Genomic DNA, 137,971 nt, shown 5'->3' with positions numbered 1-137,971 from the left:
TCCCTTTTTGTGAAAAGGAGACTGTCAGGTTTGGGTGAGGAAACTGGTGAAATGCTAAGCTTTGCACCTGACGTGGTTTGCGCTGGGTGCTCTCCGATTCAGAACTGTGCGCTCGGCCTTGTCAGTAAGGGTGCCTGGGTCTCTGATTGAGGCGGTCTCCCGAGGAAGAAGCCCTAGGACTCACACTACTTTGTCTCCACCAATGGCCTTTTCTCCAGCTCTGCAGGGTCCCACCTCCTGGGCCATGAGTGAGCTGAAGGACTGCCCATTGCAGTTTCATGACTTCAAGTCTGTGGACCACCTCAAGGTCTGTCCCCGTTACACAGCAGTGCTGGCCCGCTCTGAGGATGATGGCATCGGCATCGAGGAGCTCGACACCCTCCAGCTGGAGCTTGAGACCCTGCTGTCCTCTGCCAGCCGGCGCTTGCGTGTGTTGGAAGCTGAAACCCAGGTGATACCCCAAGCAGGGGACATCACCAGAGATGGACTGTGTCAAGTTATGGAATGGGTCATTAGGTTAGCTCAGGCCACGAGACTGACTAGAAAAAAAGAGCTTAAATTGGGCTTCTTGAACACATAAAATGTACATGACCCAGATGTGGTGGCACATGCCTGTGTATTTCAGTCCTTGGGAAGCTGAGGCAGGAGAATCACCATGAGTTTGAGGCCAGTGTGAACTACATAGGGAGACCCTACCTCCAGAAAAAAGGGCCATGAATTTGTGTGATTCTCATCGTACCCACCATTATGTTCTGAGTCAATAGAAAAGTCTCAGAACACTTTGGTCCATCAGGAACTTGTCAGCTAAAGGGAATGGGGAGATCTGAATTTGAACCCTGACCTTAGGTACTTATTAGTGTTGCTGTTACTAAGTATGTGACTTTCAGAAAGTTATTTTATTTCTGAGCTTCCATTTCCCTACCTCCAAACTGGGCTGAACCTATCTTTATAACTTTTGTGAGAATTAAAAGGAAAATTCTGTCTGGGCTCTGGTGGCACAAGCTGTAATCCCAGCTACTCTAGAAGGTGAGGTAGAAAGATCAGAAGTTCAAGGCCATCCTTGGCTACATAGCAAGTTCAAGCCTGGCCTGGACTACCTGGGAGACTAAAATGAACAGGGATGTAGCTCGGTACTCTTTGGATTCAGTCCTTAGTACTGCAGGAAAAAAATTTTGCAAAGACTCAGCCCAATATCTGACTCTTTTTTTTTTTCAATGTCTGACTCTTAAAAAAGCACTTCAGATATTACTTACCGGTACTACTTTGATTTTTTTTTCATGCTTGCCAGACAGGTGCTTTGCCACTGAGCTATATTCCCAGCCCACTTTATTTCGTTCACTGCATAAGCATCCCTTGAACCTGTGTGCCAGCCACTCTGCTGGATCCTGAGGAGCAGGGTGCTGAAGATGTGCATCCTCTTCTCCAGTAGCTTATAGTCCACTTGAGCAGTGTGCAGGTGTGCTGTTCCTTCAGGCATGTCCAGCAACATGACTGGGTCTGCAGTGGACACGCGAAGTGCCAGCAGCTCACAGAGGGAAGCAGCAGGAAGTGCCAGCTCAGTTGGATCTCAGTGGACAAATAAAATTCACATGTAGTTCTGGAAATCCATGGAATCTTCCAAGGAAGCGATGGCACAATCCGTTGTATTTTGGCATCTAAGAAGCCAGGTTACTGATGAGGAGAAGGCATTCCAGATGGAGGTCTGAAGTAGACGTTCGCTGCAAATCTTGCTTGCCTTCACTAGAAAGTGTCCACCAGCAAATTGCAGGGCTAGCAGGCACAGGTGTCATCTTTCCTTGACTTCTGTGCTAAACAGTTTGTGACTATCCTGAGTGAACAGAGGTGAGTCAGAGTACAGACAGAAAGTGAATAGAGTGGTAAGAAGTATCTGAGTAAAGTTTTGTGGGGTGAGACAGAGCCACAGGAAAAAAAAAAAAAGAAAGGAAATGTTTTGTCTGGGCCTGGTGGTGCACACTCATAATCCAAGCACCCAAGAAGCTGAAACAGGAGGGTCACTTGAGTTCAAGTGGGCTACATAATGAGTTTAAGCCCAGTGTGAATTACACAGAAAGGAAAAAAGAAAAAGAAAGTTGAGATTTGAAGAATGGGTGCAGTTTCTTCAGCAAAAAGAAGACCTTGGGGCTGCCTTAGATTCTCATTCACTGGGGAAAGGGTGTCCTGTGTGCCCTTCTTCACCGTGACAGTCTCTGTACATTTCAGATCCTCACTGACTGGCAGGATAAGAAAGGTGACCGGCGACTCCTGAAGCTAGGTCGAGACCACGAGCTTGGAGCTCCTCCCAAACACGGAAAGCCCAAGAAACAGAAACTGGAAGGCAAGGCGGGACATGGGCCAGGTCCTGGCCCTGGGCGACCCAAATCCAAAAACCTTCAACCCAAGATCCAGGAGTATGAATTCACTGATGACCCAATCGATGTGCCACGGATCCCCAAGAATGATGCCCCCAACAGGTTCTGGGCCAGAGAACAGAGTGGGGTCTCAAGATTCTGCTATTGGGGGTGGTGTTGGAGGGTGACAGGGATGCCCACTCTATTTCTGCTCCTCCCCGTAGGTTCTGGGCCTCTGTGGAACCCTACTGTGCTGATATCACCAGCGAGGAAGTGCGCACGCTAGAGGAACTCCTGAAACCACCAGAAGATGAGGCTGAACATTACAAGGTAGAGATCCTGGGCCTCCAGAGAACAGGACAGATGAGAGAGCCAGAAGGCCTCCAGATCACAGATCACAAAGCCACATGTCCTCCGCCTTTGCTGACCTTACCAAGCCTCTTGGCTGGTTGTTAGTCCATCGGACACCCAGCCCCAAAATGGTCCCCACAGCTTCAGGCGTGCACACCGGTGAGGTATACTCGTGTCCCTTCACCTCCATCCGTGCTTGGTTGTCTCTTAGGACTTGATTTTTTTTTTGAGACATGATCTCACCATGCAGTTCAGACTGGCGTTGAGCCCACTGTGTAGCTCACTATGTAGCCCAGGCTGGCCTCAAACTTGAGGTGAATCCTCCTGCCTCAGTGCTAGGATTACAAATGTGGGCCACCAAGCCCAGCTCCCTTGTGACCCTTTATCCAAAGAGTCTCTCGATATTTTCCCCACTTTTAGGTCTCCAGAGGGGTTTTTCTTTTACTTACTTCATTAGAGAAGAGTAACAAGGTGTGATTGTGCACACCTGTAAGCAAAGCATTGTGAGAGGCTGAGGCAGGAGGAGCACAGTCTGGAGTTCAGACTGAGCAACTTAGTGAGATCTTATGTCAAAAACTTAAAGCTGGACTGTGGCCCACCACAAAGGCTTCAGATTTAGTCCTCCAGTCCTCTGCAGCGGGGGCAACAGGCAAATGTCACCGACCTGGTTTAAAAACATTGTTGGCTTAAAGTCTGCTTCCTTACAAGGCATGTCTCCGCCTCCCCACAGCCCCCAGGGTAGGGAATGGGACTCACCCATCATCAGCTCCCATTATCACACGGGCTCATAACTGAGCTTGGCTCCCACTTGCCACAGATTGAGTTCCGATGCTCAGTGTTTATGTCACAGCCAGTGCCTCTCTCTGTTTTCATAGGGGAGGCTCTAAGTTCCATCCCTGGCACCAAAAGCAGAACAGAACAGCAACAAAATAATTTAAGAGCTGGGGGGCATTTATACAGTGGAGCACTTGCCTGGCACACAGGCCTCTGGGTTCAGTCCCCAGCACCGTGATTAAATAAATAATCCATGTAGGCCATAGTAAATTGAAGCAAGGCAAGGAGTAACTCCCTTTCCCTCCGACCCAGAGGCCTTTATTTCTTTTTGCTAGTAGCAGTAGCTATGGCTAAAAGGACATGGATGTGCACAATTTTTTTACACCTAGATCTTGGCATTGTTTCACGTCAGTTTCTCTGTGTTCTGGGTCTTTATGAGCCTAGCTCTCTTTCTAGGAGAGTAAGTGTGGAGATTTTTATCTCCTCTGTCTCTTCTGACCTGTCTGTATGCTGGCCTTACCCCTGGGCTAGGGACTAAAAGACAGGTAAGGGAACAGGCAGAGGAGGAAGCTTGAGCTCAGGGAGAGGCCTGTGCGCTCTAGAGCTTGCAGGCTGAGTGGCCACCTCCCCACAGATCCCACCCCTGGGAAAGCATTATTCCCAGCGCTGGGCCCAGGAGGACCTGCTGGAGGAGCAGAAGGATGGGGCCCGAGCGGCAGCCGTAGCTGACAAGAAGAAGGGCCTCATGGGGCCACTGACTGAACTGGATACCAAAGGTAGGCCCCTTCCCCTGCTTGTGCCAGGCCAGCACTTTGAGTTCCTGGAGCTTCATCTGCCCCTCACCCACTTCTCTACACTTTCAGATGTGGATGCCCTGCTGAAGAAATCTGAGGCCCAGCATGAGCAGCCAGAAGATGGGTGCCCCTTTGGTGCCCTGACACAGCGCCTCCTTCAGGCCCTAGTGGAGGTGAGAGCTTCTACTAAGATCCAAGCTGTGTTTCCTTCCTGTTTTTTGTTTTGTTTTGTTTTTCTTTTTGAGACAGGGTCTTGCTGTGCAGTTCAGGTTGGCCTTGGGCTCACTTTGTAGCCCAGGCTGGTCTCGAACTCTTCAGTGATTCTCTTGCCTCAGCCTCACGAATGTTGGGATTACAGGTGTGCACCACCACACCCCGTTTACCTTAGGGTTTTAACATTTCATGGCTGTCAGTTTGATGAGCTTACAAAATGTTTCTGTGTCCCTCAGACTGCTTTTGTGCCCTTTCTAGTCTCTGATCTCCCCCAAGATAGCTGCTCATCAGTTCCTCATGCTGTGCCCTGGCTGAGCATGGGTCCCCGTGCAGCTGCTTCTCCACACACCCTCATGCTGGAGTCCAGGACAGTGGTGGCTCTGCATCACATATAAGGAAACAGGGCTCAGCCAAGGCACTCTAAGTACCTCACAGCTGACAACAAGGGTGGGGTCCAGACCTTCAGCATCTCCGTCTTTATACCCACTGCCTAGCAGTAAGCAACCTGTCCCACCTTGTGGACACTCACATTTTCTTCTGGCTCAACAGTACTTTATTTCTCTGTCTGGGGCATATATTCCAGGTCAACTAAGGCAGATGTAGTGGAGGTCTCTGTCTCACACTCTCAGAGATCTCACCTGATGGCGTCTTTGCATTCTGGGTGTGATTGTCACTCCAAGAAAGTGAACAGAACGATCTAAGTACAATCCTGGCTACTTGGGAGGCTGAGGCAGAGGGACTGAGAGTCTGAGTCAGCCTGAGAGAGACTTTGTTGCAAAACGTATTTTAATCCCTGTAGTGGGGCAGGGGACCGAACAAGTATGGGGAAAGCTTTTGGGCTGTGACTCACTGTGGCTCTTTTCTCTTGATCTCTTGTCCTGTGACCACAGCTGATTGCAGGGAAACATAGGAAACAATGCAGCCCTGCTGCTGTGCAGAAAGGAGAGCACGGTGCTGGGACAACTCGCAGTCCCTGTCCCTGTGTGCTTTGCAGTGCTGGGGACCTTGCAAATGCTTAGGACACCTTGGCTGTTCCCATTTCCGCTGCCGAGTACTACTGTCTTCCAAAAAGAAAAGAATTTCTAGCAATACTTCACAGAGGTGGTGGGAAATATCACAGGGTATTTCTGATCTGTGATATCACCCACAGGCCCACAGGCCAGGAAGAAGCAAAAATATGGAAACAAGCTGGGTGTGGTGGTGCACATCTGTAATCCTAGCATTTGGGAGGCTGAGACAGTTGGATCACTGTGAGTTCGAGACCAGCCTGGGCTACCAAGTGAGCTCAAGGCCAGAGTGACCTGCATAGTGAGATCCCGTCTCAAAAAGACAAAAAAAAAAAAAAAAAAAAAGCGTATGAAAACACTAGCTCTTTCTCTTTCTAACCATTGCTGTGGTCTTCCAGGAAAATATTATTTCCCCTATGGAGGACTCTCCCATTCCTGATATGTCTGGGAAAGAATCTGGGGCCGATGGGGCGAGCACCTCTCCCCGCAATCAGAACAAGCCCTTCAGGTAAGTAATGTCACTGCACTCGAGGCGTGGCCATCCTGACAGGAAATCTTCCTTAACGGGGAGGCAGAGGTGGGCTGCTGAGTGCCAAGTGCTGAGTGCCAGTCTGGCTGTCAGTGCACATGGGCTGAATGCAGGCTGGCTCCTTGCATGTAAATACCCTGGGCACTCACCAAAAGGAAGTGGCTGGATAAATTGTCATAACCGTAACATCCATGATGAAGTAACCTGCAGCTGTTAATTGTGTCTGAGAAACACGCCTAATTGGCATAAAAGAAAGTGGACCATAGATTACCAAATGGGGAAAATGTTCATTATAGCCCAGTGTAGGTGGTTTGATCTTACCTTTACTTAAGATAGATATTGCGGTTTAGCTCAGCAGCATAAGTGCCTGCTTGGCAAACTCAAGGACGTGAGTTCGATCCCTGGCACCAAAACCAAAAAAGATATTAATACATGCATGTAGAGGAAAAAACCTGGAACAATATATAGCATTATAATTACTGCTAACACAGTTTGGAGCACACACAGATTTGGGGATGGGCAGTTCCAAAGCAAAAGGTAGATGTCACTAGGCTCAGAATCCTGGGGACTGCTGAGGGCTCCCTGCCAAGCTGGCCCCTGAGCTGAGGGGCTGTTCCCTGGATCCTGAGGTGTCTTCACTCTCAGTGTGCCCCATACCAAGTCCCTGGAGAGCCGCATCAAGGAGGAGCTGATTGCACAGGGCCTGCTGGAGTCCGAGGACCGCCCTGCAGAAGACTCAGAGGACGAGGTGCTTGCTGAGCTGCGCAAGCGGCAGGCCGAGCTGAAAGCACTCAGTGCTCACAACCGCACCAAGAAGCATGACCTGCTGAGGTGAGTGTGAGGAGGACAGCCCGGGCTTGCCAGGAGCCTTGGTTCCCCGGGGGTCGCCTTCCAGGGCTCTGACAGGCTCCCCAGGCCTTGAGGACCCATAGTGCTGGGCACCATTCCCCTGGGCGCACTCAGATTCTGAGCCCCAGAGTGGGGTGTAGGCACCTGGCATGGATCGACTGAGTGTTCTGTTTTGGTACTGGGAATTGAACTCAGGACCTTGTGCTTGCCAGGCAGGTGCTGTGCTGCTGAGCTATATCCCCAGCTTGACTGGGGTTTTTTACATGTGAAAAAATGTAAAATTTACACTCACTCAACCATTTTAAGTGTACAGTTCAGTAATGTTGACTGTATTCGTGTTGCATTGTTTATCTTTTAAGTCTTTCAGGTTTATTTTCATTTGTCCTAACAATTTAATTTCACTTTATGAAAAATTAGATCAGAAAAAAATGTAATAAATACAGTGTACTCTTTACCAGATCAGCTTAATAGCATTTTGTTGGACATTATGATTTTTATTGGCCTAACGTGAAGGTGATCAGTGTTTCAGGAATCAGTGTCACTTGTGTTATAACAGCTTCCATCTACAGTAAGTAGCACAATGTGCACTGCCTTTTCGTGGGAGATAACTCACACTAGACTTGTTGCTTTTCCAGACAGAGGAAAGTACAGAGATGTCCCATAAGCCCCTGCATCCACACAGGTACCTCCTCCCGCTTGAGGAGCTGGAGGTTGAACCCAAAGCCATGGACATGCTCTACCACTGAGTGTAGTCCCAGCCCTTTACAGTTTTTTGTTTAAAATGGTGCCGCTAGCTGGTCGTGGTGGCGCACACCTGTAATCCCAGCATTTGGGACTGAGGCAAAGCGTTCAAGGCCAGCTGCATGGCGAGAGCCTGTCACAGAAAATGAAAAAAAGATCTGCTTAGTGGTTGAGGACTTGCCTAACACACGCAGTGCCCTTGCCCACAAAGTGCGGAACACATGGTACCACATGAGCGTGCTCAGTGATGTGTTGCTCTGGGACAGTGGTGCCAGCCCAGAGGAGGCTCTCTACAGGCAGTGGGGGCCACGCTCTGACGTGACTGGCTGGTCCCCACAGGTTGGCCAAGGAAGAGGTGAGCCGGCAGGAGCTAAGACAGCGAGTCCGCATGGCAGACAATGAGGTCATGGATGCCTTTCGCAAGATCATGGCTGCACGGCAGAAGAAGCGGACTCCCACCAAAAAGGAAAAGGATCAGGCCTGGAAGACCCTGAAGGAGCGGGAGAGCATCCTGAAGCTGCTGGACGGGTAGCTCGCCGCCCCCCGGCTGCTGCCCTGGCCTTGGGGAGGCCCACTTCCTTCCACGGTGCCAGAAGCCGTGCCTGGGCTGCCCGTCAGAGGGGGGCAGTTTGGAGAGGACCGTGGCCTCCTAATGTCCTCGGGCCCCCTCAGTCTAGGCAGGATGCAGGAGGCCCTGCGAGGCTGGCCTGAAGCCCAGTTTCTGCTTGGCCTCAAGATGGGGCTTTATGTCTGGGGCTTCCTCTTTTCCCTCTTCCCCATTCCTCCTTCCCTTCTTGCCCTCAAGGACTTCTGCCTTGTGGTTTTGTAAAGTGCAAATTTAAGAATAAAGTGACTGCTGTGGTTTTGCAAAAAAAAAAAAAAAAAAAAAAAAAAAAAGCACTTTTTGCTGTTGTGGGGAGTAGGGAGGGACTATGGTTCTTGGTGTTGTGGCAAAGACTGAGGAGGCGGATTGGTGGCTTTCAGCTGTGTTCACTTACCCCTACCATTCCTGCAGGTGCCCTTTCTGAGCTCTGCTTTCTGAGGCTGCTGTGGCTGTATAACAGAACACCCCGAAAACACACTGGTTGGGGCTTGGCAGTCTTGGGCCAGGGTTGGCCAGCACAGCACTCAACAGAGCCATGCAGGGACCAGGTTCTTTGTTTTTTATGGTTCTGGAGATTGAACCCAGGGCCTTCAGTCTTTTCTTTTTTGTCTCTTTGCCTTTTTGAGACAGGGTCTCACTGTGCAGTTCAGGCTTTGAATTCACAGCAGTCTTCCTGCCTCAGCCTTCTGAGTGCTGGAGCTAGAAGCACGTGCCCTCATGTCCCACCTTCTCATTCTGAAGTGCACCGTCAGCCCTTGTTCATTTTTTGAGGCAGAGTATTGTAAAGTTTCCCAGGCTGGGCTTGAACTTGCCTCCTATTTCAGCCTCCTCAGTGCTGGGATTACTGGCGTGTGCCCCCACACCTGGCCAGATTGGGGTCTTTACCTGTCTCTACAGCATGAGTTGCCTGGCAAGGTGTGTAAGCCTCTAGCCCAAGGTGGTAGGCAGTAACAGTTGGAACCACTGTCTCCTTATGTATGCCCAGCTAGGGAGAGGGCAGGAGCCAGCTGGCTTCCATGCCCACCAAGAAGAGCGCAGCCCTTTCCCAGACAGCCTTCTGCCTCAGTCCCCAAACCAGGTCACACATGTGGCACCTGAAACTGTCCTTGTGGTGAGAGATGACTAGGGTTTAAACTAGTTGGAGTAGATTCTGCTACTGCCAGTCCACAGCAGTGAGGAGACCCAGCATGTGCTGGACAGGCTACCAGCAGTGCCCCACTGCTGGGCAGGAAGCCAGGCCTGAGGGGCTGGGGTGAAAATACATGTTACCATGAGTTCTTCCTGGGGTGAGAATGATTTGCGCTCTGTGGGAAGCTGAGGTCCACATGGGGTAGAGGGGATAATCCCTGAGGCAGTGACTCAGCTGTAAAGAAGATGCAGTCTTTGTGTTGGGAAAGTGACCCCACCCCACCACAGAAGTCTCTTGTGGGACTATGATCAAACTGGGGTGAACACATGGCCTTGTCTTGGCTGACCACAGCATCCCATCTCTAGAGCCACCGTGATTGACCCTGGGGATGGCCACGTGGCCTCATCTACACTACTCAAAGGCCTTTCTAAGAGATGCTTTGTGATGCTGAATTTCACATGCTTTTGGAACACAAGTAACGGACCATAAATTTAGACCAAACAGTGACTTGCTTCCCTGTCAGGTGGAAGACTGTCCCTCGTAGTAGAGCCCGCTGGAGATACAGACAGGACAGGGCAGGCGCAGTATCCTGACGATGGACCTGAGGCTCTGGGCCAGTCATTCCTGAAGCTACCAGGTCCCCCACTGGGCTTCCTAGGGATTCCAGTCACAAATGGCCCTAGCCGAAGCCAGTGATGGTGAACCTTTTAGAGACGAGTGCCCAAACTACAACCCCACACCCACCTACTACTGCAAACTGCCAGCTCTGCATCAGACCCGAACACTGAAGTTTTAAGTTTAGAAAAAGAAACTCGCCGCTAGGGATTTAGCTCAGCAGCATAAGTACCTGCCTTGCAAGCAGGCAGTGGTGAGTTCAATCCCCGGTACCAATAAAAAGGAAAAAGAAAAAAAAAAAAAGAAAAAGAAACTCATACATCAACATCTTTTGTCTTAAAAATAACTCACAAGCTGTAGGTTCACCACCCCTGGCTGAGCTACTTTGCCCTGCAGTTTTGTCATTTGTAACTAAAAAATGCCTAATAAAAGTGGATTTTGGCAAAAAGAAAGAGTGAAGTGCTGAGAGAGGAGACACCATGATACCCTGCCTCCCACTCGGTTCAAAGTCCGGCGGCTTCAGTTTTTCAGTGATGCACTGTCCCCAAGTTGCTCTGTAGCCTTCTCAGAAAAAACAGTGAGAAACCAGCCATGACAATGACAATGAAATCAAGTGCTCAGGGAATGTTACCCAAGTACCAGGAACTGTTTTGTTGTTGTTGGGTTTTTTGGGTTTTGTACTAGGGATTGAACCCAGCTAGGGTCTTCACGCTAAGCTACAACCCCTGACCTTTTTTTTTTGTCTTTTTCCTTTTTATCGGTACCGGGGATTGAACTCACGACCGCCTGCTTTCAAGGTAGGTGCTTATGCCGCTGAGCTAAACCCTCAGCCCCAACCCCTGACCTTTTGAGTGTTTTTTTTTTTTTTTTTTTTTTTTTAATTTTGAGACAGGGTCTCACTGAGTCACTAGTTCCCCAAAGTGGCACCAACTTTCAGTCCTCTGCCTAAGCCTCCCAGAGTGCTGGGATTACAGGTGTATGTCACTGTTCCCAGCTCCAGGCACCAAAACTTGCTTGACTATTTAATGGTATGGTACCAATAACATCTTACTTATGTAATGAAGAAACCGTGTCAGGAAATTTTCATACCTTGCTTAGTCAAACCGTTTGAGCGTTTGAGTTGTTAGATAGCTTGGGGGGAACCCTATCCTACCACAGTCTGCATGAACAGTGCACCCTATTATGAGGGAGGGATGGTACCAACCTGTGCAGTCATGCACAGCAATCCTGCGTGCAGACCCGTTTCTGACTAACCACCCACCTGCTCACCAGGCCAGACCATAAGGTTGGTAGGTGTAGTGGAAAGAGCTCCAGGAGGGAAGACGGCTTTGTGGGCAGAGTGAAAGCCTATGTCCCAGAATCGGGCAGAAAAGGAAAGAAAAGAGCTGCAGATGGAAGAATGCCAGAAGGGGGACTGGGCCTGGTTGGTTGGGGAGCAGACTGAACTTTGCAGAATCCGTCCTGAGCGCTCTAGTTATTTTCTATTGCAGAGGCTTGTAGGTGCTGGGCCTCCAGCTACACCTCCCTTACCTCCCCAGCACTGGGGGTTTGCATGGCCTTCGTGCTGAGCTACATCCCCAGCACTTTTATATTTTGATTCTTGCTAATTTGCCGTCTCCTACCTTGGCCTCCCAGAGTGCTGGGACTACAGGTGTGTCCCACCACACCTGGCAGCAACCTGATCTACTTGATGGCATTAGTTCCCCACAAGATGAGTTGTATTTCTAGGTCTAAAGGACACAAAGCCTCCCAGAAGTTACTGCCCCAGAGAGCACCATCACTGACAGCATTCTCTGGCCCATTTGTGTCTGCCAGAGCAAAAGCAGGCCTCTTTTACTGGTTTGTGAAAGTTGGATTCTTGCGTGTAGAGGAAGATGAGTCCAACACAAGTCTCCAATTCTAATTTGCAACCATCTTGACTTTTTCTTTGTATGTTTTTGGTTTTCTTGAGACAAGATCTTGCTATGTAGTTCAGGGTGGCCTTGAACTCATTATGTAGCCCAGGCTGGCTTTGAACTCACCATAATCCTCCTGCTTCAGCTTCCCAAGTGTTGGGATGATAGGGGTGTCTCACCATGTCCTGCTCCTTTTGCTAGTTATGGAGGAAACACTAGTATCCACCGTGTAGAGGCCTAGATGCCTGTAATTGCCCTTGAAAAACATAAGGGTGCGTGAGAGCTGGGAGATGAAGCCCTGACCAGGAAGGGCGCCCAGCCCTGTCTCCACCTTTGCACTCTGGGGGCCATGCACCATGGTCTGCTGCAGGTACTACTGAGAAGGACCAGAAGGCCAGAAGTTTACAGAAAGGTGGCCAGGGCTGGGACTCGGATTCAGCTCCGTGTGACCCCACCTGGGTCTCTTCGCCCACCCAGGTGGTATCTGCTCATCTCTATTTCCTGGTTCATACTTTGGTTCCCCAGTTGGTGATGCCGCACCCGACCTGGGAGCAGTGGAGCACCTGAGCCTGCTAAGGCCGCCGCTGGACACACTACGCTGGCAGTGGGTGCTGTGACAGGATCCGAGGCGGTGTGCAGGCTCAGAGAGAGACCTCGCAGCAGCCTCAGCACCAGGAGGCCTGGGAAGATGGGCAGGGCGTTGCCAGGCAGAGGCTGATACTCCCAAGAAAGAGCAGCGGGGAGCTGGGGTGCAAAGAGCCAGCCACTGGCTTGGAGAGGCAGGTGTGGCAGCGTGAGGGGCACCAGGGGCTGTGGTCTCCAAGTCAGAGCTTCTCAAAGTGGGTGCCTGGGCCAGCAGCGTCCCCTTACCTGGGCATGTGAAAAGGTGCTGAGCCTATGCCCCATACCTCTGAGCTTCAAGCTTGTTCTGTTGCAGACCTGGCTACTCGGTGGCTGGGGGCAGAAGACTACTTGAGCCCTGGGCCTGAGTCTGGGAGTTTCAGGCCAGCTTAGGCAATGCAGGGAAATGCCACTGCAAAAAAAAAAAAAAAAAAAAAAAAAGTGACAAAAATGTCTTTTAGCTGATTCCTAGTGTACATTAAGTTGTTTTTATTTGTTTGTTTGTTTCTTTTCCTTTTTGAGCCAGTCTCCCTACACAGTTCAGGCAGGTTTTGAGCTGACTTTATAGTTGAGGCTAGACTTGAACTCGCACTGATCCTCCTGCCTCAGCCTCCTGAATGCTGGGATTACAGGCATGCACCACCATGTAGGCTTGAGAATCACTTTCCTGGATTGTGGGGAGCCAGGGTGGACCGTGTAGAGAGAAGCGCCATACTAGCACTCCAAGTGAACATGAGCTGTGCTCTAGTAGCAGAGAGGAGGCTGGGATGATCAGAAAAGGCAAGACAGACGTCCTCCTGAGAGCACAAACACGTACAAAAAGACTAGTGGAGGAGCTGGTGGCCGCGCCACTTCCTTCTAGAGTGACAGTGGTCCTGACTTCTGTTTGAACACATGCTTCTGAAAGACTGAACGCATCAGCTTCCTTCGCAGCGAGGTGTGACCGTATGGCTGGGTTTTGGTCAGTGACTTGTGGATGGAGGTGGAAAAGACTGCTGTAAGAACAAGGCCATGGGCCCCGGTCCCAAGGGGTGTGTGCCCTCTGTGTGGCCATGTCCCTGGGGAAGGGATGGAAACTGCCAGCCTCGAAATGTGGTCAGAGAGCACCAGAAAGACAGGAAGGAGGCAGCAGCCAGTGCCACTCTGACCCTGGGACTGTTTATAGTCAGATTGTTATATACTTCCATTTTATTTAAGTCTCTATTATTTTAGTTGTCTGTTAGAGAAACCAAATCTTTATCCTGGCTGATATAGCGAGCACATTGGCAAGTCAAGCATTATTTTTAAACCATATTTTTTTTTTTTTTGTCTTTTTGAGACAAGGTCTTGCCATGCAGTTCAGGCTTGCCTTGGGCTCACTTTGTAGCCCAGGCTGGTCTCGAACTTGCAATGGTCCTCCTGCCTCAGCCTTCCAAATGCTGGGATTACAGAAGTGTGCCCCACATCCTGGCTTTTTTTTTTTTTTTTTTTTTTTTTTTGGTCTTTCTCTTTTTTATCGGTACCAGGGATTGAACTCACAACCACACACTTGCAAGGCAGGCGCTTATGCCGCTGAGCTAAATCCCCAGCTCCCACACCTGGCTTTTTAAACCATATCTTGCTTTTTCCTTCCCTTCTCCTAGGAAAAGATTTAAGATAGCATATAATCAAAGATATGTACAGTGATTTTCGTAAAACACATAGCCTACTAAGTTTAATGGAGCTGTTCTCCTTAAGCACTAGATAGTGCTGTGATGCTTGAAAGCCAAGGCAAAAATGGAAAGCAAATAAATTGACCGTAGAAAGACGGTGCTTGCCTAGCCCTCTTATTTCTTTTGGGCAAGAATATTTTGATATTAGAGGAAAAGGCAACTCCCAGTTTTACTGAAAAAAAAAAATCCAATGATTTATTGGAATAAATTGAAAATGATTCCAATATATTGAAAAAATCGAAAATTATTTTCCCTAAATTTGACATCAAATGAAGATTGAGCCAGGCATGGTAGTGCACTCCTATAACCCCAGCACTGGACAGGCTGAGGCAGGAGGACTGCTGGGAGTTCAAGGCCAGCCTGGGCTACATGGTGAGTGCATATGAACTATATAGCAAGACCATTTCTTAAAAAACAACAAACAAAAAAAAATGGCAATTGTTTAATAGAACGATTTTTTCCCTTTTTAATTAAAGGGATGATTTCTTATCACAACTTTGAAAGCTCAGAGCATATTGTTGAAACAGTTCTGGGAGGGCGATTCTGCAAAGAATTCACCAAGGATGATACCAACCAGGTGCGTGAGTTAACTCATTTGTCATTGCCCCAACCCCACGTCAGAAAGAGCAGCAGTACTGCACGTATTTTATGGTTGAGGAGACTGGAATTCCAAACGGGAGGGGCCGGATCAGATAGCTGGTGGTGAGGTTTAAACTTCAGAGTTCAGTTCTACACATCTTCCTCCAGGCTGCCCCCACTCTCAGTGACAAATTACAGCACTGGCATCTGGGAGGATCAGAGGAAAGGCACAGGATCGTGGCCTCAAAGCAGGCCCATGTTGGCCAAGGAAGATCCATGAGATCTGTAAATGTTCCGAGCCTCCTGAGAGGAGAACAAAGTGGGAGCAGTGGGAGGTGCTGTGAGGCAGCGGGGAAGCCCCACAAGTCTGGAGCCCGACTGGAATAGTGGGAAGAAACTTTGTCGTGACTTAGAACTGTTTCCCCAAATCCACTCCCAGAAAAGGAATTCTTGGATCAAAAAGCCTGGACACTATTAAGCTTTAACGTGCATTGCCAAATTGCTTTCCAGCAGACCTTGTTCAGCAAGTCATTCCCACCAGAACCTAGGAGTACACAGACAAGCCTTTGGTATTAGCAATTTTATTTTTATTTTTTTGGTACCAGGGGTTGAACACACACCCTTCCACTTGCCAGAGAGGTGCTTGTGTCACTGAGTTAATTCCCCAGCCCTACCAATATTTTAAACTTCAAATTTGAAAGGCTATAAACGACCTCTTCTTTTAGTTTGTACTTTTTTATTGCTAGTGAGATAGAAAATGTCCCAGGTTTATTGTGTTTCACTGTATCCTTTGACCATGTTGGAGATTCTTTGTTATGGATTTTATGTATTTATATAATAAAAGTATCCATCGATTTTTTTTTCAGCTGGACTTCGGCAGAACAAAAAAAAAATTTGTTTTTTTTTGTCTGAGACAGGGTTTCGTTATGCAGTTCAGGATGGTTTTGAACTCACTTCATAGCACAGGCTGACCTTGAACTCGAAGTAATTCTCCTGCCTCAGCCTCCAAGTGCTGGGATTGTAGGCATGTGCCAAAACACCTGTCTCCATAATCTATTAAACATTTCCCCAGTCTGAAGACCTGAAATTTGCCTTTCACTGTTGGCTATGATTTCAGAATAATGTACGATTTGACTTTTTATTTACTTATTTTTAAAGAGGAAAAAAAGCACAGAAAAATTAGAAGGCAAAGGAACAACAAAAGCCAAACGATGACAACAACGAAGTAGTGATACTGGATTTCAAAGTCAAATGATAGGAATGGTCGATAGGAACAACTGTGGTTATATTACATATCACTATCTTCAAAAAATTACTCAAGTTAGGGCCTGGGGATTTAGCTCAGCAGCATAAGCGCCTGCCTTGCAAGCAGGCAGTCGCTAGTTTGATCCCCGGTACCGATAAAAAGGAAAAAGAAAAAAAACTGCTCAAGTTGACTTTTTTGTTTTCAGCAACAGAGAAAGTTTGTTTGTTTTTAAAGATGGAGTCTCCTCCTGTTGCTCAGGCTGGTCTAGCTCTCACATTTCGCAGTGTGTGCTAAGCACTTCCCATGGGCCGTCAAATTCTCCAGAGAATTTTAGACGCGAATATCCCCATTTCCAGGTGAAGAAACACAGGCTTGGGCATTAGTAAAGCATGATGCACCTCAGCAGCTTCCCTTTGGCCTGAGAGGAGGGTAATAAACTGACCTCCTACAACAAAGGGGCCGAGCCCGTCCCTTCGTGGGCCCAGCTCTGTGCTCTCCACTTTCCCTGCAAAGTGCAGGAATCTGGGAGAGGCCAGGGGGTGCTGGAGGCAATCCCTCCTCAGTCCCCGCCTGGGGCCAGCACTGAGCCACTGCCCAGGGCCCCCGGGCGGCCAGCACTGAGCCACTGCCCAGGGCCCCCGGGCGGCCTGCGGGACCTCGTTGGGTGCGTCCCGGGGGCCACCCCACCCCGGCCCCGCCGGGCCCAGGCACGCGGCCCTCGGTGCCCTCTGGCTCCCTCCCTCCAGTGTCCGGTGCCTCCCTCGCCCTGGCCTCCGGGCGTCACGCCTCCTGGGCCGGGCTGGGGTCTGGCCCGGCCTGTCTGCGGACCCAGGCCTCAGCTGACCAGCGGCCCGGACTCCTGGGGCTGGCGGCTCGGCCCTGCCCTTCTCCTGGGGGCCTCGCCCTGCACCGGGCCCAGTCAGCGCCCAGTGCCCTCGGGGCTCCGGGGTGGGCGCGGCGGTGCGCCCTGAAGCTGCGGGCGGGCGGGCGGCGGGCCCTCGGAGCCGCGAGTTCGGGTCCCGCCCGCACGCGCCCCCTCCCGGACCCCGCCGGCCGCAGGCGGTTGCGCGCCCGCCGCCCGCCGGCGCAGACTCCTCCCCGCTGACATCAGCGCGGCCGGAGCCGGAGCCGGAGCCGGAGCCGGAGCGCACACCGCCACCTCGCGCCGCGCGCACTGCAGGTTCGCTGCCGGGCCGGGCGGGCGGCGGTGCGGGGCCGGGCGGGGAGCAGGTGCGGCGGCGGGCCGGGCGGGCCGGGGTCTCGGGCGCTCCGCGCGGGGCGCAGGGCGGGCGCCCCGGGAGGTCGGCGGGGCGTAGGTGCCGGGCCGGGCGGGGCCGGTGCGGGGCGTCGTGGGGATGCCGTGACCAGGTGCTGAGGGTGCTGAGGTCTCACGGGGCTGGGGGTCAGCCTGCACTGTGATGGAATCGGGTGTGTAAGAAGTTGAGATTTGGTTTGGGGGACGGGGGAGAGGGGACTTTGAGGCATAGAGGAGAGGAGCAGGATGGGGGCAGGTGCGCAGCAAGCCGGATGCCTGGCTTACAGGGATGTGCTCTGCTCATTTTGTGCAGGTGTGCATGGATGTAGGTTTTGTCTTTTTTGTTTTTTTCAGCAAGGTCTGAAGCCTGGCCTTGAATTTGTGATCCTCTTGGCACAGCCTTGCCGCCTGGCTGGAATGTGTGCTTTTTAGTGTAAGAGTCTGAGTGAGAACTCGGGATGGTGGTGCAGGCCGGTGATCCCAGCACCAAGAAGGCTGAGGCAGGAGGACTGGTGGGAGTTCAAGGCCAGGCTGGACTACATAGCCAGACTCTGTTTCAAAAAAAAAAAGAAGAGGAAGAAGAAGGAGGAGGAGGAGAAGGAGGAGAAGAAAAGTCTGAGTGAGGGGCATTGGGGGCAGGTGTCAGGGTTAGGGTACCTAGGGAGGCTGTGTGGACATGTATGCTGACATCTAGGTATGCACAGGAGAGCAGGTGATGTACTGTCTGGATACAAGACAGGTCCTGCAGGCAGGTGTCTGGGTTCAGGGGTGTGGATGAGGCTTGGGGGGTTTCTGGTGCAGGGATGTATGTAGAAATACAAGGGTTCTGTCTACTGGGGCTGTGGGTGCCCCTGAGACTGCTGCTGGAGCTTGCCATCAGGTTTCCTTTCTCACTTTGTCAGTTTCTGCCCTGGAGCCGAGTCCCAAAGGAAGAGTCCTACACCAGGCCCTCTTCCTGGCCGGGACGGTGAAGGAGAACCAGCCAGAGGCCATGCAACATGCTGGGCTGTGTTTGGCTTTGCCCTCTGTGGCCCCTGATGGGGCTGTGAGGCTGTGTTGTCCCAACGGGGCCCCAGTTAGAAAGACCAGCTGGGCGGATGGCTCTTCTATGGCCTCTGCCCTCAGCCAAGTTGCCTGGAACCCCCACTGGTGTCATTTGGGCACCTACCCACCTCTGACCTCAGTCTTCCCGTTTCCCATCTGATAAGTAGGGAGAGAGCTCATTCTTTCCTACAGGATGAGCAGAGGCCTCACAGGCAGAATCAGGGTGGGATGAAACAAGGAGGGAAGACAGGGTGAGAGTACTCAGCTGCCAGGACCCAGAGGAGGAGTCCGCAGGGAGAGGCCTGGGGAGTTCCAGCTGTGGCTGTTGTTGCTGTGGTAACAGTGAGAAGGAGCTATTTAAAAACGTGGCTGAGATATTGCTGGAAGCCCCAGCTGCCGGAAACCTGATTTCCGAGAGGCCAGGGAAGGGAGGAGGAGGGGGAGAGAAGACACCCCAGCAATTCCCAGGGTAAGGCTAGGACACTGCTAGTCTCTGAGACAGGGCATCTTCCAGGGCCCTGTACCCCCACAGGCTGCTCTGGGGTGTCATTACTGTCCTCTCAGAGAGCAGGGTTTCCTTGGGTGTCTGAATTTGGAGCAGGAGTAACTGGGAATCGAATGTCAATAAAGACATAAAGAAATGCATGACTTTGTTAAGTAAAAAAATTACGTTGCCATCATGAAAATACTTTTTCTCTGGGCCGAAGAATTTGCAGAAGGAATGTTCTTGAATGAGCACATAACTGGAGAATGAATGAATGTCAAAAGATTTTATTAAATGAATGGATCAGGGGTGAGTCTTTGGTGTAGGTTGCAGGACCGAATGGGGGATGTGGTTAATTTCTGGAGGGAAGGCTGGACCTGGCTGAGTCTCCTCCTTCCTTTCCCCTCAGGAGCCCTGGCTGTGGCCAGGGAGCAGTGGGCCATGCCGGGGGCAGTGGAAGGCCCCAGCTGGAAGCAGGCGGAGAACATTCGGGACATCTATGACTTCCGAGATGTTCTGGGCACGTGAGTCTTGGAGCAGGGTGGGGATGGAATTGGGAAGAGCCTCACTCCTGAGGCGCCGGGAGACCAGGGCCAGGTGCTGCTTCCTCTGCTTAGCTGGTCAACACTTCCTGTTTCTACAGCCTAGGCCACAGCCCAGACTGACCCAGGCTTTTCATTTCTGGCTGGCAGTAGTTGGGTCAGGGGCTGCTTTTGCACAGCCAGACGTTCCTAACAAAGAGAAGGAAGTAGCAGAGGATGAAAGGGCCACTTACCCAGCTCGTCTGCAGGACCTGGGCTTCCTAGCCTGGGTTTGGAAACTGAGGCTGGACATGGCTCTGTTCTTGGTGCTGGGAATCCAGAAACAACTAAAACGTGGTCTGTGCCCATCAAGTTGGCCCTGGACGTGTGGGGAAGGCAGAAGCACAGAAGGTGACACGAGTGTGTGCTGTGCTCTGCTGGGGCTGGGGATGAGGCCTGTGTGGAGCTGAGACAGCCTGGAGAAAGGGCATTAGAACTGGGCTGAAGGACCGGAGGCCTTCAGAGAGGAAGAGGCACCCGGGCAGAAGGGAAAGAACGGGAAGTGCCAGCTGACTAACGGGGAGTTCCATTCCAAGAGAATTTTCGTGAGCTGGGTTTGTTCATAGCTGACAGTCTCATACAGTACTGCTGTGGAATTCCTGGGCTGCGACCTACTGTACAAGCGATGGGTCAGAGGCACGATACATGTAGGAAAAGGTACAGAGCCTGATAGGGCTTAAGATGGAGATGGGATGGAACAGAGTGTGCAGGGTTTTGAAAACCAGGCTAAGAAGACTGGGTGTTTTCCTGTGGGCCATAGGAAGCTTTTTTCAGTTTTCTTTCAAGACAGGGTCTTGCTATGTAGCCCAGGCTGGCCTTGAATTAACCCCCAGCAGTCCTCTTGCCTCAGCCTCCCAAGCATTGGGAGTGTAGGCATGGCTACCACACCTGGCCATAGGAAGACATTCAAAACCTAGTGTGGGTCTTCAATTCCAGACTATCAGACCGGCCAATGTGGAGGTGGACTGGGGAGAGCCAAAGCTGGAGACCAGTACCGTGGTGACGCAGTTGTTCCTGATCCCTGATGGTTAAAGTGATACCACAGTGAATACTTTTCATTATGACTTTTATGAATCAAACTCAGGACTTTGCGTTTGCCATCTTTATGACTTTTTACAAAAATGTCTGTGGCGCTGGAAATTGAAACCAGATCCTCATACATGCTAAGCAAGTATTCTACTACTGAGATTTATAAAATATATTTTTAAATTTTGAGGCAGGGTATTCTAAATTGCTCATACTGGCCTTGAACTTGAAGTCCTTCTTGTCTCTGACTCTCTAGTAGCTGGGATTATAGGCATAGACACCAACCTGGCTGATTTGACTTTATATCACTAAGGGAAAGCAAACAGATGGGAAAAGAAAACCCTAGCCAATCCTTCTTAATCAGTGAGTTAGAGTAAGTGAAATTATTTGCTCCTTTCTAGAAGCCTGTTTCCTAAACTTCAGGGAACATACTAACTGAGGGCCTTGCTCAAATGTAGATTTTGATTTAGGAAGTCTGATGTGCTGAGAGTCTACATTTCTAAAAAGTTCCCAGGCAATGATGATGGCTCTTCAGGATTTTGCAAGATATTAAATTAGCTGTGACCCAGATTGGCTTTGGCAGGAAAAGGATGAATCAGTCACATGTATTATCTAAACGCTCAGGGTAGACTTCAGGCCTGGTTGGACCCAGGGCCCCCGTGATGTCCGGAAATGGTCTTTGACCCTTTTTCAGGTCTGGTTTCCTTTGTGTTGGCTTCAGTCTCAAGTAGGCTTTGCCTCTGCACCAGGCTTGCATCCTACCAACTTCACAGGAGAGAGTGCCTCATTCTCACAGTGCCAGTAGGTGGCCCTGCATCACATGGCCAGTGCCCACCGCAAGGGGATGAACTATGGTTGGTCACCTCTGGGTTGGTGGCCCCCACTGGAGTAGACAGTAGACAGGTGCTTGGGGAGACTCATCACACTTCCTAACCCAGAGGTGTTGACCTAATCCACAGGGGTGGAGTCAGGCTGAGGGATGTGGCAACCACGGTCCTCACCTCCTGAACCTTCTTCCCTGCAGGGGTGCCTTCTCAGAGGTCATCCTGGCAGAAGATAAGAGGACCCAGAAGCTAGTGGCCATCAAGTGCATTGCCAAGAAGGCCCTGGAGGGCAAGGAGGGCAGCATGGAGAACGAGATCGCTGTTCTACACAAGTGCGTCAGCCACAGCCAGTCTGGACCCAGACTGACTTTGCCTCGACCCCTTCTGCCCTTCTCCTGCTTTGGACAAACTATTTAAGCTCTCTGGTCCTTGTGGTCTCATTTATAAAATAGAGATAAGACCTCCACTTGACAGGAGTATGGGAACAATTATTTTGAGTGGCTGGGACAACAGCTAACAAGGGAGATTCAACTGATGTGCCAGGATTTATTTCCAGTGGGCTGATCTGCTCAATCAGGTCCAAGGTCAACCCTCAAGCATGGTTTGAACCCATGCCTCAGCCACTGCTATATCTAGACCTGCTTCAGTTTCTGCCCACACATTCACACATGCGGCAGAGATGTGTCTGCTGACCCTGCTGCCCCTAATTGCAACGTCTGGCTCACACTGGAAAGCTTGTAGAGAACCTTCACTTCCGTTCTCTCCCCTGAGCTTCCCAGCTACCCCAGACAGGAGAGAAATGATCATCTCAACTATCACGGAGTGAAAGTGGGAGAACAAGGCCCAGAGAGAACCAGGGACTTGCCCAGAGCCACGGTTTCCTCTCCAAGATCAGTCTCCCTTACTGGTCTGTCCACTGAGTGTTGACTGCCCCAGGCAGCTCACCTGTGCCACCTGTGCCCTGGGAAGAAGTCCTGTCCCTGGCTGCATTTTAGAGATGACAAAACTAAGGCAAAACCCACATTTGGCTCAGTGAGCATTACTGCACACCCGTACTACACACTGGAGAGATGGTGATGAGCAGAGAAGGCTCAGGGTGCATGGCTGACCTTTGGGGTGCAGGCTGACATAGGTGTAACACAGGTCTTAGGTACCTGCTGTCCACTGGGGCTATTGTGCAAAAAGGCTGGTGCACGTAGCGTCTTACAAAACCAGGATGTGGACCTAGGCCTGCATGCTGTCAGAGCCCTGACTGCTCCTTTCTCTTTACCTTCCAAGAAACTAATTCATCCTATAAATCATCTTTTTCTGGTGGTGCCAGATCCACGGTTTGTCTCGCCAGGGGTGCAGGCACTGGGGTGGTGGCTGGGCAGTACTCGTTTCTCTTTTCAGGATCAAGCACCCCAACATCGTGGCCCTGGACGACATCTATGAGAGTGGCGGCCACCTCTACCTTATCATGCAGCTGTGAGTAGCACTGCTGCCCCTTACCCCCCACCCCTGCTCCCATTATCCCCTGGCCACACCGTCTGTTCCCTGCTACAGGGTGTCAGGTGGGGAGCTGTTTGACCGCATCGTAGAAAAAGGCTTCTACACGGAGCGCGACGCCAGCCGCCTCATTTTCCAGGTGCTGGATGCCGTCAAGTACCTGCACGACTTGGGCATCGTCCACCGAGATCTCAAGGTGGGGCTCACAGGGTGCCCCGGGTGGGACTTCTGTGAACACCTCACTGCTTACTGTGGAGCCATGACCAGCCACCTGCAAAGTGCCCTGAAGCACTGCTCGCCATTTCAGATTAGGGACTGGTACTGTAATTTTACTAGGTAAGGTGTCGTGTGCTTTTCTATCATGTAAATTCCCCTTGCTCTTTGTAGACAGCCTTGGTCAGGACAGCAAAGCATAAGCAGGGAGGCCTGAAATCTGCTCCCAGGCAGGGATGGGGCATGTGTGGCAGTCTCAGTCTGGTCCAGGAGGTGACCAGCTCTGTGTTTGACTCTGGCCTGTCTTGCTGTGTGCAGTAAGCACGGTCCTGCGTCGGACACAGTACTGTGTCGGCATGGTCCTTGCTTGGCCGAACACTCAGGCAGGTCACCTGGCCTCTCACCTGGAAATGGGCTTCTTCCGGCCGGCAGGGGATGTGGCGAGGAGGAAACCCATCAGGCCCTCCGCCAGTGCTGGCACACGGAGATGTTCCAAAGGGTTCCTCTGGCTTACAGAGAATTTCCTCCCACCTCCCCTGGCCCTTGTCCTGGCTGAGAGCTTCCTTGAGTTCCTTCTGCCTTCAGCCAAGATGGAAGCCATCTGGCTGGCCAGTGGCTATTGGGGTTCGCCGTTTCCCAGGCAAGCCGGCCCCTGACTGTGGCTTCCCGTCTTCCCCGCTCCAAGCCAGAGAATCTGCTCTACTACAGCCTGGATGAGGACTCTAAGATCATGATCTCAGACTTTGGCCTCTCCAAGATGGAAGATCCAGGCAGCGTGCTCTCCACAGCCTGTGGGACCCCTGGCTACGTGGGTGCGGAGAGCCCTGGGCTAAGGCTGTGGGCAGGGAAGGAACCAGGAGCTGCAGGCAAAAACTTGTTACCACCCTGTCCCCATTCTACCATAGCCCCTGAAGTGCTGGCCCAGAAACCCTACAACAAGGCCGTGGACTGCTGGTCCATTGGGGTCATCGCCTACATCCTGTAAGTGGGGGCATGGCCCGGTGCACCGTGCTCCACAAGTGTCTCCCCGACCTCCCCCAACAGTTGTATCTGCCTGTTAATTACTACCCTCACTTCATTCAGTAGATACTATGTTTCGGGCACTATGTCCAGCTGAGGACTTAGCAGACCACATGCCTGCCCTGGAGAGCTGACACTATAGTAGGGAAGCAGGAAATTGGAAAGTAGATTGATCTATAAAGTGCTGTCAAGAGATAACATGAATGCTGTGAAGAAAAATGCAGGGCAGGAGTAGGAGGGGGTGGATGCCGTTCCAGGTAGGCCAGGGCGGCACTCTGGAGACGGCGAAGTGGCATCTTGAGTGAAGTGAGGAATTGGACATTTGAAGTTTGGGGGAAGAAGGGGTTAGGCAGGGGCAGAGGCCCCAAGAATGGCAAATGGTGGCAATATCGAGGAACAAAAAGACCGGAGTAAGCCGCGTGTGGTGGCGCCTGCAGGAAGATTGCCAGTTCAAGCCCAACCTAGGCAGCTTAGCAACTTAGCGAGACCTTGTTTCTGAAAGAAAAGAAAATTACAGAGGGCTGCGGATGTAGCTCAGAGCAAAGGGCCTGGATTCAGCCCCCTTACGGGCAGGGCGCAGTGTCGCTGAGGAGGCAGGAGCAGCTTCTGCAAGGGACCCTCTTCCTGTGGGCCCTCCTCTCCCCCGTCCTGCCCCTGAGCTAGAGCCTAGAGTCCAGGGTGCCGCTGAAATGGAAACGAGACCAGTTTCTCCCGCCCAGGCTCTGCGGTTACCCCCCCTTCTATGACGAGAACGATGCCAAACTCTTTGAACAGATTTTGAAGGCCGAGTATGAGTTTGACTCTCCTTACTGGGACGATATCTCTGACTCTGGTAATTTGGGGTTCACCTTCCTCTCCTGGGCCCTGCTGGTGGTGTGTCCTTTATCTGCTCTGGTGCATCCTCACCGCCTGCCTTCCTTCCGATTCCCCAGCCCAGATAGTGGGCTGAGAGCAGACACCCATCTGCTGGGGTGCAGGCCGAGAAACTATAGGCAGTCAGTCAGTTAGCCAATCTTCAAACATAGTATTTTTGGAAATATCTCCCCCGATTGACTCCCTAATGCCTAAAACACTGCCATAAACATTTCTATCCTTCCATTTGTGTCCCCTCCTCAGAAGCACTCCGGTGGCGGTGTTACCAACTGTGAATACGTGTGATCTTGACCATGCTGAAGGGGAGAGGACTTTGAGTTGGGGTGGGGGCCCTAGAACAAGACAGGGTGCTGCACAGGCAGATCTGGCCTCTGTCTTGGTGTGTGCAGTGCTGCCCTGGGGAGTGAGTACTGTGTTGGGTGTTCACAGGCACTGACCTGCTGTATCTTTGCTTTTATCTTGGGGTTCAGCCAAAGATTTCATCCGGCATTTGATGGAGAAGGACCCAGAGAAGAGGTTCACCTGTGAGCAGGCCTTGCAGCACCCATGGTGAGAGCCCCCGCATGCTATGGGTTGGGTGTGGCCTGGCCCAGCCTGTTCTGTCCTCATAGGCACCCTGCATGTCCCCCCACCTCAGGATTGCTGGAGATACGGCTCTCGATAAGAATATCCACCAGTCGGTGAGCGAGCAGATCAAGAAGAACTTTGCCAAGAGCAAGTGGAAGGTGAGCCCAAGGCCCTGTGTCCCAAGCCAGCCTCCTCAGGCCACCCCCCAACCAGCCAGGCAGCCTGCACAGCTGCTGGACAGAAGTTACTAGTCTGGGATGCTGTCCAAAAGACCCAAGGTGTTTGTTCATTCATTTAATAACCACTGTGTGATACTCAATTCGAGAGAGGGTCCCAGACCCTCAAGTTTAAAGGCATAGCCTATTCTTCAGGAGGCAGCGACTGACCCAGCCTACGGGGCAGACCTGTGGGCCAAGCAGGGATTAGCCAGGCAGAGAGAGCAGCAGTGCAAAGGTTCACAGAGCAGGGGCCTGTGTGGCTTCTCAGGACGTGCTGGTGGGAGCCGTAACGGCCTTGAGCAGCAGCACCCCAGCTGGAGAAGCGCGGCTGGGCCAGTGGCTCAGGTCTCGAAGCCACAGGGGAGCACCAACTTGATGCTGGGATGTTGAGGAGTCCCAGGACGATTCGAGGCAGGAGTCTGCCCTTTGGAAGGGGCTCTCAGGGTACAGACAGCAGTGGCATGAACCGTGGGAGACCCCGAGAGGGGCTGGGGCAGAGATGCAGGAGAGAGACACCAGCCTCCCAGAGCAGCAGCAAGACAGACAGTGGGTGAGGACAGGACAGCCTGAGGAAGCGGAGCACAGAAGTGCTGCAGTGGACGAGGAGCGGGAGGCACCTGCTCAGGGACCGGAGGACAGCAGGACCATCACTCTGGACAGTCATCCCAGGAGCAGAAATGCGTCTGGAGAGGATGACTGTAGTTTTGGATGTGGTAAATGTGACCTCTCAGGGATAAACTGAATAGAAAATCACTCACACACACACACACACACACGTAAATTATTTAACATTTCTGCAGCTCAGTTTCTTCCTCTGAAACTCTTAACAGTGCTTGCCTGAGGGTTGTGTGTGGATTAAACAAGTTACCATTCGAGTGCTTTGCACACTGCCTGATGCTGCTGTGCAGTTTGGAACAGCAAGCTGTGGGCATATCAGCGTGTGATCGTGAAAGTGTGACCAAGTTTAACTTAACAGGCGTGCAGAGGTTTGGGTGCTTTCCGCAGCACCACTGCATAACCCAAATGAAGAGAGCAGGATCCCGTTGAGAGCCCGGCCTGGCCTGCCAGCTTCTCCTCCCCTCTCCCCTGTCCCCACAGCAAGCCTTCAATGCCACAGCTGTGGTGCGGCACATGCGGAAGCTGCAGCTGGGCACCAGCCAGGAGGGGCACGGCCACCTGGCGAGCCACGGGGAGCTGCTGACATCCCCGGCGGGAGGTGAGGACCAGGTCTGTGGAGGGGTGGGCTGGGAAGAGGCCTGGGCCTGAGAGGCGGCCTGCCACAGCCAGCTCTGCTCTCTCCAAAGCAGGGCCGGCAGCTGGCTACTGCTGTCGAGACTGCTGTGTGGAGCCAGGCCCAGAGCTGTCCCCTACACTGCCACCCCAGCATTAGGCCCTAGTTGGCGCCAGGTTTCCTCCATGGAAAGGGCTGGGGGCAGCCTGCTCCCCTTTCTCCTTGAACTGGGGAGACACTCTGCCCCATGCCTTCTGTACCCCCGCCCTCTCACGCATCACATTTTCCATATAAATATTTCTATTTTATTGTTCCTTCTTATAATAAAGGGAAGAAGATAAAACCAGACAGCTCTGCCTTCCCAGTCTCTTCCCACCCCACCTTGTTGTGCAAATGGACGATTTGGGGGTGCCTGGCCCCTGAGGTAGTTGCAGGGATCCCTTCCTGACCTGAGACAGGGTGGGTGGGGGACGGGGTGTTGACTGACAGGAAAGCCTTCTGGAGAATTTCTTTGTCCAGGGCCCCACTATGCTCGATCTCTAGAGTGCTCTCTTAAGCTTTGCTGGCGGCTCCGGAGCGTGGTGGTGGGGTCGGCGCAGGTCAGCACAGAAGAGCACCTGTAGGGGCAGGAGGCGGCTGTGGGAAGGCGGATATCCTGGGCAGGGCTGTTGGAGCTGGTGACAGCAAGAGGGGGCACAGCTGCAAGGGTCAGGGGAGGGGAGGCTGGAGAGTGCTTTAGGGTCACTGGAGCAGGGGCACAGTCCATGGGTCGTGACTGGAGACTCCTTTAGGGACTGGGCTGGAGACCAGGGGAACCTAGGCACACTCACTGCTTGGGCCCAGCCAGCGTAAGGTCCCCACAGGCACCGGAAGAAGTCCCCTAAATCAGAAGCAAGGAAGCTGCATGAATTGGCCCCAGGGCTGGAGGAAGAGTGGGAAATTTCTTTGACCCCTGCTCAGTGCCCAGCACGCCCCTTCTCACCCAGTTCCTTGTTGGCCTTGGGACTTGGGCCCTTGGCCCAGGACATGCTGGGGTGCCAGCTGTAGTCATGCTGGGCAATCTGCCACATGTGGACGTCCACAGGCACAGCCTGCGGTTTGTCTAGAGCCATGAGGCAGATGCAGTCAGCCACCTTGGAGAGACAGATGTACAGTATGGAGGGCAGCAGGACCCAGCCAGCCGTGCTTCCTGACTCTGAGGTTACTACTGCTCTGTGTTCTCCAGCAGTATACATCACCCGTTAAGCACTCTCGTGGTGCTCTAAGAGCTGCCACTAAACACCCTCCAACCTGGGCTTCAACATGCTCTCATCGTCAGGGAGAGCAGACAAGAAAATGGAGGCTTTGAAAGGGCCCAGTCACATTACTGGGAACAGGCAGTACCAAGATTAGCATCAGGCCTGCACCCAGGGTCTATTAAAAAGCCTCTTTAATGAAAATTCATTTTTTAAGCTGCAGAGAAGAATAAAGAAGAACAAAATAATTCCCAACTTCCAATCATCTTACTGTCAGTTAACTTACAATGAACAAGACATTCTTTTTTTTTGGTACCGGGGATCGAACTCATGGACGGTGTGCGTGCAAGGCAGGTGCTTACACCACTGAATTAAATCCCCGAACAAAATGTTCTTTAAGGACATAATTTCAAGAAAAGGAGGAAATGAAAAGTTTTTCTCCCCAAAAGTAGCCACTGTGAACTTCCCTACAGTTCCCCTTGGTAATTTCTGCATAAGACAGCAGCACATATAATTTGCCTACACAAATGGGCTTTCTAAAACATCATTAAATATTCACTTTCAAGTTTTTCTGCACTCTGCTCTTTTCCCTCAGAACATGTTTGTATCCTTTTTCCTCCTGGCTCTGCCTCCAGAAGCCAGGCATCCACCAGCCTCCCCTCTGCTTCTCACGGGATTACCTCCAGCTCCTTGGGACTCACCTTGGTGCCCACCCCAGGGAGGGTGCAGAGGGCCTTGTGGGCCTCCTCGTAGGGGGCCACTTGAAGCTGCTGCAGCCAGGCTGGCCCACCCCGTTCTTCCAGGATGGCTCGGGCGCTGGCACTCACGTAGCGGGCCCGGTAGCCCAGGCCCAGCTTCCTAAGGCAAGCCTCCACCTCTGGCCCTGTGCAGTGGGTAAGCGCAGGGCTTAGGTGTGTGAGGCACACGTCCCACAGGTACCCATTCCCTAAATTCCCACCCCACACCCCCAGGGCACAGGAGGCTCTTGTATGACAGAGTAAAAGGTTAAGGGCTGTGAGTGTATGTGTATGTGTGTGAGAGACAGACAGACAGACAGACAGAGGCAGAGAGGATCTTGCTGTGTAGTCCAGAATGATCTTGAACATCAGCCTCCCAAACACTGGCATCACAAGTGTGCAGTACCATACCTGGCAAGTTCCTTAACTTTTCCCAAGATTGTTCATAGCCATGATCTTAGTGATCAAAAGTTTCTATTATTATTATTTTTTATAGTGCTGGAGATCAAAGCTAGGGCCTCGTGCATGCAAGGAAGGACTCTAACACTGAGCCACATCCCCAGCCCTAACAGCTTCCCTTAGTAAGTGCTGGTACCGCACACTGGCAAAGTGCATAGGCGTGTTATCATGCTTATTTTTCTCAAGAACCCCAATGACAATGCTGTTTTGCCTAAGTGCCCTGCCTGGTCTGCTCGTCCATCATGCCTTACCCTTATGTCTGAGCGTCAAAAAAAAATGTGTTTTTGAGGTGGGCTAGCTCCTTGCTGTGCAGTCCTCAAGTGCTTTGCCTTGTGTGGTTCTTATATGTGCCAGCTGATATCTGTGCCTCTGTGTAACTGTGCTGTTCACAGCATACAAGTGCTTTGGGTGAAAAACTGTTTTATTATAGTGACACCAGCTTGAATTTTCCACATACTTCCTGTGGGGTAAGCACCCTGCTAGGTGTCAGACACGTCTCCTTTTACTGTACCTCATGACAGCTGTAACAAATGGATGCTATTATCTTCATTTCACGGACATAGCCACTGCAGCATGGAGCTGAGGCAGAGACAGAGCTGGGACGCAGCCTGTCCCCATAACACATGTACTGACCCTCAAACTACTGAGCAGTACACTCAGATGCTTTCTTTGATGAGGCACTGGAGCTACTGATGAGCAGCTATACTCAGACATGAGGGCAAGCATGATGGGCTGTGCAGACTGGGCAGGGTGGTTCTGGACAGGGGCAGTACTGGGGCAAGTGGCAGATGGTGACGAGGGAGCTCAGGGCTAAGGGCTCCACCTACTCACCAGCTAGGGCCTGCAGGCTGGGAAAGCCATGGTAGGAGACACCGTCGAGCTGGACAAGCCGAGGGCCGAGGGCCTGGCAGAGCCGTTCCACCATGCCGGTGATGCGGGCGATGTTGTTGTTGGAGGAACAGATGAAGGAGAAAAGGCATTCGATGGGGTCCTGGCGCAACACTCGTACCCCTGAGGACCAGAGGGGGCCCCAGGATACTGAGGGACAGCACTGCTACAGAAAGCAATGCCAGACCGCTCATTCTTGTGGCACTTACGAGGTCTACATCGCTGTCCCATTTCACTGATAAGAGTCACAATGAAAGCACCATGAAGGCAGAGGTTTGTGTCCTGCTCTATCACCAGTCATATACTGGATGCTCTTACGTCTTTACAAAATGAATAAAGTTAGCCGCTCCAGGCCACACTACCAAGATTAGGCCCCATCATTTCATAATAGTGATCAATATGATGATAACAAGTGCCAGGCACTATTTTCGGCTCCTTTATTCCTCATAAATCCTATGAAGCAGAGAGAAGACCCATTTTTATAGAGTCACAGCCAAATAACCAATGTACAAGTACCCGGACCTCCACTCGGCAGTGTCCTCACCTTGGAATTTCCGAGCCACCTCCTGGAAGTGGGAGTCCACGGCACCCCAGTCTTTGTACAGCTGGGCCAAGCTGACATCCAGCTGGAAGTACTTGCACACGGTCTCCAGCTCCTCTGGGGTGGGTCTGCCGAGCCAGCCCTTGTTCCCGCGGTACACAGTGCAGTGCAGCTGCTCCTCGGTCTGCGTCAGTGTCCACACCTGGCCGGCCAGCACGCCGCTCCAGTGTGCAGGGCTCTGCTCTCTCCACCTGCGCCCGGGTGCAGATGGGCCTCACACTGCTTCCCTTCCTTCACCCTTTGGGTCCCTCTCGTCCCTCTGATGCCTCGTTTACAAAGCTGACCTACTAATTACCAAGTAACCTGTCCTCACAGCCCTGCAGACTTACCACCTCCATTGGACAAAGCAGTGCTTATTTCCTTTTCTAAATCTAAAGGTGCATTCTCTGTCATCCCCAACATTCCTCTGCCCCTTGGACAGCAGCACAAAGCTGGGGAGGGGCCCCTCAGATGAAACCACTCACCGGAAGGACTGTCCAGAAGCTAACACCAGGTCCAGGCACAGCTCCGCGCGTGGACATGGGATAGAGGCCCAGAGGGCCGGGCTGCAGGCGAGCGTCCTGTGCTTCATACTGCAGGTCGAAGGAAGCGTGCTAGGGTTGCAACACAAGCCCCGTCCACTCCGGATCCTCCGGCCGCCCAAGGCTCCGCCCACAGCGTGGCCACGCCCCGCCCTTGCCCGCGAGGCCCGCCCGTGCACCGGCCCCGCAGGCCCCCAGCCTCGCCCCTCTCGCTCGTCCCTCCGCCCTTCCGCCGGTCGGGTCGGGCCCTCTGACGAGCCCTCCCAGCCCCAGAAGCGCGGCTCCGAGCGGCCTAGACCCAGCAGCGCGCGGAGCGCCCGCGGCCCGTCGTGCCGGAAGTGGAGCGCAGGCGCCGCTCTCTCCCCGCGGCGGCAGCCAGTCCGAGGCGAGGCGGCGCCGACGGGGGGCGGGCCGGGCGTGGCCCTGCGCGGGTGGGCGGCCTTCCTCAGCGTCGCGCCGACCCCGCTGTCCTCCCGGCTGGTTTCTGCCCAGTGACCCGCTGGGCCTTGGACCCCTCGGGGTGGCCCTCTTGGCGCCACACCCTCCCCTAGCGCGACCTCCGCCTGCCTCCTGCCAGGTCGCCAGGCTGGAAGCCCAACCCGGTTCCGGCCCCTGGGCGCCCCCGGAGTCTCCACAAGCGTCTCCGCAGGATTTATCCTCGAGCTCTCACGGCGGCTGCCCAACCCCTTCCCAGACTTTACATCTGTCCTCACCCGGTGGCCCCGACTCAGCGGAGGGACTCGTAGTGCCAGGCGCAGGCTGGCTCCGGGAGGCGCAGCCGGGCGGCCACTGCATCCGAGTACGCATGTGTGGCCGGAGGTAGCCCACCGGAAGAGGTGATGTTTCTGGCTTGCAGGAAGAGCCTGAGTAAAAGCAAAGATCGGAGGAGACGTGACTCGGAACAGGACTCTGGGACATCTTTCACCCTCTAGCATAGTGATCTGGGGCCACTGGTAGCTAAGTGATTGGATTGCACGTTGTTAAAAGGCCAGATCTGCTTTACCTGCACATCATGCACAGGGCGCAGCCGCTAGCAGGGCATGCCGAGCATCAGCATTAAGCCGATAGGGTCATTGCCTCAGTTTTATTCCTTAGTGGCTACAAGGTCTTGGACGACCATATCTATCCGTGACTGTCCCATGTACAGCAAGGTACCTCACAGGCACCTAGTCCTTTTACTTGGGTGGCATTCCTGCAACAATTACTGGTTGGACTGCAAATGACAGTTGGTGAAATGAAAGCGATGCTCCATATGCCCGCTGTCTCTGCAGTGAAGCAGAGGGAAGAGCTGCTACAGTGACTGAAGGGCTTGGGCCAGGCTTCTAGCAGAGAACTCGGCTACTGAGCTCGTATCTTAGCACTTGGAATTCCTAGTTGTTACTGAACTTTTGCAAACCTCAGTATCTTTTTTTTTGTCTTTTTCCTTTTTATCGGTACCAGGGATCGAACTCAGGACTGCCTGCTTGCAAGGCAGGCGCTTATGCCGCTGAGCTAAATCCCCAGCCCCTGACCTCAGGATCTTTGTGAAGATACTCTACCTATTAACAACTGCATAGGTACTGTAGGTGTCAGATGAAACCACTTTACTTACAGGTACTAGCATCAGACCTGCCGCTGTAAACCGGTGGGAAATGGAACTTTCATCATTATTTTTTTTGGTGGATTAAAGCCAGGTATTTCACATTGAACTGTACCCCGAGCTAAGGTCGAAATTGTCCACAGTGCACTCACACTTGGAATCCTCCTGCCACAAGCTGTCAGCATGCTGGGATTACAGGTGTGCACCACCATACCTTGCTGTTGTGTCTTATAAACTAGTGCATAGCAGTGAGCAACCACTTGGGCCCAATTACATACTATCCCTGGGCACAACCCCCTCTTTGAGGGCTGGTAGAAGGCAAGAACAAATAATTCTAAGTAGACTTTTATTTTCTAAGAATCAATATATTTTCTTCCTTTGAAATAAATACAAACCAGCTCGAAAGGTAGGGGAAAATCTACAGGAAAGAGAAGTGGGGACAGGCCCCAGTCTTTTTTTAGTACCAAATGACTCTGGCGCGACCCGGAAACGCAGTTACAAATGAGAATAATTTAAATTCTCTGATAATTACATTATTTACAGTAGCAGGGGAGGGGGTCACCTAGTGCCCCATTTCCACGCTGGACAGACATCAGTCCCACTGCTAGGCTGGTCAGATGCCTGCTCCCTTCTCCACCGGGAGGGGCTTCAAGCCTCTAGGCAGTTGTGGAGTCTCCTGGGGCGAGCAAGCGACAGTGGTGGCCTGTTCAGCAGCACGCTGACGCTGGCCTACACCCTGCCCAACACACCCTGAGGCTTTTGAGCTCTCTTAAGCTTTTGAGCTCCCCTCCTTGCACTGAGTTGCTGTGGATCCTTGGAGTGTTCTGTACAGTCCAGCTGCACTCAAGGCAGGAGGGACCTCCCCTACCCAGCTTCCCCTGAGACTGGCCCCAAGACCAGGAATGAGTCAGTGCAGAGGCCGGAGCCACTCCAGGACAGTGCGCACGGGAAGGAGAGGCACGGGGCTCTGAAGGCTAGTCTCTGCCAGGCAGGATCAGTCACTGTCGCTGGTCTCGCTGCTCTGCTCACCCTGCACTTTACTGCGGTGCTGCAGTGCCCTGTGGTAGGCGATCTGGACTGACTTGCGGATGTTGGACTTCCGGCCTTCTAGCATCTTTTCTTTGTCAAGGTCCTGGTTCACACCCAAAGGGACCAGCTTAGTCCTGGGCAGCCACTGCCTGGAGGACAAAGTGAAGATCAAATAAATCGTTTCAGGGAGAATAAGCACCAGCCTTCCTCCACTTCATTCATTTAAGAATACCTCCAGAGCTAGTATGGTAGCACAGACCTATAATCCCACACTCAGAAGGCTGAGGCAGGAGGATCACTGAGGGATTTAAGTATACTCTGGGCTATGTAGTTTAAGGCCAGCCTAAAATACATATCAAGACCTTATTCTCAAAACAAACAAAAAACCCAAAACATACACACACCATTCTGAGCACCCATACTGGCCAGACTGCTGGGCACTGCAGTGACAGACCAGGAAACATAGTCCTTATCATCACGAAACTGCTCAGTCAAGTTGCACTAGAGGGGTAACCACAGGGTATTTTTAGGTGTGAAAAGAAGCCCTGACCTAACTGGAGGTAGCTGCCCTGTATCACAGACTCCGAAAAAAGAGCTTATGTACAAGGAATAGCATTAGCTGTTAGCTGGGCGTGGTGGCCACACAGCTGTAATCCCAGCCTTTGGGAGGCAGAAGCAGGAGGATCACTACGAGTTCAAGGCCAACCTGAACTACATAGGGAGAGCCTGTCTCAAAACTTAACAGAAAGATTACATATATAAATGTGACAGAACAGGAATTTAGTGTCTAAATTTTTTGGTCTTTTTGAAAGAGTTCCATTATGCAGTTCAGGCTGGCCTCAAGCCCACAGCAATCTTCATGCCTCAGCTCCTAAGTGCTGAGATTAGAGGTGTGTGCCACCATGTCCAGCTAGTAGCCATGCTGTGTGCGTTGTCTACACCTGTGCCCCAGGAGGAAGTAGTGGAAAAGATAAATCTAGAATGGAGGGTCGGTGGGGAACCATTCTGGTATTTGACAGTCACTGCTGGTCTTTTGATTTCACGCTACCACTGCCTGCCAGCTACTGCCCACACATTCTGTCAGACCCAGGGCTCAACTAACCCGTCTGCAAGCTATGCCCAAAGCCCTCCCCCGCTATCTGTGGCAGTCTAGGCTCTACTGGTTTCCTGGCAGTCTGCCCCTACCACAGAGGCCCGTACCTGCAGCTAGGTCACACCAACTACTCCCCTCTTTCCTTACCAAGTTCGTTTGTTGTCAAAGAAGAGAACGAGGTATAGATGCTCTCGGGCTTCCTGGGTCATCTGCTCCCCGAGTTTTAGCACCTCCAGTGGGGGTACAGGAATGGGCACGCCATGGTGAAACATACCTTCTCGGGGCATCTTTGGGTCAATGATCTGAAGGTGAGACAGGAGCCCAGTGTGGTTCAGTTCATTCTCTAGTGCTTACCCTCCCTAGTCTGGGGACTGCATCTCAAGTGGGGACCGAAAGCGGGAGTGCTTCGGGAGCTCCCTGCTGGCCCTTGGTGTCATTCTGAGCTGAAAGGCAGCAAGGGGCACGCTGAGGCTGTACCTGCCGAGGCTGTCTCCTGAGGGAGCCCGGGCCAGCAGGAAGCAGGGGAGCCTGGGGTTGGGAAGCGAGGGGCAGGCAGAAGGGCACTGCCTACCAGAGCTGGGTATGACGGGTACCCTCGGCATTTGGCCCACACGAGGTCCAGAGCATCCAAGGGAGAGTCCTCATCCTCCGACAGCCAGCCAGCTCCCCGGCCCAGACTCTTCCTCACCACTTCACAGGAAAGGGAGAAAAGAGATGGGTCAGTGGCTGGGGTGCTGACCGAAGGCCCTGATGCTGGGTCCCCAGCATCTCTGGCTTCAGGCAAGGGTACTCACTGCTGTGGCCCACACCGCGGCCAGTGCCCATGGAGTAGGCCTCGTTCTCAGTGCCTGAGGTGTCCTCACTGCTGTCCTCCGGGAAGGTGCCCCTGGAGAAGGAGGGCTTGCCTCGGCCTTGTTTGGAGGGTGTGGTGCTAAAAACAGAAGATGGAAACTGGGCTCAAAGGGAAGAAGAAATGGGGCAGCGAGATATATGTACACCCTACTTCAGGCCTCAGGTCTAGGCTTCTGCAAAGCACAGAGGAGAAGAAAAGTTTCAAAGTCACACTCTTAGGGGCTGGGCTGAGAGCTGAGGGTAGTATGTGGCCTGCGTGAAGACCAGACTGCCACACCCTCCGACGTGAAAGAGAATACCGGGCCTGGGAGTTTTATGTGGCCTATCTAGACTCCTATTTTTTATTTTTCCATGCTGGCCACAGTATGTTGGTAGGTGAAATCCAGGTTGTAAGGTACCAGAGTACCTGAGCAATCAACTCAACCCAGAACGGTTTCGTCACGCAGCTACTGACTGAAATTATTAATCTTGCAAAGAAACTTGGGTTGAGCCACCCGATTCCTGAGACCATCTCCAGAGGCTGCTGAAGGCCGCAGGGCTGGTACCTGGTGCGGTCTGAGGCGGCGCTGCTGCTGCTGCTGCTGCTGGACTCAGAGTCAGAGCTGCTCCGGGGCAGGCTGCAGTCATTACGGTACACCAGGAAACTCTTCTTCACAGGCTGGTTTCCGCTGCTGAAGCCATTGGCTGGCAAGTCTTGGAGGGAGGAGGGAGGAACTGGTCAGGAAGGGGTGGATCAGAGACAGTACGGGGCAAGAGGGACTCAGAGTTCGGGTCACGTTCTGCTTCTGGGCCGCACTATTCCTATATATGTGGCTGCAGCTGGCTCTGGGCAGAGCCTGTCACAGCAGGCCTCAGCCCCACCCTGCCCTTGGCTTCTCTGGCAGTTACTGGCCTCAGGACACAGACAACTTAAAGGGCAGCAAATCCCTGAGAAAATGAGAGGAGAGGTAAAGTGATACAATGGACAAAGCCCTGATGGGGCTCTGGCTGGTCCCTGTGTCTCTGGGCCTCCATCTTCCCAGCCACATAGTGGATGGGAGGAAAGGGCACCTCCGAGCCCTTCTGGCTCTGCCTTTTGCAGGAAAAGGGAAGAGCAGCAGGAAGGATGGCAGCGCTGCAGCCTGGGAGCTGGTGGTGATGGAAAGCTCACCCATCGAGGGGTCTTCTGTGGACTTATCACTGTCGCTGTCTGAGCTCGAACTGGGCCGGGGGCTCCTACCCCGCTTGCGCTGTCGCAGGGAGCCCATGATGGGGAGCTGGGGGGGTCCCACAGGACTGCCTCCGTGGCTAGGGGTCATCTGGCTCTCCCGGTTTTTGGGGGGCCGGCCCGGCCTCTTGGGCGGTCCAGCTGTCTTCGGGTTCTTTTTGGAGAAAAGAACTGAGGTTCTCCTGCCCACCTCATGTGCGGGAGTTGAGGACAGGTTGGGACCCAGGCCTAGAGCAGAGAGAGACAGAAGGGGAGCTGGTGAGGGGCCTGATGTGAGAAGAGATGTCCAGGGTCAGGTTGTCTACCTAGAGGGGGGCAGGTGATGTGGGGGCCGTGACATTTGGACATGGACTCGCACCAATGCCAGAGAGGCAGCTAAGAGATCACCCCCAACTGTGGCCAAGGAGAGTGCAGCTAGCTGGGCAGCGACCTCCACCTGGGGAACACAGGGCTGAGTGCTTGCTGCTGAGTCCAAGTGTGACTAGCTCTGGGGTTCAGCTGCTTCGGGATTCAGACCTTTGCTTGTCTCCTGGCTGCTGCTCTCCTCCGTAGCACTGTCTGTCTGGCCATCCTTGTCACAGGCTGCTGGGTGGGGTGTTAGACTGCCCCGGCCAGAGGCGCCGTGCCGCTCGGGTCCATCTCGTCCAGCTTCCCGCTGGTGGGCGAGCTTCCGCCTCAACGCTGTCATCTCTTTCTTGATCATTTTCACACGCCTCGAGCGGCCCACGCTCTGTTTGCTTGCATTTACCTCGTCTAGCCGTTCCAGCAACAGCTTCAGCTGCTCCTCCACTGGCAGGTGCTTCTGGCTCTCCAGGAGCAGCAGGCGCTCTTCCTCCACTGCGAGGGAAGGGTTGAAGGGTGTGGGTCAGACCCAGGGGGGCTACTGGGTCCCTGGACCCGGGCAGGCATCAGGAAGGCCCCTTCCCACCCTGGCTGCTCTAGGAAACCGCTGCAGCAGAGCAGCGTCAGGATATGGCATGCAGGCCCTGCTACCCCCTGCCCAGGCTAGCTTCCGGCAGCGGTCCTGGAGACAGCATGTCACTGCTCGGCCACACTGCTTTCTGCCTGTGCTGCCTGTGCTCAAGGGCACTGCTAGCAAGTTCCTGGGACCAGGCTGTGTGTGCACACAACTTATCACCCACCGTCCTCAACATGGTGTGGAGCCTCGTCTCCAGGAAGGCTGTGTGGGATATGCATGCCTGTCTCAAAGTCAATGCCCATTTTTTCTGCTTGGCGCCGGGCCTGACGGAGCACAGCACCACCCTGCTCTCGGAGCCGTACTGCTGCCCTGTAGAAGATGGTGTCCTTGGCATTATATTTGAGGCAATTGCTGACAATGAGATTGAAGTCCTCCTCAAAATCATCGAAGTTCAAGTAGCGATAAGCCTCCAAATTCTGCTTCATGGTGAAAAAGTCCATAGGCTTTTTGATGTGGTCCAGGTAGTCAGGTACCTGGGGGAGCGGGGTGGGGGTGTCTAAGTGGAGCCACATTCTCACTCCCCAAGTCCTTCACTAATAACATTCCCCAAGATGCGCCCAGAGGCCTCCTCCCACCTCAGGGGAAGGCATGTAGCACAAGGCAAAGAAGTGGGGGCTATTCCTGGCTAGCGGTCACAAGCTGTCTGACCCTGGCAGGTCGGAAACTCTCTGGACCTACTTCTGCTCTCCTGGAGATGATGGGAACAAGCAAATGGACCCCTAACGCCAGAGGAGGCTTCCGTGAGAAAACATCTAGAGGGACCCTCTGGAAAAACCACCACCTTCCTGTTGCTCTTTTTATCTACCACCAAGATGAATGAGAACGGAGACGTCTTTAGCCTCTCCTTTTATACCTTTTAGAGAAAAGAGTCTGCCAGTCAGGACCTAGGGCTTCGGAGCTGTCCTGTAGGTAGGTGCTAAGCTCTCCTATGCCTCCGCTCTAGGGTGCAGCACCCTCAGAAGGTCTCCCTGCCTTGGATTATTCCTTGGGCACACTCAGTCCCTGCCTTTGGGCTGGGGTGCAGTCTGCCTCCCCTTCTGGGCCCTTGGGGCTGGAGAGGGACAAGACGGGGTCCAGGTGATACCCATCTGGAGCATCCTCCCTGGCACCACCAACCCCTCTGCAGGGTCCCCGGACAGTCCGTGGCCCAGACCTGCAGTAGGGGTCCAACTGGGAGAAGAACAGAAAGGAGGGGTGGAGGGAAGGGGTTCTTACTTCGTCCAATTCGGTTACCTCAGACAGAGGGACCGGCTCGCTGAAGATGTTGCCTGTGTCCTTCTCTTGGAGTTGTTCCAAGGTTTTGCGAAGCAGGATGAGGAAAGGGGTCAGCTGCATCTCCATGGCAATCTGCTGGACCTTGATCTGACATGAAAAAGCCTGATCAGCCAGCCTTGGCCAGCCCCTGGCACAGGTCCAGGAGACTGGCCCGGCCAGCCTGGGCGCCCATCTGCCTTTCTGCTCCCACATCTGTGGCTGCCCACTCAGGCCACCTTGCCCAAGGTCCCGGCCAGCAAGGCCTTCCCAGTGCTTGAACCCCCACTGTGAGCTCTAGGGTCACTAGGCTGGGACTCTGTTTATGTCTCCTGTGACACAGGCCCTCTCTTGGGCCCATGCGCAGAGCACAGGAAGACACGAGTCCAGCACTGGGCCCGACCCTGGCCAGGGAAGCCTGCTATTCCTTCCAGTCCCAGGACTCACCGTCTCCCTTTTGAGCTTCTCCCGCTTTCGTATCAGCTCTACCAGCAGCCGAGCGCGCTCGAGGTCATGCCGGAGCCGCTGCCACGACTTGAGCTGTTCTTTGAGAGCCCAGTTCTTATCCTCAGACTCTCTCTGTAGCGGAAAAAAGAGATCAGGAGACGATAAGAGCCTAAGGATGGAACCAGCAGTGAGGGGGGACCACAGGGACCCTGGGTGAAAGGCATAGAAGCCAAAAGTGGGTGCACAATAATTTACTGCTAGCCCCAGTCTGTATGTACCCAGGGCCTGGCACAACGTAAAGGCTCACTGTGTTTGTGGGAGAAAATGAATAAACTTAGAGGCGCGGTGCCTTTCTGTGGAGCTGATGATGCAGACTCCCCCAGGCCTGTGAGGGGCCAGCACAGCAGAGGAAATGGCCTATGTGCTCTGATAGGGAAACCAGTTCCTATAGCCTGCAGGATGCTGGACACAGTACCCCTACTTGGTCACAGTTCCTCTGGGACTGGAGGTGTGTCTGCAGGCGACGCAGCAAAGGGACTCCGTTCCGTGACTGCCTCTTCAGTGTCCAGTAGCTGTGCAGTCTCTGCATGAACTGGCTCTTCCGCTGGATGGTCAGCCGGTTGGTGATCTTACTGAGCCTGGGGCCAGGAAACAAAGAGAAGACCTGCTGGTGCCGACTCTCTTCAGAGCAGAGGCCTGGCCAGTAGAGTTCCTGACTAGGGAGGAACAGAGTCATTCTCCAAGGGAAAGGCCCGGGGTTCAGAGCCGAGGCAAAGGACAGTGACTATAGCCATCAGTGGAACCGCAGCAGACAGGCACCAGGCCCTCAGCACCAAGCAGTCTTTCTTGTTTTTATCAGTACCGGGGATCAAATTCACGACTACACACTTGCAAGGCAGGCACTTATGCTGCCGAGCTAAACCCCCAGCCCCAACCAATCATTCTTAACCTATCCAACTCTGCAAGAGTCAGACAGCTCAGCTTCTAAGACGCCACAGGCAGGGTAGCCTGGGGCACTGCCGAGCCCTGAGACCCCCACTGGGAGGCTTCAAGATAAAGCTCACATCACTTCTTGGCCATTTGGCTAAGATCAAGGAAGATAAAGTACAACTCTACAACAGAAAGCTGTGTTGAAACAACCACAGAACAGGAGGGGAAAAGGTAACTGGAGGTCCCAGCGCAGGAGCGGCGCTCACCGTCTACAGCTTTTCTGTGGCTGCTGCTGGTGCCGGGGAGGAGCCAGGGCCTCTCCTGCACACTAAGCACACACTGCACCTCCGCACTCTCCTGGGCCTTCCCCTCCCCACTTTCATTCCCTCTCTCTTCACGGCCGTAGCTGTCCCTCCTCACTCTTCCTAATTAAACACACCCCACCACCATAAGGGGTGGTTTCCAGCACCTGTTAGGTTCACCAGACAGTTCACCTGTTCCTAATGTAGTAAGAGTTTGGGGACTTGCTAGTGTTGTAGTTCCTGAAGGAGAAAGGAAAGCCAGCCCAGCCCCCCTCAGGGGCTATCCACTCCTCCCTCGGGGGCCTGCTTCACCCCGCCTGCTCCCCATTCACCTGTGTGGCGGGATGCAGGGCACTGACACCACTGGTGCTGCCGCCCGCTTCTCAGCCAAGATCTTCCGCGCCTTCTTCATCTTAATGCGGGACTTGGCCTTGGCCTTCTTCACCTTCTCGGAGCTCCAGCCCTTACCCTCCTCTTCCTCTTCCTCCTCCTCCTCCTCCCCCTCACTGTGGGACAGGGCAGGCAGGCGGCGTGCAGAACCTGGGGGCGTGTGGATGTCACAGTAGGCAGTCTTGCGGACGCTGAAGGAGGTGCCGTTGGCACCTGTCTCTCGCACAGGCTCCATCTTCATGTACAGGCCGGCCTGCTGGGCACATGTGACGTGGAAGGCTGTGTAGCAGTTGGCTTTGTGACACTGGATGCAGGCCCCTGAGCCACGCTGTTTGCAAATGTAGCAGGTGAGCTTCCAGCGAGCTGGGGGGATGTGCTCGATGCTGTCAATGGGCTCCAGGAAGACCGTGTTGGCGAAGCAGACCTCAGGGATCCACAGGGCACACACCACGTGGGCCCAGCGCCCGTCATCTGTCTGCTTGAAGGCACCACCCTTGTTGGGGCACAGGGCACAGTCCACAGCACGGGAAGGTGACTGCAGGCAACGGCGGCACAGCCACTGGCCCTCAGGAATGTAGGGGACACCATAGCACTCCTGGTGTACCGCCAGGTTACACATGTCACAGAAGAGGATGACGTTGCTGTTCTGGCACTCGCCATCGTTACAGATACAGCACACAGCATCCTCATCCACCAGGGCATTGGGGTCGCCTTTGTTGTGACTCTCAAAGTAAGACTCCTTCTCCAGCCGGTCCATCAGGTACTCAAAGATCTCCTGCGGAATAGGACTCACGCCCTCCGTCTTCCGCCGCTCATTCATGATGTCCAGCCAGATGTAGTCCTCCTCATCCATGTCATACTCCACTTCCTCGTCCAGCTCTTCCGCGGACTTCTCAATGTACCTGCAGTGCACAAAGGAGCTCAGCAGCCCGCAGACAGGCAGCGCTCCCTCCCTCCCTCCCTCCCTCCCTCCTTCCCTCCCAGGCAGGAGTCCCAGCTGCTACCTGCTTCCTCTACACTTGTGCCCGAAAGAGTTCAGCTCTCAGTACCACTAAAAAGAATGCCCTAAGTCAAGCTCCACACAATAGGGACTCAACTCAGAGCCCCACACATGCCAGGCAAGTACAACCCTAGCCTGGAAATCATGCTTCAGCACAAGCTGCCAGGGCCTCGGCGAAACTGCCATGTGTCTTGTCTCATTGGCTACCAGTGCCAGATCCCAGACACTGTCTGAGTTCCAAACAAACTTGGGAGCTAACACTCAGAACAGCTCTGAACAAATGTAGTAATGTGGCCCGGGGCCACGTACTGTGGATGCAGGCTCACATACTGCAAGCTGGCTCATTGCTAAATTGACTACTATATTCATGCTTACCACAGCCATAGGGTCAGTGCTCTCACATCCTTGTTCTGAAGCACCAAAGCTTTGAGAAGTTAATTAGGTGCCAGACACAGGCAAGTCACACAGTACGGAACGGCAGAACTGGCATCTGGTCCCACCCCCATGCTCCACCTCTTCCCTGCATACTGACCAGGCCAGTGGCCTGAGCAGAGCCCACACCAGGTACCTAAAAGTGCATGTCCTGCAGGTGGAGTGGCACTTTGGGAGGCTGAGGCAAGAGGACTACAAGTCTGAGCCTCACTTGGGCATCTCAGTAAGACCTTGCCTCAAGGGGCTGGGGATTTAGCTCAGTGGCATAAGCACCTGCCTTGCAAGCAGGCGGTCATGAGTTCGATACCCGGTACCGATAAAAAAGAAAAAAAAAAAGACCTTGCCTCAAAAAAAGAAAAGGGTTGGGGATGTAGCTCAGTGTGATTGTCCTGGATTCAAATCCCAGAACCACAAAAAGGAATGTTGTAAATTAAGAGGCACACAGTAGGTCCTACAAAATTTTGTGGCTCATTTCTGCTGTCTACATGAGAAATGGATTCTGAGCAGGCAAGCTGCACACAGGCTCTGCAGCCACACTGCATGGGGCTGTGTGACAAAGGGGAAGGAAGCCAGCTAAGCCTTCAGGCCTTGCTTTCACGTATAAAGCGGTGATGCTAATTCAAACCTGTGTCACACTGCTGTTATGGGAGAGGAATGAGTAAATATGGGGACGTTCTAGGAACAGGGCTTGGCATGGAACAAGTACTCAGTACATGTGAACCTTTATCGGCCTCCACACAGCCGAAAGCCACCTTGCTGTGCAGTGCAGCTGTCCGAGTGTCTGCCTCTTCTGCTACATTATGAGGATGAAGGCAGAGATTATGTCCAACTTACCACTCAGAGACTGTGCTTGGTGTTGTGCATTTGAAAGGCATGCTGAGAGTGGCAGGGAAAAGGATGTTGTCTCTAGGCAACAGTTTCCCCCTTCATCCTTAATCTCTTCCCCAGGGTGACTACACCCTTTATTCTTTGAACAAAGGGTGGGCATGAACCCTCTAGATCCTTCTAGAAGCTCTCTTGAACACCTGGTCCCATCCTTTCCTCTGCCATGACACACGTGACGTTATATGGTGGGACATGACACACTCCCACAGACTCCCAGATTCCAGGCTGCAGCAGATAAGGTAGGCTGTGTGTCATGTACAGTTCTGGCTCATCAGCTGACATATTACTCACCTCCCCCTCACAGAAGCGCATGACAAGCAAGTGAGAGACAGCGCTATACTGCAGGGATGGCCTCAGCACTTCTGGAATTTATGGAGAAAGTATATCTCTTCTAAAGCTTGGACAACGTCGTTAACAATTGTGATTATACTCAACATACCTTGCAGCTGATTGCAATGCACCAGCTGCAAACTGCTCTCGGCTCTCCCGGAGAAGAGCAGATCTAATCCCCAAAAGGAAAGAGTGAATCTGAGCAGAGGGAGAGACTTGGAGCTGAATAAGCAGGGCTAGGCAGGACCAGGCTGGGCTGCTTAGCAGAGGAGAGCTGCAGACCCAGCAGGAGGACAGGCCTGGTGGTGAGTGGACAGGGCGGTCAGTGCTAACAAAGGGACAGAGACCGTGGAGAGCCCGGGGGAGATGGAACTGCGCTGAACAGACAAAAGAATAAGCAAGAGGAGAGAGACACACTAAAACTCAGATGGAAAGCGGGCAGTGACACACCGGTCTCATCACATGTATCCCCCCCAACTTGCTCTTAAGAACTGAGATTTAATATAACACGAGTGGACTGCACTTGTGTAAAAATCGCTTTTCGTATGAAAACCTTCATGAAAAATCTTTCTAATCAGGCTGATTAGGTAACCATCAGAAAGCTCTCTCGACTTGGAAGCCAGGCCTCTAGGTTTTACCCTGGTTTTCGTAGCATCCTTGAGCTAGAGTTTCTGTGTGTAGCTTTACATGTTTCCCCAGCTCCATTGTCATTCACCTGAGGTTATGAGAATGTAGTCTTACTATGCCTGTGATTCAAGAGAAGCTACTGGGAGAAATGGGGTACAAAGAGACGATGAGATAAAGAAAAGGGTTGTTGAAGAGGCCCAAAGCTAAAAGCTAAGGATAATAACAGGACAGAGTCTGGAAAAAACCGCTCCACAGACTCAGGAGCCGCTTTTAGGACCTTGTGAAATCAGTAACTCGTCTTCTGCTCTTAGATGGGCAGAGGACTACTGCGCCTGCTCTGAGACAGAGCCTCCGGGGCACGGGGTGCAGGTGCAGCCCTGAGTTCACCCAGTAAGGGAGTGGAGAAGGTCAGCAAGCAGAAGCATGATCTGTTGGAACAGGGAAATACAGTGCAGCTTTGGGGTCAGAGGAATCTGGGTCTGAATCCTAGCTCAGCTACCTACTGGAATGTGACTTTGGCTGAGTCTGGTATGTTTTCTGGATCCTGAGTTCTTCATCTGTAAAATGAGAACAATACCTGGCTGAGCGCTGTGAGGCTGGAGGAGTGGCTAGAAAGGCTGAATCTGGGCCCACGCATGGCAGTGCGGAGTGAGTATCACCCCACTCCTGTCTGGCAAGGCTCGCTTCCTTCTGCTATCCTTTGTCCCGCATCCGCTTCCCTGCTGAGTCTTGTCTGGCTGTTTTTCCGGGGTGAGAGGTAAAGGCAGCCTTACCGGTAATAGGAAGTGGGCCGGGGTGGGGCGTCAGGGGTGTCCTGCTCCAGCTCCCGGTACACCACCTCTGGCAACTTGGGTGTGGCACTTGTGGAAGCATTATGGTGGTGGTGATGGTTGGAGTCCTTGCGCTTCTCCTTGTTCTTATGCTTGCCCGACTTGGGGGTCGCTGCCGGCGTCTCAGTGTTCTCCTTGTTGCTGCCGTTCTCAGGGGTCTCCTCGGGGGCCTCCTCATCCTCTGACACCACATCCAGGTTGTCAAAGATGCTGATGCGGTGGACACGACCATGCAGGTCCACCTCCACCATGCGCTGGGCCTGTGCGTAGCTCATCACCTCCCGGCCTGGCGACTGGGAGACTTCTGAAGGGTTGGGGGACTGCTTGTTGGTGGGACGTGACTGGCGCCCCTTCTTCTTGTGCTTGCGGAGTGGAGTCTGCTGTGGGGGTGGCGGGTTGTCGTGGTCATAGTGGTACAGGTGGTACTCAATACCACTGTAACTCTTGTAAACCTTGCGACAGGTCTCCACGGGGCACTCATACGGTGGCTTGGTTGCCCGCAAGTTATGGCAGAAAGTCTTCACATCAAAGTCTACCCCCATGCTGTCACATCTGGAATACACAGATAGGTTAGCACAAGCTTTACAGAAGAGCACTTGCCCACCTGCATCAGAGTCCTACTCTCTCCAGTCTTTGTCCCCAACAGTCACTGGGTCCTGGCCAGCACACCTTTCTAGCATCTCTAAAATCCATCTCCACCAGTCTTGGTCTGGAACTTGGTACCTCCTGCCCCATCATCCTGCCCAATGTCTCACTGCCTTTAACCCAATTTCATATCATTCCATCAGATTGATCTTTGTACTAAGTAGCAATGATCATGTCAGTCTCTTAAACAAAAGCCTGCTGATGCTCTCCACTTATTTCAGGATAGAATCCAAGTTCTGTGTTACGACATTCTGGACACTGCTTTCATTGTCTGGCCCATTTTCCTTTTTAGGCTCTTTTTTATCAGTTATAGTCTTACTATCTATGCAAAGCAACCTGAAAACCCCTGAACGTTATTGCCTCTCAAGGGATAAGGTAATCTCTACTAGTGACGCCTTCTACCCTCTCTGACTGGTGGGCCACTAGTCATTCTTCAAAACCCACCTCATGCTGTCACATTTGTTATATTTTCCCTGACTCCACAGGGAGCTGTCTTTCCATATCCTTCCATTCGCATCTCCAGCATGACACTTAACACACTGCAAGTCGTCCTATCACTGGACTGAGGCCTATCACATACACCCACTTCTATATGTCTGCATGAGATGCTACTTCTGGCAAATGAATGAATAGCTGAATGAAGGGATCATCAGATTTGAAGAGAGATGGAAGGAAGGCTTATATTAGCCTAGACAGAAGCTAAAATGGACAGCCAATGAGTTAGCCAACATAATTCAGTGGACTACAGAATTAGCTTATTTCGGAGGTGTTAATTTGGATCCTTATCCTTTTTTTTTTTTTTTAAATTTTTTTTTTTGGTCTTTTTCCTTTTTATCGGTACCAGGGATCGAACTCACGACTATCTGCTTACAAGGCAGGCACTTATGCCGCAGAGCTAAATCCCCGGGCCCTGGATCCTTATCCTTAATTAGACCCTGACTGTGTGCTGTGAAGCCAAAGAGAAAGCTAAGGTTATTCACTCGGGGACAGCAGCATTTAAATTCCTCATTTACCCATTCCTTCAGCATTAACTGAGTGCTAAGGAAGTGCCAGGTCCCACAAGTACAAACAAGAACAGGACAAACTAGGCACGTTCAGCTCCAGGCTGTTTCTCAGAGGTGGCCCTTTCCCCTCCCCAAGCTTCCTGGGTGAATGGAAACGTCAGATGGCACCAAACTCCAGGACATAGGCTTGGGCAGAGACTGTCCCAGTTTCTCTCGTCCTAATTGTGCTCAACAATTTAGCCAGGGGCTTAGCAGATCCCAGGCAAGGCCAACCTGCTCGGGATAAACACTGACCCCGCTAGGCCTCTCTTCTTCTGAAGCTTAACTGAGCAAGTGGGCTGCTCCAGCCCCTCTTGTCAGCAACTCTGGGCTTCCACAAAGTAACACTATAAGTTCAAGCCAACTCCCTACCTGCGGCCGTGTCTTTAAACACAAACCAACCAGAGGTACAAACAAGCTCTCCTCTCTCCAAGCAGGGTCCCAGGTGAATGGTCCTGGCCTGCTGCCCAGGCTCCCCAAGTGGCAACCCTCCCCACAACAACGTCCCGCCGGGACTCGGCAGCACAAGCACAGGGATGAGGGAATTTAGACCTGAACGCCCTCGGGGAGCGCCTGGAGCCCCAGGGTTGGGCAGCTGTCTCTGCTCCCAGCTCCCTCGGCTGGAGGAAGTGGAGGGCGGGGCGCCCATGCCCGGCGGGGCCGGTAGCCTTCTCTTCCGGATGTCGCAGGGTTTCCCTTTGTCAAAGTAGAGCAAGTTAAGCAAGGGCCCCTCCTGCGCTTGGCACAGGCAGCCCGAAGGAGCCGACGCACTGTCAGTTCCCGGGCTTCAGCGCCGGCCAAGCTGCTCCGCCCAGGCCCGCACTCACCGGCCACCTCGAGTCCGGGCTCATCGCCGGGGCGCCCGCCGGGGCCTCGACTCCCCTGGGGAGGCCGGCGGGAAAGACGGGCCGGGAGGGCGCCCCGATCCGGAGGCCGCAGAGTTCGCCTCCCCGCCCGGCCGCCCCGGCTCCCCGATTCCCGCGCTGACCCCGCCGCCCCGGTCTTGCCGACGTCTCAGCGTCTCGGCCTGGCCGGCCCTCGCTCGTCCCGCGACACTCTGCTGGCCTGGCCTTGGGCCTTCGCCGCGGGAACAAAGGAGGCGCCGGTAGGAAGCGGAGGACAGAGGCGGCGGACACGGGACGGCAAAGGCAGTGGCAGCGGCGGCGGAGGCACGGCGTCTGCGCAGGGTAAACGCAGCATCCAGGCACGCCGATCTGCACTTTCGCCACGGCCCTCGCCGGTCCGCTGAGGCTCTAGAGGCCATCCCGCGGGACCGGGAAAGGCCCTGGATGCCCCGCGGGGCTCAGCAGAGCCTTCTTCTCAGAACTGGGGTGTTGGAGACGGGGGACGCCGTATGTAGGCTGCGGTGGTCGGCCCGTTCGTAGCGAATCTGCGGCCACGGACGGCGAGCGCGGGCTGCGTGAAGAGCCCGCCTCCCCTCGCCTTGCCTCCCTCTCCTCCTCCTCCTCCTCCGGCCCCTTCCGCCCGCCGGCGCGGCCTCTTCTCTGTCTCCGCCCGGGAGGGAGGCAGTGGGCGGGGCGGGGCCCGCGCGGGGCGGGGCCTCTGAAGGAGGCCCAGTCGGGGGTGGGGCCGAGGGCGGGGCGTTGCCACGGGGGGCGGGGCCTAGGCCGGGAGAGGGGCGGTGCCGGGAGGGCGGGGCTGCGGGCTGGGGAGACCAGCCGGGTGCGTTTCGGGCGCGCCCCGGTCGCGTGCCGCCGTCGCTAGCTGCTGGCGGGGAGCTGGTGTCAGAGCTCAGAGACACCGTCAGTGACCGTACTCCTCCTAGTGGGCGAGCTGTGAAGTTCCCCTTCGGTCCTCCTTGCACAGAAGACCTGGAACATTCTGTCCGTTCCGGGTTCTCAGAACTGGCCACGCTTCAGTGGCCACTCACGCTTTGGGTGCCGCACCCGTGGGCACTTCTTGTATCACCCCCCTAGTCCGAAACGGTGACCCTCCAGGAATAAGTTGCTGATTAAGATTTTGGGGTCTGAAATTAAACTGAGTTCTAAGAAAGTAAATTATCGGGGCTGGGGATTTAGCTCAGTGGTGTAAGCGCCTTCCTGGTAAGCATGAAGTCATGTGTTCAATTCCTGGTACCAAAAAGTAAATAAATAAGTAAATAAATAAACAAGTGGGTACCTCTAGTCCTAGTTTAAAGAAAAAAAAAAAAAAGCAAATTATCCATTCTGGGCTGGGTTCACACCCCAACATCACACACCCGAAAACGGGGAGCATATCACTTCTCAAAGAGTTGTGTTAAAAGAAAGGATGCTCCTAAATTACCCAGTCTGTGTCTCATATGTAGTGAATACTCAAAAATATTTTAAAAATTAAGAGCACGATCTTAAAATGAACACTTTTTGAAGTCAAGAATTCCTATAGGGATTTGATGAAAACTTTTACTTTTTTTGTGGTACTAGGGTAGACGCCAGAGCCTTTTGTATGCTAGGTGTTTTAAGATACTCGGTCACATCTCCAGCCCAGCTTTTCTTCTTTTTTTTTTTTTTTGAGACTGGGTCTGACTATGTAGCTCAGCCTGGCCTTGAACTCACTATGTAGCACAAGCTGGGCTCATACTTGTGAGTCGCACTGTCTTAGCCTCCTGAGTGCCCTGATTATAGGCACCACTATCTACTTCCCTCTTGGTGTTTAAAACTCCAAGGCGTTGCATGAATGTGTGATAGCAGAAGGGTGAGCCCCATTGAGGCCCCCTTTGTTTTGCTTCCTAGTGTGACCCAAGTCCTGACCCTGTATTTTCCTCTTGAAGACCCAGAGACAAAATAGAGCAAAGACCAGCTTTATTATTGGATGAGGGCAGGGGAGATGCTGCTAGTGCCAGGCCTGCTGCAGGGAGGGGCAGAGGGCACGCCTGCCAGCGCTGATGCCAGCAAGGTCCAGGGCTTCAGGTACCCCTGGCTTTCAGCAGGAAGGAGCAGGTGGGCAGACTGCCAGGCATGGGACAGTGGGCTGCTTAGGGCTGCTCTGGAGCTGGGGAAGGGCTGGGGTTGGCTGGAGGCGGGGGCCGGGGCTGGATGTCTCTGGTGCGCATGTAGGACAGCAGCTGCTCTGGGATCTCAGCCAGCACATCCTTAGCCAGTCGGGCCATGCTCAGAACCTGGTTCCCCGAGCGGTCCACGTAGTCTCGGAACGGGACAAACTAGGGCCGACAGATAGGGAGGTGTGGGCCGTGGTCTGGGGAGGAGGTCTGCAGGAGGCTTCACTTGGCGATCCTCACCATCACTTAACACATATCACTGCCTCTTCCCTAATCCTGGGTGGTTTTTCACATGTCTTTACCTCAGCTACTCACCCTAAGCCCTCTCCAGTTTAGCTTCCCGCAGTCCATTGAAACTGCCCTCGCTAAGGTCTTTGGCAGCTCCAAGCAGTCCAACAGGCAGGAACTTTCAGTCCTCCCTCCCCTTTCTTTTTTCTTTTTTTGGTACCAGGGATTGAACTCACAACCTTGCACTTGCCAGTCAGTCCCCATTGTGCTGTCCTCTTGTGTCCTGTTACATGTGAACATGATACACCAGGATCTATATCCCTTCAACACCGCAGCATGCTTCTGGACCTGCCTTTGCCTTTCCAAAGCTCTTCCCCACTGTCCCCTGCTTCCCAACCTGTTTTCTGAAGTCAGCTTCTGCTTTTCAGCTGTCTTTCTGGGTGATTTTATACTCCTCTGACTTTTTTTGGTACTGGGGATCAAACTTACGACTTTATGCTTGCCAGGCAGGTGCTAGTGCCGCTGAGCTAAACCCCTGGCTCCTCATACTCTCCTGACTTTAAAGACTTTCCTTCCAGGGAGGAGAAGGAACAGGGAAGGGGTGGGAGGAGCCGGAGGAAAGAACAGGCAAGAAGCAGAAAAAAAGGACCCTGGGAAGGGGAAGAGGCCGCGAAGAGGGGGCCAGGGGGAAGTAGAGCTGGGCAGGCAGAGACCCTGGGCAAGAAGGGGGTGGCCAGGGTACAGGGGAGAAAGGTCAACAGAAACCAAAAGGAAGAGGAAAGCTATTCCTCATGATTCCCAAATATTTCTATCTATCCCTGGCTTTTAAACATTTTATTTTTGCCCAGTGTGGTGGCACATGCTTGTAATTCCAGCAGTAAGGAGGCTGAGGTAGGGTTGCAGCAAGTTACAGGCCATCTTGGGCTACATAGTGAATTCAAGACCAGCCTGAACTTGGGTTAGTAAGACCCTGTCTCAAAAATCAATAATAAAATTAATAAAATAAAATTTTGCTTTTACTATTTTGTTTTTAGTTGCAGTCTCACCCTGTTGCTCAGGTTGGTCTTAAAACTCCTAAACTCAGGGCCAGGGATTTAGCTCAGCAGCTTAAGTGTCTGCTTGGCAAACCCGAGGTCGTGAGTTCAATCCCTGGTACCAAAAAAAAACAAAACAAAAAAAAAAACAAAACAAAAAACTCCTAAACTCAGGCTGGAGATTTAGCTTAGTGGCACAAGCGCCTGCCTGGCAAGCACAAGATTGTGAGTTTGATCCCTGGTACCAAAACAAACAAAACAAAAACACTGCTAAACTCAAGTGATCTTCCTGCCTCAGCCTCCTGAATGCTGGGAATGAAGGCAGGCACGTCCCTCCATGCTAGTGGAATACCGGAGGCTTGAAGATCCAGGTCCGTCACACTGAGCTGCATCCCCAGCCCCGGCTTTTTTCTGAGGCAGGTTCTCAGTAGTTGCTAAGTTGTCCAGGAGGGCTGCTAGTTTGCGCCCAGCCTGGGCAGTGTAGGGAGAGCCTCTCTCAAAACAAAACATGAAAAGGGTGGTAATGCAGCTTAGTGCAGAGGCGCTGGGTTCAGTTCTCAATGCCACACACATATATGCTCCCTTGCATATGGGAGTGACCATCTCACTCCCTTGTGCAAAATCCTTCCACAGCTTTTGAGCAAAACTCCAGGTCTTAGCCTGGTGTGGTAGCCCACACCTGTAATTGTAAGTAACTTTGAAGGCTGACAGGGTTGGAATGCAAAATCAAGGCCAACCTGAGCAGCTACCTTAGCCAGACTGTCTCAAAGACAATAAATAAATAATGAATCAATGAATGAAAGAATAAAATCAACTTTTCCCAGGACTGAGCCCCACTCTGTGTGATCCTGCCACCCTGGGCCAAGCCTCTGTCTTCCTCCAGTGCAGCTGCTGGCCTGTGCTTCTGGTCGCTTTCTTTAGTCCCAAGTGTCTGTGACACCCTCCCCACAACTGAGCTCCCAGCCATGGAGGGCAGCATCCCCTTTGATCCCTGGGGTTCCACGCTTGCCTGATCAATAGATCGGTATGTTTCTCTGCTCAGGTCACTTGCTAGCTAAAGGACCTCCTCCCTGACCAGCTGGGTCCACCGCATGAGTTCCAGGAGTGAACAGGGAAGGGGCCAGTGGGTGGGGAAGGCACCCTCCAGTCAGGGGTCTGGGCTCAGGACTACCTGAACAATATCCCGCTCTGCGAAGCGCCCCCTGGAGGACACACGTACGTCATCGCCATCCAGCTCTTCCATTGCTGTGGAGAAGATGCCCTCAGCTGGCCTCTCCAGCTGGACTGTGCTGCACTCTCTCTTCAGAGTCATGACATCGCTGAACAGCTGTCCTGAAGGCCTACACAGGCTGCTAGACCTCGATACAAGTTATTGGGGGGCGGGGGACAGGGCCTTGCTAAGTAGTCTAGGCTGGGCTTGAACTCACAGGGATCTTGCTGCTCAGCCTGCAGAGCACCGGGATTACAGGCATGTGCCACCACTTTATTATTATTTCATTATTATCGTGGGTACCAGGAATCAAACTGGCGTATTGTTATTTCTCTGCCTTTCTACTCCCTCAGGAGTTACTATGTCTGCTTGATTGGGAAGAGGGCCCCACGGGGTGACTGGGGCCTCAGCAGTGCCTGGGGGTGTTCACCCAGCCTTCCCCGAGTTAGGCCTGTGTGTCAGGCCCAGCCAGCTCCGCAGGCCTCACTCCTGCCCCACTCACCCTCGAACATGGCAGGCCCCACTCCAACGATGATGATGGACATGGGCAAGGAGGAGGCCTGCGAGAGAGACAGCTGCGAGTGAGTGGCGGGGCAGAGGCCACCGTGCAGCTCACTGCCGACTTCTTTGGAAGGATGTGTGTGCATGTGTGTGTCAGGCGACCCTGAAGCTAGTACCCTCTGAGAGCAGTGGACAGGTTCACATATTACCCGGAACTCTTTGAGTCTCCCACAGGACAGAGACTGTGTGTGCCTCTTCCCACTGGAGGACACCAGCATCCCCAGGCTTAGGCACTGCCCCATGATGCCACCTCCAGTGGGCACAGTGTCACCTGGCCATCTCCACATCCTCCTGTGGGCCCAGCCCTTAGGCACAGTACAAAGGCCAGCAGTGCGGCTGCCCCCCACCTCTTGTTGGGAGGCCTGTATCCTCAGCCTGCATGCACGAAGCTGGTGGGCTTGCTTTGTAGCTTTTTTTTTTTTCTTTGTATCAGAGATCAAACTCACGACCTTGCTTATGCCATGCAGGTGCCTATACCACTGAGCTACATCCCCAACCCTCTTCACAGGTTTTAAGAAGGACAAAGCCTCCAGCCCGCCCTTGGTGCTGGCAGCCGCCCTTCCCTGCAGGCCTCCTCCTGGGACTCACGCTGACGATTGCCTCTTTGGTCTGTATCATGTCAGAAATGACCCCGTCCGTGATGATGAGCAGAACATAGTACTGGGAGCCGTCGGAGATCTTAGCTGCAGCCCTGCGTGAGAGGCCAGGGTCAGAATCTGGCCGTGAGCCTGAGGCCCTGAGAAAACACCAGCCCACAGTGCCCGCAGCCGGCAAGGAGCAGGGCAAGACCCAGTGGGTCACCAGACCCATTGCCCACCTGCCTGCTTCACCCACAGGGTTTACTGAGCTCTTCTAGGAGGCCCTGGGGATGTGTAGGGAAGAAACAGAAAATCTTGCCAAGCCTTTGGTAGGAGGCTCATCTTCATCTGAAATCGCACAAAAAGCTATGGAATGACCACTGTAAGGGCCCTGGGCAGGTTCTGAAGGTGAGGCTTCGAAGCCTCTGTCCTCAGGAGGAGGACAGGCTACGGGGAGGAGACTTGCTCTGAGCAGAGGGCATGGTGTGGAACAGCCCTTGGTGGGAGGAGGCCAAAAGCCCACCTGGTCTCGGGATGGGACACTCGGGCAGCAGAGTGGACCGTGTGTCCAGGGCACAGGGACTAGCTTGAAACATCCTGATGTTTCCACAAGGGAGGCACAAGCAGAAGGCTCTGCCTCCCTGCTTTCCTGTTGAGTCTCTCCCTCTGAAGCCATTCGCTGCAGCTGGCCTGATGGACAGCGGTGCCCAGAGTTCCTTTTCCTTCCCTCTTATCATTCTTTTTTAAATTTTTTCCTCCCATCGCTCTGTTTTTAGAAACTGGGGATGGAACCCAGGGCCTGGCACATGCTACACAAGTGCTCTACCACTGAGCCACATCCTCAATACTTTTTTAAAAAGTATTTTGAGACAGTGTTTTGCTGAGTTGCCCAGGCTGGCCTTGAGTTTGTGGTCTTCTGGCCTCAGCCTCCTACACACCTGGATTACAGGTGTGTGCCACTGCCCTGTTCCATTTTCCATCTGAAGAGGACCTCATAAATCAAGAGCTCAATCGTCTTATTTTACATATATGAGAAAACCTAGAGAGGGCAGAAGGCAGATGCAGACCCTGTCCTTGACTCCCAGCCTTAGGACTCTGTGGATGACAGGGATGCAGCTGTACTCTCTGTTAAGGACACTGAAATTTAAATTAACAATGTTAAGTAGAACTGAAGACTGCACTTCTTGGTCGCCCTGGTTTACCCCTCCAGTGCTCAATTTTACATGAGCTGTGGCTACCCTGCCAGATGGAACAGACATAGAGCGTGTTCACCTCTGCAGAAGTCTCCAGGACGGCCCTGGGTTTACACCTGACCTCAGAGGATGAGTGGGCCATGACTCTCACACTCCTCTTCCATAGCCCAGTCCCCTCCCTGAATCTGGGCCTCTCCTCCTCAAAGGCCAGGCCTGGCTCACAGTTAGTTGCTATCTGCCATTCATTGGGTCAGCACCGAACTTGGTGCTGGGCAGCAGCAGCAGCGAGCAGTAATTGCCTGAGCAGAAGCAGATACTGCACAATTTGCACGCCCTTGGGGAAGGGGAAGGGAAAGGAAACAGAGGTCCAGAGGGAGAGACTGGGGAGTGCAGAGGTGTGCCCTCACAGAACAGCTGCAGAGGAAGGCTGAGCTGGCTCAGCGGGGACCCACAGGAGGGACCTGAGTGCCGGGCTGGCAGCAGGGGACACCCTGCAGGGACCAGGGACACGGAGGCAGCCTCAGGGTGCTCCTTTGTGGGTAACTGGGGAATCGTTTGTGATCACCAAGTCAGAGGAGTGCTCCTGACAAGTATGTGTGCCTTCCTCCTCACGGCACTCTAGGGGTGGGTTAGGCTTGCTTCCCCGACCCCAGGGTCTTCAAAACGCTACGCCACAGCCCCTCCCCTCTTTTTAATTCTTTGAGCTGGGACTTGCTAAATGGCCCAGACTGGACTCAAAGCTGTGATCTAACTGCCTCCACCTCCCAGAATTCTGGGTCTATAGGACTGCAACCACCAGGCCCAACTCCTATTTTTAAAATGAGAAAAGTGGGCTGGGTGTGGTGATCATGCTGTAATCCCAACACTCAGAAGGCGGAGGCAAGAGGATTATTGCAAGTTTGAGGCCAGCCTGGGCTACATAGTGACTTCAAGAACGGCCTGAATTATAAAGTGAGACCCTGTCTCACCCCCTGCTCCCCCAAAAAGAGAAAACTGAAGTTCAGAGGCTTTAGCATTCCCCAGGGTGATGAAACTGGACTCCAGGCCTTGCTTGACCAACTGAGCCTCAAGCTCCAGCTCTCAGCCTCTCCTCTCCTTTTTGGGCCGGCACTCTGGTGGACACTTCATCTACCCACACAGACCTTTCAGGACCTGAGCTCGCTTCTCGGCCTCTGTGCTCTGCACCCTCTGCTCCTCCTGCCAGGCCGCTTGCTCTGCTCCCTCCTGGACCCCCTGCAAGTGCCCCTCCTTTCCTTTCCATTACCCCTCCTGGCAGGGTGCTGAGGGGGACTGCAGTTGTATCTTTCTCCTGCTCCACCAAAAGGTGACTAAAGTTGGATGACCGAGAGTATTTACAATGCAAATACAGATACAGATAAGATATGCATGAATTTTTAAGATGAAATATGGAGACTTCAAAGACTTTGTCGGACTGCTGGCTTTCAGCTGGTTCCCAGGAATCCACAGGGGAGGAAGGGCGGTTTGTAGAGAAGTCTGGGAAACTCTGGCTACAGAAGGGAATAATTATTTATAGGCCTGCCTCTTGCACCAAGGCAGGAGCTCTGAAGGGCAGGACCAGGTGATCTACCTTCAAGTCTCCAGGGCCCTGCCCAGAATGAAGCAAGGCCATTGCTTTGCAAATAGCAGTGGAGGGGACAATAGTAACAGCAGTGGCTAATCCCACCAGGACTGGCAGCATCCTGTCTCACAACAGCCCTGGGATCATCACCCTCATTTTACAAATGAGGAACAGGCAGGGTGGTACACACTTGTCATCCCAGCACTTGGGGAGGCTGAGGCAGGAGGATCACTGTGACTTCAAGGCCAGCCGGGGCTACAGCCTGGGCTAGTGAGATCTTGTCTCAAACAAAACAAAGCAGACACCAAAAAACTCTAATATTGGTGCTAAAAAGGAATACTAAAATGTTATATGTAACTTGATTGCAATTATAAAAGTATAAACACTAGCCAGGCATGGTGGCTCCTATAGTCCCAGCACTCTGGGAGGCTGGGGCAGGAGGATCCTAGCTGGATCATAGACTGGGTAGCTTGGAAACTTGCTAGATACTTGGAAACTTGCTAGACCTTGTTTCAAACACACACACACACACACACACACACACACACACACACACCCCACATGCATGAGCCCACACGATAAAGATTAAGAATTCTATATGCATTGAGGCTAGGGATTTAGCTCAGCAGCACAAGTACCTGCCTGGCAAGTGTGAGATCATGACTTCAATCCTGGGTACCAAAAAACCAAAAACGAACTGAAAACACTCTATGTCTCTGCATCCCAGGGGCAGTACTCAGGGTGATTCCTTTCTTTTCATTCTTATTTTTGCAGTGCTGGTGATTGAACCCACACCACTGTGCGTGCCAGCCAGTGTGTGGCATTGAGCCACATCACCAGTGTGCCCTTCCCTTTAACTTGGGAACAGGGTCTCGCTAGGTTGCCCTGCCTAGATTGCAACTTAAGAGTCCTCCTGCCTCAGCCTTCCAAGAAGCTGGGACTACAGGTGTGCACGACCGTGCCTGTCTGTGATTTCTTATTTCATATTTTATCTTTGAAACAGTCTATGGCAATATTATATTATTTTCATAATCGGAGTAACTATCAGCCTCACTGTGAATCAGAAAAATAAATGTTTATTGGAGAAAAAGGAAATCTGGGATGTATGAATCTGCCTGAAATTGTTTAATTTTTATTGCCCTGCTTGGTCTTTTCATTCCCTTGCTCCCTGAGGTGCTTTGTTTTAGCCAGGTCTTTTGTAGCATATAGTGGAATTTGCTTTTTAAAAAAAATTAATCCAGGGGCTGGGGATTTAGCTCAGCGGCATAAGCACCTGCCTTGCAAGCAGGCAGTTGTGAGTTTGATCCCCGGTACTGATAAAAAGAAAAAAGAAAAAAAAAATGTAACATAAAAAAAAATTAATCCAAACCTTTTTTTAATTTATAAAGAACAGATTCTTAAATTTCTGGAGGTAAGAATCTCTTTTAAGCTCACTCGTTGCTTATCACACTTATATTTATAGATAAATGCTTGGTTCCAGTTTTGTCATTAATTTGTTTTTAAAAATCGTTTGAGATTTAAAAAAATCGTTTGAGATATGACCTGTGTTTTCTGTGCTTTGCACATTTTTGAAAGCCTGGGTAGTTTTAAACCTATCATTTCTGAAACCCTTCCTGCAGGCTGACACTGCACTAACCCTCTGACAGCAGCCTTCTGGTGATAGCAGTCTTCTGTGGTAGGCACAGGGAGGCCCTGGGAGGCTGAGGTTGGGCTTGCTGGTGCCTTCACCCCTGGAGGACGGTTTCTTTTCTCTTATGCAAGCTCCAGGCCAGGTTGTCACCCCAAAGGAGCAGCTTGGGATAGTTCACCCATAGTGAGTGACTGTGTCACCTCTCTGTCCTAAAGCCAGGCCAGTGTGGAGCCTGGGGAGTGGGTCCCCTGCTTGGGTCCCCAGTCTCCGAGTGGCCCTTACCTGGCCACCTGATTGATGACTGGAGCGAAGTAGGTGGGGCCGTAGAGCTGCACGGTGCGCAGGCTCTGGAAGTAGCTCTCTAGTACCCCCTCGATGCCAGCGCAGTTGGGGTCCTCGTCGTTGTTGTTCTGGGGAGGAAGACATGCTGGCTGCCCAGCTGACACGTGTTCAGGAGTCTCGATCCATCTTTCCCCTTCCCACGCTGCACAACCACCCCAGCCAGCCTCTGGCCCCTGGGCCCTGCCCTCCCACCGGGGTGCCGTCCACACCATACCAAGGGGAACTGGTGTGAGATCCGCCCTTCGGGGGGCAGCTTGGCTCCAAAGCCATAGGCTGGGAAGAGTTTGTCGCTGTCATAGTCCTGGATGATTTCTCCCACTGCCTTGAGGGCCAGGGCATAGGCGCTGAGCTGATAGGGACTCATGTAGTGCAGGGAGGTGGGCTGCAGAGGGTTTCCTGTGGGTGGAGCAGGCTTCTGGGTTCTGCACCTGCTCCCCTCACTGCCAAGGCACTGTCCCTCCAGCTCTGCCCTCCACCGCGGGACTCCCTCGGGTCCTCGCCACCCCTCCTGCCCTCTACCTGCTCACCAGTGGAACCCTCTGCCCACACAGCCACCTGCTCTGCCACCCGGTAATAAGTCCCCTTCACTTAGCTGTCCCTCCCCACAGCTCAGCTGGCACCCAGCCATCCGCATGGCCACCGGCCATCTGCTTGTCCACTTGCCATTCCTTTCTGTGCCATCGTCCTTCGAGTTGTGTCACCCTGAAGCGGCCAGCCAGCCCTGCTCATCTCACTCCCACATGCGTCTACTCAAAGAGGCATCTGTTTACCTGGCCCCTGGCCACTCCCTTTCCTAGTACCTGTTACCTCCCCGTCTGTCCACCTGCTGCTGTCCATGCATCCCTTGCCCTGGAAACCTGTTGTCCTCACCATGTATCCACTGTGTCTGCTCGCTGGTTTAACTCTCCACCCATGCACTCACCCACCGCTCCTCACAGTCGCTTCCCTTCCACCATCTGTCCACCTCTCTGGTGAGCAGTTACAGGAAACCATCTCTCCTTTACTTTTTGTATTGGGAACTGAGCTCAGGGCCTCGTGCTTGCCAGGCAGGCGCTGTGCTGCTGAGCTGCGTCTCTAGCCCCTGTCCATTTGCTTTTTTGCACCTTGTGGCCCAGCTTCGTGCCAGTCTCTTTTTTCCTACACACCTACCTGAGCGTCACCTGAGGCCTGAGGCTCTTTGGCTACGTAAATGCATATCCTCAGGCAGGAGTCTAGGCCAATCTCGGGAGCCCCCCTCGGAATCCCCCCACCGCTTGTCCCGTGACATAGGCCTCACCATTGGAAGCTGTGAAGTCAATAGCTACCGTGAAGTTCAGCTGCGTCCTGTGGAGAAGCAGACGGGTTGAGCGGTAAGGGTCAAATGGAGTTCTCCTCTGTCTGTATTTTTGTGTCATGGATTGAACCTAGGGTCTTGCACATACTAGGCAAGTGCTCTACCACCAACCTACATCCCTACTTCCTTTTTAAATTTTTGTTTGTTTTTGAGACAGACTCTCACCATATAGTTTAGACTGGCCTTGAACTCACGTTGTAGCCCAGGCTGGCCTCGAATTCACAACAATCCTCCTGCCTCAGCTTCCCCAGTATTGCGATTACAGGTATGGACCATCATGCCTGGCATTAAATTTTAAAAAACAGTCTGAGAGAGTCTTTCTAAATTGCCTAAGGGGCTACAACTTGCAGCTGTCCTGCCTCAGCCTCCCAGGTGGCTGGGATGACAGTTCTGTGCCACTGCATAGCCCCCTCAGTATTTCTCAAATGTCACTGTGTACCCAGAACACCTTACTGGGGCTTGTGTTAGAATACAGAGTCCAATCCTGGCAGTCTGGGTGGAGTCAACAAATCCCAAATGCTGCTGGTCCAGGGGGTGAATTACTTGCTTACTCTGTGACTGTGTTAGATGTCATCTAAGTTAGCCCTCACTCCAGCCCTGGGGCAGTGATTCAAGTCGCCATCTTACACAGGGGAAAAGTGTTTGAGTGAAGCACAGTACATTTCTCGGGGCTGCCTGCCTGCCTACCTACAATGAGCAAACCAGAAGTCCCTTCTGTTGGCAGTCAGCTTGGGTCTCCCTCTCTTGGCCTCCTCCTGTCCATCTGTAACTGTGTGTGCTGGTGAAGGGGCCCAGGACCCTGCACAAGCTCAGCCCACTATGCCCCTCAGCTGCCGGCCTACCCCCACTGCAGCCACAGCTGTTTGTCCGCCCCACTCCGGTTCCTGAGGACCTTTAGGCCGCCCTCCAGGAGGGACCCAAAGCTGAATTCAAGACAGCGCTATGAACAGAACTCAAAGGGGGACACTTGTGCACTTTACAGAACACTTTACAGTTTGCCCAGTACCTCCCAGTTCATCGCCACAGTCTCACTCATAAATAAGAAAACCTGCCGTGTGCGGGAGCACGCGCCTATTGCCTCGGCACTCCAGAGGGAGGCTGAAGCAGGAGGATCACATTGAGTTTGAGGCCAGCTGGAGTTACCCAGTGAGTTCAAGGCCAGACTAAACTACATAGTGAGGCCCTGTCTCAAAAGACAAAAAAAGAAAAAGAAAGAAAGAAAGAGAAAAACTTGACATGTCACTCACCCTCCTTTGATGTAATCAACAAATGTGAATTCCGAGTCCACCGAGAAGGACAGCAGTGTCACCTGTGGAACAGAAGAGGTGGCCCTTCTACTTAGGAAGAGGGAGCACAGCAAAGCTGTGGAGAGTTAGGGGTGGCGAGAACATGGCTCCACCCTGCGCCCTACCTGCCTCACCTTTCACTTTTAAAGGCAGTATTTCAACTGAACTATTAAATTTGGCAATGCAACCCCAGAGGTTTTTTTGGTTGCTTCTTTTTCCCCGGCCAAAGGGTAAAGGTGAAAAAAGAAAAAAAAAATAAAAAAACAAAAAACCTACACACAAAAACAACTGCGGCGGCACCCCCTGGTGGCCACCGTTCCCACAACCTAACCATCGGGCCAGCGGCAGCCCCTGCGCGCGCTCGGGTCCGCGCGGGACCGAGGCTGGGGGGACCCGCGCCCGCCCGCCCGCCCGCCCGGAGCGCTCACAGTTCCCGAGTTGACGTATTTCTTCTTCTTGCACTTCTTCCGCGGGTTCAGAACCTAAGCGGGAGGCGACACACTGCGGAAGGCCGCGGGCTGCAGGCCCAGGCCCAGGCCCGGCGGGCGGCGGCGGTGGGCGGGCTCACCTCGTACACCGTGAACTGGCTCTGCGCCCTGCTCAGCTCCCGGTAGCTGGTGGTGAACTCACCGATGAAGTCGTGGCTGCAACGAGGTGGGGCGGCTCGGGCGGCTGGCACGTGCTCCCCGCAGGCGGGCTGCAGAGCAGCGGGCTGGGGCCGGGCGGGACGAGGAGCTCGCGCGCCAGAGCCGGAGAAAGGGCCGGAGGGCAGCTTTACCTGCCGTCTCGGTCCCAGTCATACACGTCAATCTTCACAGTCCTGGGACGGAATGAAGGGGTTGGGGCCGCAGGACCCCAGAGACTGTCTCCCGCGCCCCCTCGTCCTTCCATCAGCCTGGCCGGTCTTCCTCCCATCTTCCCGTTCACACGCCCATGCACACACACATCTGTCATGGCTAACGCTGCTGCTGCTGTTAGAGCCACAGTTCCCAGTTCACCGTGTTAGCGAGCCTTACTGTATCCAGCCATTGTTCTTAGCACTTTCACGGGTGCTCATTTTCTGTCCCTTCCCACCTCCCTCCTCTCTTTTATTTATTATGGTGGATTGAACCCATGGCTTAAAGGCTGAGCTCCATCTCATTTCAAGTACTTTGTATTTTTCCCTTTAAGACAGGGTTTTGCTAAATTGCTCAGGCTGGCTCAAACTTGTGATCTTCCTGCCTCAGCCTCCCAGAGTGCTAAGACGACAGGCGTCTGCTATCACAGCTGGCTAGATTGTCTCATTTAATTTACAACCACTTTGCATAAAATAAATACTATGATTCATGCTTTTGGGTATGGAAATTGAAATACAGAAAAAACAATAACTTGACTAAGATCCTATCACTTGTAAGTGATTAAGCTGATATTTTTATCTTCTGAGACAGGGTCTCACTATGTGTTTCAAGGGCAGAGCCTGAACTCACTAGGTAGCCCAGCGTGGCCTCAAAGTCCTGGAGATCCTCCTGAGTGCTGGTATTACTGGCGTGTGCCACCATACCTGGCTAAGTTGATAATTAAACTCCCAACATTTTGACTCCAAAGACCTGTTTTCACTACTATGCCCACATGTCTCTGTTCAGTCCATCTACCCACCTAGCCACCCATTTACCCAGATATTTGCCAACACAATTACTCACTACGAATCAATCTCTTTATCCAGCTATGCCTGCAGTCACTCACAGACTCACTGATACACAGGAGTGCCCTGTGTTTCAGTCTGTTCATATACTCAAGCAAACACCAACATCTGGCCATCTGCTCATTAGCACAGCCGCCCTTCCACCTCCTACCTATCTACCTACCAGCTTTTATCCGCCCCATTCACTGATCCTCTTGGTCAGCCTATCTTCTACTTTACATTCATCCACCAGCTCTCCATCCATCCTTCCTTTTACCACCCACTCATCTGTCCACCTGCCTGCCACTCCACTGTCCTTCCTATCCACTTGCCTTTGTATTCATCCACCGACTCTTATGCACTCGTTTATCAGCTCAGCCATCCATCTGTACTGATCACGCCTTTGCACATGCGTATCCACAGGCGGCCGTTTATCAGTGTGCCCGTACTTGCCACACATCTCCCTGTCCATGTCCTCATCAGCCCACTTGTCCCCCCGTCCATCATGTGGAGGCCCAGAAGCCTCAGTCCTCAGTCCTGGTCCTCCTCCCCCCGGCCTGTGCTGATGCAGACCTGTCGTAGTCTCCGTTGCACAGCGCCCTCACGGGGATGCTAAAGGGCTGCCACACAGGGTTCAGTGTGTTCTTCACCACCTCGGTCTTGTGGCAGATGGTGAACCTGGAGGGAGCAAGAGGCCTGGAACCTGCCCTGGGGTTGACGGCCCTCCACTCTCCTGGGTGTGCCACACACACCACACGCCCAGCTCGAGGGCAGAGCGAGCAGTGGCTCACGTGCCGTCTTCGTTGCTCCTGTAGAACACAAGGAAGGGATCCGATTTGCCGAAGAAGTCCTTCTTGTCCAGCTTGTTTGCACACAGCTGCATGGTGGCAATGTCCTAGGTAGGGAGAAGCATGGCCGTCACCGTCAGACAGTCTGCCCCAGGGCACAACAGTAGGGAAGGGAGCTCCTGGGACTAGCACAGGGCCCTACTGACCCGACAGTTGCTGAGCTCCTCTGCAGTTAGCAGGATGCTCCCACACTTCTTGCCTGGGACACCCCTAGAAGCAGAGAAAGCCACTGAGTGAGGGCAGGGCGGGAGACACAGAGCTGCGGTGCCGGGCTCTGGCTGGGTGGTAGCTGGGCTGTGACCTGGGAGTAGTGTGTATCTGGCCGGAGGGGAAGAGCAGCTTAGGGGGGCCTCTCATCACCAGAGGATGAGGGAGCTGGATTGGACTCAGTGGCTCAGGAGATCATGTCACAGCAAGAAAGAAAGAAAGAAAGAAGGAAAAAAAAGAAAGAAAGAAAAGAAAAGGAAATAGAAGAGAAGCGAGGAAAGGAGAGGAGAGGAGAGGAGAGGAGAGGAGAGAAGAGAAAAGAAAAGAAAAAGTCAAGTTATATTCCTCTCAGCCCAAGGAAATTCCACAAGATTAAAGTGCATATGCTTTGTGTTCCGAGCAGGAAAAGCTCGTTCACCTTGGCCTGTGAAACCTGGTTCACTGTTGTGACAGAGAGAGCAGGGTCAGAAGGGTCTTGGGTTCAGACCTTGGTGCTAACCTGCTGTTATCTTCCCTAGCTTTAAAATGTCAGCATTTCTGGGTGTGGTGGCTCTCAGCACTCTGGGAGGCTGAGGCATGAGAGTCACAGGTTCCCCAGCCCAGGCAACCTAACAATTTGAGATCTTGCCTCAAAATAAAGGGCTGAGATGTAGCTCATTGACAGGCTGGAGAGAGAGAGAGAGAGAGAGAGAGAGAGAGAGAGAGAGAGAGAGAGAGAGAGAGGCTATTTCTCCGACACCTTTGAATCTTGATTCTGTGCTCTGATAAGCAGGAGCAGGTGAGGCAGACTGACCCTCAGTGTCCCCTCCCACCTGGCCCTGCAGGAGCTGCCTGCAATAGAGGAGACAGTTCCTCCTCTGTAGGCTGCCTCCTTTCCTGAACTCTGCCCAACCCTGGCTGCACCCAGGTAACGAATGTGGCCTGAGCAGCACACAGCCCTGTGGACACTGCTGTGTTCAGTGTATAACCACTAACCTCCAGGCCCCACTGCACCCTGAGGCCTGGCTCTCTGCTGCCACTGGTCTCCTGCTTCCCTTGGCCCTGAGCTCCTTCTCCAGCTTCGCCACGACTTTATTTCCTATTCACTGGCAAAATGGAAGCACCCAGAAGAGAAAATCCACCCATTGCCATCCTACTCTGGTGTCTGCAGGCACGCAGCTGCGCATTGCTGTGGCTGGCAACGAGCTGTCCCTGTGTGACACCCATGTGCCTAGCAGTACTTGCTACAATGCCTCGCCCACACCAGGACTTCACCCCAGGGCTCCTCCCCCTCTCAGGAGACCAACTTCTAGGGGCCACTTGCTCATCAATATACACGTGATGTAATTTTTCTCATGTTAAAAAAATTACAAACAAGCATTTGGAGGCTTCATTCCTTGTTTCCCGTGGCACATGGGTGAAACTCAGCGTCTTGTGTGCACTCAGTACGCAGGCCCACTAAGCTACACCCCCAATTCCTTCTTTGTTTAAATAAAGGGCACAATTTTTATTGCAACATAGTCATTTTTGTAGAGTAGGGTCTGTTCCTTAAGCACCATTCCATTTAAGCCCCCCACCTTTTATTTTTAAACAGAAATTACTATTACGGTGGATATGAAAAACATCTTTAGTGCTGCAAAGCTCCAATGGCAAACATCAGACTCCTGTACTGGCTCAGTTGTGTGTCCTCAGTAGAAAATAAAAAGGCTTGACAGCGCGGTTTCTTAAGAAGGGCAGGAAACAGGAATGAACAAGTCTCATGGAGACTGCTGTTTCCTATTGCCCATTGGATACCACCGCTCAGTGTCGAATAAAATAGGCCCACAATCTGACTGCTTCTCACCCTGAGAGATCACCACCGCCTGCTAATTGGCTCCCCACAGCTCCCTTCCTGGACCAGGCTAATTCTCACCTGGGATAGCTCCTTAGCGGTCACCAGAGCCCTGCAGTGCCCACCAGGCCCTAACTTTAGCTCCCCTACTTCCCTGGTCCTGCCCTCCCCAGACCCACTTCCATGGGACCACCGTCCCTCGAGTCCACACCTCCTCCTCCTCCCCTTCAGGCTGCCCCGCCTCCCTCCCACCTGGTGTTTCCTTTCTCCTTTTTGTGTATGCGTGTGATTTACTCACTATTCAGTCTGCTTGTGGTTGGACACCTCTCCTGCACTACAGCCCCAGCTCCCCAGGAAAAGGAAAGACCCTGGCGCTATTCACCATGGTGACCAACCATCAAACACTGGCTGAGAGTGGGTGCGGTAGGACCGCTGGCGCAGGTCGATACCAGGTGCGGACCAGGCCAAGGAGACTTTGACTAGCCGGGGAAGAGGGGAGAGGGGCTTGGAAGAGGTGCTCTAAATGTTGGATCAGATTTAGAAACCAGGGGGAGAGTGGCCGGAGACGGGTGTGAGCAGTGTCCTGGAGACAAACTTGCTCAGGGGAGTGACAGGAGCCAGGGACAGGGCCGCCCCAGCCCTCCCGGGGGAGGGGGTCACCGCGCCGTGGGGAGCTGTCCGGGGGCGCTGCCCCTCCCGACCCTTCCCCTCTGCTCACGTGAGAGGCCGCTCCACACGGCTGCCCTGGCCTCCGATCACCTCTCCCAGCGCCAGGAACGCTTGTCCCAGGAAGTCCTGCGCAAGACACGGGGTCAGCGAGGCCGGTGGCGCTGCGCCACGGGACCGCTGGCGGGGTGGGCGGAGGAGGGCTTCGCGCGCCCAGCACCCCGGCGCCCCAGCCTCACCTTCTGCGCGTCCGAGGGGAGGCAGGAAGGAAGAGAAGCGGGCATGAGGGGCCAGCAGGGTGGGTCGAGGGGAGGAGGCTGGGCCGTGTGAAAGGCCGCGCCCGCTTACCGGCTTGGAGATGTTGGTTCTGGAGTCCACGTTGTACCTGGGAGGAGAGGGCGTGGGGCGGGGGGAGGCTGGGTCACACCGCGGCTCGAGGGGCCCTGGCCGGCCTCGGGGGCCACACCGCAGCTGGGGGAGGGCGGCGGGGGCCGGACTGAACCGGCGTAAGGAGGTCAGGGCTGGGGGCGGGGCCGGGGGCGGGCCCGAGGGCGGGCCGTGGGCGGGGCCGAGCCCAGCGCAGCAGCCCTGAGGGGGCCCGCGGGCGGGCCGGGTGCGGGTCCGGGCGGGGCGGCCGGGGCCTCACACATCGAAGCGCAGGTTTTGCTTCTCCTCGAAGAAATAGTCCAGGACGAATTTGCGTAGGAAGTCCGGGTTGAGCGTGTTGTCGATCACCTCGGTCCGTCCGAACTGGTGGGGGGACGCAGGTCAGCGCGGGCCGGGGTCCCGGGCGTCGTGGGGGGGCGGCACTCACCTCCCGCCACTCCTGGCTGGCGCGGCTCTGTGTGTACAGCACCACCACTGCGGGGGGGTCGTCAGCGCGCCCGCACCTCCCGCCCGCACCCTGGGCCCTCCCGCCTGCGGCCGCTTACTGGGGTCGGACTTGGAGAAGGTGTCCAGGTCCAGGAGGTTCCTGCAGCGGAGCGAGGGCGGGCACGGGAGGACGGTGCTGAGCCGCCGCCTCGACGCGGCCCCAGCGGGCGGGCACTCGGGCGGGATGGAGGCGCGGGATTGGGGTCGCACCTCCCGGCGAGCCGCCCGGAGCCGAGCGGGGCCTGCGGCGTCAGCACCCCGGACAGCGGCGCGGCCGGGGCCAGGAGCCCCTCTGCAGCCCGGCGCCTGCGAACCCACCCCGCCTCCAGGCCCGGGGGAGGGTTCGCCCCAGAACTTTGCTGTCCTGGGCTCAGCGCCCCCGCGCCTGGCCACATCCCCGGAGCCCCCTGCCGGGGCGAAGCTGCCCGAGGCGCCCCCAGCCCGGGCCGTGCTCCTCAGAGACCCCCTCCCGGTCCAGCCCTGCCCGCAGTGCCGGAGCCCTGCCCTGCGCGGCCCGCTCACCGGCAGGACACGGTGATCTCGATCTTGGTGGCTGGGACGCTGCGCTCCGAGGCTCCGCCGAGGGACATGGCTGCTGGAGCGGCTCCGCCGCGCGGGCTGCGAGCTCCGGGCCCGGCTAGAGGCGGCGGCCAGGCCGGCCCATGTGCGAGGCTGCGCTCCGCCTGCGTGCGCTCCCGCCGCTCGCCTGGCCACGTCGCCGCCCGCACCACGCTCCAGATGGCAGCGCAGCCCCGCCCCAACTGGAGCAGCAGGACCTGGCGGGGAATCTCAGCGATCGCTGCAGCGGACACCTCCAGGAGGTGCGACCTGCCCTGTGAGAGGTCCCAACCTCCTACCTAGAGTGTTGATGGTCCTGAAACGCGTGGGGCCCCCGTGGAGCGCTGCGGTCATTACCTCTTTCCTGAGCCTCTTCCTCAGTCATCTCTCTCTCTTCTCACTGTAGGCCTGCCTAGAGCTCTGCAACGTGAAGTTACCTTGTTCTTATTAGCTTGTCACTGGTTAAGGTAGCCACTACCTCTCTCCTGGAAGGTCACACTAGCAAGCTACCTGAATATATAAATGACCCGAGAGAGGGGTATAGCACACTGCCAGTGCTCAGGGACCTATCATAGTATCATTTGGCTTTTGGGTGTCCACAATGATGACCTTATGAGTTATTGTCTTTTTCTTTTGGATATTGGGAACCGAATTCGATCTTGTGCTTGCCAGGCAGGTACTGTGTCACTGAGTTACTATCCCTGTCCCTGAGTTAAGGTCTGATTAAAGGACCAGGAATGTAGCTCAAGAGAGCACTTGGCTACGATGTGTGAGACTCCAAGATCAGTTCCCCAGCATCACCACCACCCCCACCACACACACACACACACACACACACACACACACAAAGCCATTTAAGATGGCTTTTAAAGGTCTTTGCAGCCTGGCAAGCACGAGGTCCCAAGTTCAATGCCCGGAACAAACAAAACTGTTTAACACCATCTGCTCCTGCCCTTATATCCTCTTGATGTGACAGTCTACACGATGACATTAGGAGGAGGGTGGTGGTCATTCAGGCCTCCCCATCTCACACTGTGCACAGTGAGGCTTGCCTCAGCTCAGCTGCCAGCATCTTCACTATGGCAAGGGAGAGCCCTCAGCATAGGGGCAGCAGGTCATGTTTGCCCATGTCGCTTGGAATTGGGATGTCCGTCAAACCCAGCAGGCCTGAGCCTGAAATGCAAGGACTCTTGGCAAAGGCAGCCCTTGCCTGGGTCCTATCTCCCTGCCAGGCTTAGTCTCCTGTTTCCCCTGCCCCCTACTTCTCCAGCACAGGGATAGTAAGGTCCCAGACAGCTCCATCAAGACAGCAACCAGACACAAGACAAGAGCTGCGAAAAAGAATGATTTTATTTTGATTTGTGTCAAACAGCCTCATTTTCTGCACAGGTTGATCCTTCCTTCCCAGGAAACTAGAACTGGGATCCTTCACAGACCCCAGGAGATGCCTGTGCATTACTGAGAGCTGGTGGGTAATCTGCCCAAGATGCTGTGCCAGCCATGAGCCAGGAGGCTGAGTGCTGGAAAGCCCCGTTCTTGGTCCTGTTCAGCTTTGGGGCTCCTGTGTGCGTGACATGAGACAGGTGTGAGAGTCCCAACCTCAAAGTGCCCCATGGCCAGGCATGGCTTTGATTCCACTATGGGCTCAGCTGGGTGAGGAGCAGGAAACTGCTTCAGGGCAGGGACTTCACGGGGCGCTGGTGCTGGCACCCCGAAGTCCCACTCCACGGACGAACTGTTCCAGCAGGCCTCCAATGGCCCCTGAGGGGCTGGGAGCTGCTGTCCGAAGCCCTACTGTGCTGCTGTATGCAGCCAGGAAGGCTGAGCGCACCTCCTGAAGCCGAGTTTCCCGATCATTCAGGGCCGCAAGCCTGTGGGGAATGAGGGAGAAGATAAGCATGTTACCCTGGGAGGCACCTGGCATCCTCACCCATCCACAGGGCCCATCTTTCATGTCCAACTTGCCAAGCTAGGGCCCAGCCTGTGACCCCCTAACCCTTGTGATTTAGGCTCCAGGTGGCCCTGTCCCTCTTCGGCTACCTTCCCCTTACAGCAGTGACTGCAGCTGAAGCATCTCCCCAGGCTCTCTGCTGGGAAGGTAACTACTTCTGTGACAGATGGCAGACACTGTGCAAGGGGAACCTGCCCTGACAGCTGCTGGCTTCTGTTCCTCAGCAAGAAACAGCAGTGAGGAGGCTGAGGAATGAATGGCTCCTACCCTGGAGCTGTGCAATCAAAAGCCTTCATTTGTCCTTGCAGTACTAGACTGAATCTGGTGCCTCATGGTTAACACAATGAACCATATCCTCGGCCCTTTTAAAATTTTTGGAAGAGGAGTTGGAGGGTAGGGGAATGGGGAAAAAAATATCAGGTTGTATCATGTACAGGTACAAATTCACTATAATGAATGTGATTATGTATACTTAAAATGTACCAATACATTTGATTAATAAAAATTCTATTTTTTAGGGCTTGCTAAGTTGCCCAGGCTGGTCTTGAACTTGTGATCCTCTTGCCTCAGCCTCCAGAGCAGCTGAGATTATAGGTGTGTGCCACCTTACCCAGCAATGTCAGCCACCAAACACATCATGGGAAGAAGCTCTGCCTTAGGAGAGCCCCGAATGCCCCGGGGAATCAGGGCCTAATAGTGAAGACCACTTGGGCTCCAGCCACACCTCTACTTCCTGTGGTCCCCACCATCAAGAGTTTGGAAGCGTGCTGGCTATCCCACCAGGATACGGGCTCTGATTCTCTTCCCATTGTCTCTGCAGGCATTGATTACAGAGGAGAGATAGTCAGTCCCTCTTGCCTCCCTTCCTTGAAATTACAAGTCAAGAAGAGGAACATGTACAGACTCAGGCTTACCACACCGTGAACTCCAAAAGAGGCTGACATCCAACGTGTCTTTCATGGAAGAGGCCCCAAAATGAACTACACCTAGTCTTTAGACTAAGGTCAAGCATGTGCAAGACGTCCCCTGGAGATGACCCCCTCTCCCCAGGAGTCTGCCAGCCCGGTAGCAAGGCTGACACACAGGGCCAGGGAAGCAGGTGGCGGTCCTGAGTCCTGGGCAAGTGTGGAAATAAATGGCACATGGGACCTTTGGGAAGTAGACTGGTTGGGGGCAGTGAGGCAGGCAGAGTAGGGGCTGCAGGGGAGGAAGTCAGACAGCTGAGGAGATGAGCTGTGTGCTGGATTCCCACGACACCAGTCGCTGCTGGCACTTGGGGGGACACGGAGGCCTGAACTTTACTTTCTGGTCAGGTTCCACATAGACTGGAGGCCACCTGTGGCTTCAAAAGGACTCCTCTCTGCTCACAGGAGCAGCCGAAGCTCCTCACAGAGGCATGCTTGCTGTCCCTGTACCAGGAAGCAGAAGGGGCAGAGACTGACCTATCTACATGAGAAAAACAGTGCCCCGAGGGGATTCGTGACCCACCTGGGAGACACACAGGGCACAGGAGGGCACGGGAGGGCAGGCGGCTGGTGAGCAACGCAGCTGGGTTTCCCTGGTAGGAAACCCAAACACTGAATTCCCTACTGTGTGACTTCACCAGGAAGTGATATGGTCCCCAGCCCACGATCTTGCAGGCTTGAGATTGTACAAGCTGGCGCCATCCTCTGGGGTCGCTGGAACTGCAGAGTTGGCTAGGGGCCTACAGCTACTGCACTTGGCTTGGGGACCTGGGGACAGAGCGGCCTGCCTCCAGGGCTAACTCCAGGGGAGGGAAGGGCAGCATCAGACCTGCAGAAGTCTCTGCTTCCTCCTGGAGCCCTGGGGAGGAAGGCCCTACAGAAGGCTGCAAGTGCTTTTCTCATGCTTCCAAAGTCTAAGGGCTGGAGCAGGGTATGGAGATTTATGGCACCAGCACCTGCCTGGCAAGCACAGGTCAGGAATTCAGTCCCTCACACCAAAACAAAACTCTGCGAGCTCTTGTTTCCAGAGGCCGCAGGACAGCCCTGGGATGGTGGTGTCCTGGAATCCACTTCTCCTTTCTCTCTACCTCCCCAGGGTACTGCCTCTGGTGGCTTTGGCTCCCCAGCACTTGCTATATGACCATGGTGGGCAGGGGAGGGCACGGCTTGCAGAAGAGCCCTGCAGGCAGCCACATCTGAGGGCAGGCCCTGCTCCCCAGGACCCCGGAGGCTCCTCCTGCCTGACATCCAGCAAGCTGCAGAACTCGCAGGGGGCAGGAGGGTTCGACAGCGGCAGCTGCTCAGGTCAGGCAGAAGCTGACAAGAGGTGGAAGCCATTTGGAGGCTTAGAGGAAGAGGGTTCCTGAACAATTGTCTTTCTTGCCCAGAAGCAAAATAGCAAGCTAGGGTGTGGGGGAGGTCTGGGCTCTGCTGAGGATGAGCACAGGCTCTGGCCTCCAGTATACACCCGCCTGCCTGCTCACGTCACCCACTGTTCTGCCTTCAAAGGGCTCTCACATCAGGCAAAGCTTGCACAGAAAAAGCATTGTCTGTAGTTACAGCCCAGCTAGCTTTGTCTCAGGGTATGCCCTGGAGGCTAGGAAGAGTGAACAGGACGACTAACAAGCTTGCTGAGCGGCCCAAGGGTCTTCACACCTCAGGGGCAGGCTGCACTGGGCGAGCAGCACTGCCTTCTTAAGATACTTACAGACAAGTGTTAGGGAGCTCATCTGGGAAGCTGACAGGGAGAGAGGAGTCTGTGTGCAGGACAGCCCGCTCCTGAATACTGCCACAGCCCGTTACCATCTGCCAGCTGCCAAAGTCTGTGGACAGAGAGGATCCGGGCAGGGGATGGTCCACTGACCTGGGGCAGAGACAGGGAGGGGAGATGATGCAGTCAGTCACAGGCCTGACAGGTGGCCGGGCATGGGGAGCATTTGAAGGCCTGCCACTTAAAGTACAAACAATACTTGCTAAGTAGTCACTGAGAAAGAGGAGACTGTGGGGAAGGCTCTGTCCAGGAGGGTGAATGGTACAGACTTCAAGAAAAGCCTGGTGACAAGAGAGCCAGATCCAGAGCCCGGGACAGGGTGCCTCCAGGCCGACAGTAAGTGGCATCTCCAGAGCCCAAAGAAAGGCGGACTGCTCTGAGATGTACAGATCCCGCATTAAGATCTCACTGGCAAGAACAGCTGCTGGGGACTGTGGAGGTGGTGACCTAGATTGCAGAGGGGATGCGAGTCCTAAGGTCCCCTTCCTCCGCAGCGCCTTCTGGGAGCTGCAGCTTGTATTCAGAAGCATTAGCCCAGCATCAGCCCAGCATCAGCCCAGCAAAGCCCAGCAAAGCCCAGCAAAGCCCAGCAAAGCCCAGCAAAGCCCAGCCACGCCCAGAAGGCAGGGATGAGTCAGGGCGGCAACTTGACAGCTTCCTCAGGCCTCTTCTTGAGGAGGCCTGGGGTGCTGGGAGGAGAGCCGCACTGGCACTGCAGCTGCCACCTCCTCTCCTGTCCTGGGTGGCAACTGGCAGCCAGGGCAGGAGTCAGAGATGTTAGCACCCCTACCTCCAGGCCTCAGGCCCCAGGCATGGAATGTGTCACTTCTGAACTCATGAACAGTGGAAGGGGCTCCTGCAGAGACCTGGACACGGGGCTGAAGCACCAGCTGTGGCAGGGCAGGGAGCCCTTGCTGCCCTGGGTTCACCCAGCTGTGGAGTCACGGGCCCCAGGCTGAGGTGACAGCCCCAGCAGCCCCTGAGCCAGGTTTCCCCTTGAGCAGGTGTCCAAGGGCAGCTGTAGTCAGATGTGTGGCACTAGTGAGCCTTAATCACCTCTTCCAGATGGGAATGGCAGCCAGACAGGCTGAGGGCCTTGCCCGAGGTCCCATGGCTGGAGAAGCCATGTTCATCTGTCCTGAAAGAGCCCCCTACAGATGAGGAAGACACTTTCCATACTCAAGCTCCCAGGAACTAGAGCCCTCCACAACACTCAGCCCTGACACATACATCTTTCCTGCTGTGCTCTGGAGCAGTCTGAGGCACTACAACTGGGAACAGGGTGCGCTCTGCTGCTTAAGGGAAGCCCCAGGCCCCACAAAGCAGAACTTACCAGTTTCTACAGAGAAAGCCTGGCCAGCGCAGGTAGTCTGTGTATCTGAGGGCCCCAGGGAAGGCCTGCCTTCAGCTTCCTCTGGGGTCTGCTAGCCTGCAGCCAGCACCACCTCCTGGAGGCACAGCCACCTCCGAGTCTCTTACCACTCAGCTGCAAAGACAGAGCCACATCCCAGCTCTGGCTGGGGTTGGGTGGGCTGGGGAGACCGTCTCCAACAAGTAGAGGTAAGGACGCTGGCTGGATGCGGTACTCGGAGTGGGACATGGGAGTTTCTTACACCCCAAAGCCACTTCCCAAGCTTGTCTGAAAGGACTGCTGCTCTGAGGAAATCAGGTCTTGGGACCGTTACAGCTGTTCTTTGGGACAGCCACCTCCTTTTCTCTCCTACTGCCCCAGCAGTGGCACCAGGCCACAGGAGCACAGGATTCTCACCTCTGTGGGACTGAAAGCAGCGCTCGGTGAGCAGCCATTTTTGGTAGATCCTGAAATTTTTCAAGAATAAACTCACAGGTTCCAAATGAGTTTTTCTACTTGAGGCTTTTGTCAAAGAACAGTGGCATAGTAATCATGCAGCTTCCAGTTTGAGAGCAAGGGACAGTGGGAAGCAGAGAGGAGCTCTCCTAGCAATCTGGGCTAGCTAGCTGGAGAGGCCCGTCACAGAGGCGAGACCTGCGCCCACACTCTGGAGGGAGGAAGTGCTTCCAGCAGCTAAGACACAGCTTCATGCATCACACAGCGGCTTTAACAGGATCCCAGGACATGGACCCTGCACCCCTTGCAAAGTGCATGCAGAGTGGAGGTGAGCTCCGCCTTCTCTGTTATTTCTGGATGGATGGGGAAGCTTCTGGCTGGGAAGCCCGGAACGCTGGGAAGCCAGGGTGGAGGTCTAGACAGCCACTCTGGATGGGGCTCCCTGAGACTGCCAGGACCTTCCTCCATGGGCCAAGAGGGGAACTCAGGGTGCAGGGTCTTCCAGCCAGGCCTTTCTGGAGGGGGTACAAGCATGCTGAGGTAAGAGGCAGAGGTCTGGGAGGGGTGCTTGTTGTACCCACCTGCCCAGGGATGTGGCCCATGCAGCTGTAGGTGACTGATGCCAGGTTTTCAACTACAGCTACGGTTACTGAATGTCTGTGGATAGGCTGAGCACTTTCTGTGTAAAGTTCTTGCATTTGTTCCATTCAAACCCAAACTAATGGGGAACAGATCATTCCCACTTTAAAAATGTGATTAAAAAAACTGATTTCAGAAGAAAAGGAATTTTTTTCCAAGTTACACAGCTAGGAAAGACAAAGCTATCACTGAAACCAAGTTGACCCCATGTTGGCCAGTAACACATTCATCTTTCTTCTTAATACAAGCTAGGCACCTCAAGGCGTGGCCTCCACCTGGCATAAAGCTTGGATGTTTCCAGCCATGATGACAGAGTGGGTTCTGGGGCTGGGGCAGCAGAGCTCCCTCTGAGAAGGTACACTGAAGACTCTTTCCGGCAGCGTTTGACATACGCTCCCCCTGTTTGACCTAGTCTGAGATGTGCTCTCTGCTACTTGTGTTTGAAATATCTGTCCTAACAAGGCTGCACAAATGGCTTGAGGCACACAACTAGGGAGGGCGTTGGAGTCCCCACTTTCACCTGATTCCACAGAGCAGAAAATGGAAATCCATAATCAAGTGATATGTCAGGAGTCATGAAAGGGACCATGCTTAAATCCTGTAATCCTGTGCTTGGAGGAGGCTCTGTACCACCCACCAAACCTGGCCTTCCCCCTTCAATGCCCACACCCAGGTAACCAGCCTGGGACCTCATCAGCTTAGCCTCAAATGGTGCACACGTGCACATGGCTCTCATGGCAGCCCTCAGAGACGCCTCTGGGTTCCATGCTGTCTCTGCCAGGCCTGTAACTGGGACTTCCAGGCCTGGAACGGTGGCCCTCCTGCACTGCTACAGACACAGCCCACTGCTCATCACAAGCAGGAAGCAGGCAGCACGGGCTGAGAGCAGCTGCCCACGGAAGGGCCACGAAGTTGGTTCAGCTATTTACTCAGGCTGGGGGGGGGGGGTTCCCCTCAGTCAAGCTCCTGCACTCTCCAGGCAGCTCTGCTGCATTCTGGGCTTGAGGGTGGCCCCACTTTTCCCCAAGTCTGACACAGCACGCCAGCAACTGCTGCACCCTAAAGCTGTCTAAATGCAGGGCATACAAGGCCTCCAAGTCAGAGCTGTGCAGGGGTTCAGGTAGGCAAATGAGCTGAGCACCAGTCCTGTCCCTGCAGTACTGTGGCTGACATTTCTGTGGCAGCTAATCCAACTAGAAAGCCACCAGCCTTTCTGCTGAGAAAAGTGATCTGGGATATAGAAAAACCAACACTCTGCACAACTGTAATCTGAGGCAGAGAACTCTCCAAGGTGGAAGCCAGGCTGGGATACCTAGTGAATTCAAGGCCCACCTAGACTACACAGACCCTGTTTCCACAACAATTAAAAATCAAAAACAAACAAAAAACCAATCAAACGAATCAGCACCCCACAGGAACTTCCTCAAGCTGACAACATCTAATCCTAAGTGAAGAAATCCTTGCCGAGCACATCTGGGGGAGTCCCAGTTTGAAGAGGCAGGAATGGAGAATGCAGAGCACATACCCTGCAGGATTCCTCTGGCTCTCAGATAGCTTTACCAAGAGGCTTCCTTCCGCACAGTTCTTCCAGCTGAATTAAAGATCTGATGGGCCAGAATTACCCACCAGATGGAGAAACTAGGGCCAGGGTCCCTCAGGCACTTTAAGATAAAAGAATTTTAATGTAAAGGAAATATACAATTAGAATGCTCCAAATCTGAGTAATATAGCCTTTTAAAATCTCTGGCAAACAGACCTCTAATTCAGAAGGACCCACGGCCTGACTGGCCAGCCTGGCTCTCACAGAATGGCACAGAGCTTTGGAAGCATTGTGGCACAGCCCCTGTTTCAACTTGGCCTTGCCAGCTGCAGGTGCAGTGCTGAGGCCAGGTGGATGCACCCCACCTTCTGTCTCTGAGGGGGGCCTGGAGGCCACCCCAAGTGGGCCACAGAGCCTAAACTACACATGAGACTGAAGGAAACAAACACCATGCCAGCAACAGCACCTTTTGGAAGGAGGGACTGACCAAGAGGGGTGTGGAAAAGGTGACAGAGCTGCTCAGTGGGGGAGCTCCCCACAGCTGGCAGCCAGGAAGGGGCAGGACCTAGACAGAAAAAAAGGAACCTTCTAGTTTTCTCCCAGTTACCCAGCAACACTGCAGAGGCAAAAAAGAGGCAAGAACCCTGAGCAGGAGCTGCAGCCCATGACATCAAGGGTCCCCTGTGCCTCCGCAGCTCGAAGCAACCCCAGGCACAGCACAGCTGGGCGTGCAGATGGGGGAGGCAGCAGGCAGGCGCTGTGACCTTGCATGCAGGATGCGAGTGGGCATGGGACTGTGCACCTGTCTGCCCCACGCTGGGTCTGCTCTGCTACACTCATGAACTTCCTGCAGGGCACGAGCTCCCCGGACCCGTATGAACATGCTCAGTGCCAGCACTTGGTGTTGAGCCGAAAGGGTCCCCTGCAGGGTAGGCGCCTGACCCCCACCTCAGTATGGTCCTGCGTTCCCTCCAGCTGATTCCCCCCACTGCTTCTGCGCAGAGAAGGACAGAGTTGCCAAAGGTCTGCAAAGTTTCCTTTTGGAACAGGCCTATTCCTAAAGAAACTGAGTCTTACAGTCACACAATTATGCAGCAGTGCTGGGCAGGAGTCTGAGACAGATTCTGAGACTCAGGTCCAACCTGCTTTTTTACTCTAACAGTAAGGGTCTCTTAAGTCCTAAAACTGCTTTGTTCTCACCTGAGGGGCTTGATTTTTTTTTTTGGTATTGCGAATCGATCTCAGGACCTTGCACTGGATGGGAAGGCATTGTGCCACCGAGCTATATATCCCCAGCCTCGATGTTCTTAAGCTTTAGAAAACAAAACAACTCACAGGATTCAGTCCTTAGGGGCATAAATGGAAACCCTGACAGTCTCTGGGGAAATGCTTTCCCCAAGTGCCAGACTGACCCTCAGTCTGAACCTCAGCCCCATGCTCAGCTTCACCTTCTCCCAGAAAGCGCACCAGCCCAGCGCTCTGCTCACCTGGAGGTGCCACCCTGTCTGAACCCCAACAACATGTCCAGCCCTGCTCTTATCATCTGCTCCCTCCATGCCTGCCAATGCCAGCATGGAATGTCAGAGCCCAAGAGGCCCAGAGTACAGAGACCCAACTCTCCACCCATACCGGGCAGTACTGGGGGCAGAGACCTGCCAGGAGTGCCATGTAGAGGCAGCTGGACTCCTGTCCACCACCTTGCAATCACTGTACTTCCTAGCTGCTCCCGGGCTTGGCCAGGGCTCCAGGCAGAAATCTCAGACTGCTCCACAATGAGCCCTTGTTTTGTGTCCAAACATCAGCCCATCCTCTAAATGGTCGGCCCGTGAGGTAGTCTATCTCCTCTGGCCTCTGCTGGGGTGCTGCCTAAGACACAAGCTCAAGTGGGAAAGGGAAGCCTGGTGGCCTCCACCACAGGGCCAGGGGGCGCCTCACCTGGGCTTGGGGACCTCCAGGGGACTGCTACCCATCCTGAAGAAGTTGTCAGAATGGTTTGAGGATGAGGAGCTGGATGACTTGGCTTCAATCAGACCCTGGCAAGAAGGCAGGCGGTCCTCCAAGGGCTGTGGCCGGCTCCAGAGCACACTCTGAGGTGAGGACGAGTGACTCTTCCTCCTGTGGAGGAAGAGCAGGGCTGTTGGCAGGGCCAGCTGAGGCATGCCCTGACAGCCTTCTTGTGTCCAGGGCCCAGCTTCATGTCTTCCATCCCAATACTCCCTCAAGTACTGGCAGCAAGAGCTGGGCTCGGTGGACAGAAGTGTTCAGATCACACTGGTCCACCAGCCTGGAACAGCATGCCGGAAAACGCTTAATAAAGGCTTAGTAACTGCCTCCTCTTACCCTCCCTGCAAACACTACCCAAGCGCTGAGCATTCGTCTGGGGTCTGCAGAGGAAGGATCCTTGAGCAAGCTTGCACTTGCTTCCTCTCATCTTGCATTCACCTTTTACTGTCTTCTCCCCCAGACACCCAGGATACAACACAGGGTGCCTGCTCCTCCACAAACCTCCTCTGACATTGGCCTCCCTGCTGCTCCTTGATCCCACAGGGAGCCCCCTACCCTTTCTGCTCCCAGGCTACCCCAGGTAGCACCCTCACCAAAGAGACGGCTGCCTGCCTCTGAGGCCCAGTGAGACAGCAGGGAACAGAGCTTAGCTCCCAGGCCTTCCGTCAGGGTCCCCTTTATTCCTAGGACTCCCTGGGGCTGCAGCCCTGGCCATAGCTGTGGGTGTGTGGTTCAGTCTGTCCCTCACCAAGCTGCTTGAGCCTGTGCACCTCCAGGGACCAGCTCCGAAGCCTCATAGGTGAAGCTCCCTACAGCACCTGGTGAATTCTCCATGACCAGGGAAAAGTCACTGCCAAGGCTGGTGGTGCTGCCACGGTCTCTTCGCCCTGAAAAGAGGCCAGGCCGCTGGTCAGTAAGCTGTCTTTACCCACTACTGTCCCCACCTCCCCTACATCATCTAGCTGGCCAAAGCAGCTTTAGGATCAGCTCTGACAGAATGTACACTCAGAAAGCTGTGCTGAGAAAGGTCATCTGGGGCCCAGGACTCAGCTCAGCATGCAGATGTCTTCCACAGTGAAGCCTGCATCCCGTGCCGGCAGACTCTTCCTCCTGGAAAGAATATTCAGAGCATGGAATTCTAGCTATGGTTGGGGCCTCCTGTCCCTAACCCCAACCATATTGGAAAGCAGCTCAACCTGCTACAACTCAGGGAGCGGTCACCACCCATCTGGTTTTGTCTGCCATGCATGTGCAGATACCCGAGGCCAACATAGCCTACATCCTCATCAGTTGGGCCTCAGAATCCAAATCTGCCCCCGCATATGACAAGACTGGATTGTACTGGAAGGCAAATCAACTGCGAAAAGCCTGCCAGCTCTCATAGGACCTGAAAGCAACGGCCAGCGAAGCCGCCTGGAAGCAGGCCTCTGCTTCCTGGTAGGCTGCCTTCGGTGGTCCCCAAAGGCTGTCTGATCAAGGGCACAGGAGTGGGGGTCCTGCCTGAGCAACACGCGCTCCACTCTTGGGTGCCAGAGATCATTTATCACCTGAGCCTCTCTGCTAGTCGGGACCAGACGAAATCGCCTCTTCACCCAGCAGCCCTCAGCAGGGAAGGGAGCCCAGTGAGGTGGTGAGACCCAAATGCCGGGAGCAGCCCTTCTCGGCGTGCACGATCCAGTGTGACAGCAGCCACTGTTACCAAGCTCTGCTGCTTACCTTTGGGTCTTCAGGGCTGAGAAGTCTTCGGAGGTGATATGCTTCAAAAAATTGAAGCAGAAGAAGAAAATCTGAAGCAGACAAAAGCAGCACAGTGTGAAAAGACGGCATTCTCCCAGTGAGAGGAGCAACGTGGCTGAGACCACGCTGAGACCAGTTCTGGACAAACCCTGCTGCGCAGTGCGGTCCCTGCCCCCACCACGCCCCGCCCCAATTTTCTATCTTTTTTTGGCACTGGGGATCAAACTCATGACCTTACGTTTGCCATGCAGGCACTTAAGCCGCTGAGCTAAACACCCAGTCCCCAAGCTAATTTTCCAGTCCACAAAAGCACGGATGGTGGGGAGGGCTCGTAGGTCCTGGCAGAGGAGTCAGGTGAGGAAACAAGATGTTTCCTTCCTGGAAACTGTAAAAGGTCAATTCAGAGTACTCGAAGCCTCTTCAAATGCAGCACACATTCTCACCTGGCAAAAGGATGAACAGCAGCTTCCCTACCTCTCCTCTAAGAGCCCCGAGAGGGAGGACGGCAGGGAGGGAGGCGAGGGGGGCAGGGAGCGATGACAGGGCAGGAGCACAACGGTGGGCAAAGGGCTCCCACGGGGCACTTCTGAACAGGTCCATGAGCCCTCGGCAGGGGGAGCTGGCCCTGGTCCCTAGCTAGCTATGAGGGTCAAGTCTTAAGAATGGGACGGGCAGCAGGACACTCTACATCCCATGCCTGCAGCAAACCCTGGCCAGGACCCTAGTCCAGGGGCCTCCACACACAGGAGGCTCCAGCCCACTGACCCGGCAGCTGCGGCCAGGACCCCTTGCATGTTCTCCCACAGGGTCCCGTAGAGTTTCCTCAAAGAGCAGAAGGGTACCAATTCAGGCCCTTGTGAAAATGTTGCGTTATGTAAGATGAAAGCTTTCCACCAGACTCCCAAGTCCTCAGGCAGGGATGAGAAGAGAAGCCTGGGTGGCAGCTCTAGGAGGGTAAGAGAAAAGCACACACCCCAAAGACCAAGCCTTCAGCTAAGGACTGGCTTCTGTGGGTAACGGCAAGGCTGCACTGAGTCCCGTCTTTGCCCTGTGTGTCTGAGGCAGCATCTGGGCTCTCCTGGGGGGTGGAGGGAGATGGTGTGCAGGACAGAATGTCCTGAGCCTCTGGCAACATCCTCAGTTGAGAGGCTACAAAGGTTTTCTACCCAGATTTCAATTCCAAAGTCTTTTGTTTCTAAAAGAGCTCCTGAAGGCCTCTGAGGAGCAGGCTTATGAGCTCTGCAACCCTGGCAGATGTGATAAGTGCTCAGAAGAAGGGATTTGGGAGGGAGAAGAGCAGCTGAGAGGGGGAACAAAAGGCAGTGGCTCGAGATAAGACAGATGCCCGGGAAGGACACAGGCTCAGGCCAAAAGAGAAGAGATGCTTTAGGAAGATTTGGTGGGGGTTGAATGTGACAACGCCATGGACGCTCTGTGCTGGGCATCTAGGTCTCTCAGCGAGGCACCAGGAGACTCAAGGTTGAGCACACTGCCCAAGGTCACCCTGGAGATAGGCAGAGCAGCCAGGGACACAGCTTGCCTCAGGTGCCTATGCTGGGAAAACAGCACACCAAGCAGGCAACGATTGCGTGGGCACTGAGCACTCAAAGGGATGATGAGTAGCCTCTGGAGGCAGTCCCACATCACAGTGGGGCACAGAGTGCCCTGCACTGGGCCAAGAAGACAGAGGAACTTCTGTTTCAGCTATGAGGATGAAACTGGCTCCTGCGCTCAGCATGGGAAACAAGGTTGCCAGAGAGGAGGAGGAGAGGATGGCAGGTTGTACAGGGGAACTGTTCACGACGAACGCCTGGCCTGGGGAGCCTGCAGCCCACAATGGCCGCTGAGCCAGGCCACCTTGCCCCGGGGCCTGAGCCAAGGACCTGCCTCACACCATGGAACCACACAGAAGGCCATTCTGTCCCTTGAGCCAGGCCTAGGCTGTGCTCGTAGCCTGTGAGGGGCACTCACCTCCTCTCCTTTGCTGAGCCGATCTACCAACATGTGCCTGAAAAAGGAGGGCAAGAGGGTCAGTGGGGTAGCACCAAGGTATGACGGGGGAACCTGGCCTCAGGACACAATGTGTCCAGCACCAGGGTACTACTAGGGCTGGTCAGCACCTCTGGTCCTTCAGAGGGGGAGCCGCCACTGCTCATGCAGAAACGCACCACAACACTGTCTCACCCCTTGCCCAAAAGCCTTGAAGGCTTACCCGAAGAGGAACCAGTCATAGGCCACAGTCAGGTAGAGGATCTCAGCAGGCTTCAGGGACGTGTGGATGAGCCCATCCTGGAGGACGAGATCAGAAAGCTGTCTTCCCCGACCTGGCCTGCCCTCCATCCCAGGGAGAACACTCTCAGACCCAGCACTGTTGCAGGAACAAGGCGGAGCACAACACTTGCTGTGTGGGTCTCTTACCCCAAATCCTCCCTGCGTTCTGGGGCATCCTAAGTGACCCTGTAGGCATAGCTGGTGGGGCCTTGCCCACACTCACCGCCCACAAGGAAAGGCGCAGCAGGGAGATGAAGAGGGGGGTCCGGTCCCAGCCTGAGATACAGTGCACCAGCAGCCCGCTGTCATCTGCTCCGCCAGCCGAGACAGGAGCCCAAAGGAGAATCAGACGGCCAATTGAGAGAGAGCCACCCCGGCCTGGCTAACCTTGTCTCCTCTTCTTAGGGCCTCCCCAAGGTGCTTTCCAGCACAGTCCCAAGAGGCCAGAGCATCCTTTCCTCTGGCCGCAGCTCTAGCGGGCCTTTCAGGAAGTGGTCCAGCCTGGACAGTCCCTGCCCAACCTTTCTTGGGAGGGCATCATAAGTATTTTGGGGTGGGGCACATTTTTCCCCTCTTGGGGAGGTGGGATAGTTCTTCACTGCATGGGGCTGTTGGGACTCCATGCTATTTGGTATCCTGGGCTAATACCTTCAATGCTCTGGACACGATTTCCAGGAGCCCCTGCAGGTGCAGGACAGCCCGTGGGACTTCAACCCACGCCATTTTGCCCATAGGACAGCACCTGCGCCACACTGGGCAATAAGCACATGCCAGGGTCACTGTCCCTGGTGGCACTGGACAACAGGACAAGTCTACAATGGCTACTGGCCGCGAGACTACTGAGACACTGGTTTAAGACATGGGTGATCTTCATAGTAGATGTCTGGTTCTGCTCATGGTCCTTCTTGGTTCTGTGGGTCTGATCATTCTGCTTGTTCAAGTGAGGAACAAAACCCTCACTTTGTTCACAACAAAGTGCTCACCACTTGGGAATCAGAGCTGGCCAACCCTAGGGATAGCAAGCAAAAGGCACCTGTGCCTTGGTTGTGTGTAGCCAGGGGCCGCCTGGCCGGAACCTGGCAGCTCAGACCCCCTTCTTCTGGAGCAGAGCCCCACCCTAACACACAGTGCCCAGTGACAAGGTGTGCAGCTCGAATGCTGGCTGACTGCCTGGCAGCCCTAAGCAGGAGCCAGAAGGTAACTGTTGCTACCTCGTCTCCAGAGCTGGGAGGACACAGAGGAAGGCTTCAGTGCACTACCCTGGCCCAGCCTGAGTGATCTGAGGGACTACCGCAGCTCCTCTCCACTGACAGAGGTAATGCAATGCCAGCAGATCCCAGTGGGGGCGACACAGGCTGGGAGCACCTGCAGGGATGTGGTGCAGGTACCCAGAGACTCACCATCGCTGTTAACTATGGAAAGCAGCAGTTTCAGGTAGTTCTGTGTTTGTTGCACCAGGTCCCAACTCTGTTAGATAAGAGAGAGAGAAAAGATCTAGGAATAGATCCTGAGGCTTGAAATATTTTTAAAAATAAAACACTGGTGGGGTGTGCAGCTCTGCGGGAGAGCACATGGTTATCATGTATGAACTCCTGAGTTCAATTCCCAGTACCACAAAAAATATCAGTGCTATTCCTGGCACCAAAGCTTTTGATCTTGGCCCAGAGGTCTCAAGCCCCAGATAATCTAATATATTCATTCTCCGGCTGAGAGCTGCTGTTGTCTCTCCCGGTGCCCCTTGCTCAGTGGGTGCCCCTAGCCCAACATGTGAGTCGGGAAGAGGTCTGCAGGCCAGGACTCAGTCCCAGCCCCAGCCCCCCACTAGGGAATGGAGACGATGGCACTTCAGAGGCCCAGTGCGGTTAAGGACTCGATAAAGTGAACAAAGAGCCTGATACCTGTAGCAGTGCCTGCTGGTGATCAATCATCCCTTCACCAGTCACCAAGCCCAGAAACCAATGAAGATGTTGGCTTTTGCAAACGTTTCATTCGCTTTCTACTGCTGCTCACTACATACTGTCGTTTGATGAATAATAAATGCCATTTGCTGAGCAGACAAAATTTATAACAGGAAGCCCATGAGGTAGAAGATGGGAAATAAGCAAAAGCAAAAAAAGTGGAGCCTCAGGCCTGGTCCAGGCAGGAAGTCTAGATGAGAGGCTCTGAGTCCGCCCACTCCAAATCCGGGATTCCACAGTGGGGCCTGACCCAGTTCTATGGAGCCCTCTTCCCGTGCTGGGGACAGCCTCTGTTCTCTTAGGACGTGACTGCCTAGCCGAGTCTGGAGCTGTGCGGGGTGGGGTTGGGGTGGGGCGACACTAGCCGAGGCACCTGTAATTGCAATGGTTTCCCTGGAAATGTAACAGAAGCTCAAGGCCCTGACCCCCCAGGCCCCAGGAGAGCGCCGACCTACTTTCAGCAGCTCCCACGATGCTGCAGCAGGCTGCGCTAATGAAGTCACTGCCTGTCCCGGCAGAAGGGTCCCTCACCTCATCTAGCCCAGCTTGTCAGATGGCACACTGCCAGAGATGCATTCTCTAGGGAGCAGGAGCTGGAGCAGCTGAGTGTGCTGGGGAGACCAAAGCAGCTGGGCGGGGGCAGAGGCCAAGGCCTGGAGCTTTGTGCGTGCCAACTACTCTGGTGGCTCCAAAGGTGCCAATGGTCTGGGCAGGTTGTATGCCTGACTGAGCAAGGAGCCAGACTAGGGAGAGAGGCTCGAGGCCGAGTAAAGGACCTGCTGCACTGAAGGAGATTCTGCTCTAATGGCAGAGTAAGAAACGTGCCCGAGAGGACTGTTGCATGGGCTTAGGGCTTGAAGCACACTCAGCATGGACACACCTTGAGAGGCTGTATACACCATGAATGCTTTGGGGAGCAGAGCCAATGAACACCTCATTGCTACCTGTTCCTGTCTGGAGTACCTGTTTTGGCTGGTCTTCCAAAGGCCCAGCTCTGATCTTTTTGCTAGGCTGTCTGCTGGTCAAAATCTGCCATGTAGGCAACAGAGGCTATTTGGTGTCTCTGTCTCTCTACGGCTCAGGGACCAGGTGGTGCTGAATGTCTCTTACTGCTGGCTATGGTCAGGGTCAGCCTGGGGACAGCAAAGCCCAGGGTGGCTTAGAGCAAAGACACAAGGGTCCGGGACTCCTTTGTTACTAGAGAGCAGCACGATGCATAACCCCAACTGCTCACATTACACAGTCATCCCTCCTCCCCCTCAGCTGACAGCGAACTGTATGGGTACTGTGGGCTTGGAACCGGGGGACACCAAGGTGTCAAACAGCCATACAGGGTCAGAGGAGGGACGACAGAGCCATACCTATGTGCACTGACTACTGTGGAGGGCTTCGCAGGGGTGGTAGCACGGGGGAGTGTAAACGAAAGGGGGACGCTTTTCCGGCACAGAGAGGAGACCCTGTGAGCCCGGGAGGCCCACCCGCCCACAAGCAGCTGGGAGGAGGCCTTCTCATGGCTAGATGTTCAGAGGAGCCCACAACAGGTCAGGCCGGGATGCTCAACCTGGGCAGGTCGAGGAGGGGCTGTGGACTGTGTGCCGAGGGAATCTGTTGTGGGTTCCATGGCAGGGGGACAATGATGACCCCACTATCAGCTCAATGTTTACCACCAGATGGGCTCTCACTAGCGCCTCCCACTGTTCCTGGTTACTCCGCCAGGAGGTCCCTGCTCAGATGTGCAGTGCTCACAGGATCAAGGCAGGCACCGGAGTCTCCCCAGGGTGGAGTGCTGATGGACGTGGCATGAGGGGGTCAGGTCTGAGCACCAACTATGCCAACTACATCTGGGATGGCTAACTGCAGGAAAGACTTGCTGAGGGGTTAGTCATGGCTCACAAGGAGGCCATATGGCTGAGTCTAGAAATTCCCCAAAGCCTCAACTGGTTATAATAGGGCTTTTCGGAAATGCTAAAATTGATTACAATCATGTGGAAGGCAGAGGCAAGGTGGAGCCCTGGGACCCCAGTATGGGGGGCAGAACTAAGCCTTAGCTAAAGATGACACAGGTTATGCTGGGTGTGATGGTGTGTGCCTGTAATTCCAGTACTTGGAGGCTGAGGTAGGAGGATCACCGTGAATTCAAGGCCAGCTACACACACACACACAGAGACACCCCACAGGGCAGGAGGCCCAATGAGACAAGTGGCTGGGTAGCACTGGAGAGAGGCCCTGTGGGAGAAGCACCTGCGACACACCAGCCCGGTCACCTTCCTGCCCCGGAGTCGGGGAGAGCAGCCCGTCTCCTCAGTGCTCACCTGATACTGGCTCCAGTCAATGTGCAGAGAGTGGGTCAGGAAGTCAGGAATGCTCAAAGGAGCATCAACATAGTCCTGAGGAGAGAATGACACCTATGAGACAAGGACTAAACACCAGAGGTGGCCATGGTGACAGATGGATCACTGCCCCAAAGCTGTGGCTACCACAGGCAGGATACCCTCTGCAGCACTGCTCTCTCCGGCCAGCTGCCTATGCTACACTAGCACCAAGGGCTCAAACACCACATGACACGAGCACTGGGCCACTGAGGTTGTCCTGTCACACTGAAGTGTCTGCTGCAGACAGGCAAGACCAGCCAGCCTCCAGGCGGGTCCTCACCTGTGCTGCCAACAGGAGGGAACGAGATGCTGCTGGGTCTTCACACTGTAAGCAAAGGAGTGAGAGGACTTCCCCTACTCATCCTGGATAAGGGCCTTCAAAGAAAAGGAGAGCTGGACACACTGGTACACGTCTGTAACCTCAGTGACCAGGGAAGCTGAGGAAGGAGGGTCATGAGTTTGAGCCTAGCCTAGGCAAAATAAAATAGAAGTTTAAAAATTAAAAAAGGGACAGGGATAGAGCTCAGTGTGAAGGCTCTGGGTTCAGTGGCCAGCAAAGAACGACAATAAAAAAGGGAAAAAAAAAAAAGAAAAAGAATTGAAGACATTAAGCACCTGCCTCTGCCTGGCAAACGTAAGGTCCTGAGTTCAATTCCCAGTACCAAAACAAGGAAAAGGGAAAGAGAAGGAGATTCCTTCAGGCAACAAAAGGGAAGGAAAAGGGTAAACGGTGCAGACACTTCCCCGGAGGAAATCAGTGTTCTCGCTGGCCTTCCTCATAGAGAAACACGGGGACCAGGCTGAGTGTTGCTGCACGTACCTGCTTCCAGTTAAATATGAGCCCTTCTGCCATATAATCCCGGTCCTTATATTCCTTGAAAAATTCACAGCCTGGAAAAGAAAGGCAGAGTTGCGATACCTTATGGCTCGGTCCAGTGTCTCCTGAGACAGCCCTGGCTGAGTCTCAGTCCTGTGAGCTCCTCCACACCCAGGGCTCCCACGAAGCTGAGGCTGATGGTCTAAGGCATGGGCCCTGCCTTCCTCACCCACCACTTCTCTGCACACCAGTCACCAGTTACTGCCCTGTTGTAAGCCCCTGCCCTGCTATCACAGACAGCTAGGTTAGGTAGAAACATCCCAGGCAGTCAGCCGGGGCTGGGCCTCAAGGCGGTCAGTGCGAAGATGAGAACACAGCACAACTGCGGCTGGAGGGGCTCCTAGGATCACAGTCACAGTGGCCAGATTGACACACCTCCCTCAGGGAGAAACGGAAGCTTGAGATGATTGGCACTGCCCTGTAGAGATTTCCTGTGTTATAAACATCATCTCATTAGGGGTGCGACAGCCATCGCCTCCCACCCTAGACTAAGACTAGAGACAAGATACAGATTACCGGTCAAGGTCAGTGGTGTCACCCAGGCACACTTGCTGTATGACCTGCTCCCACTGGATCAGCATTACCTAAAGGGATCTACTTGTAATCTTAATCACTCGATCATAACTTTGTCCCACATTGTACCCACCTTGTGATCTTGCTCTATAAAACTTCTTTAAGAAGTGGGCTTGCTGGCAGCCCATTCGAGACCCCTCCTGTCTCTTAGGAGCCATTCCTACACCTCATTTCTTTTCCAAATAAGTTTTCCTACTGTTAACCTGCTGTTCCTTAAACTCATTCTTTGACTCCGGGGAACATGAACTTGGGGTGTAAGACACCTAGCAAGGGGAGTTACATTTATCATTTCCCTTGTATCACTTGGAGGTCCTATATGACAACCAGTCCCTGCAGTGCCAACCCTAGCAGACAAAAGTATGGCTTACACAGGAGCCCATAACACCTCTTCAGGTTCTGCTTAGCTGCAGAGGCTGCCTCGAGCAGTTCTACATGGCAGCAATACCTGCCTGCTGGTCTAAGTGAGGACTCAACATCTGACGTGCTGGAGATGTCGATGGTGCCTGAACCCTCAGAGAGGCTCAAACTGATGCCACCATCAGGCAAAGAGGTACTTTGTGCACCACCTGCTAGAAAAGCCCTGAGCAACTCTAGCAGAGTAAAGCCTCCAGAGGAGAGGAGCAGAGGACAGAATGGGCTTCCCAGTATTCCCAGCTCCAAATCTCAGCTGTTCAGGGAGCCCTATGACCAAGAACAAGATGGTTAACATCTCGTATGCCTTTTTTCTTTCTTGTTTCCAGTGCAACGGATGGAACCCAGAGCCTTGCACATGCTAGACAAGCGCTTTATAACTAAGCTACATACATCTCCGGCCCTACTCCTTGGTTTCTTGTTTGTAAAGTGACTTTTAGGTTGAAACAGTTAATGTTCATAAGGAGCCCGGCCCTGGGGTGGTGCCCTGCCTGGCTGCTGCGATCAGAGGAAGCCTACCCCCCAGGCTTGCCTCACACTTACTGGGTGGCCACAGTGCAGCATAAGGCAGCCCCAGTCACCCGTGGGCTCCCACTGGCATTGAGCCCACCCAGTTATCCTGGAGCTCCCAGACACCAGAGGCTCTGGTCACACTGCAAGTCTGATGCAGTCCCAGAGGACACCAAAGCGCCCCTCTTCTGTGGGAATGACCACCAGCCAACAACATGCACAGGAAACTCTGCAGCAACCCTTGGGCCTACCTCTTATGTGAGGCTGCCCTGGAAAAACAGGCAGTGTCCCGAAGGAAGGAAGATCTGGGGACACAGTCCCTGTATCCCAGATCTACTTCTGTGCTCTAATCCCACAGGCCTTGCTGTTGAGCATGAGGCCAGGAAATAATCTTTAGCTATAATTTGCCAGCCTGCTCAAGGGTGCCTCACTAGAGAGCAGCATTATAAATACCAGACAGAGGCCTGGTGCTTGAGAGCCCTGGCTGAGCTCCGAAAGCTTACAGTGCAGAAGCAGCTTCTATGAGGAGCAGGCAGACTAAAAGGCACAGCCCTGGGCAATGCCTGATGCTCATTACCAGAAAAGGCTTCTGCACCCCTTGGCAGGCCAGAGGGAAGCAGGACAAGCAGGCCGACAGTGAAAGCCTGCTCAGGAAGAGGCCAATTAGATGGTGCAGAGGGTAGTCCGGTGTCTCAAGGAAAGTGCTTCCAGAACACCTTTCATTCTGAAGGTCCTGCCTGAGGCCCAGAGACTCACAGCCAGACCCGACACACTGCAGTTCCTGTCAGACTGTCAAGAGTCCTTCCAAGGCCCACTGGGATTCCTTAAAAGGCAGCAGGGTACACTTGGGGACTTCGTTTGGATACCAGTCATTTTTCTTTAAAAATACAGGTGTAGATGCTGGAATACAGAGTACAAAGAAAAACTTCAATGAGGAAGGCAGTAGCTGGCAGTGTCTTTGCTCGGAGCTGCACTTACTGTGTGAGAGGAGCTGTTGGAATCTGGGGACACATGGTCATGGTGACAGAGGCAGCTGGTGACCCCAGAGGACTCTGCAGACAGACATGACAATGGAAGGGAGTCTACACGGCTGGCGGTGAGTGGACTCGGTTCTCCCACAAAAGTGATTAGCCAGGAGCCACTTTGGAGTCGGGCCAGATAATCCACAAACCCAGAACTACTGCTGGCTCCCTCCAGCAGCTCCTAGCTGGGTGCAGATCCACGGAAACCGCTCGACTGCAGTGAGCCCATGAGTCTGGTCTCAGGGCAGGCCTGCTGAGGTCAGCTAGAGCAGTGGCTGGCTCACTGGGATAGATGGGCATGACTTGTGGCTCTGTCTCCACAGGCTGTCTACTAGTGAAACCAGAGAAAATCCTGGAAGGACACTTTTTTCTATTTTCTTTTCTTGCTTGTTTGTTTTTTATTTTTCTCTATTTTTTTTTATGAGTGTGCGAGTGGTTTCTACTCTGTATGTGGGTGTGGTTCTGTTTTGTTCTTTTATCTCTTTTCTCTTTCCTTTCAATCTTCTGCACCAGTTTTCCCACGCTGGTGGGACCCATCTTTGTCTTCTAATCTTACTTATAATCTCTTTCTCTTTTTCTGTTTCTCTATTTTCTCTTTAATCCATTTAAAATTTTAACTCCAAGGGCAAAACTGACACATTTTGGACTTATATATTACATATAATGATCCAGTTTTATATTTTATTATATAATCACAAATCTAGTTCATAAGGTTAACAGTTGTAAATTAGGGGTTAGCTCAGTTTGTTGTTTTCTAAGCTGTGTTTGATGCTATTGGTACCACTATAGCCAGAACTGACGTAAATGTTCTAAACAGCTGTTGGCCCTGATAATCCATGACTGAGACTAAGGGTCACAGAAAACATGGTGGCACAGTGCAGAAGAAGCAGGGCCTAGGCCAAGTGAGCAACAACTTCTCATCTCTAACTACAGAGATAAGATCAAAACCCAAAAACCAGCTATGGCTGGATGAAACTTAGGCGATGATTACTTCTCTGAAGAGTCCTAAATAGCACCAATAAAGCAACCCATCATAGGCAACTTACAAGCATCATCCCAGGAATCAAACTAAAAAAGAAAAATGAGAAGACAAACAAGATGCAACCCCAGAAATCCAGTTCACCAAAGGCAAACTCAGGGGGCAATGAAGTGGGACAGTCCTAAAGTCCCCCCATCAGGTCTCTCTGAAGTGGTAACAACAAGCAATTCAATGAGGCTCTCGGAAAAAAATGAATCAGAAATAATCTCTTAAATAACTATAGAGATTGCCAAAATATATACCATGCTTAGCAATGTTAGAGCAGATACAGATAACATATATGTATATATATATATATATATATATGAGCTTAAGCAAATTATGGAAGCACAGCACAGGAAACAAATGGAACCCCTAAAGCAGATTCAAACAGTTATCCAGGAGAATAAAAACTCCACTGAAAGTATAAAAAGCAGATTAGGCTAATGCAAGGACAGGATCTCAGAAATTGAAGACAGGTTTGCAGGTAGTGACAAGGAAAGAAAGATTTCTCAAAACTAGCAAGGGACCACGAGAAATCAATCCAACATGACTAGATCAGACAAAGAAGAATAATTTAATATTAATTGTACTCACTGAATAAGCAGGAGATCCCACAAATGACAATAAAAACATATTCATAGACATTGTGACAGAAAACTTTCCTAGTTGTGAAAAACAATCTGTCATTTAAATAAGTGAGGTACATAGAACTCTAATTAGCAATGATCAAAAAAATCTACACCCTGGCATATCAGTCAAGATTCCAGAAATTCAACATAAGAACAGAATCTTAAAAGCTGTTATGGAAAAGAAACAAATCACCTTTAAAGGAAAGCCCACCAGAGTGTTCTCAGCACAAACTCTCAAGTCAAGGAGAACTTGGAGTGAAATTCTCCCAAGTTCTAAAGGAAAACAACTTTCAGCCTAGATTGATGTATCTCACAAAACCATCTTTCAAAACTGATGGAGAGATAAAATATTTCCATGACAAAGAACACTCAGGAAATGTATGACCACTAAACCAGCACTCCAAAATGTTCTGAAGAACATTCTACAAAGATATAAAAAGAACTAAAATTCCATGAATCCTAACAGATACAATCTACCAGGAAAGGCTGACAATTAGGGGAAAGAAAAAAAAAAAAAAAAAAAAAAAAGAGGGCACCAACAATAGGACAATAACATAACAAGGATAAGTCAATACATATCAGTTTTAACCATTCATGTTAATGGTCTTAATTCAAGAGTAAAAAGACACAGACGGGCAGAATGGCTCAAGCAGCACAATCCAACAATATGCTGCATACAAGAAAAACATTTCATTAAAAAAGAAATTCACAGACTGAAAGCCAGAGGTTGGAAAACAATACTCCATGCAATAGGAATCAACAAAAAAGCAGGGGCCGCTGTTCTATTTGCAAAGTGAATTTTAAGCCAAGACTGATTAAGAGATAAAGAAGGTCACTGTAAAGGGAACAATCCAAGAGGAAGAGATAACAATCATATGCAACAAGTATCAGTGCACCCAACCACATAAAACAATTACTAATGGACATGAAAATCCAAATAAGCCCTAATACAATTGTATTGGGAGACCTCAATACACCATTGTCACAGAAAGACACATCAGCTACACAAAAATCAATAATGAAATATTAGAACTAAAACTTTTGAGCAAATAGACTCAGATGTCTTTATAGAGTGTCCCACTCCACAACATTAGAATACACATTCTTTTCTGTTGCACACGGGACATTCTCCAAAACAGGCCACATACTGGCACATAAAACATGCTTATGCATAGTGTAAGACCACAGTGCAATGAAACTGGAAATCCATGCCAAACAAAACCACAAGAACTTCATCAACACATGGAAATTAAATAGCACCCTACTGAACAAACAATACGTCACAGATGAAATTAAAATATTTTTACAGTTGAATGATAATGACAGTATAACATACCAGAATTTGTGGAAGACAATGAAAGCAGTCTTAGGAAGGAAATTCATAGCAGTAAATGCCCGTATCAGGAAATCAGAGCCAGAACATAGAAACAACTTAATGTTGAATCTTAAACTTCTCAAAAAAGAAGAGCAGGCAAAACCAAAAGCTTGTACAAGGGAGGAAATTACGAAGATCAGAGCGGAAATTAACACACTGGAAACTAAAAAACAATACAAAGAATCAATGAATCGAAGAGTTGGTTCTTTGAAAAATTAAATAAAATTGACGGGGGCTGGGGATTTAGCTCAGCGACATAAGCACCTGCCTTGCAAGCAGGCAGTCGTGAGTTTGATCCCTGGTACCGATAAAAACGAAAAAGACAAAAAAATAAAAAAAAAAATTAAAAAAAATAAAATTGACAAATCCTTATCAAGAAAAGGGAAGACTCAAATCCATTCGATCAGAATGAAAAGATGAAATCACAACAGATCCTGCAAAAATCCAGAAAATCATCTGTACCTACTTTGAAAACTTGTATTCTAATAAGATGGAAAATACAGAAATGGATAGATTTCTAGATACATATGAATTATCAAAGCTAAATTAAGAAGATATAAAAATCCTAAATAACTCAGTAGAAGAAATTAAAGATGTAATTAAAAACCTATCAACAAAGAAAAGCCCAGGCCATGATGAATTTATTGCTGAGATCTGTAAGAAATTTAGAGAAGACCTAACAGCACTACTTCTCAAACTTTTTAATGAAATTGAAAGGGAAGCAATACTCGCAAATTCATTCCTGGAAATAAGTATTACCCTCATTACAAAACCAGAGAAGGACCCAATAAGAAAGAGAATTACCGGGCAACCTTCCTGATGAACTATGATGCAAAAATTGTCAATAAGATACTGGCAAACAGACTGCAGCTAATCGTCAGAAAGATTGTATGTAATGATCAAGTGGATGCAGGGATGGTCCAACATACATAAATCCATAAATGTAACACATCATATTAACAGAGCCAAAGGAAAAAAAAAATCATAGGATCATCACAATAGATGCAAAAAAAAAAAGCCTTTAACAAAGTCCAGCACCCATTCATGATAAAAATCTTACAGAAAGTTGGAATAGAAGGTCTTTACCTGATAAAGGCCATCTAAGACAAACCAACAGCCAACATCATGCTAAATGGACAAAAACTGAAAGCTTTCACTCTAAAATCAGAAACAAGATAAGGATGTTCACTGTTTCCACTCTTATTCAGCATAGTACTGGAAACTTTAGCCAGAGAAATTAGGCAAGAGACAGAAGTAAAAAGATATAAAGATAGGAAACAAAGAAGTTAAATTATCATTATTTGCAGATGACATGATACTCTTACTTAGAAGACCCCAAGCACTCCATCAAAAGACTTCTAGACTTAATAAGCAAATTCAGTAACATAGCTGGTTACAAAGTCAACACTCAAAAATCAATAGCTTTTCTGTAAATGAATAACAAACTCACTGAGACAGAAATCAGGGAAACAATACCTTTTACAATAGCATCCAAAAAAATGAAATATTCAGGAATCAATGTAACTAAGCATGTAAAAGACATCTACATTGAAAACTATAGTATTTGGAAAAAGGAGATTGATGAGGATATCAGAAAATGGAGCGATATCCTGTGTTCTTGGGTAGGAAGAACCAATATAGTGAAAACGGCCATACTTCCAAAATTGTTATACAGATTCAATGCAATCCCAATCAAAATTCCAATAGTGTATCTTACAGAACAAGAGAAAACAATCCTAAAATTCATCTGGAACCAGAAGAGACCTAGAATAGCAAAGACAATCCTGGGCAACAAAGACAAGACAAGACAGGGGGTATCACAATCCCTGTGTGTGGTGGTACTGGCAAAAACACAGACCAAATGATCCATGGAATGGATTAGAAGATGCAGAAACATTGGCAGACATACTCAGCCACCTTATCTTTGACAAACGTGCCAAACACATCCACTGGAAGAAAGATAGACTCTTTAATAATAAATGGTGCTGGAAAAACTGACTCTACACATGCAGAAGTTTAAAACTGGACCCATATCTTTCACCATGTACTATGCTAAAATCAGAATGGTCTTAATGTTAAAACAGAAACATTAAACCTGCTGGAAGGGGCTGGGGATTTAGCTCAGCGGTATAAGCACCTGCCTTGCAAGCAGGCAGTCTTGAGTTCGATCCCTGGTACCGATAAAAATGAAAAAGAAAAAAAAAACCTGCTGGAAAATAAAATAGCTAAAATTCTTGAAGACATTGGTGTAGGCAAAGACTTTATGAACAAAACCCAGATTCCACAAAGAATCAACAACTGGGCTCTCACCCTACTAAAAAGCTTTTGCACAGCAAGAGAAACCACCAACAGAGTGAAAAGACAGCCCACAAAGTGGGAAACAATGTTTGCCAGCTGTTCCTCAGATAGAGGTTTATTATTGGGAATACATAAAGAACTCAAAAAAAAAAAAAATCGGTCCCCCCAGATTTAAAGACCTAACCCAAAAATGGGCATCTGAGATAAATGCACACTTCTCAGATGAAAAGTACAAACAGCAAATAAATATGCGAAAAAATGTTCAACAGCACTGGTCATTCAACAGATGCAAATTAAAACAATACTGAGATTTCACCTCACCCCAGAAAGAATGGTTAGTATCAAGAAATCAAGCAATAACAAATGCTGGAGGGGCTGTGAATCCTTCTCCACTTTTTTTTTTTAAACTCATTTTTTTTTTTGTCTTTTTCGTTTTTATCGGTACCAGGGATCGAACTCACGACTGTCTGCTTGCAAGGCAGGTGCTTATGCGCGGAGCTAAATCCCCAGCCCCTTCCCCCTTCCTTCTCCACTTTTTGTGGGAATCCAGAGTGGTGCAACCACTGTGGAAATCAGTGTGGAGATTCCTCAAAAAACTAAGATTGGAGGTCCTATTCAATCCGGCTATTTCCCCTTCTAGGTATTTTCCCAAAAGAATTAAAAACATGATACCACAGCAATATATGTGCATCCATGTTTATAACAGCACCACTTATCTTTTTTTTTTTTGTCTTTTTCATTTTTATCGGTACCAGGGATTGAACTCACAACCGCCTGCTTGCAAGGCAGGTGCTTATGCCACTGAGCTAAATCCCCAGCCCAACAGCACCAATTATAATAGCCAGATCTTGGAAACAATCTAAATGCCCACTGACTAAGAGATGGATAAAAAAGATGTGGTATTTCCATACAATGGAATACTACTCAGCCATAAGGAATGATAAACTGGATACTCCTTTAGGTGAATGGATGCACATAGAGAACATACTCATTAGTGAAATAAATAAGACACAGTATTATTTCATTACTGTGACAAGCTGAAAGAAAAAAACACACGTATATGTGTATGCATATGTATTTAAAACTAGTTAATATTACTGATTACTACTGCTGATTTTACTACTACTAAAAATAGTTACACTACTGATTTCTGAGTTCACTGAAGAGAAAGGTTTGCACTGGTATTGTTCGGACAATTGAATGTAGATGTCTTGTGCTCTGGGTGAATGACTTGGGGATGACAATGCACAATGTATGTATCATTCTTGCCCTCTGATTGAAATTCTGTTTTGCTTTTCTCCTCCTTGAAATAAAATAATTTTGGGGAAAAATTTGTGTATCACCTTAAGCATCTGTCTACAGCTGTGGGATATTTAGTTCTATGGATGAAGGTATCATGTGCTTAATTTTCTTTCTGTTTAGTGAAAACACGTCCCTGACTTTGCTATTACAAATAAATGGACACCGTGAGGAATACCTGCAGCCTCACGCCTGCTGGATTACAGGCGAATTACAGATGAAAAACTGGGTCAAACAGTGCTACCGTCCAGGAGCCCTGGAACGAGTCACTGTGCCATGGCAGAGAAGTGCTGGCCGCTTTTCTGCAGCAGTCACTGCAAACACCACAGTTTTCCGCCATGAGGTCTACCTGAATCAGACAAAGGCGAGCGGCACAGTCCCTCGACAGGACAGCAGAGCCGCTCTGCAGGCACGGTGCCTGAGGCAGCTCTGGAAGTCAGAAGCTAGGGCTGAAAACCAATTGCACAGTTCCCTACTGGCTGCCGCAAAGATGCCTTCGGGAAAGACTGTCACAGCACTGCTGACACCACCAAACCCATGTGCCACCAACTGCACTCTGCATCAGTCCGAGCTGCTTCAGGGAGGAAAGGCTCCCAGCTCTTGCTTCCCATGGACTCCTTTATTGAGAGCTTTTGCAGCAGGTGTGGCACCTGACACTCAAGTAGGGGGCCACCACCCTTATGTTATGAATGACAGCACCAATGCGCAGAAGGGTAAGGGCTGCTTAAGAGTTAAGGGCTGCTTAAGGACACATGGTGCTGATTCTGAGGGTAACACCCAGCTTTGCGGGTCCGAGACTAAGCTGGCAGGGAAGAATAATGCCCAGTGGAGGGCACTGTCAGAACACTACTCTCCAGGAACTGTGCATCAGTACCATCCAACTGCCTCTGACGAAAATGAGGCCACCATCAGCCTGCCTTTGCTGTTGGCTAAGTGCATCCGAGACTGAGGCCACAAGTGCAGCCAGCCCAGGAAATGGGCGAGGCCTCAAGGAGGATTTGTACTAATTTTGTGGCTCCCCAAGCCTCACACTAGGTTTGGGGTCTTCAGCCTTCTTTGCAAAAAGGCAGGGAGAGTGACAAATTAGATAAACATCCACTCAGAGCCCAGCCAGCCTCAGGGCAGGAACGTATCTACGTGCACAGACAAATGCGGTTTTGTGACCTAGAGTACTGTGCAACTCAGGGAAGCCACTGCACACAGGACAGACTCAACGACGTGTCATTCCACTGCAGAACAGCCTTGCTTGGGGTAACGGCCAACAAAGCTCAACCCCTGCAAGACACGCATGAAGGGCCATAGCTGACCAGGCCAGCACTGCGTGGACAGGCACCAAGATTACCAACACTGTTTCCACTTCACCAGCGCTTCATGGAGCTAGGAACGGCAGTGCACACCTATGTTTTATTTTATTTTATGGTATTGGGAATCGAACTCAGGACCCTGTACTTGCCAGGCAGGCGCTTATGCTACTGAGCTGTATCTCCGGCCTGGTACACACCTGTGAATCCAGCACTATGGGAGGCAGACACAGGAGGACCGCAAGTTCCAGAACTGCCTGGCAGTTTAGTGACTCAGTGAGAGAGACCTCATCCCAAAACAGAAAATAAAAAAAGGCTGCGGATCTAGCTAAGTGCGAAAGCCCTGGTACCCCAGTACTACAAAACAAGACAGAACTTTGTATCCACAGAGCACTAGTTCCTGTAAGATCTCATCGAACAACAAAAGCCTGAGTGCTGGAAACCTTTCATATTCTAAGTGCCACCCGAGGAAGCCTGTGGTTGGGACAGGGAAGCAACTTGCTCAAGCTGTGGCTCGTAGGCGCCAGTACTAGTATTCAATCCCCTACTGAGAGCTTAAGTCTGAGGCCTGTGACTAGGGCCCAAGGTCTGTGCTGGAGACACAAAGGTGCCGGGTGCCAAGGGCTCTCATGAGGAAGATGTGCTCGCTGCCTCTGGGCCGAGCCTAGGAAGCTGGGAACCTGAGTGCTCCCTACCTGGATATGGGATGGACAGGAGAGTGAAGTCGGCATAGCGCTGGGCTTTGTCCACCTTCTCAGAGGAAGTCACACTACAAGACAGAGACACAAAATGTTACGGCGTCAACACACAGGCATGTGCTGCTCCCGTGAGTATTACGATGTCTTAAAATTAACCTTCTGCTAAAACGCTGTTTTTCAGAGCCAAGAAATCTAACTCCCTGTTTCCACACCAGCCTCTCCCCGTAGTGTGGCAAGCCTGGACAGAGCCCAATGTCACGGGCACCTCTTCCGGCAGTGGCCCATGACACAGACTGGAGCTACTCTGATCAGAAGGTAAGTGTGTGGAAAGTCAAGTAAGGGCCCAAACCAAAGTGGGCACTGCCGCCTTTTCTACCCACTGCTGTGCCACCTGCAAAAAGGGAATGCACAGCACAGCGGCCCCTGACAAGGGAGGAGGTGTGCGGAACAGCCACCACCCAGGGGAGCTGTGCTCCAACCTCAGCTGCATGCTGTCTTTTTTGTGTAGACAACCGTTTAGGCCAACAAAAAGACACTGGAAGAAATTAACATTCAACACAATTTTGGAAAAGCTCCTAAAATTTCACTGTCCTAATCCCATGTTCTATTTTTTAAAGCTTTGCTCCAGTGTATAACAATTTGGTCCATACATATATTTTTATGTAACAGCAGTCACTGAAGCGAATTGAGTATTTTGAATGTTTTGCTCCATTTGAAGTGATTTGAATATACCAGAAAGCCAGGGAAAAAATAAAGACTATCCAGCCAAAGGCAGGACTGGAGCACCAGCCAGACTCTGCGTAAGCCAAGTTACTCAGCCTCTTTAGTTTTTTGTCTACAAAAACAAAGGGGGCTGGCGCCTGCCCTGCAGTGCTAACTGAAGACACGGCAGAAGTTCCACAGACAGCTGTGGCATGGCCAGCCTGCAGTGACCACCAGGAACACCGCTGACCTGCGGATCTGACATGCTGACTTCCCGCACTGAGGGGTCCGCGCCCTTACAGTACTCACTTCATACCAAACTTCACCTTCTTGTTCTCCACCATCAGGTCACAGATGTACTTGACTGACAGGTACCGAAGCAGCTTGATGTCATAGCCTCTGACCTTATCGAAAAGGTGTGTGTCACCACTCCTGAAATTAGAGCCAGAGGGACAAGGTCCAGTGTGCTCCTGCTGGGGAGGTGGGGCTCGCTCAGTGGCAGGAGCCCCATCCACCTTTCCTGAAGGCAGAGGGAGGGCAAAGGGAGGTACCTTTCTAGATTACCCCAACTCTGGGGCACATCTCAAAAGCAGCTGGAAAGGCTTGTTGGCACTGCCTGGCATGAAGCCAGAAGACTCCAATGATCTCAGTGCCATCAGGAGCAGGGAGCGGTGGCAGAGAGCTCCTGAGCTTCTACTGGAGTCTGCTGCCCTCCTCCCTGCTGGCCCTCACCGAGGACCACAGCTAGCCACATTCCCTGCTCACAAGGTAACAAGACTAACTGTAGGGCAGATAGGCTTCTCAGAGTAACTCTGCTGACTGACTGTGAAACCCTAGCAGTGAACCCCCTCTATGCAGCAAGCCAGGGAAACAAGGAGTGATGATCACCACTCTAACCCCAAGCTACCTCAGACAGGCAGGGTAGAAAGAATCAACTGTCACCATCACATTTTCTTAACAGCCACTGAGGGTGTCTGCAGTCTGTTCACCAAGAACAGTGTGCTGCAGAAGTGGGGTAGGGGAGGGTCACCTGACCTTGGGGGAGGAGCCCAGCCAGGGCTGCCAGAGCCCAGGAGAGGCCAGACCAGTGTGGGCAGCCAGCCGCACATGGCGCTACTGCTCATTCTGTGGTCACTCAGCACCAGCTCACCGGTCATGCCAAGGAGCTTTTCTAAACAGCCCATAGAGGGTTGCTGTGGCTTCTGGGATGGAACCCAAAGTCCTCACTGAACTACACCTCCAGCCCTTCTTTTACTTGGAGACAGGGTCTTGCTAAGTCACCCAGGCTGGGACTTGTGACTGATCCTCCCGCCTCAGTCTCCCATTGCGCTAGGATTATAGGGCTGCATGGGTCACTGCCACCGACTTACAGTGCTGATCTTTAAAACGGGGTAGAGTAATGTAAAGTAGCCCACTGGCTCTCTTTAGACACTCCAACACTGTTTTGTATCAAGCTCTTTTTTGACACCAGCCATGCGGTTGTGGGACTTCTCACTGCCACGTTCCTCCCTGTACCTTTGTGGGGACAACAGTTCTCTCCTTTTGTCCTAATACCAGAAGTGCTGTGTAATACCTGTGGGTTGGCAGCTGCCACCCTGGGTGCACACCTCAAACTTGATGGGCTCCGAAACAAATGCAGCCATTTGGAGCCTATCTCAGCCTGCAGACTGGAGGCTGAGGCAAGATCCCTTCCCCGGAGAAGCTGATGCGCCCTCGCCATGGCTGCAGGCAGCAATGGGAGGAAGCTTCCGGATGGCTAAGTGTGCGCTTTCAACCTTGTGGATGAGCGCAAAGACCAGGCCACGAGTATGGCCTAGGACAAAGACAGCACCAGTGTGAACAACTCCACACCAGTCAGACAGCCCATCCTAAGCCTGTCCCCTGGCACAGACTCCCACACTGACCGAAGCGCACAGTCTTCTTCTGTGACGTCTTCCGCATCTCCCCAGGCATCATCTGTGCCCCCTGCCAGAGAAAGTGGTCAGTCAGCAGTGAGGCTGCTCGCAGAGTTCCTTCTAGGGGTTTCTCCCTAGCAGCTCAGCACAGGTCAAGCCGCCAGCCCCACCCCATGGGCAGCCCCCACAGCTCCAGCCCTCCATGCACCCTGCTTATCTGGTATGCTGCCTTCCTCTCATGAGACTTTATGGGTGGTCTGGCCCGTGGAAAGGATGCCTTCGTCTCTGGGAGCTTGCTCCCACCCTCTGCCATACCACTGTGGGACTTATCTGAGTGGGTTCACATCTGATACCCACAGGGCTGTTCAGTATTTTTTTTTTATCAGTACCGGGGATCGAACTCATGACCGCCTGCTTGCATGGCAGGTGCTTATGCTGCTGAGCTAAATCCCCAGCCCCCAGGGCTGTTCAATATTCACCTGAGAAAAAATAGTTGTAGCCAGAACGTCCATACAGCTCCCCCCATCCAGCCAGTGTGGCAGACCTGCAAATATGCTGGGAAACAGAGAGCATCCTCAGGCTGGTTTCTGAAGCAGACACGGTGGAAGAACACCAGGGCCTCCCGCCACCCATGGGCTGGCGCGTGGGCTCAGGCAAATTCCCCAAGGCCGGGCTGAAGGGCACCTGGAGCTCAGCCCAGAGTCTCCGTCCCAGGAGATGCCCCACTCAAGGACCCGAGACAGACCTGGTGGGCGCTGCATGCAGGTCACACCCTGGGAATGGAGTAAAGCCCCCAAAATTCCTGTGCCTCGTTTTCCCTCCCAGTGCAGCAGCTGGAGTGCAAGGCCTGGTGCACGCCAGGGAAGTGCCTACCACCAGCTATCCCCTCAGCCTCTTGCTTGAATGTTCTTGCACTTTTTTCCTCATCACCGAGGGGATCAGGATGTGAACTGAATTCTAGACACTAGGAAATTGCACGAATCTCAGTAATGTTCAGGCCACAACTTCAAATGACCATTTGAGGAGAGGTGGTGGGACAGGGGGCTCAGCTAAAGCTCTAGGCTGGGAGAACTTGCATTATTTTAGTGTGTAGGCTGTGAGGCCACATGGCAGGAAGCCCACTTCTGAGTGGGCCACGTAAGCTGGGGATGGACAGTGGGTCTCCCGATGAAGGGAGGGGAGCAACGTGCTGTTCCAAGATGGGGTGCAGAGCCCCGCAGGGAGGGAAGGAAGGAAGCGGCGGAGAGGCATCAGCTAGAACCCTCTGCTTTGTACTGGTCACACACGGTTCCAGAGACTTGCACTCCTGGGGGTCTTACTCAAACACCTTCTGGACACTGACCCTGCCTTCCTTCGTGCAGTGTGAGATCTCACACAGCCTCTTTTCGGCTGAGGACTTTCTGTTACCCCCACACACACCAGGGGTCAAATATACATCCTTGGCACTTAATGGCATTGCTACCCCTTTTGGGTTAAAAGTCTCACTGAACTGCTCAGCTGTCTAGCCTGTGCTCAAATTGTCATCATCCTGCCTCAGGCCTCCAGAGTGCTGGGATGGCAGAAGCGTACCACCACGCCCAGCTTGTCATTGAACTCTGAGACCTTCTTCTCGCTCTCCATTCTTTCCCCAAACTCTTCTTATCCTTTTGGAAACGGCCAACCCTGGGCCCAGCAGGTCAGAGACAAAAGAGTAAGGGATTTGGTGAAGTCCCCAAGTGAGACACTCAAGTCAGAAGTGCTTGCCCCATAGCAGCCTCTTCTAGACAGGGCTTTGGCCTGGCACGTGCTGTGTGTGCAGGCTGGCCCCAAACTCTCGACCCTCTAGTCTCAGCTCCCAAGTGTTGGGATTACAGGTATGAGCTCCCACAACACACCCAGAGCTTTAACCCTTAAGGCCTGCTCCTAAGCCTCGTGGTTCCCAGTGAAGATCCAGCATTTCCTTTCCTTCACTCCTTTTTTTGAGGTTGGGTTTCAGGATGCAGCCCAGGCTGGCCTCAAACTCACAGCAACCCTCCTGTGTCAGCTCCCAAATGCTGCAATTACAGGTGTGCGCCACTATGCCCAGATCATAACCATCAGTTCTGGGCGTTGGCAAAATACATTCTAAATGTTCTAGTTACCCAATTAGGAATGGCCTCCAACTCTGCATAGAGAGTAGCACTGGGTAGGAATTGCACTGGCCTAATAATCAACTTTGGCATACAAAAGGAGAGTGATGAAGAGCTGCAGTTCAGCAGCAGAATGTTTGCTTAATATATGGAGGGCCCTGGGTTTGACTCCCAGTACCAAAAAGAAAAAAAATTTTTTTGAGACAGTGTCTCACTATGTAGTCCATCTGGCCTTGAACTCATGGCAATTCTTCTGCCTTAGTCTCCTGAGTGCTGGGATGACAGGCATGTGCCACCATATCTGGCCAAATTTTTTAAATATATAAGTAAAAGTGGCTGTCTTTGCTGTCCATCTGGTAAGGGATACCAGTGGTGGACATCTGTAATTCCAGCACCTGGGGGGCTGATGTTAGGAGGATTCTGAGTTTGAGGATGACATGGAAAACACAGCAAGTTCAAGGCCAGGCTGGACTACGTGCCCAGACAACAAAACAAAACAAATCCTAACCCAGGTGTGGTGGTATATCCACTAATCCCAGTACTCTAAGAGACTGAAGCAGGAGGACTTCAAGCTAGAGTTCAAGCCAAGCTTGGGCACTAAATGACTTACAGAAACTCTGTTTGAAAATAAAATAAAAAAGGGGTGGGACATGGCTCAATGTCAGTTCAGTCTCCAGTAAAACACTCACATGTGTGCATATGTGCACAAACACACAGACACACACATTGGCCTAGCTGTCAATGGTCTGGGCAGAATGAACAGCAGGGTGTCTGACCCCACCTTATGCAGACCACACAGGATGGAGTCTGCAGGCAGCAGGAGGCAACACTGTGAGATGAGAACAGCTCCCCTGCTTAACTGAGGAGCAGGAGGTCCTAAACTGGCGTTGGTAATGACTCTCCCAGCCCAGGTTAGAGACCTGCTGAGTCACACAGGAGGACAGGTTCTCTTTGGCCCAAGCGGAAGCCTTTCCCAGTGGTTCCAACCTCCCTCTGAATACCTTTTCCTGGACTTGAGCCCCAGGGACCACTGTGCCCATCTCTCCAGGAGGTGGCCTGGTAAGCACAGCGGCTGTTCCCCAGCAGCTCCTCCTCCTGAGGACACTTATGTACCGGTGGTCAGCTCAGGCTGGCAGGAAGGCCCCAAGGCAAGGCTGCTGCCTAGAGACCAACTGGACAGGCACAGACAGGAAGCGCATGGTGGTGCATTTCTTATGCAACTGCTGTGGGCACAGGTAGCAGTGAGTCACTGCTAACAGACAATGGCAAGCAAAGAGGACTGAAGGGCACTGTGCCACCTGGCATGAGGCAGAAGAAAGGGGACTTCACAGCAAGGCCTCTAGGACCACTTGAAAAGGCCAGCACCCCGTCGGGCTAAGCCTCTGCAGCATTCCAGCGTGATTCCTCTGAAATCCACAGACTCGGGCCCTCGGAGACTCATGTGCTGACCTCCTATCTAGACTAAACTCCAGGAATCCGGAGCTGTCTGCTGTGGCATTTTCCCAAGTGAGCTCAGCAACATTCCTTACTCACGTTCTGCAGAAACAGAAGAGACGCTGTGTGGGACAAAGATGCGGCCACAGAGCGGAAAGGTTCTTGCCCTAGTATAAATCACTGTAGGGTTATGGTGGTGGTCTAAGTGGCGGAAGGCCAAAGCAGGAGCACCTACCACTTCCTGCTTCTTCCTCAGCCTTAACTGCAACTCCCCTTTCTGTTTGTAGGCAAAGAAAGCTCCAATCAGTTCCTCGTGCCTCACCAATGCCCGCCCTAAGCGCCACCGCCATCAGAGGTTGTATGTATAATCCCAGAACCCAGGCTCCAGTAGAGAAAGCCAGGCCGCCTGTGGTCATGGACTTCTCTCCGCGGTCCTTGGAATAAAGGTAACTTTTGCTTTATATTCTTTCATCACACCGAAACTCTTTCAAGGACGTCTCCGAGCCTGAACCCTGTCTGCGCTCAGATCTGGGTGTGCTTTCTCAATGTCGGCAGTGAAGTCAGGACAAATTTGGGATGCAGTCTTTCTCTCTTGCCTTTTTTTTGGTGGTATTGGGGACTGAAACCAGAGCCTTCACACTGAGGTATATCCCCAGTCCTGTTTACTTTTCACGGTAAGACAGGGTCTTGCTGCGACACTGTTTGTCCAGGAAGCACTTGGAATTGCGGCCCTCCGGTCTTGGCTCTACGCTGGGCCAGTACTGTTTTCTCAGGCGACAGAGAATGCTTTCTGCAAGCCTGTTCTCACACTGCTCTGCGAAACACAGGCGGTCCGTCCCTTGCGCTCATGTGCACCCCCTCTAGCCACAGAGGCCTCCTGGCTCTTGCTCCTGCACGCCTCATGTTCTCCAGTGTTGCATCGCCTGCCTGAAGTCCTTCCCTCACCCTCCTGTGGTCCCGACAGAGGCCCACCCACATCACGCTCCCTGGAGGCCACCAGTCTGTCAGGCCTTACCACCGCCCCCTTCAAGTTTCCTGACAGCATCCACCCCATGCAACTTTCAACTGCACTATGGTGTTGGAGATGGGTTCAAATCACTGCTCTCTTAGGTATAAAGTACAACTGCGGAAATTACTCAACCACTCTTGAGTCTTTTTCCTTTTGTGTGAGGCAATATCCCTTACACCAAAAGATAGCAAGATAGGCAAAATAAGGCCCTGTTAAGAGACCAATGAACAGCAGCCATGAGAAGGAAAGCTCTATGCAGGGAAAAAGTCTTTGTTTTAGAAGCTGACCTACCTTCTAAGATGACAATATGTAATCCATTAACTAGTGATTTCCTACTGTTCATTTTTTTTTCTGTAAATCTGTATAACTTGTACCCTTTCCCTGCTTTTTTTTTTCTTTTCTCCTTAAATAAAATTTAAAAAAAAGAAAAAAAAAATAGAAGCTGACCTACCGCACGATCTAAAAGGCACAAACTTCAAGTACACACTCAAACATTAGGTTCACCAGGCACGGTGGCACATACTTGTAATCTTTGCTCTCGGATTGCCATGAGTTTGAGGCCAGCCTGGGCTACCGGGTGAGTTCACAGCCAGCTTGACCTACATAGCAAGACCTTGTCTCAAAAATACAAACTCAAAGAAATAAACATTCAGTTAAGCAGATGCACAAAATAACGGACAAACACCAGTGGGGTATCTCAATTCAATTCACTCTGTAAACTTTGATACAGGTGTGACTATTATTCCCATGTGACAGAAGAGGAAACTGAAGCTCTGTGCGGGCAGGAGTACCACAGCCAGGATCTGAACCCAGAACCCATTCCAAAACAAAGGGCAGGGTCCTCTCACGGCAATATCCCTTTTCTACCTGAAGTCCCCCTTGAATCCGAAGGGGTCTTGTTTCTCTAGCAAACTTCCCATAGCGCCAGGTCCCTGGAACCCCTACCTTTGGCTGGCAGGGAACAACCACCTGTACTCTGCTGTGGAGTCAAGCATCCCAGAAGACAGCCTTACCTTGCCTTTAAACAGGATCACCGGGCAGACAAACCGTCCTCTGCACCTGGCCATCTTGCTGCGGTTGATGAGGTCCTGCAGCTTGCTCACCTGCACGGTGCTCTGAAACCTAACATGGGGTGGGGTGTCAGTCTGGCTTTGCGGGGCACTCTGGCCGTGTGTCTGTCCATCTGCCCCCCCCCCCCCCCCGAAAGCGGGCAAAAGCTGGGAAGAAGCTCAGTAGACATTTGGTAAATGCAGCGACTTCTAAATTTTTAATCATGATGACTAGACGTTTCAGGAATACTGAAAGTGCTTATTATAGGAATTAAAATCTAAGTTATCCCGATTTTAGGGCCTTTACAGTGGGCAAAAAAGATGCTAAAGACAGTATATGTGGAAGACAGAAACACACGTAAGAGCCTGGATACTGACTGTGCCCACAGTGTTCACAGCTCATTTCGAGGACAAGCCAGTGTCCTGGGCACCCTAGGAACTGCAGGGCCATTTCTGTGATCTTCATTCAGGCAGCACCCAGTCTACACAGCTCTACAGCCCCACGGGACAGGGCACACGGAGCAGCACAGGCAAAAGTGGAGCTGCCCATGACACTGTGGCCTCCAAAGTGAATGGGGCAGGGTGAGAAAGGAGCTTTCTCCTTTCTCACAGCCACACCACGGTGCTCACTGCCTCCACACCTTGGTCAATGCTGCTGGCAGCATCAGCACGAGGGGCAGGAGAGCTGGAGGAGGCCGCACTGCCATGTAGGGGACTGTTCAGAAGGGAGGTGGACACTCACATTGTCTCCTCGGAGAGCTGAACATGTGTGTCACATGGCGGCAGAGGGTCCACCCCTCCTAGGGACCTCCCTCCTCATGGACATACGTGCATCTGGAAGCCTTTGCTATGAGCTATGTCCCCAGCCCCCCAGCCCTTTTAAATTTTTTTCCCCATCGTTTTAAACTTTTTGAGCTAGGGACTTCCTAAATTGCCCAAATTGGGCTTGAACCTATAATCTTCCTGCCTCAGCCTCCCAGAGTGCTGGGAATACAGCTGTGCCATCAAACCTGGGAAATATTTTCTTTTTTTTTTTTTTTTTGGTCTTTTTCCTTTTTATCGGCACCAGGGATCGAATTCAGGACTGCTGCTTGCAAGGCAGGCGCTTATGCCGCTGAGCTGAATCCCCAGCCCCGTATTTTCTTTCTTGAAGAAAAGGAAACTTGAAGAGGCTGAAGGGCCTTCTTGAACCACCTCCTGCTAAGAACCCAGATTTCCCCCATCACTACAAACCCCCCCCCCCCAGTATCTCTACAGAGTTAAAAAGGCACCTCAGCCATGCCAGGAACTGCACACCTGTAATCCCAGCACTTGGAAGGCAAACTTGGAAGGATCGCAGTGAGTCTGAGACCAGCCTGGGCTACACAGTGAGCTCAAAGCCAACTTGAACTACCTAGTGAGACCCTGATGAAAAAAACAAACCCTAAAATTAAATAAATAAAAAAGGCTGGGGATGTAGCTCAATGCCAAGTTCAATTTTCATCCCACATTGAGTCCATCCATTCAGCAAACTCTCCTCAAAACTGAAAGTGTCAATGGGTGTGGTAGTGCCCGTAATCCCAGCACTGAGGTGGCTTGGGCAGGAAGATCTCAAATTTAACGCCAGCCTGGTCTACACAGGGAATTCAAGGCCAGCTGGATTACACTGTGAGCTCTTGTCTCAAAACAAAAAAAGCAAACCCCAGTGTCAACAGCACCACAACCAGCATGTCCCTCCAAAGTCTCCTGAGTGCTGAGCTGTCGTCTATGCCGTTTTGGCAAGGCCAGGCAGCGGGCCTGGTTTTCTACTCAAAGCACCATCAGTTTCTGTTCTCTACCTAGTTCCCGTTTCTCTTACTTCTCGCCCTTAGGATCTTTTTACTGCAGTGCTAAGCAGTGAGCTGTGTCTGCATGTGACACTTGTATTTGAATGAGAAATGGAATCTGGCATACTTATGTCTACAAACTATGTACTGAAAGCTTTGGCAGAATGTTATCACAGGGTGATTCTTTTTTTCTTTGCTACTGGGAATTGAACTCAGGACTCTGCACTTGCCCAGCGGGTGCTGTGCTGCTGTGCTATGTCCCTGGCCTGGGTGGGGAGTTTCTTTTGACTTTTATTTAATTATCTGACTGAATTTTGCTTCGTATAATTTACATACAAGAACTATTTTCATATAACAAAGGAAATACTGTTGTCATAGAACTCCCGATGGAAACCTTTCCAGGACCAATACCATGCCCTCAAGCCAGATTGGTTGGTCCTTGTACATATAAGCCGCCCAGCTTCCTGAGGTCCACGACACTTCTGCTTTATAGACATGGGACAGAGGGCCGGAGATCTAGCTCAGCGGCATAAGGGCCTGCCTTGCAAGCAGGCAGTCGTGAGTTCAATCCCCGGTACCAATAAAAAGGCAAAAGAAAAAAAAAAAAAAGATATGGGACAGACACTGGACATGAAGCACGGCTCCTGCACACACTATCTCTGTCAGTCATCACTAGGCCATTTCACAGGTGAAGCAGGTTTACAAAAACCGCGATCAAGAGCCCAAGGCTGTGGGGCAGGCATGAAGGGGCCGTGTTCCCAAGGCCTACTGGGCACCATTGCACCCAAGATTTAACTGCGACCCAGCACCTTCCCTCTGGCTCTGGTTCACTGACCGCTCTCTGTCAAATCTAAGGGTACGGACCTCACCTACCAGCCTTTCACTAGGTTTCTGGGGTCTATTGTACAAGGGCAGTTCAGTGAGTGCTTGTGAACCCCACCCTAGTCACTTGGGCTGCTATTATTGGACAGAGGGCTGGATTGGGGAAGTCAGTTAACAAAACCACACCACTTCCTGAATTCAGTTCTACCACAGTAAACCCAATCTAGTTAGTGTCACAGTAATTTGCAAATAATATATACAGCAGCTGGGCATGATGGTGCACACCTGCAATCCTAGTACTCTGGGCGGCTGATTCAGGAAGATCACAAACTTGAGCCCAACCTGGGCAACATAGCAAGACCTTGACTCAAAATAAAAAAGGCTGAGGATGTAACTCATTGCAAAGGCCCTGGTTTCAATCTCTAGCACTAAGGAAAAAAAAAAAAAAAAAAGGAAAAAGCAGCAGCAAGAATTCTACTTATCTAAAATATCCAAACTTTCCTGCCTTTAATGAATAGGCACTGCCCACTTAAAATCACTTCAATCCAACCGCAAGGCCTGACAAGGGTGAACTCCTGGGGCTGCTTCCCAGAAACGTGTTGTGTAGTGGCCCTGGTCTGGACAGTGAGACCCCACCAGGCAAGATGGGGATAAGAAAGCTGGGAGAAGGTGCAGCGAGCAGAGCCAGGGGTTCCAGCTTCTCACCACCACAGGGATCCTGGGCAGAGGCAAGCTGCTTACACAGGCTTCACCTTTGGGACAGAAGGCTGGTGTAGGGAACCCAGCACCTCCACTAAAGAGAAAATCAACAAACAGTAGTTCCCTTAAGGGGTAGAGCGACTCTGAACCCAGCTTTTTTCCTTATGAGAAAACTGAGTGCATGCGTGGGCTGGTCCTGAAGGGTTCTGGATTGCAAGGAGCTGGGCGGGGACACAGAGAGCTGAGATGCTATCAGAACTCCTGCTGTCAGCATGAGGCAAAAAGTGCCGGCCCCAGGAATGAGAGTAGAAGGGCTGCACAAAGCAGGAACAGCAGCTCTCCTTCAGAAGAGCTTACCGGGCTCTGGAAGGTGTGGTCAGGAGACAGGCCACAGTAAGGGGCTAGGGCAAAGCCCAGTCTTTAGGGATCCTCGAGGAAGGCCGAGACCTGATTCTGTGATCCTCACACAAGTGCTCAGGGGATGCACCCACCTCTAAAGGCAGGTGCTCTCACAGCCTGGGAGCCTAAGCCTTACCCTTAAACTCCTCTAGCCAGGGTGTTCCTCTCCGTGTCACCCTTGGCTAGTGCAGTTCCCGTGCTACACCCTGAAAACTCCAGGAATGCGGACTCTGAGAAGCCCAGCTCGGAAGGCCCAGGACAGCCTGAGAATCTGCACTGCTGCCGCGTGCTCAGGGGCTGCTGACACAAGACCACTGCCACACAATCCACAAGTCCACGCAGCTTGGCCCAATCACTAAGACCTGAGAGCACGAGTCAGCCCTTCAGGAACTTCTGGAAGTTACTCATCCTGGAGATGCCAGCAGCAAAGGCTTTGCTCTGAGCTCTCCACAGCTGTCTACACCAGGTGGGTGAACCATATTCCCCAGACCTGAGTGTGCACTGCAATCCTGTGGGTGTCATCCATGCTGGGGAGGGGGTTTTCTGAAGTGCACTTAAGGCCATGCTGAGCAGCGAGGGCCTGCCCAACTACAGCACAACTGCTGCCAGAGCCTCACAACACCCCACCTGTGGCTGAGATCACACAGGGAAGGAGGGCAGATGCTAGATCTCTTCACAACCACAGCACACAGCAGGAGCACCAAGACAGTGAGAGCAAGCAGGAACCACAACACCTGTGATTGGCTAGTTGCAAGTTAAAAAGCTACCAGTTAGCAAGTGCCTAAGGCCGCCTCTTCCACCTGGGGGCTTCCTGCCTGCTCTCTTATTCCTAACTCTCACAATAAACACACTAGGGCTGGATCGGCACTGTGTATCATCAGGAACTGCACAGGCCATTTTCCCAGAATTTTAGTTAGTCCTAAAGCACTAATTAAGACAAGGCGAGAGATTAGTGGTGAGAAAACTGACAATAAAGAGGCTAAATAATTTGTCCAGCATTAGTTACACAGCTCCAAATGGGGAGGTAAGGTGTAAATTCAACCAGTCTGACTAGAGCTTATGTATATATATTTTTGTGTGTGTATGTGTGTTTGAGACAGGTTCTCCCTATGTAGTGCAGGCTGGCCTTAACTCACTGATATCTTCCTGCCTCAGCCTCCCAAGTGCTAAGATTAAAGCTGTGCACGATCATACCTGGGTCAAACCTGTGTTGACATAGCATACCTCCCCCTCCCCCTCTTAAAAAAAAGGGGTGGTGGTACACTCCTAATTCCAGCGTTTCCAAGGCTGAGGCAGGAAGATAGCTGAGAGTTCAAGGCCGGCCCTGAACTACTTATTGAGACCCAGCCTCAAAACAAACAAAATGACAGTGAAACTGTACAGGGAGATGAAGTATGAAGCCAGCTATTATGGGACAATGCGCTCTAGATTAGGAGCAAAAAAGAAGACAGGGCTGTGACTCCCACCTGACCCCTCATTCTATACTGTCAGCCTGCCAATATGGTTTATTAAACCTTAGGTAAAGAGGGATGCCAGCGAGTCCTTAACACATGTGAAAGAGTCTGCTCTGCCCAGACAGGCATAATGGTCACATGATGCTCACATGTCCTTCTCCTTCTCAGAACTCTCATACTCCAGGAACACGATGTACCGGGGGTAGTGGCCACAGATGTCCCCATTCACATTTGGAATCACACTGAAACAGTAGTCCCGGCCAAACAGCTCCAGACATCTCTTCTCAATGCGCTCAACCTGCACAGGGGAAGAGATGGGAGCCTTGTAAGACTCTAGGGTTCCAAAGGTGGGAAGCAGCTAACAACCCGCAGAGGTCACTGGAAGACATGTGCCTGTGTGACTGTTACTATTCAAGGCGGAAAGAGACATGACAGTGGGTTCCAGTATTTCGGGGAGCAGGAACCCGTGTGAGAGGTCCTGCGCCCATCCACACAGAATGTGAAATCGTGTGGTCAGTGTTTGAGAGGGTCACAGCTTTCATGAGCTTCTAATAAGCCCACGACTCATGTAAGAATTTTTGCTTTAGGTTACTGTCCCCGGCACTACTCCACCCTTGGTGGCAGTTTCTTATTCTCCAACCTTACACTAGTACCTTAAGCTCTACTCAGTGAAATCATTAGTACACAGCTGTACACAGAGCGGTTTCCTTATACACTACTCATTTATAAAACAAAGCACACCGCCTCTCACTGCAATTTCACTTTCAATCCAAGGAAAGGCCTACTAGAAAACACTAACACCTGCAACGTTTCAAGAAGTTTGCAAGAGGTCAGACTTCTGAGAGGCCTCAAAGAAGGCTGCAATGAAAATAAAGTGCGACTCATGACAAACCTAATTTCTGGGGGAGTGTAAGATGGAAGAGGGTCCAGACCCTCCTGAAGACAACTCATGGTGTTTTAAACCAGGCATCCTAAAATTTCAGACCATATTAGCATTACTAAGAAGCCAGATGCCTGTAATTCCAGCACTCAAAAGGCTGAGGGAGGAGCACTGCTGTGAGCTCAAGGGAAGCCTGAATTACACAGGGAGATTGTCTCAGAAAAAACCCCAAAACTAATTTAGCATTTAATCACTTTACTTTTCAGCGATTCTCTACAATTAAGATAATTTATTCTAGATACTTTTGAGAGGCGCTCACGATGTAGCTTAGGCTGGCTTCGAACTCACAGCAGTCCTCCTTCCTGCCTCAGCCTCCTGAGTGCTGGGATTAGGGGTATACGAGTCCTTTTTTAAATACAGCAATCCAAAGAGAGTGAGAGTAGTCTTCCTGCTCCACAGAAGGAAAGAGAAAGACGTAAGTCATGCTGAGGTCTTAAAAGGAGAAACCCAGTTCACATCTTGGCTCCCTTCTGCCCCGCTACCTCGACCCCTTCGTTCTCACCTCTGACTTGGAGAAACCCTCCCTCCATTTTCACGAAGATTTGAGGATTTTGCCCTGACACCAAGGCCGCCTAGTATCGGAAGAACTAGCCTCACTCCTTGGTAACCCTAGCCTCTGACCCTTGACCTCTGAACCATTTTTTGGGCTCGCTCTCATTTTGTGCTTGTTCAGCCGCGTCCTCCGCCTGCGAGCCCAGACCCTGGAAGAGTAGTCCCCCTCCCCTTTCTAGGCAGGTAAGTTCCACTCCTCCCTTCTGAGGACCGAGCCCCTGGCCTCAGTCCTTCCACTGGAAGTCCCCTCGCCAGGCGGCTCTCTGCTACCGCACGTCTAGGCTCACCTTGGAGCCGCTTGCCCCGCCACCGTCCCTGGCCCGGTACTGAGTCCGGGAGAACTCCTCCAGCAGCTCCCCGAGCCCTGGCTCCTGCGGCAGCGGACTGCCGGAAGAGGCTGACGGCCCCTTCGAGGAAGTGGCGGCGGCCCGAGCGCCGGCCATGCCCAGCTCCGCGTCCGTTCAGGGCGTCTCCGCCAGGGCCATGGGACCTGCAGCACCGAGCCCAACTCAGGAACCTCCCGAGCCACCCCGGCTGCAGCCTTCCTCTTCACTTCCGGTCCCGCCCCAACTTGCCGGATGTTTATTGCGGCAATAGCCAATCGAAGCGCGGGACTCACGCGCTAGCCATGATTCCCTGCCCACTCCTGACGCGGAACGGTCCGAGTGGTTTCTGGCGGGGGCCGCAAGGCTCGCCGGTGCCTGCGGCTCCGCCCACAGGGTTTCCCCGGGGATGCCGGGTTGAACCATTGGGCTGCCATGGGAGGGGAGTCACAACGGGAAGGAACCATTGGCGATCCCGGGGGAGACTGAGCTAACTGTGGCCCGTCGGCTGCCATGGTAACAGCAGTAATATTGAAACCAAATGGCAGGAAGTGCTTTTTTTTTTTTTTTTTTTTTTTTTTTTTCCTATGCGGCTCTATGCAGTGATCATCACTCCTACTTTAGTGAGAAAAAAACGGAGTCGATGAGACCAAATTCCTGGCTTGAAATTCTGTTTGAAAAGTGGCTTTAGTCTTTTTCTTTTTTTCTTAATGGAATATTTCAAACGTTGGAAAAAGTGGATGTAAAAGCATTGACATAGCAATTTAATATAGGTCCTCCAAATGATATAGGGGAAATATTATAACTCCTAACCTGTTAGATGACTGATATCCTGAGTTTGTATTCCCCAAAATCGAAGAATGAATTCTAAGGAACAAACGAGGTTAAGAGTAGGAAATGTTTATTCTTCAATTTTAGAGAACTCGAACTTGGTGTATCAGAATCTAGCAGTTTGGGAGTTACAGTATTTCTCTCATATTTGGAGGTCCTGATAGCTATCATTTCTATAACAAAAACAGAGACACAGATAGGCCAAGTGACTTGCCTAAAGCCACAGGTTTTATGGGTTGTAGAACATATTCAGCCCCAACACCTGTTAAGTAAGTGCTTTTAATCACAGCGTTGATAGTTGCCAGAAGCCAGATCTGTTTTCTAACTGGGCCAGCCAGGGTGTCCTACTAATGGAATGCCTGGTGATAATTTCATCTCAAACATTATGGGGGGGGGTCATTTTATTGATTGATTGATTGACTTTTATTTGTTTTTCGAGACAGGATCTTGCTCTGTTGTTTACACTGGCCTTGAATGTATTATGTAGTGCCCTTGAATTGTCAGCAATCTTCCTACCTCAGACTCCTAAGTGCTGGGATTACAGGCATGTACCTCCATGCCTGGCACAGCTCCTGGAATCTGATTGGCTTCCTGGCTGTCTTTCCTCCTAATCCTGTATTTTTTTCTGGCTATGACTCCCTCCTCCTTTGGAGCTTGGGAGGGGCCTTACAGGAAGGTATTTTAGGTTTAAAGGTTAAGTAAAGTGGGAAGTGTGATTCTTCTGTTAATTATGCCACAGTGGGCCTTATTCTTCCTCTTTCCTTTTTAGTCTGCCTGGAGAGGATGAAGCTGACCTTAGTAGAATTCTCTAGTAGTTTTTAATAAAGCTCAACAAAGCCTCCATCCTATCTTTTCCCTACCTAGGCTGTCCCTTGTCCCTACACTATGTAGTCTAATCTGGCATGAATTTGTGGTGGTGCCCTTGCCACAGCCATCCACCCAGTTTCAGGGTCATTTTCAAGAAGAGGTAGGATAGAAAAAATAAAGTTAGGTACAAAGGAGACAAGGAAATTGAGATTTTAAAGAATTATACTGTAAAGTAAAACTACAGCTTCAAAACACAAGCCTGATTATCTTAAATGAAGACAGCTCAGGCTTTTCATATCTTCTAAAGCTGTAACAAGCAGCAGTTACTCTGCCAGCTAGTTAAATGCTCTTAAAGCAGCTGCCACTCAAAGCAGAGGACAAGTTCCTTAGCACCTTTTGGTTGGTCAGTCCCCATTGAAGCCAATGGAATGTTGACCAGACAGGCAGCTGGATTCCTGTCCAGAGACAAATCTTGTTGCATGGAACCATGAAAGCTAGGCGCACAACTGAGAGATAATTCTTCACTGAAAGCTGAGTCCTAAAAGGCCAACTGGGTAACCAGCAGCAAAAGTCTCCGTCTGTCCATTGTCCCTTCCTGTAGTCTTCAGTGAGGTAAGAACTCACTCTTCTAATATCCTCTTCTAATCTATCTATCTTCTAATATCCTCTGTCCCAGAGTTACCAGAGACAACACGGTCAGATCTCTCTCTTAAACGTCCATTAAGAGTTAAGCTCAGGTTTGGACTTTTCTTTCTGCTAGTAAGTCAGAAATCTCAGTTTTTACTCCAACTCACTGGGAGTTAATTTTAGAACTCTTTAGCTAGCTACACCACCTTGTGCACAGACGGCCTCTCCCTCTAGGAGGTCAGCCTGAGGCAATAATTTGCCCTTCACTCAGGAAAACAGCATCAGAGGAACTATTTACACTTGTGCCTTATGTATGCTAAGAGTAAAATAAAAAGGTTGTAGTTTTTCTCTTCTTTCTTGTGCATGTAGAAAACTGATAAATGTGCCTTCATTAACATGTAAGTTATAGTTGAATGACAGATATAAGTTTAACCTGTGAGCATCAGCGATAGAAATTTTTGAAAGCATTTTGAGTAAAAATTAGCCTTGGTAAACCTCAGCCTGCTTGGGAAGATTGCTTAGATGATTAGGTAGATAACGTGTTTTAGAGACTTCTTCACCCTGGGGCATGGGGCAGCGCTTTACTTGATTCTATAAGTGATTTTGCACAGGCTGATAAGTGCTCCAATTTACTCTTTGCTCTATTTTCCTCACTGTCTTTTAAAGAATTGGAAAGTAGTGGTAAAAATCTCCTGATTATGGTTCTGCCAGCAATGCTTTACACGTGACTGTTACGGCTGGGACCAATTGTAACTTGTGCTATTATACACACATGCTAAGGTTAGCAGCATGAGTTTCCAGGGACAGCAGGGTGATGACCTGGCAAAAGTGGCTAGTCTGACCTGGTCTATCTTCTGTTCTCTTGAGAGCAGCTACCTGCTCTAGAACAGGTCACTTTGGGCAACCCTTGAGGATATAGAAATCAGTAGAAATTAAAGGGGATGCCAATTATTTCTCTCGCATTTAGGATAGGAGACTCAATGTCAAAATCTCTTCCTTGTTTGGAATATATTCTTTTTTTTTTTTTATCAGTTCCGGGGATCGAACTGATGACCGCCTGCTTGCAAGGCAGATGCTTATGCCGCTGAGCTAAATCCCCAGCCCCTGGAATATATTCTTAATCACTGGAAAGTGTTCAACCCTTGCATGTTGAAAAAAACCCATTTGATATTTTTCTGTACCCATGTGTGGCTTCCCTATGCTTTCAGAGACAAAATGAAATGCAGGGGGAAGTACTGATTATGATACTATTTCAAAACTAGAATTGTAAGAGGAAGGAAAAATGGTCAGAATTACCTTATGTTCACTTTTTTGCATTAATAAATAATCTTTAATTGTATTGAAAATGCAAATATAAACCATGGGAAGAAAATGGAAAATATGGGACTGTTTGTGTTTGTCTGTGCTTTTCTTTTTTAAAAAAATTTTCATTTTTTAACACCAAGTACACTTATTAGAAAATAAGAAAGTTATGAAATATCCTCATATATTTCCTTAAGAAATTAGAAATAGGGAGAATTGAAACGATGGTGGATAGATAAGAGCAGAATACAGAGGCTCCCTGAGATAGACAACTCAGGTGCTGAAATGAAACATTGTGGGGAGGCCCAGACAGAGGGAGATGGATCCTCTCAACCCAGTAAGAAACTAAAGGGAAAAGAACCAGTCAAACATGGGGTCCTGGGGATAGTATTGAATGGAGCAGCTAAGATTCGGTGCTCTCGCTGCAGGGCCTGAACTCACTCGGCTGTGACTCATCAAGCCGCCCAAATTCCTGCTGCTTCAACTTTCTGGAACTGCTGTTGTACTGAAGTGTAGTCGCCCTGAAGTCGGAGGTCGGTGAGCCCAACAGAGAGGAATCAGGCAGGACTGGCAGAAACAAGGAACAGCCGTGACTTCAGTCAGTTGTTCCTTTCCCAGACCAGATTGGTGGGGTATGCTTGGCTTGGGTCATGCCCCTGGCTAGGACCCAATAAATTGTCCCAAACCAATTCCCTACATGTGATGCACACCAATGCAGTGTAGGCCTCAGCAGTTTGACTGACCTGGAGGGGAGGGGCCAGCATATGCTGCCCCTGTTTGCACCTCAGTAGAACACTGGAGTGGGCAGAAATACCTAGCCAGCCTCTTCAGAAGAACCATAACTGACAGGGAAAGGGACTGGGACCTCCTGTATACACCTGTATGAAAGAAACCAAAAACATGACAAGAGGAAGAAACAAGAAAAAGTCCCCAGACCCTAGCTCTGAGAACATTGATCCAGGAGAGGTAAATACAAAAGAGACTGAGGGCAGCACACATGCAATACCAGACATGGCATCAGTGGGCATAAAGAGATATCTTTAGGACCTCATAGACAAGCTCAAAAGTGAAATATTTAATCAAGTAAAGTAAAATCTAAGTAAATTAATAAAAGAAATGCTAAGCACCTCTCAAGAAGACAGAGTCGGAAGATTGGAGGAACACTAAAAAAGGAGAGAAATGTTTGATGAAGAAGATGAAGAAAATATAGAATACATGAAGCAGGTTCAGAGAGATTACCCGGAAACAAAAACTCCATTGAAAGCTGGCAAAACTGCTTGAAAGAAATAAAGGATAGACTATCAAAACTTGAAGACAGGTTTACAATGTGTGATCATGAAAGGAAAAAAATTTTTTAAAATAACAAGGAAACAAGCAGTAACAATACAAAAGCTAGAAGACAACAAGAAGATCTATAACTTAAGATAAAGAATGTGAATGAAGAAGCAGGGATACAAACAAAAGAACTACAAGGGCTAGTCACAGAAATAACTAAGGAAAATGTCCCAAGCATAGGAAAAGGAAATGATATTCAGATGTATGAGGCATACAAACTCCAGCCACCTACAACCAAAACAGAGCTACACCCAGGCATATAATAATCAAGATCTCGGAAATACAATATAAGAAATGAATATTAAAAGCTGTTATTGAAAAGAAACAGATCACTATAAAGGAAAACCCATCAAAACTACGGCAGACTTCTCAACACAGACCATCAAATCAAGAGCTTGGAATGAATTATTCCAAGCCCTGAAAGAAAATAACCACCAGCCAGATTGATGTACCCTGAAAAACTGTCTCTAGAAGTTAATGGAGAACCAAGATGCTTCCATGACAATGAGGAACTGGGGGAATGCATGACCACCAATCCAACCCTACAGAGAATACTGAAGGACATTCTAGAGAGAGAGAAAAGTTCCAGGATTTCAGGAACAGTGGCAGAGAGGCCGCAATGAAGGGAGCAGAAAGTGGAAGAAGGAGAAAAGCAGACAACTAATGGCAGAAAAAGAGCACAACAGCAATGAAGCAGAGAATGTCGGTTATAATCTCTAATATAGATGGTCTTGATGCACTAAAAAAAAGACAAAAATCAAATACAAGAAAACAATGTTCTATGGGACAGGGAATCAGAGAGTAATAGGGGCAACTTGAACGGCAACTGCAGATAGGTTGGAAAGACAGGCTTTAGCAGGTAAAGGGATACAACTTGAGATCAAGTCCAAGAGGGCGAAGGTTTGGGACCACCTAGGTAAATAGCAGGTTGCCCTTGCACAGTCTAAAAACAGAGGGATTTGGTGAGGCCCAAAAACGCACAGTGCACCCTGGGAGAGTGAGAGGGGAGGGATAGTCTTAAAAAAGAAGGCAGAAGATATTATTAATAGTGTATCAGGATTTAAAACTCACATTACAACACTCTGCTTAGACAGATTATATTCTATCCCAGTTTGTCTACTTGCAATAGATTTGAGGGCACAGACAGCTATCCCAAAAATAACAGGATGTAGTACAGTAATCATCCTCAGTTTCCTATTAAATTAATCTGGAGCCCTATATAACTTATACTATACCATGACTGATCTTAGTTGAATCTGGTTTGTTTGATTGCTGTTTGGGATCAACAGATTTTATTCAAAACTGTTATGATTGGTAGTATCAAGTCTGAGAGTACAGGCAACTACACTGAAGATGACAAAACTCACTATGATACACATTCCAGTTTGATTATTACCAGTTTTTGAAGTTTTACACTATCTACAAACTTTTGTTTTTATTAATATTGTTGTGTACTTCTATATTCAATTATACTATGTCTGATGATATAGATAATTCTATTGAAAATAACAAGAGACAACACAGTAACTATTGTAGAACACCTTGTACAATGGTTTTATATGACTTCTTCATTTCATGTATTTATAGGAATATGTTTTGTTTTGTCTTGCTTTGTTTTGTTTCTCCCTCTAATACAGAAAGGATGGAAATGCATGTTGAGACTCATGCATGCGTAGAACCTATAAACAGTTTATGAGAACTGATCTCATAATGCATGATGAAATGAGTAAGTACTTTGAAGAAAAAGAGACACTACATTACCAAGTGCTGATCCCGCAGTGTCATGATGTGAAATCCAGCAATACTATTCTTTGTTCAGAGTGATTTTAGCCTGCTTTGGTTTGTTTAATCTTAATATAAATGAAGGTATGGATAACTGCATGTGTGTTTAAGTGTATAGGATTAATAACCATATTTCTAAGTTTTTGTTGGATAGTTGAACAGAACTGTTTGCAGTCTTGCTGTTTGAATCCCAACTTTGTATGCTTCACTTTTGTAACTTGAACAACTATTTGTAAGAGGACAATCTGTAATCATCAACTAGTGATTTCTTACTGTTTATTTTTTCTTTGAAGGTATGTATTATTTCTACCCTTTTTTGTTTTGTCTAGTCTTTCTTTAAATAAATATTAAAAAATAAATAAATGAAATTAGAAACAAAAGACAATAAAACTAAAAACAAATAAAGCAAATAATAAAGATCAGAAAACACAATCCCTTATCAGAGTGCCAACACTATTTTCATAAAAATTAACACTTATGGGGCTGGGGATTTAGCTCAGCGGTATAAGCATCTGCCTTGCAAGCAGGCAGTCCTGAGTTCGATCCCTGGTACCGATAAAAATGAAAAAGACAAAAAGAAAAAATTAACACTTACATTCTTACATTTCTGTGTTTCTTAGAAACACAAAATACTCAGTGTAAACAACTTGGTAAGGAGCAAAATTAGAACTCCAACCCTCCCAAGTCCCTCCACTTATTATCACAAGGTTACATCAATCATGACAAAATGGCATTGATATCAAGATAGACAAACCACCAAGATACCAATATGAAGTCCCCAAATAGATATCCATGTAACAAACATCTGATATCTAACAAAGATGTAAAAGAAATTAAGTGGAGAAAAGATTAAATCTTCAATAAATATACTGGAACAAGGTATAGAAGGGAAGGCAGAGCATAGGAAGGTGTTCACTGAAGGAAGGCATTGAATTTGTTTCTGAACAGGCCACAGGATAACAAAAGAGGGCATTATGCCGCGGAGCTAAACCTCCAGCCCCTGGCATTTTGCTTTTTTGTTTTAACTATCTTAACTATTTTTTTAAAATACATGTACATACACATATACATGCTTTTTCTTTCTGCTTGTCACACATGAAACAATACAATGTTACACGTGTGTTTTATTTATTTTACTATTAAGAATGTTCTCAAGGTGCATCCATTCACCTATAAAAGTGTCCAGTTTATCATTCCTTATGGCTGAGTAGTACTCCATTGTATAAAAATACCACATCTTTTTTCTCCACTCCTCAGTCAATGGGCATTTAGATTGTTTCCAAGACGTGGCTATTATAAGTGGTGCTGCTATAAACATGGGTATACTGATATCACTGTGGTATGATGTCTTCAATTCTTTTTAAAAATTTTTATTTAAAGAAAGACTAAACAAAACAGAAAATAAGTAGAAATAATACGTTCAGAGAAAAAACTGAACTGTAAGAAATCATTAGTTAACATTTACATATTGTCGTTTTACAAATAGTTGTTCAAGGTACAAAAATGGAACATGCAAATTGGGAATTCAAACAGTGAGACTGCAAACAGTTCTGTTCAACTGTCCAATGAAAACTTAGTCACACAATTGTCAATCCTATACACTTAAACATACATGCAGTTATCCATATCTTCATTTATGTTCAGATTAAACAAACTAAAGCAGGCTAAAATCACTCTGAACAAAGAATAATACTATTGCTGGGTTTCACATTATGATACTCCAGGATCAGCACTGGGTATTTTAGTGTCTCTTTTTCTTCAAAGTATCTGTCATAAGATCAGTTCTCATAAACTGTTTATAGATTCTACACATGTATGAGTCTTAACATGTATTTCTATCCTTTCTGTATTAGAGGGAGAAACAAAACAAAGCAAGGCAAAACAAAACATATTTCTATAAACACATGAAATGAAATAAACAAACAAGACCGTTGTACAAAGAGTTCTACCATAGTTCCTGTGTTGTCTCTGGTTATCGCCAATAGAATTGTCTATATCATCAGACATAGTATAATTGAATTTATCAGTGCATAACAGTAGTAATAAAAACACAACTTTGCATAGTGTAGCACTACAAAAACCGACAGTAATCAAAGCAGAATGTGTATCAAGGATCTTGCCATCTTCAGTGTAGTTGCTTATACTCTCACATTTGATACTATCAATCATATCAGTTTTCAGTAAAATCTTCTCTGCCTCATTTCTGTTATGCTCTTTTTTTGTGCCATCAGTTGTCTGCTTATCTTCTGCATTTTGTTTTCTGCTACATTCACTGAGGCATCTCTGCCACTGTTCCTGGACTCCTAGAACTTTTCTCTCTCTCTAGAATGCCCTGCAGTATTCTCTGTAGAGTTGGATTAGTGGTTGCGAATTTCCCAAGTTCCTCTTTGTCTTGGAAGCATCTTGTTTCTTCATTAATTTTTAGAGACAGTTTAGCAGGGTATACCAATCTGGGCTAGAGGTTATTTTCTTTCATGGCTTGAAATATTTCACTCCAGACTCTTCTTGACTTAATGGTTTGTGTCAAGAAGTTTGCTGTTATTCTGATGGGCCTTCCTGTATAGGTTATTTGTTTCTTGTCTCTAACAGCTTTTAATATTCTGTTCTTATATTGAATTTCTGGGATCTTGATTATTATTATTTTTGCCTTTTCCAGTACCGGGGATTGAACTCACGACTGCCTGCTTACAAGGTAGGTGCTTATGCTGCTGGGCTAAATCCCCATCCCCAGATCTTGATTATTATATGCCTGGGTGTAGCTCTGTTTTGGTTGTAGGTGGCTGGAGTTATGTATGCCTCATATATCAGAATATCATTTCCTTTTCCTATGTTTGGGAAGTTTTCCTTAATTATTTCTGTGAATAACCTTTGTAGTTCTTTTGTTTGTACCCCTGATTCTTCATTCACATTCTTTATCTTAAGTTATAGATCTTCTTGTTGTCTTCTAGCTTTTGTATTGTTACTGCTTGTTTCCTTGTTATTTTTAAAAAGTTTTCCTTTCATACTCCCACATTGAAAAATTGTCCTCCAGTTTGGATAATCTACACTTAGTTTCTTTCAAGCTGATTTGCCATCTTTCCATAGAGTTTTTAATTTCCTGGTGATCTCTTTGAATCTGCTTCATGTATTCTGTATTTTTTAATATTCTTCATCAAATGGTTCTCTCCTTTGTTTGAGTTCCTCCCTTCTTCCATCTGTGTCTGCTTGAGGGGTGCTTAGTATCTCTTTCACTATTCTTCTTATATCTTTCTTTACTTGGCTAAATATTTCACTTTTGAACTCATCTATGAGGTCCCAAATTTATCTCTTTATGTCCACTGGCACTCTGTCTGATACTGCATGTTTGGTGTTCTCATTCTCCTTTGTATTTACCTGTCCTGGGTCAATGTTCTCAGGGTTGGGACCTGGGGACTTTTTGTTGTTGCTTCCTCTTCCCATCTTTTTGTTTCTTCCAGGAGGCCCCAGTTTCTTTTTTTGTTGGTTACAATTCTTCTGAAGCACACTGGCTAGGTGACCCATCACACTGCTGTGTGCTAATGAGTTGCAGACAGGTACAGCGTATGCTGGCCCTCCCCTCCTTATCAGTCAAACTGCTGTGGCCTGCACTGTATTAATGTGCACCGCTTCCCCTCTGGATCAGTGATGGCGGTGGCGGTGGGAGCAGGGGCGGGGGCAGCTGGTGAGTGCTGAGTCCCTCTTCCTCCAGCCTCTGGCAGGGCCACGGCCACAGGTCTTGCTGGTGGCAGGAGGCACTGCAGGCAGCAGCGTGGGGATCAGTCAAGCTGCTGTGGCGTGCACTGTATTTCTTTGTGCCACCTCCCCTCTTGGTCAGTCAAGCTGCTGTGGCCTGCACTGTCAGTCAAACATGTGGGGTTTCACTGGGTTAGTGTGGTTATTGTGCACCACCACTGTAGGGACTTGATTTCAGATAACCTATTGGGTCTCAGCCAGGTCACGTGACCCAGGCCTAGCTCACTCCACCAATCCTGTTCGGGAAGGGAACAATTGACTAAAGTCACTGCTGTCCCTTGTACTTGCCAGTCCTGCCTGGTCCCAGAATGTCCTCCAAATAGTCCCCCTATATATGGAATGGCTTCACTCCTATCACTCACCACAGGTAAATATAGGAAGCCTGCCAACTCAGACGTCCTTTTGGCTTGCCAACCCCCAGAACTCAGTGTTGAAGCAGTAGGACCTCGGATGGTTGGTAAGTCACCTTAATTTCTTCTTGGGATGAGAGAATTCATCTCCCTCTGTTTGTGGCACTCCAATCTGTATATGTTGAATTCTAAGTTGACTATCTCAGGGAGCCTCTGTAGCCAGTTGTTATCTATCTGCCATCTTTGCTCCTCCCTGGAAATTGATCCATGTCTTCAATTCTTTTGGGAAGATACCCAGAAGAGGACTAGCTGGGTTGAATGGGACCTCCAATCCTAGATTTTTGAGGAATCTCCACACTGATTTCCACACTGGTTACACCAGTCTGCATTCCCACAAGAAGTGGAAGAGATTTCCTTTTCCCCCATATCCCCTCCAGCATGTACTATTGCTTGATTTCTTAATATTATTCTTTCTGGGGTGAAGTGAAATCTCAGTGTTGTTTTAATTTATATCCATCAAATGACCAGTGCTGTTGAACATTTTTTCGCATGTTTATTTGCTGTTTGTACTTTTCATCTGAGAAGTGTGCATTTATCTCAGATGCCCATTTTTGGGTTAGGTCTTTAAATCTGGGGGGACCGATTTTTTTTTTTTTGAGTTCTTTATTCCCAATAATAAACCTCTATCTGAGGAACAGCTGGCAAACATTGTTTCCCACTTTGTGGGCTGTCTTTTCACTCTGTTGGCAGTTTCTCTTGCCATGCAAAAGCTTTTCAAAAGGGTAAGATCCCAGTTGTTGATTCTTTGTGATAGTTCCTGTGCAATCTGGGTTTTGTTCATAAAGCCTTTGCCTATACCTATGTCTTCAAGAATTTTAGCTACTCTATCTTCCAGCAGGTTTAATGTTTCTGTTTTAACATTAAGATCTTTGATCCATTCTGATTTTAGCATAGTACATGGTGAAAGATATGGGTCCAGTTTTAAACTTCTGCATGTGTAGAGTCAGTTTTTCCAGCACCATTTATTATTAAAGAGTCTATCTTTCTTCCAGTGAATGTGTTTGGCACATTTGTCAAAGATAAGTCAGCCATGATTGTGTCAGCCATTGTTTCTGCACCTTCGATCCATTCCATTGATCTCTCGGTCTGTGTTTTTGCCAGTACCACCACACAGTAGCTTTATAGTATAATTTCAAGTCAGGGATTGTGATGCCCCCTGTCTTGTCTTATCTTTGTTGCCCAGGATTGCCTTTGTCATTTTAGGTCTCTTCTGGTTCCAGATGAATTTTAGGATTGTTTTCTCTTGTTCTGTAAGATACGCTATTGGAATTTTGATTGGGATTGCATTGAATCTGTATAACAGTTTTGGAAGTATGGCCATTTTCACTATATTGGTTCTTCCTACCCAAGAATACAGGGTATCTCTCCATTTTCTAATATCTTCATCAATCTCCTTTTCCAGATTACTATAGTTTTCAATGTAGATATCTTTTACATTTTTTTTCTTTCCTTTTTTTTTTTTTTTTTTTTGGTCCTGGGGATCGAATTCTCGACCTTCTGCTTACCAAACAAGTGCTTAAGTTGCTGAGCTTAATTGACAGCCCTACATTTTTCTTAACTTTGATTCTTAAGTATTTAATTTTTTTGGATGCTACTATCAGAGGTACTGTTTCCCTGATTTCTCTCTCAGTGAGTTTTGTATTCATATACAAGAAGGCTATTTATTTTTGAGTGTTGACTTTATAACTGGTTATGTTACTAAATTTACTTGTTAAACCTAGAAGTCTTTTGGTGAAGTCTTTGGGACTTCTAAGTAGAGTATCATGTCATCTGCAAATAACAATAATTTAACTTCTTCCTTACCTATCTTTATTCCTTTTATTTATGTCTCTTGTCTAATTGCTCTGGCTAAAACTTCCAGGACTATGTTGAACAGGAGTGGAGACAGTGGCCATCCTTGTCTTTTTCCTGATTTTAGAGTGAAAGCTTAAAATTTTTGTCCATTTAGTATGATGTTGGTTGTTGATTTGTCATTGATGGTGTTATGGTTTATGTCGGTGGCCCCTAGCCCTCATGCATTTGCATTATGCATTTGTGATTGGTTCATTGTCTAGAGCATAGATTGATGGTGTCAGGGCTACACCCACATAAGGTTAGAGCCAGTATTCAATATGATGGTAGGAAAAAGGTGTCTCTCTCTCTTTTGCCCATTTCCACCTTGCTGTTTGCAGCCACCATGAACTGTGGCCCCACCATGCCATCCTGCCTTGGAGCCAACTGAATATGGACTAAAACCCCCAAAAACTGTAAAAAATAAACCTTTCCATTCCCAACTTTGGACATCAGGTATTTTGTCTCAGGGATGAGTAAAGAGTAACTTAGGCAAAGTTTGGTACCAGGAATGGGGTCATTGATGTGACTACGTCTGATCATGTTTTTAAGAGGCTTTAGAAATGGTTTGTGGGCAGAGTTTGAAAAGGTTCAGACATGTCTCCTAGATGCATAGAGCTGGAGAAGCTTAGGCTGTTCTGTAGAGGAGATTCTGGTCAGAGCTTAGGAGACCAAAAGGTTGATAGAAAGCCTGATGCTAAAGACCAGGCTTGGGACGTTTCTGCTGAGAAAAAGGACTTCATTGGTTCTTGGATTCCCCATGATGTGTGTTATGTCTTGGCAAAAAACTTTGTCTGCATTTTGCTTATGCCCAGAGACTTTGCCTGAGACTAAAACTAAAGGCAATAGACTGATTAATCTGGCAAAGGAAATTTCAAGGCAGTCAAATGTTGAGGCTGTGGCATGGCTATTGTTGGGGGCTGTTAGCCAGCTTTATGTTACAAATCAAGAGCAAAGAGCCCAACAGGATAATTCACAATGCTGTGAGTTTAGGGAAAAGAAAAACTCCAGTAAAGATACAGACTATAAAGATAAAACTGAGACTTTGATTGCTGAGAAAAAACAGAGAGATAAAAAAGATGGCCACAGGGCATCCCAAAAAGCAGCTGGCCTCCACCCTTTGCAGCCTGAAAACTGCAAAAGTAAAAGAATTTGCTCAGAGAAATGCTGCAGGGCACCACGCTCCAAAATGGCAATGGAGGCCACAGGAGGTTCCAAAATGGTGGCAACATAGCAAAGCTTTTCTTTACAATCAGGTTCACAGAGTCCAACAATCCAGGCAAATGACCTCTATAGCCAAGAAAAAGAAAAAAATAAGCCTGGCTACTGCTCCAGCTGGCAGCAAACCTTGGTGGCATCCATGTGGTACTGATATTAGGTGTAAAAAAAGGCACAAATTCTGAGGGTAAGACAGCTTCCATCTCGATTACAAAGGGCCTGTGAGGCCAAGCAGTGTGCCTCCGAGGGGGCAATTTATAAAGATGTTAGGATAAAGCCAAAGGTACAATGGAGACCCCAAAAGTTTAAAAAAGCCAAAAACATAATCATCCAAAAAAAAGCTGCAAAGTGAGCTGAGAGGATTTAAGAGAAAAGCTGCGAGAGCTAAAATCCCTGAAAGTGCCATAAAGATAAAATTACCCAAGCCTTTTAGAGTTTGCAGCCAGATTGCTTCAAATGCTGAGCATAAAACTCTAAAACTTAATGTTTGCCCTGCTGGATGCTGGACTTGCTTTGTTTCCAATGGCTTTATATTCCCTTATTTGTAACTTTTGGAATGGTAATGTTTATCTTGTATCTTTACATTTCAAAAATGTTTAACCTTGTTTCATTTGGACAGGGGTTTACAGTTGAGTTTGCCATAGATATCAGAAAAAACTTAAGACTTAGACTTTTCAGCAATGCTAAAACTGTTAAGACTTTGGCAACTCTTAGAAATAGACTAAACATCTTTTATATAAAAGAAATACATGAGATTCGATCCCTGGTACCAATAAAAACGAAAAAGACAAAACACACACACACACACACACACACACACACACACACAAAAACAAGATATACATGAGTTCTGGGGCCAGAGGTGGAATGTTATGGTTTATGTCTGTGGCCTCCAGGCCTTATGCATTTGCATTATGCATTTGTGATTGGTTCATTGTCTAGAGCTTAAATTGATGGTGTCAGTGCTACATCCACATAGGGATAGAGCCAACATGCAATATAATGGCAAAAAAAAAAAAAAAAAAAAAGACGTGTCTCTCTGTTTTGCCCATTTCCACCTTGCTGTTTGCAGCTGTCATGAACTGTGGTCCCGCCATGCTACCCTGCCTTAGAGCCAACTAAATATAGACTAAAACCTCCAAAACCTGGAAGAAATAAACCTTTCCATTCCCAACTTTGTACATCAGGTATTTTGTCTGAGATGAGTAAAAAATAACTAAGACAGATGGCTTTTGTCAAATTGAGATAAAGACCAATTTTGATCTATTCCAACTTTGTTTAGAGGTTTTATCATGAATGGGTGCTGACCTGTCACAGATTTTTGTGCATCGATTGAGATGATCATATAACTTTTGTCCTTGGCTCTGTTAATATAGTGTATTCCATTTATGGATTTAGGTATGTTGAACCATCCCTGAGTCTCTGGGATGAATCCCACTTGATATGGTGTACAATCTTCTTGACTGTTTGCTGCAGTCTGTTTGCCAGCATTTATTGAGGATTTTTGCCTTAATGTTTATTAGGGAAATTGGCCTGTAATTCTCTTTCTTAGTTGAGTCCTTCTCTGGTTTTGGTATCAGGGTAATGCTTAGTTCCAGGAATGAATTTGGGAGTATTGCTTCTCTTTCAATTTCATTAAAGAATTTGAGAAGTTGTGGTGTTAAGTCTTCTCTAAATTTCTTTCAGAATTAGTAGTGAATCCATCAGGGCCTGAGCTTTTCTGTGTTGATAGATTTTTAATTACATCTTTAATTTCTTTCATTGATATTGGGTTATTAGGATTTTTATATCTTCTCAATTAGTTTTGATAATTCATACGTATCTGATTATCTGTTCATTTCTTCTGTATTTTCCATCTTATTAGAATGCAAGATTTTCAAGTAGGTATAAATAATTTTCTGGATTTCTGCAGAGTTTGTTGTGATTTCACTTTTTCATTCTTAACTGCATGGATTTGAGTTTTTTCTTTTTTTTTTTTTGATAAGGTTGGCTAAGAGTTTGTCATTTTTACTTAATCTTTCAAAGAACCAACTTTTCGATTCATTAATTCTTAGTATTTTTTTTTAGTCTCCAGTGTGTTACTTTCTGTTCTGATCTTTATATTTTCCTTCCTTGTATGAGCTGTTGGCTTAACTTGTTCTTTTTCTAGAAGTTTGAGATTCATCATTAGATGCACTTGATCTGTTTCCCTGATATGAATATTTACTGCTATAAATTTCTCTCTTAAGACTGCTTTCATTGTCTTCCACAGGTTCTGGTATGTTGCATTATCATTGTTATTGAACTGTAAGTTGCATAATTTCTTCTTTACTTTCATCTGTGACCCGTTGTTTTTCAGTAGGGCGCTAGTTTATTTCCAAATATTGATGAAGTTCTTGTGGTTTCCTTTGGCATGGACTGTGGTCTGATGGTATGCATGGGATAATTTCAACTCCCTTACATTTACTTAAGTATGTTCTATGAGCCAGGATATGATCTATTTGGAGAACATCCTGTGTGCAGCTGAGAAGAATGTGTATTTTGATGTTGAGTGGAATATTCTATAGAAATAATAGTAAGTCTATTTGTCCAAAATTTGATTCAATTCTAATAGATTTTTTCTTAAGTTCTAATATTTAATTATTGAGTTTTAGTCTAGTTGATCTGTGTTTTTGTGACAGTGGGTGTTGAGGTCTCCTAATACATTTGTATTAGGGTTTATTTGATTTTTCATGTCCACTACTAACTGTTTTATACAGTTGGGTGTACTGGTATTTGTTGCATATATATTTATGCATATTTATGATTGTCATTTCTTCTTTTTGGATTGTTCCCTTTGCCAAGGATGTAGTGACCTTCTTTATCTCTCTTAACCAGTCTTGGCTTGAAATTCACTTTGTCTGCAAATAGAATAGCTACCTGTACTTTTTTCTGGGTTCCTGTTGCATGGAGTGTTGTTTTCCACCCTTTAACCTCCAGTCTTTGAATTTCTTTTTGAATTAAATGTGTTTCTTTTTTTTTTTGTCTTTTTTGTTTTTACTGATACTGGGGATCAAACTCACGACTGCCTGCTTGCAAGGCAGGCACTTATGCTGCTGAGCTAAATCTCCAGCCCCTAAATGTGTTTCTTGTATGCAGCATATTGTTGGATCTTGCTTCTTGATCCATTGTGCCAGGCTGTGTCATTTGACTGTGAATTGAGACTATAAACTTTGATGGCTATAACTGATATGTATTCGCTTATCATGTTATTTTATTTTTTTAAAGTTTTTTTTTATTTTAAAGAGAATGAAACAGAAGGAAACAGAACAAAGCCAATCATAACAGAACAATGCAAGCAACACAGCACTTCACAACAAGACAACAGGATATCAACAGTGGCTGCCATAATGTCTCTTGTTTCCTTCAAAATCATTGAGCATACCTTCACACACAATAATATCAAACATAACAAAATAGTATACAACCATTCAAAAGAATGAAAGCATTACAGGACTTCAAAACCAGATAACAGGATATGAACAATGGCTACCGTAATATCTCATTTTCCACAAAAAATTTGTTTATACAATCACACATAAGAAAATCAAATAAAACTCAACAAGATAGAACCAATCAAAACAGAAGAACAAAAGCATGATAGGACTTCAAAACAAGATGATAAGATATCAGCAATGGCCATCATAAAGTCTCATTTTCCTCAAAATAGCTATTCATACCATTAAACATAATAAAATAAAAAAGAATACAAGCAATTAAACAAATGAATGAAAGCATTAAACTTCAAAGCAATACAACAGGAAACCATGCTTACCATAATATATCCCATTATATTCCAAATAACTGCCCCTACCATCAGACAGAGTGAACTCTAATAAAACAAGACAACAAATCCAAAACCTAACAATATTGTGAAAACAATACAAGAGTTCAAGACAATAAGAAATTAACAGTAGTTACGACCTTCCCTCCCCTATCACTTCTACAATAACTATTTTGTTTTTTCAATTTCGTTTACACCTTCTGTTTCTTATGCTAGGGTTCATGCATTTGAGTTTGAACTGTTTTGCCCATGAATGTGATCTCCAGTTGCATCCATTTACCTACAGAAGCCGTCAGATTATTCTGCTTTATATCAGGGTAGCTTTCCACTGCATGAAAATACCATGTCTTTTTTATCCATTCTGTGGTTGATGGGCAAGTTACTCTTGCTTTTTTTTCTGGTGTCCCATCACATGGAACAATTGCTTTCTCTTCTTTGATTTTCAGTCTATGAATTTCCTTTCCAATTAAGTGTATTTCTTGTATACAGTGTATTGATGGATCTTGTTTCTTGACTCACTCTCCATGTGTTTCTTTTTATTGCTGACCTGAGGCCATCTACATTAATGGGCACAACTGGCATACACTGGTTTGTCTCTGCCCTGCTGTCCTCCTGTTGTTGGCCCTCTACTTTTCCCCTTCATTCAACTACCTGTCCTGTTTGGAGACCCTCCTCTGCTGCTGTTCCTGGAACCATGCTCGGCTTTATCTCCCTCTAGAATATCCTTTAGCACTCTCTATAGGGTTGGTTTGGCAGTCACGAATTCCTTCAGTTGTTCTTTATCATGGAAGTATCCTATTTTTCCATTAATTTTGAAAGATAGTTTTTCTGGGTAGATAAATCTGGGTTGGAAGCTGTTTTCTTTCAGGGTTTGAAACACTTAACTCCAAACTTTTCTTGACTTGCTGGTTTGTGTTGATAATTCTGCTGTGATTCTGATTGGTTTTCTTTTATAGGTGATCTGTTTCTTTTCTCTAACAGCTTTGAATATTCTGTCCTTGTGCTGAATTTCTGGGATCTTGATTATTATATGTCTGGGTCTAGATTTACTTTGGTTGTGGCTAGCTGGAGTCCTATATGCCTCACTTATTTGCATGCCAGATCTGTTTCCCATGTTTGGGAAGTTTTCTTCTATTACTTCTGTAAATAGTCTTTTAATTTCACTTGTGTTGACCCCTGCTTCTTCACTGACACATCATTCTTAAATTATGCTTCTTTGCATCATCTTGCAGCTGTTGAATTGTTATTTCCTGATTCTGTGTTATTTTTAAGAGATCTTTCCTTTCATGATCACTAGCTGCAATCCTGTGTCCAAGATTTGAAAGTCTATCTTCAGTCTCTTTCAAGTGGTTTTGCCAGCTTTTAATTGAATTTTTAATTTCCTAGATATCTCTTTGAATCTGTTTCATGCATTGTACTTCCTTTCTATGTGTTCATTCAAGATTTGCATCATTCTCCTATGCTCCTCTTTAGTGTCTATGTCTTCTTTAGAGTTGCTGAACAGTTCTTTCAGTATGTTTGTGATTTCTTCTTTTACTTGAGACATTATTTCTGATTTGACTGCGTTTACAAGTTCATGAAGTTGTTTCCTTACTTCAGTTGCTATTCTTTTAGAAATTTCAGGTGTGTGACTTCCATTTTCTTCTAAAACTGTATCTCCCAGACTTGTTCTGTGTGGGCTAGAAGTCTGAGATTGTCTTTTTCTCCTTCATCTTGACATTCTCCTGGGTTCTTCCCAACAAGCTGGTGTAGGGGGGTGGGACAGGCAACTGGGTTCCTCCTAGCCCCAGATTTACAGGGAGGTAGCAGGGCGTGCAGGCTTCTCCAGACCTGTGCAGCTACACTAGGGCTTCACTGATGATCAGGGTTGCATGGAGGTGGGGCTACTTCTCTCAGCCTATGTGTCTCACTGGAACTCCCGCAATGGTGGCAGACACAAAGGGGAATGATTGCCTGATTCTGCTAGTGGGTGATGGCTGCCCAAAGGAACCAGGGTCCTCCAATGAGGGCCTGTGGATGCCCAGGGCTTACACGGCTGTGTGTCCCTGCTCCTGCTGGCTGCCTGCAGGAAGGAGCCTTCTAGCTGCAGCTCCCTGAAGGTGAAGGTGGATCTGCTGGCTCTCTCTGCCTATGCTGGCCACTAGCAGGATGAGGCCTTCTGGTGGCAGTGCCTGGCAGATGGAGACAGTTCTGTCTAGTGCTCTCTGCCTGTGCTAGCCACCCACAGGAAAGGGTAGCACCTGGCAAGCAGAAGTGGATCTGCTGGCTCTCTCTGCCTGTGCTGGGCATCCATAGGAAAGGGCCTTCCAGTGACAGCACCTGGCAGGCAGAGGCAGATCCATCTGGCTCTTTCTGCCCATGCTGTGTGCCCATAGGAAAAGGCCTTCCAGTGGTGGTGCCCAGCCTGTGGAGGCAGATCTGTTGGCTCTCTCTGCCTTCCCTTGTCATGTTATTTTCCTGTTGATGGTCCCCTTTGTTTTCCTTCCCTCTAATTGTTTGCCTTCCGAATGGATTCCTTCTGTTGGAGTTCATGGAGCTGTAGTCCTTATTATCGCTTTGTAGAGTGTCCTTCAGAACATTTTGGAGTGCTGCTTTGGTAGTCATACATTTACTGAGATGTTCTTTGTCATGAAAGTATCTTATTTCTGCATCAGTTTTGAAAGATAGTTTTGTTGGGTACATAAGTCTGGGAGGAAAACTGCTTTCCTTTAGAACTTGGAGTATTTCACTCCAAGCTCTCCTTGACTTGAGAGTTTGTGTTGAGAAGTCAGCTGTGATTCTGATGGGCTTTCCTTTATCAGTGATTTGTTTGTTTTCTCTAACAGCTTCTAGGATCCTATTCTTGTAATATGCCTGGATTTAGATTTTTTTGATCATTGCTTATTGGAGTTCTATATGCCTCACTTATTTGTATGCCAGATTCTTTTTCTCTACCAGGAAAATTTGTGCCATGATGTCTGTGAACATTTTTTGTAATATCTTTGGAGTGTCTCCTCTTGTTTTATTGACTCCAATTAATCTTAAGTTATTCTTCTTTGTCTCATCTAGCAGCTGCTGAATTGATTTCTCATGGTACCTTGCTATTTTTGAGAAATCTTTCTTTTCCTGGCTGCTAACTGCAAGCCTGTCTTCATTATCTGTGATCCTGTCCTTACATTGGCCTAATCTAATTTGAATACTTTCAGTGGAGTTTTTATTCTCCTGGATATCTGCTTGAATCTGATTCTTGAGTTCAACTTCTTTCCTATGCTGAGTTTCCATAATGTGCTTAAGCTTGTCTATTTTTTTTTGTCTGTGGCTGCTGTAACATTGCTAAACATAGTGTGCATTTTGGAAATCTTTGTAATTATCTGTGAGGTTAATTCTGATTTTATTTTTTTTCATATTTTTGAGACAGGATCTCATAAGCAGTTCAGGCTGGTCTTGGACTCACTTTGTAGCCCAAGGTGGTCTTGAACTTGCAGCAATCCTCCTGCCACAGCCTCCCTAGTGCTGGGATTACCAGAGTTCACCATCATATCTGGCCCTGTAATTTCAGTTTTTCCAGAACCTCATTCAGTTGCTTTGTTGTTTCCACTTCAGAGAGACCTTGTGGAGTACTTTCAAATTGTCCCACTTCGTTGCCCCTCATTGCCTTTGGTGAACTGGATATCTGGGATTTCATTTTGCTTGAGTGTCTTCTCATCTTATTTTCTCTCTTTTTTAAGTTTAGTTCCTGGAGTGATGCTTGCAATTTGACAAGGGTGGGTTGCTTTATTGATGGTATTTAGGACACTCAGGTGATGACTACTTCTCCAAGGTATCTTCCAGGTGTAGCTGGTTTTTGGGTTTTGAGTCTGTTGGAAGAGCTTACCTCTTCAGTTTTTTGGAGATGAGAAGTTGTTGCTCATTTGGCCTGGTCTCTGGTTCTTTGGTACTGGGCCAACATATTTTATGTGACCTTTAGTTAATCTCAGTCATGGATTATCAGGACCAACAGCTGTTTAGAGCAATTATGGCAATTTTGTATAGTTGTACTAATAACATCAAGTGCAGCCTGGGAAACAACAACATGAACTAACCCCTAATTTTCAGCTTTTAACTGTATAAGCTAGATTTGTGTTCATATGAGAAATGTAAAATAAACCAGGTAAGTATATGCAATATATATGTTTGTAATGTGTCAATTTTGCCCTTGGGGGTTAAAATTTAAAATGGATTAAGAAGAGCATAGAGAAGTGGAAGAAGAGAAAGTGATTAGAAGTAAAGTTGGAGGACAAGGAGGATCACAGCAACTTTGGGAAACTGATGCAGAAGACTGAAGGAAAAGAGAAATGGAAGAGATCACAGGAAGAACAGAACAACCACACCCAAGAAGAGGTTAGGAACCACTTTAACACTCATAAAGACAGTGAAGGAGAATGAGAGAGAGAAAGAAAGAAAGAAAGAAAGAAAGAAAGAAAAGAAAAGAAAAGAAAAACTGTCCCCTCCCAGGATTCTCTCTGGGTTCACAGCCTGTGAACACAGGTAGACAGCCTGTGGAGACAGAGTCCAAATCATGGCAGTCTATTCAGGAAGGCAGCAGTTGCTTTTTGTTGGTAGTGGATATCTCAGCAGGCCTGCCCTGAGATTATCTGTTGGGCTTGCCACAGTCTAAGAAACTTCTAAGAAAGCTGGGAGCTGCTAGAGGAAGCGGGAAGCAGTTCTGGGTTCTGAGCTCAGCCCATTTCCAAAATGGCTCCCAGCTAACTGCTCTCCCCACCATGATGACTAAGTCCTCTGCACTCACCACTAGCCAGTGCAGTCAGCCACCTTTACTGCTTTCTTCCGCCGCTGTTTCTCTGAAGAGCCCTCTGGGATCACCAGCCATGACCGTCACCATGCTCCTGTATCCCCAGGTTCAAACAGCTCCTCTCACACAATGAGTCCTCTCTTAGGGTGAAGGTGCTGTCAGCTACTGGCTTCTTTTTCCTTAAAGTTTTTCTTTTCACTATTTCTGTGGACTTTAATTTGCATTTCAGATTCTTCCTGGATCCAGGGGACCCACTTCCTTTCTTATCTTCCTCTTGGTGTTATATTCCAGTGTCTCAGTGTTAGACTTAAAAGATGCATTCTTGTATATTCCTTTACATACAGATTTCTGGTTTCTTTTTGCCTTTGGAATTCCTTGTGACCAGGCCTCTAGACTGATGTGGACTGTGTTTCCTCAAGGGTTCAGAGATAGTCCTTATCATTTTGGGCAAGTGCTTTCCCATGGCTTGGCCTATTTTGTATTTTCCCATAGCATAGTCTTGTAATATGTAGATGATATACTATTATGTTCCCCCTTAGAAGAGCTCTTTAGTCAGTGCACATGTGCTCTGCTGAATTTTCTAGCAGTCAGAGGTTATGAAATCTCTGTGTCTAAGGCACAACTTTGCTGTCTTGAGGTTAAATACTTGGGCCACATCATATCTAAGGGAACCCAAAGGGCAGGGGAAGAGAGTATTAAACCCGTACTTTTCTTCCTGAAGCCCAAGACTCTAAAACAGATTTGAGAATTTCTAGGAATTACAGGCTTAAATTGAGACTGAAAGACATGACTACTAACTGGTAATTCTCCTTATGTATACGGCCAGAGAAGACTTGGGAAGCACATCTCTTCCTGACCCTGATTTGACTCTCTTCTCTGATGGTAGTTCCTTTGTAGAAAACAGGACAAGAAATAGCACAATATGCAGTAGTGACTCTACATCAGACATTTGAGAGTTTTTCGCTTGCTCATGGGACTAGTGCTCAGCTAGCAGAACTTGCAGCTCGGCCAGGGCTTTACAATTCAATGAAAGACAGAAAGTCTTGTATTGATGATGATTATAGATGGTTAACTGCAACCGTAAAACTTCTTAGTAGAAAAGTGTCTTTATGTGGGGAACAGAGAAGTCACTCCTACTCTCATTGGCCTGACTCTACTATTTTAGGCACCCTCAAAGCAGCATATATACCCTACTTTACAGGTCAAAGACTAGTTTGCGACAGACTGATTTCATTGCTCTAGAATTAGAAGGGAAGTCCCTAATGGTACTCATTGGTCCTGTGGAACTAATATGTGGCCCTGTCTATCTCCTAGATGGATAGGGAGATGCATCCTGGGATTTTTGTGGTTATAAGTTGTTGTCAAAAATATCGACAAACCTGCAAACTTACCCTATTTATGATATCAATGATCTAGAAGTATGTTTCACTAGTATGATCATCTGGCTTTTATCTTTGTCTCTTCCCTAGGTTTAGAGTATCACACAACATATCGAGGCCTTGACTAACTAGAATCAGTAGGCCTTAACAACATCTTGACTGGTTTCTTTCCAAAATGAAGAAGTAAAACTGCTGAATAAAACTAACAGCAGCA

General features: G+C 50.2%; 6 protein-coding genes and 1 long non-coding RNA gene across 26 annotated transcripts in view; 3 read left to right on the top strand and 4 right to left on the bottom strand.

Moving 5' to 3' along the window:
- Window positions 1–8,443, top strand: part of Tada3 (transcriptional adaptor 3) — a 9,143-nt gene extending 700 nt beyond the window's left edge. The window contains exons 3-10 of the mRNA XM_013146317.3: window positions 219–451; window positions 2,221–2,471; window positions 2,573–2,678; window positions 4,108–4,249; window positions 4,337–4,440; window positions 5,886–5,995; window positions 6,662–6,847; window positions 7,946–8,443. Of these exons, the coding sequence (XP_013001771.1) occupies window positions 245–451; window positions 2,221–2,471; window positions 2,573–2,678; window positions 4,108–4,249; window positions 4,337–4,440; window positions 5,886–5,995; window positions 6,662–6,847; window positions 7,946–8,138 (1,299 nt within the window). The 5' untranslated portion in view covers window positions 219–244 and the 3' untranslated portion in view covers window positions 8,139–8,443. The remainder of the gene's footprint in view (window positions 1–218; window positions 452–2,220; window positions 2,472–2,572; window positions 2,679–4,107; window positions 4,250–4,336; window positions 4,441–5,885; window positions 5,996–6,661; window positions 6,848–7,945) is intronic.
- Window positions 8,444–17,027: 8,584 nt separating this feature from the next.
- On the top strand, window positions 17,028–27,158 carry Camk1 (calcium/calmodulin dependent protein kinase I). 6 transcript variants are annotated; one of them, XM_063225223.1, is made up of 12 exons: window positions 17,029–17,166; window positions 19,179–19,293; window positions 21,401–21,532; window positions 22,593–22,667; window positions 22,746–22,884; window positions 23,542–23,713; window positions 23,807–23,882; window positions 24,641–24,753; window positions 25,265–25,343; window positions 25,432–25,519; window positions 26,678–26,795; window positions 26,884–27,158. In XM_063225223.1, the coding sequence occupies exons 2-12, from the start codon at window positions 19,211–19,213 to the stop codon at window positions 26,967–26,969; spliced, it is 1,161 nt and encodes a 386-aa protein (XP_063081293.1). In that variant the 5' UTR covers window positions 17,029–17,166; window positions 19,179–19,210; the 3' UTR covers window positions 26,970–27,158. The 6 variants fall into 6 exon arrangements, with proteins under 6 accessions (XP_063081297.1, XP_063081293.1, XP_063081294.1 ...); XM_063225224.1 differs by having other exon boundaries at window positions 17,031–17,166; window positions 26,887–27,158; XM_063225225.1 differs by having other exon boundaries at window positions 17,032–17,166; window positions 23,587–23,713.
- Window positions 27,093–32,105, bottom strand: Ogg1 (8-oxoguanine DNA glycosylase). 6 transcript variants are annotated; one of them, XM_013146320.3, is made up of 7 exons: window positions 31,965–32,105; window positions 31,195–31,302; window positions 30,674–30,921; window positions 30,073–30,252; window positions 28,747–28,928; window positions 27,793–27,943; window positions 27,093–27,690 (listed from the first exon to the last, which is right to left on the bottom strand). In XM_013146320.3, the coding sequence occupies exons 2-7, from the start codon at window positions 31,299–31,301 to the stop codon at window positions 27,350–27,352; spliced, it is 1,209 nt and encodes a 402-aa protein (XP_013001774.1). In that variant the 5' UTR covers window position 31,302; window positions 31,965–32,105; the 3' UTR covers window positions 27,093–27,349. The 6 variants fall into 6 exon arrangements, with proteins under 6 accessions (XP_013001774.1, XP_013001775.1, XP_005001153.1 ...); XM_013146321.3 differs by lacking the exon at window positions 31,965–32,105 and having other exon boundaries at window positions 27,093–27,427; window positions 27,641–27,690; window positions 31,195–31,450; XM_005001096.4 differs by lacking the exon at window positions 31,965–32,105 and having other exon boundaries at window positions 31,195–31,450.
- A 1,054-nt stretch (window positions 32,106–33,159) lies between these two features.
- On the bottom strand, window positions 33,160–48,265 carry Brpf1 (bromodomain and PHD finger containing 1). 2 transcript variants are annotated; one of them, XM_003464088.5, is made up of 14 exons: window positions 47,930–48,265; window positions 45,358–45,966; window positions 41,253–42,212; window positions 40,164–40,326; window positions 39,689–39,820; window positions 39,206–39,352; window positions 38,154–38,463; window positions 37,528–37,848; window positions 36,955–37,239; window positions 36,350–36,497; window positions 35,747–35,883; window positions 35,524–35,642; window positions 35,100–35,254; window positions 33,160–34,008 (listed from the first exon to the last, which is right to left on the bottom strand). In XM_003464088.5, exons 2-14 carry the CDS (start codon window positions 45,954–45,956, stop codon window positions 33,825–33,827), a joined length of 3,660 nt encoding a protein of 1,219 aa, XP_003464136.1. In that variant the 5' UTR covers window positions 45,957–45,966; window positions 47,930–48,265; the 3' UTR covers window positions 33,160–33,824. The 2 variants fall into 2 exon arrangements, with proteins under 2 accessions (XP_003464136.1, XP_003464135.1); XM_003464087.5 differs by having other exon boundaries at window positions 39,224–39,352; window positions 47,930–48,264.
- A 1,618-nt stretch (window positions 48,266–49,883) lies between these two features.
- Window positions 49,884–67,854, bottom strand: Cpne9 (copine family member 9). 6 transcript variants are annotated; one of them, XM_063225217.1, is made up of 20 exons: window positions 67,658–67,854; window positions 67,195–67,235; window positions 67,077–67,123; window positions 66,909–67,012; window positions 66,502–66,647; window positions 66,315–66,391; window positions 63,726–63,789; window positions 63,527–63,626; window positions 63,305–63,409; window positions 61,850–61,891; window positions 61,640–61,715; window positions 61,500–61,553; window positions 61,033–61,094; window positions 59,729–59,775; window positions 58,667–58,848; window positions 58,393–58,520; window positions 53,719–53,821; window positions 53,072–53,129; window positions 52,531–52,604; window positions 49,884–50,259 (listed from the first exon to the last, which is right to left on the bottom strand). In XM_063225217.1, the coding sequence occupies exons 1-20, from the start codon at window positions 67,723–67,725 to the stop codon at window positions 50,074–50,076; spliced, it is 1,764 nt and encodes a 587-aa protein (XP_063081287.1). In that variant the 5' UTR covers window positions 67,726–67,854; the 3' UTR covers window positions 49,884–50,073. The 6 variants fall into 6 exon arrangements, with proteins under 6 accessions (XP_063081287.1, XP_063081289.1, XP_005001158.1 ...); XM_063225219.1 differs by having other exon boundaries at window positions 66,611–66,647; window positions 67,077–67,103; window positions 67,658–67,853; XM_005001101.3 differs by having other exon boundaries at window positions 63,523–63,626; window positions 66,611–66,647; window positions 67,658–67,852.
- Window positions 66,893–70,792, top strand: LOC134470532 (uncharacterized). The gene is made up of 2 exons (XR_010039483.1): window positions 66,893–67,029; window positions 70,163–70,792. It is a non-coding gene; the product is annotated as an uncharacterized LOC134470532 (long non-coding RNA).
- On the bottom strand, window positions 69,026–114,151 carry Mtmr14 (myotubularin related protein 14). 4 transcript variants are annotated; one of them, XM_003464133.4, is made up of 19 exons: window positions 113,878–114,148; window positions 112,248–112,396; window positions 106,884–106,992; window positions 101,799–101,874; window positions 101,329–101,389; window positions 99,734–99,856; window positions 98,720–98,793; window positions 87,529–87,599; window positions 86,649–86,723; window positions 83,779–83,845; window positions 82,602–82,687; window positions 82,320–82,396; window positions 82,079–82,115; window positions 80,087–80,157; window positions 79,422–79,480; window positions 79,119–79,257; window positions 78,302–78,481; window positions 72,318–72,473; window positions 69,026–69,564 (listed from the first exon to the last, which is right to left on the bottom strand). In XM_003464133.4, exons 1-19 carry the CDS (start codon window positions 114,031–114,033, stop codon window positions 69,381–69,383), a joined length of 1,950 nt encoding a protein of 649 aa, XP_003464181.1. In that variant the 5' UTR covers window positions 114,034–114,148; the 3' UTR covers window positions 69,026–69,380. The 4 variants fall into 4 exon arrangements, with proteins under 4 accessions (XP_003464181.1, XP_005001159.1, XP_063081286.1 ...); XM_013146328.3 differs by lacking the exon at window positions 69,026–69,564 and adding an exon at window positions 70,870–71,053 and having other exon boundaries at window positions 113,878–114,151; XM_005001102.3 differs by lacking the exon at window positions 72,318–72,473 and having other exon boundaries at window positions 113,878–114,151.
- Window positions 114,152–137,971: the final 23,820 nt, after the last annotated feature.

Source organism: Cavia porcellus, unplaced genomic scaffold, assembly GCF_034190915.1.
Source record: "Cavia porcellus strain 051 isolate PalLab524CR breed Dunkin Hartley unplaced genomic scaffold, mCavPor4.1 scaffold_15, whole genome shotgun sequence".
NCBI lineage: Eukaryota > Metazoa > Chordata > Mammalia > Rodentia > Caviidae > Cavia > Cavia porcellus.
This window is presented reverse-complemented; position numbering and strand designations above follow the sequence as displayed.

Coding starts and splice junctions, on each gene's coding strand:
- Camk1 (XM_063225223.1), top strand. CDS start 19,211: ATGCCGGGGGCAGTGGAAGGCCCCAGCTGGAAGCAGGCGGAGAACATT. Junction 22,668..22,745: donor CTCTACCTTATCATGCAGCT/GTGAGTAGCACT, acceptor TCCCTGCTACAG/GGTGTCAGGTGGGGAGCTGT. Junction 25,344..25,431: donor CAGGCCTTGCAGCACCCATG/GTGAGAGCCCCC, acceptor CCCCCACCTCAG/GATTGCTGGAGATACGGCTC.
- Ogg1 (XM_013146320.3), bottom strand. CDS start 31,301: ATGAAGCACAGGACGCTCGCCTGCAGCCCGGCCCTCTGGGCCTCTATC. Junction 30,922..31,194: donor GCTTCTGGACAGTCCTTCCG/GTGAGTGGTTTC, acceptor ACCCGGGCGCAG/GTGGAGAGAGCAGAGCCCTG. Junction 27,691..27,792: donor CAAGGCCAACAAGGAACTGG/GTGAGAAGGGGC, acceptor CTTCTGATTTAG/GGGACTTCTTCCGGTGCCTG.
- Brpf1 (XM_003464088.5), bottom strand. CDS start 45,956: ATGGGGGTAGACTTTGATGTGAAGACTTTCTGCCATAACTTGCGGGCA. Junction 40,327..41,252: donor CCCTGCATCCCGCCACACAG/GTGAATGGGGAG, acceptor TCCTGGCCCCAG/GCTCAGTAAGATCACCAACC. Junction 38,464..39,205: donor AGGTAACCGAATTGGACGAA/GTAAGAACCCCT, acceptor CCGCTCCCCCAG/GTACCTGACTACCTGGACCA.
- Cpne9 (XM_063225217.1), bottom strand. CDS start 67,725: ATGTCCCTCGGCGGAGCCTCGGAGCGCAGCGTCCCAGCCACCAAGATC. Junction 67,013..67,076: donor CCAGCCAGGAGTGGCGGGAG/GTGAGTGCCGCC, acceptor TCCCCCCACCAG/TTCGGACGGACCGAGGTGAT. Junction 50,260..52,530: donor CAGAGCGGGATATTGTTCAG/GTAGTCCTGAGC, acceptor TGTCGGCCCTAG/TTTGTCCCGTTCCGAGACTA.
- Mtmr14 (XM_003464133.4), bottom strand. CDS start 114,033: ATGGCCGGCGCTCGGGCCGCCGCCACTTCCTCGAAGGGGCCGTCAGCC. Junction 106,993..112,247: donor TCTGAGAAGGAGAAGGACAT/GTGAGCATCATG, acceptor ACCCCATGTTAG/GTTTCAGAGCACCGTGCAGG. Junction 79,258..79,421: donor GGAAGACATCTGCATGCTGA/GCTGAGTCCTGG, acceptor GCCTCTTTTCAG/GGCGAAGAGACCGTGGCAGC.